Raw genomic sequence first — 140,758 nt, forward strand, 5'->3', positions numbered from 1 at the left:
AAAAAAAAAAAAAAAAAAGAAATCAGTCTAGCCCTGCCTATCAATGTCCATGCCAACTCCCATTGTCCTATCACTGGCCTTCAGACCCTCTTCTCTCCGCCTGGAACACATACATACTGGCTGTGAAGCCTTGTTCAAGTCATTTCACTTCTCCGTTTCCTTATCTGTAAAAATGAGGATTAAAAAGAAAATAATAATACCTACCTCGTGGGTTGTAAGGCTTACATGAGTCAATGCCTCTGACGCACTGAGAGCGTGCTGCCACCGAATGAGTGTTCGACACTTCGTAATCAGCTGCCATTATTATGATTGTGATTTTGTTCTTGTTGTATTTGTTATTCTTTTTCCCTCTGCTCACCTTCCAACCTCTTCCTCATTCTCCTGCAATCAGGGCCCCTTCCTGGAGCAGGTGTTCCTCCCACAGCATCCTCATCTTCCTTTCTGGGGGTGGGGGGGGAGGCACACAAGATGCAGTGTTTTGCCCGGGGTCACAGGCTGGGGATTTGACTCCAGGTCCCGTGACTCTGAAGCCTGAGCTCTGGGTCCTGCATGATCTCCTGCCATCTCCGTTCTGATTCCCCCAGCTCCCTGCCTGTATCTATAGTTTCTCGCTGCCTGGCTCCTCCTAAGGGACTCATACTCCTCTCCTTCACCTGTTTACTTCTCAACTTGCTTTTCTTCCCAGGGGCCTCTTTCAGGGACTGGCCTCCCGGTTCACCCGTACCCGGGGCCAGAATGCTGGGACTCACCCCAGACTCCTCCCCTCCTATCCGTCACCGTGGCCTGCTGATTGTATTCTCTCAGCATCTCTGAAGTCTTTTTTCTCTCCATCTCCACTGAACCGAATTTTAAGACTTTCTCACTGGGCTGATCTGATGGTCAGTTTCCTTCCACGTGGTCCTTCAGTCTCTGGGCTCCATCCCGGCTGTCAGAAGCACCTTTCCAACATGTCAATCAGACCAGGTCTTGCTCCAGCTTAAAATTTGCCAGTGGCCTCCTGTCAGCTCTCAGGAAGGTCCCAAGAAAACTCTGTAAAACAAGGGTTCTGTGGCCCAATGTTTGGGAAATGCAACTCTCTCTGTCCCCGTCTTGGAGAGGCACTCAGCAGAGGAGCATAATAAAGGGTGTAAGAAGTAAAGAATCCTGTTTAGACTTGTTGGACCCTGTGGTTCTCAATCTTTCCTGATTCAGTGACCTGTTCTCCACAATCCCCTCGGAACATCGAGGGGAATCATGTTCCGGGGAATATTCTTTGGGAAATGCAGCCTGGCAGGATCGAGTACAAGTTGCTAAGCATGACATTAGAGGCTCCTCAGGATAGGACTCCGTATGTTTCACCACTCTCCTCCAACCCCTCTTGCCTGCTCCCCCAGATTATCTGCTATTCCCCTTGGGTCGGTTTACACCTCTGTGGTCCTGCTCCTAGCGGGCCTTTATCTCTCTTCCCTAATGGACAAATCTCTACTAACGTCTCAAGAGTTCGCCCAAATGGCACCTCTTCTGTGACTCTCCCTCTCTTCTTTTCGGGTCCATGATTGCTTGGTCCTGCGATAGCATTTGCCTGTCCGCCAGTCTGTCTGCACCACTGGAAGATGAGTGACGGGGCGAGGCCTCTTGTCCCCATCGCTCACTCAGCACGGGATACCTAGCAGGGGCTCCGTGGGTGTTGGTTCAACAAGTGGCTGAGGGAAGGAAATGGAAGCTCTGAGCCTTGCGCTGTGGCTGGAGATCATGCTGTCTCAGAGGCGGGTTCTAAGCCAGGGTTTCTCAGCCTGAGCACCACCGACAGTTTGAACCTGACAATTTGTTGTGGGGACGGCCCCGTGCACTGTAGGCTGTGTAGGGGAATTTTTGGCCTCTCTCCCCTAGATGCCAGTCGCAACTCCAGTCTCCAGTAGGACAAATGTTCCCTGGGGAGCAAAACTGTCTCTGGTTAAGACCCCTGTTCTAGACATAGGTTTCTTCCAGTTGTCTTCCTTTTTCTGAGCAGGTGATCTTTCTCTCTGATAGGTTAACCTATTATCCCTCTTGTCCTTAAAACTTTCTCAAGGATTAAAACAAAATCCCTACTTCCGTACCTGAGGCTGAGCTTTTCTTCCTCCGGGAAGGGTACGAGGAGGTTCCATGAAGCCACTTCTGTGGCTTCTCTGGGGAGGGTGTTGCGAGCCTGGAGGGTGAGCTTGTGTTGTGCCTGGAGCTATGGAGGCATTTAGGGTGGGTGGGAGTTCTGGCTTCAGGCGTCTGTTCCCTTAAGAGGACCCTCGGGAGGTATATAAAACAGCCTTGAAGAGAGCTGCCAGCCTGGCCTGGGCTTTCTGAAAAGCATGTTCATTCTGTAGAAGGAAACTCCCATTTGCTTACTTCTCATCCTTGTGGGAGCCTGGGAAAGAGACGTCTCTCCTCCAGCCCCATTCTCGCCCCTGTTGCACACTTGCAGTCAGCGCCGAGGGGAATCAGGCCTGCACCAAAGGCTGTGAGCTCTGCTCAGAGGTCAACGGCTGCCTCAAGTGCTCACCTAAGCTGTTCATCCTGCTCGAGAGGAACGACATCCGCCAGGTGGGCGTCTGCTTGCCGTCCTGCCCTCCTGGATACTTTGATGCCCGCAATCCCGACATGAACAAGTGCATCAGTGAGTGTGGGCAGGGGGCACAAGGGCCTCAGAGGCTCTGGTTCCTGGGGGAGGGAGTTTGAACTGTTGGTAGCCAGCAAGAGGATTAGGGGGACCCCGAGGATGGGCTATAGGAATTCTGATTCAAGTATGTGGCCGCGGCCAGACATCTCCTTCCCATCTGCATTTCCAGCTCAGTGTGTTCATATCAGAATGGCATCTCCTCCCTCCAGACCTGCACCAACCTGTATTCCCAGATCCCTGTGTCCCAGGCCATCACCCAAACCATAATCCTGATAGCCAGCCTCTCACGTGTGCCATCTCCCATCCATCCAATAACTGAATCGTACCTGCTCATCTCCCTTCTATCCCCCTGCCATTGCCTTACCCAGGCTCCCGTTGCCTCCCTCCTGGACGATGGCAATAGTCTGTTTATCTGCCTTCCAACCCTCATCTGATTCCCTTTAATCTCCCCTCCACACTGTAGCCAGAAAGATGCTTCTGAGACACACAACCTATCCCATCATACTTCTGCTTAAAATCCACCACTGGCTCTACTGACTGCAGAGGAATTCAAGCTTCAGGGAGCCTGTTCTCTCCCTCCTTCTCACTCTGTTCCTCTCCCGTATAACAACTGTTTCATGTGCTTCAAGGCGTGTACTGTCATACTTCCATCCTGCCTCAGCTGTGACATCCTGGGGGACATGCTGTGAACACAGTCCCACGAGCAAAGCCTGCGCTCCCTCCCATTTGTTCAGGACACTGAAGTTTGCAATGCATTTCCAGGTCTCCTGTCAGTGGAGCTCACAACACCCTTTGGAGGGAGACAGTGAGGCCTGGAGGGACGACGACTGGGGTTCTACTCTCAGCTCTGCTACCTATTTGTTATGTGACTTTGGGCATGTTACAACCTCTCAAAACCTCACCTTTAAAATAGGAGCACTAGTTTTTACCCCTGGGGTTGTTGTGAGAGGCATATGTAAAGCCCTTTCTGTCTGGTTCTCAGTAAATGGTAACTGCTATTGTTCTATTTCACCTGCAACCAAAACCAGGAATCAGAGCATGAGAGGAGGAAGGAGGGCGAGAGAAGCTGAGACAAAGCCACAGAGGCTAGGAGGCACAGAGGAGGGTGCGGTGGGGTGGAGAGCTTGTGAGGTTGGAGGTAGGACCCTGGGGCTGCCCGCTTGGTCCTCAGGGTATTTGGGGTGGGGAGTTCCTGGCTGTGCCTGCTCCTGGGAAACTGGCAGTCCAGGCTCCAGGTGCAAGAGACTGGGAAGAGCTTAGCACCTCCCAGGGGTCAGGGAAGGGGTTAGGTCAGGGAAGGGAGAGATTGTGAAAGACCCCGCCTGCTTCTCCAACCCTGCAACCCACCCTCCCCCACTTCCCCAGAGGAAAGAGAGCTGGCGTAGGTGATCAGGGAGGGACCCAATAGTCTAACCAAGGCAGTTCCTGGAACTCACTTGCAGAGGGAGAGGAATTTGCCCTGGGATTATTTCCCTCTCCTCCAAACTGATTCTTTTTACCTGGTTGGAAGAGATCCCGGGTTTGGGGTGTTGTGGATACCCAGCAATGGGGACAGAGGGGACCACACAGCCACAATCAGAGGGTCACTGTATCCCTGGGATGCCATGAGAGGCTAGGACCCTCCTTCATCCCAGAAGGTCCTGCCCTCCTCCTCTGAAACTGGCTCTCTTGGGCCTCACCTCAGGTTCCAGGGTTTGGGTTGGAATTGGCTGACCCTGGTGAGTGGCCACTTCAGCCTCCTCACTCCCCTCCCCTGGCCCTGTCCTTGCCTTTCCCTCCATCCCAATACTCCTCTCTTGCATGTACCAGCTCCAAGCCACCGTCCTGCTCTCAGTGTGGGTGGGCCTGGACTGGTGGGCGTTAAGATGGGGACGAGGGGAAGTGTCTATTCCAGGCTGAGCCAAATGCCCCCGCTTTGGTCTTCTCCTCAGAATGCAAGATTGAGCACTGCGAGGCCTGCTTCAGCCACAACTTCTGTACCAAGTGTAAGGAGAGCTTGTACCTGCACAAGGGCCGCTGCTACCCAGACTGTCCCGAGGGCTCTGCAGCTGCCAATGGCACCACAGAGTGCAGCAGTCCTGGTAAGGCACCAGGGGCGCTGCGGGCAGAGGGTCCAGGATCCCAGGAGGAGGGCGGCAGGGAGTATGGGCTGGGCGCTGTCCAGAGAAAGCTTACCCCCCACACACACGATTTGAGGTTTCTCTCAGGACTTTTCTGTCCTCAGGGCCTGAGCCCCAGGCAGAGAGCAGGTGGGAGAAGCTCCCCTGGTGTGTTCTGGGCCAGAGGAGGAGATGTGACTCCTTCTCTTCTTTTCTCTCCTTCTTCCCTCCCTTCCTGCCAGCACACTGTGAAATGAGTGAGTGGTCCCCATGGGGGCCCTGCTCTAAGAAGAAGAGGCGCTGTGGTTTCCGGAGGGGTTCTGAGGAGCGGACACGGAGGGTGCTCCATGCCCCGGGGGGGGACCATGCCGTCTGCTCCGACACCAAGGAGATGCGGAGCTGTACAGTGTGGAGGACACCCTGTCCTGAGGGTGAGCTGCAACCCCTGCCTCCCTGGGCCCGGGCTCGGGCACAGCCATGGAGGTGACCACCTCTGCTTCCTGCCTGCTGCCTGGGAGAGGGTCCCAGGCCAGGGACAAATGGGGAGCCCCCAACTCAACACCCCATATTGTGCAAACCAGTGTATATACCCTAGCCAGGTGCTTTCAGAGACCCAGAACTCCGTGTGGTGAGAGCTGGAAACTTCTGTGTCCACATCCTTTCAGTTTCTCCATTTCTTCTGAGCCTACAGATTTTGGCACTGGAAGGGCCCTCAGAGGTCAGATGGGGTGTGGAAGGGGGTGCTATGACCCAGAGAGGTTCAGTGGTTTGATTAAGGTCACTCAGCATACAGTTGCTGATGTAGCTGATGGCCCCAGAGGGGGCTGGGGACCATCCTACCTGTCCTGAAAGCTGCACTGAACATCTTGACCCATTGGGGCCCAAGGTTCAAGGAAGACATGAGGAAGAGGAGGGTGTCTGGTTCGTTGAGGGGTAGAAGGTACAAAGGCTCTTGGGACCGCCCTCTCAGTTCCCATGTTGCAGGGTCCTCTGAAATGGCTGGTGGCCAGAGGAGGCCTTCAGAAGACCCCGACTGCCTAAAGGCAGCACATCCAGCCTCTTCCCTGCCTTCCCCAGCCCAGCTTCCTCCCCACTCCCCTCCCAGGGCCATTGGCCATGCCTGGGCCTGCGGCAGGCCATCCTTTGTTGACTTCCTGCTATTGGGTTGCAGGGCAGAAGAGGAGGAAGGGAGGCCAGGGCCGGCGGGAGAACGCCAACAGGAACCCGAGCAGAAAGGAGAGCAAGGAGGCGGGCACAGGCTCTCGGAGACGCAAGGGCCAGCAACAGCCACCGCAGCAAGGGACAGTGGGGCCACTCACATCTGCAGGGCCCACCTAGGGACATTCTTCAGCCTCCAGGCCCATGAAGAAAGAGTCCAGCACTGCTCTGTGTGACGGAAGCTTTACGGAACTGGAGTACACACACTCCACATACGAGGCACAGACCCCGTGTCCAAACATGCAGCCAACATACATGCACACATGTGCGTGTGCGCACATGCACACACACATACAACACAGACACTCTAGGCCACTGGAAGACACTTCTATCCCTCGGACATCACGATGTAAACAGGGCGGGGATGAAGAGGTCATCTCTGCCTGGCAGAGGGCTCAGCAGGGCCCACTTGGTTTGCGATGCTAACAGTGGATTGGCAGACTGCACTGCCCAGCATGCAGGCCCAAACTTTTGCAGAGTGATGCCTTCTGGAGGAGCTGATAGGATCGGCCCGGAGTGGCAGACAGAAGCCAAAGCGTGAGGCCTGCTCAGCATTTCCAGCTGTGTGGCTTTTCCATTGGAGAGGATTGTTACACGTCCACGATCCATATCAGGGCTACCCGGCTCTGAAAACTGCTTAAAGGTTTATTTCAAATTAAAAACAAAACCCAAATGACAACAGCAGCCACAGGAACCACATTCTTTTCAGGGTACAGGAATTGGTGGTATGTGCATGGGAGCGGGAAGGGATGCAGCTGAAGTTTAAGAGACCCCTAATGTCCTCCCGGACAGAGTAGGAACAAAACTTGGGTGATACTCAGAATGATAACCAGCTTCCCTATACCCAGAGTGTGGTCTGTGGCCCTGCATTAGCGTTGTCACTGGGCAGCTTGTTAGAAATGAGACTCTCAGGCCCCATCCCAGACCTGGTGAAACAGTCTGCATTTAACAAGGTTCCAGGTAACTGACATGCACATTCACATTTGAGAAGCACCGCTCTAATTACCTACCTCTAAGGATGAGGGGATTTTTGTCAGCTATAGAGGAAGACTTTCCATCTGGGAGAGGTAGAATCTCCACACTGAATGGTACTCCTGGAAGGAGGGAGTGCTCTGAGGTAGTTGGTGACAGTTGGACCCAAAGGCAGCACAGGGGATGGAATCACCTCTGATGGCGTTCAGAAGTGTCCACTGGCAGCCATCTGTGCACCGGACTCTGGACTCAGTGTTTGGTTTCCGGTGGGGAGCCAACCATGGGCTTTGCCCCCGTGGAGCTTAGAGGTTGCTGGGGTGACAGGTGTGAATCAAGTCATTATTCAAATAAATGTGTAATTACAATTGGGCAGAGTTAAGGGCAGGCAACCACTGGCACAGACACATAGCTATGAAAGTAAATAAAGTGAATAAAAGTCAAAGACTTTATCTCAGGGAAGCTTTTCGGAGGACACGATATTTGAGCCAAGCTCTGAAGGACAAGCAGAAGGAGTTAAGACAAAGAGAAGGAATGGCATTCTAGTCCAGTGCTGTCCAATAGAAATAGAACATGAGCCATTTATGTAATTTAATATTTTCTAGTAGCCACATTTACAGAGTAAAAAGAAATAGTGAAGTTAATTTTATCTTTTTTTAACCAAACATGCAAAATGTTCATCTTTTTTAAACATGTAAGCAATATAAAAAATGAACAAGATCTTTTACATTTTTTTGAAACTAACTCTTCAACATTCTGTGTGTATTTTTACACTTTATAACATATCTTAATTTAGACACTAAACTTCCACCAGAAATACTTGAGCTGTATGTAGGTTTCATAAAAATTAAAGTTGAAAAGTAGATTCACAGACTCAAGTTGTTTCAAGAAGAGGTAAACTTGCCAATAACTGAATTGAGTATGTTTTGAATTTTAATTTTAATTAATTAATATTAAAGAACATTAACGATTCATTTCTTCAGTTGCACTAGACATATTTTAAGTGCTTACCAGCCACCTGCGGCTAGTGGCTACTATATTGGACAGCATAGCTCTCTACGGAGGGCATAGCACATGCAAATGTCCTGTGGCAGAAGGGAGCTTGGTTTGGAAGGAACTGAAAGAAGGCCACGATAACTGGGAGCCCTGGAGCGCATGTGAGGGGAGACAGCCCCAGAAAGGTCGCCTGGACTTGGGTCTTTATTCTTAGAGCCAGGAGAAGCTGCTAAAGGGTTTTTGAAGCTACAGGCCAACATGGTCAGATTTGTATTTCACAAAGATCATGCTGGCTGTAGTGTAGAAAAGAGATTGGAGGGAAGATGGTTAGGAGGCTGTTGCTGTCATCCAGGTGAGAGGCGTCATAGGCTTGGGCTCGAGTGGTGGCAGTGGGAATGGGGAGAAGTCTAAAGGTACTTGGAGAATAAAGTTGGCAGAGTTTAGTGATAAACTGGACATGGGAGAGGGAGGTGTCGAGGACAAAGTCCCCGTTTCTGGCTTGAACACCTAGGCAGATGACGGTGCTGTCTTCTGAGCTGGGGAATCCATGAGGAAGATCAGTTGAGGAGGAGAAAGGAGAACATAAGTTTGGTTTTGACCAGGTTGAGTCTGAGGTCCCTCTGACACCACCTGGTGAAGATGGCGCGTAGCCTTTGTGTAGACACAAACACAGGTGTAGAGTGCCCGAGGGAAGCCCGTGCTGGAATATAAACGGCGATCAAGAAGGTGATTGAGGCTCTGGGTTTGGAAAAGGTTGAGTAAAACGAGTACTGAGTAGTGAGAGGGCTCAGGACTCAGTGTGGGGATGGGGGGGTGGGGGCTCAGGACCGCTCTGTGGCCCACCACGTACGACGGGAAGGAGGATCAGTAAGCAAAGGAAGCAGAGAAGGAGCAGGCAAGAGGCAAACCAAGGCAGTGTCATGGCCCAGAAGCCAGCCAGCAGGAGGGAGATCGAGACCAATTAGATGAAGACAGGAATCGAGCACTGGGCTTCTAACATGCGTGCCGCTGGGAACCTCAGCAAGAGCTTGGGGAAGGTGAGGGAGGCAGAAAGCAGGGCAGACAGTTCCTTCAGGAAGTTTAGCTGAGAAAAAGAGGAGAGAAATAGGAAAGGGGCTGGAAAGATGAGCAGTCAAGAGAGTCTTTTTTTCCTAGGCGAGGAAGAGTGGGAAATGTTTAAAACCTACTGTGAAGGGTCCAGTTAAGAGGCAGGATGAATACATACGAGAGAACAGGGAAATCAGTAGTGGAAGGCTCTGGGAGGAGGGACAGCTTTACAGAAGCAAGGAGAGTGTGCCGCAGGTGTAGGAAGGCTGGGGGGCTTGGAAGGTGGGGCATCGCAGGTTCTTGCACCTGACACACTGGGGCTCGTCCCACCAAAACTTGAGTCCCTTCACTGCTGGTCAGGAGCCTGGGTGGTCACCGGCTGCCCACGGCCATCTCTGGCTTCTCCCTCCGCTCCGTGCCTGGCCTCCTTTCCCTGACCCTGGCTCTGTCTTTGCCAGTCTCTCTGGCCCTGTCAGTCTTCCATCTCTGGTTTGGTCTCTCTGCCTTTGCCACTCCCTATTTCTTTGACTCTGTCCCCTTTTCTGTCCCTCAGTTTGTCACCCTTTGTCTGTTCTCACCTCAACCTCTGATTCTATTTGTATGCGCCATTGTTTCTCTGTTTTTCTGTCTCTTTTCTGGGTATCAATCCTCAATCTCTGTGTGTGTTAGGTGGCTCTGGCTCTGATTTGTCCCAGTCTCCCATGTCCTTAGGTCCTCGCTACTCAGAGGATGGCCTAAGATCAGCCACCTCAGTCTCATTGGGGAGCTTGATAAAGAATGCAGAATCCGAGGCCTCTCCCAGACTAGAGAATCTGAATCTGCCTTCTTATCGATCCCCCAGGTAATCCATGCACATGATAAATGTTTGAGAAGCATTGCCTGAATCTTTCCTCTACAACAACAGCAAAACAAAAATCCAGAATCTTAGCGACATAGAATGATCTGGATCCTACTGTATCTCCTGCATCACCTCCGTGAGCCTCCTAAAGCTGCTCTGGAAGCTCTAGGCAGCTAAGGGAAGGGACCTGATGAGCTTCCATGTCTGCAGGATTACTGGTGGGAAGGAATTCTCCTGATACCGTTACGCTGGGCGCTTCCAGGTGTGATCCCAGAGCATCCCTGAAAACAGCCCCACCTGAACTGGCTCCAGTCTGTCTCAGCTTTCTTCGTGCTGGAGTTGGGGTATGAGTTTCAAGATGGGGAGCAGTTCTCTCCTCACAGCCCTGGAAGCAGCCCACCTTGAGGCCAGAGACCCCATAAGGATTGATTAGAAGTCACAGGTGCTTTTCAGAGCGAGCGGGGTGCTGGAGCGAGGGAGTCATGTCAAGATTCCTACCCGTGCTCCCAGGTTTAGGCAACAGCAGCACATAATTTGTATGCGGCTGTTATCTGCTCCCATCGCCATTTGGAAAATGTTAGCTTTTCCTCTACAGGGTCACAGACTTGTCCAGACTAACACATTTCTGGCCACTTGACTCAGTGCTGGCTCTGGTATGTTTCAGACCAAGTCTCCAGAGAATGGATTTATTTTCCATGTCAATATTTTGGGTGATGGGGTTGTGTTTTCTGGTTTTGTTTTTTTGTTTTGTTTTGTTTTTCTAAGTATTTGTCTCCCTCTGGTTTGTTTGGTTTCGTTTGGTTTAGAAAGACTGAGAGGGAATGTAGGAAAAGGGTCAGCTTCCTGGGCCCTGAGTCAAGTCCTGACCCAGAGCCAGTAATCAGGTGCTTCCTTTTATGCCCCTGACGCTTCCAGCTGTGGTCCAGACCAGACTGAAACAGACAACAGGTGGAAACCCTGATAAAAGATGGTAAAGAAGGAAAACAACAACAACCAGAGAGAACAGGTTCCATTTTGAAAGTAGATCCATTGCAAAGGGCCTGGAGGACTGTCTGGCTAGTAAGAGTAAGATGGAACAAAAGCCTAGTTGTAGGGGAGCAGAGAAGATCTGAAGATTGGATGCCTCGGGGCTGTTGTGGCCGAGCATACCACAGTTGGGTGCACCTGCTTTGGTGTGGCAAACCTCCTGGCTCTCTCAGAGAAAGAGCTGACAGCAGGGTGAAGGATAAACAGGGTTTGGCCTGAGGCTTAGCTGGGGCTCCTTCAGCATCTGGATGAATGGCCATTGATGGAGGTGGTGGGACAGCTATTAAACGTGGGCCTGCTTTCTCAGGCATCTCTAGCTTACCAGGCTGGTGGTGAGAAGGATAAGAGACCCAGGTCAGTGGCTGGAGAAGGTGGCTTGGGCCCTACCCTAGAGCCTTCCAGAACTTAAGTAGGAAATTGCGAAACAAGGCTACATTTTGAAAGAGAAAGTATGTGAAATATGGTTCCTCCCTCGCCTGTCCGCTCTCCCGGAGCTTGGTTCGGGGAGGTGGGTGAGATGGGTTCCTGGCTGGACTCAGTCTGGTGTGAGAGAGAGGGCAGAGCCAAGCCCCCGAGGATCCCTCAGGCCATGCTGCAGCAGCTGCCAGCCTTTGGTTATTGATTATTGTTATTGGGATGCATTTTTTCCATCTGTTGAGCATCAGCCTAGCTCATGGAGAAGGCCGGTTCCTTCCTCTGGCTGAGATTCATCTCCTGAAAGGGCTGGCTTCTGAGGGCTCCCTCTGCAACCCAATATGTACCATGGGCTGCTGATTAAATACTTGGAATGTCCTCAGGTCGAGCCAGGCCTGTCCATAAAATGGGAGGCATTTTGGCAGTTCCAAGGCCCCTGGCACCCAGTCTTGGCACTGGCCCGGCTGTCTTCTTCAAGGAGCTGCGGTGGGCCTCCCGCCAGCATGCTTCCCTGGGAAACATCGAAGTGAGTTAAAGTCAACAATGAGTTCATCTCCAAAAGGAATAAGCCGGCAGCCTGCAGGGCAGGGGAATGGGAGGAGGGGGAACAGGGATTTGGGGGTAGTGGAGGGGGTTAAGTGATGCTCGAACAGCCAGACCAGGTCCAAAGCCTGTCAAACAAGTTGGCAGCTCAAGAAACAAAGAAAAGTGCTCTCCCAGGCCAGCCAGTGGAACACTCATTTGGCAAAGGTGGTGACAATGAGGGTGTCACAATCCCCGGGACCATGGGAAGTGTCCTCTCAAGGACTGGGAGCTGGAGCAAGACACCAACATGGAAAGGGGCTGGGGCGGTGAGTTTGGTAGGTCTGGACCCTCTGGCTCTGCTAGCCCCGGGCCTGCCCGGTGGGCACATGAGGATGCCATTTGGGCAATTCAACTCCACTGTCTTATCTCAGAGGATTCAAAGGGGCAGGATTCAGGTGACAAGGCCAAGTAAAGAGCAGTCTTACGATTGCAGAATCCAGCATTTTAATCCGAACATCTCTGTCATTAGATTTATCTCTGAGGGTTTTGCATTTGGATAAATGGTTCCTGATTTGAGCCATAGTCTCACTTCTGTGCTCGTGCCTGGAGCACGAGGAAACCACATCCTAAAGGGCCTCAGACAGCCCTCAACTTGATCTAATGATGCTCTGTGAGACTGGGGAACCAAGGGCAGAGCAAAGCCCTAAGTGAGTCTCTCTCTGGGATTGGCCTGAAGCCAGAGCCACCTCTCTTCGAGCCCCAAGTGGAGGGAGGGGAGCAGCGCCTCCCCAGTGGACAGAAAAGCCTGATGATGGCCCAGCAGTTGCTTGTGTCAGTTAAGATACACATAATCCATCTGGTTCAGACTTCAATTCTGCCCAGGGGCTAGGAGACTGGCAACAACTGCCTTGAATATATACTTGGCGTTTCTCCCAATGGCAGGCCCGTTGCCGATTGACTCTGCTTGATTTTTCTCATGCCCTCACATTCATTCTCGCAAGGTATTTTATTGAACGAGGTATTTGCCTACCACGCATATTTACAATTCTTTTCCTGCCACCAAACCAACAAAATGTCCACAGACATTGCATCTCAATTTCTCACAAACACATTCTCTTCGCATTCCCATGATTTACCCTTCTCCTATTTCCCTTTTCTTTTTTTTATTATTAGTTTCAGGTGTACAACACAATAGTTAGGCATTTCACCCTCACAAAGTGATAACCCCCTCCCCCATCCCTCTTTAAAACAACAACGAAAAACCTGCTTCATCTTTCTGGTCCTGATTTCTCTCCATGTCAACTAACTTTGGTATTTCTGCCCCACTCCTGAGAACTTTTACAGCTGCCATCCTTTGCTTTTGATGTGCAGCTTAGGTTCTTCACAACCATAGCTTGCCTAGTCCATATTACCCCCCCCCCCCCGTATATTTGACCATTTGCATTTGTCTTTTGTTATTATAGGCCAGATGTTTGTTGAATGAATGAAAAAAATTGAATGAATGAAAAGGTCCCCCTTGAATGGGTTTGCTCTCGTATGACTCCTGGAGATCATACTTATTGACAGTGCCTATTCCTTTTTCCTTCTGGAAGCACCAAAGTTCACTAGAGCACTAGACCAAAAGCCTCCTGACTTTGATCTTTTTGTCATTTGGCCACAACTGGGTGTGACAACCCAGCTTTCCAGCATCATCTCCTACCACTCCCATCCCCCCTCTCATCTACTTTTCTACTCAGAACCACTCAATTATGCCCAATATGAAAGAGTTTTCAAATTTCAGTGCCTTTGTCCAGGCTGTTTCCTCCTCCTAATACTCATATTTCATACCCAGAGCAAATCATTATGGGAAGGAGCAACCACTCTGGCAGTTGCTCCCCCCTCTGTGTTTCTCTGGACTGTCTATGCACCTTTGTCACTTCTAAGTCTATGCTCCCAGGTGAATGTCAGCATCTAAGAGAAGGGACTGTGGGGTTCATTATCACACTCCCTGTCATTTCCCAGGTCTCACAAAGCTGTGGGTGCAGTTGGAGACTTACTTATAATAACAATGGCGAACACTTATATAGCACTTAAACTACTAAGCCCTTTATTGGTATTGCCTTCCTTAATCCTCTCTCAGCACAGCCCTGTGAGGTGGATACTGTTGTTATGCCCATTTTACAGATGAGTACCCTGAGACCGGGAGAGGTGAAGGGATGTGACCAGGGGCACACAGCTAGTAAGTGGTGGAGCCGGGATCTGAACTCAGGTCGTTTGGCTGCACTACCACCTAGCTGTGTGAAAACTCACGTTTTGCATGTCCTTTCCCCACCTGCATGCCATGACACCCAGCCTGTTCAGAGTGTCACTCCTTTATTGGAAAGAGGAGCGGAATCCAGGAAATGGATTACATGTGTTCGAAAAGAATGCCATAGGGACCTCACAGGCCTCCAACAAGCCCTGCGTCTCCACTCCTGCCCTTCATCATATCCATTGCTCATGAAGCTGCTCAAGACTGCCTGCCTTACCACCTGGCTGTCAGCATGCGGTGCCAGCTTCCGGCCATGGGAACTGCCTTGGGACGTTCCCGAAGCTGCCCACCCAGGTGCTGCCCTTGAAGACTCCAACGCACCAGAACCATGTTGGGCAAAACCAAGAGGCTCTTTTCTACCTGTATCGTGCTTTGCCTCAAAGTCACCAAACGCAGTCTCACAAAGACTCTGGACCAAGAGGCTCTTTGGATTTCTGCCTGAAGCCCCCTTCTTCTTTGGTTTCAGGAAAGAAAAAAAAATCCCGAGGACGGGAGAGGGGGGTGACTGACCGCGCTGCTCCTCCCAGACCCCCGTTTTTCCTCCACACAGGCTCCCTCTGCCCTCTCCCCAGGGAATTTAAACCTCGCCAGAGCGCCGCCTGCTGGTCCACTAAAGCATCAGCTACGCTCAGACGTGTGTAGTGGACCTGGCATTGGAATCCCCAGAACAAAAAAACCTAAGGGTACCTCCATATTAGGACAGGTAACGTGCACTCTCAGAGGACAGTGGCAACCAGACGATGCCCGAATAGTCAGTTACACACTTATTCAATGCGCAGAACACACACCAGAGCCCCAGGATAAAGTCGTGGTCAAGCTTTTTCTGGAAAGGGCCAAGGAGTAAACATTTCCGGCTTTGCGGGGGCAACTACTCATCTCTGCCACTAGTGCAAAAGCATCCGTAGACCATATATAAACAAAGGTCGCGGCTGTGTTCCAATAAAACTTTATTTATAAACGCTGAAATTTGGATTTCATATCATCTTCACCTGTCATAAAATATTCTTATTTTGATTTTTCAACCATGTAAAAGCCATTCTTAGCTGGTGGGCCATATAAAAACAGGCAGCTGATAGGATTTGGAGGGAGGGAAGGGTAGTTTACCTACCCCTGCCCTTGGAGATAAAGTACTTGGTTTATGCCTGGTTCACTGGGTAGGTGGGGGGATGACGGAGCACAGCAGAATTCTGAGTCCCTAGGTCTTGGGTATAGTGGCCAGGTATCCTGGGGATTCACCCAACTCTGGCCAGAAGCAACACTGACAATTCTAAAGTCTCTCAAATAGATGTGTAAAGCCCCGAGAAGATTCCTCCAACCTGGTTACACAGTAAGTTGGAAGGATTGCTTTCTCCTGATGAGGGAGTGGTAGACTTGTCTTTTTTCAATCAAGGCTCTAAAAAGTCACATAAATCAAGGTTTTCACCACTTCTTCATCTGCTGCTTAAGAAGGTATTTGTTCTATCTTCCTTCCACACCTCAGCCTGAGTCCTTACTTGGGAAGTAAGATTTTGTTCCCAGGCTAGACTAGACCAGACAAGGGAGCAAGATGGATGCAGGAGGCCAAGGAAAACCTTAGTGTCTAGCTGGGTAGAAACTGCCTCTAGGGCAAGACTGACCTTCTGACAGACAGAGGGCCCCCTGACACATTGGTTTTGGGAGTTGACTTTTCAGATTCTTTAACGTGACATTATTCTTCTGGAAACAATCCAAGGGACCTGGTTAACATTTTTAAAAAGTGTTTTCTTAAGGGAAAGGGGGAGGTGGGGCAGGAGATGAGGGGGTAAAGAATTACACAAAGATTTAGTCTAACGGCTTAAAAATCAAAAGGATCGTTGGACAGATAGATATCAAGTGTAATAGGAAACACACTGATCCTGGGGAGATGATTTAATATGGGCCCTCCAGCCTCCTTGGAGCTTAAACAATTATCTACAATTTGGAATTATACTTTAAATTCCCACATTGGTGTGTATTCTGGATTTATTTCTCAGGACGCAGCCAGCAATCTTGAGTTATCTAAACCAGGCTGAAAATTAGAGGCCATTAATAGCATCTCATAAAAAATGGCTTCTCAGGTTTTTTTAAGGGGAATATGCTGAGGACCGCAGGGATTCAATGATAGGAAGGAGCAAAATGCTGTTAGTTATTTTTCCAAAGCTTAATCTAGGGATCTTTTTGAAGAGCTCCTTACCCAGCCATGAGATGAACGCCAAAACCAATACAGACTATGTTTTCCCCATTTAGAAATGGTGACCAGAAACATCATCCATGAAGAGACGTTCCCTGGAGTTCCCAGTGGTAAGGATCTTAGCTACTTTTCATAACCGTCCGGATCACTAGTTTGCCATTTCCTGGTCCCCAAAATCCCTAGGCATCCGAGACTGAAAACCGAGGGCAATTTGGCCCACAAAACTCCAATTTAATACACCTAGTTTTTCTTATATTCCCTTGTAAACTGTTGAGGTTGTATGAGCAAGGACTCTATTTATTTTCTACAAACGAAACAGAACAACAAAACGCTGAAAACATATTCCAAGTGCTTCCCTGTCCTTCCAGGGTCCCAGAACTTCTGCTTGCGGGCTAGTAACTGTTTCACATTGAGCAGCAGCCACTCCAGGGGCCTAACTCTTGGCCCCAGCAGGCAGGGGTCAATTCATCATGGACTTGCCAGAGGAGAGACACAGGAGACTGAAAAGAGAAGCCTCTGCTCTCAGTTCAATTGGGAAGGATAAACCAACAAGCTGGCACTAATTAAGAGCTAATGGCCTTACAATGGAGCATTGCCAAAGGATAACGACCCTCCAGCTGCAGCATAAATATCAAGGCATTTGGGGCAGAGCCAAGACATATATTTTCAGAGTGCATTAGACACTGCTGCAGCCTTCCTCACCGTGGTTCTGCTGAGAAAAATTGGAGGATTTAAGATAGGTGGGAAAGGAGCTGGGTCTTACTAGGACCACCATCTGGTCAGCTGGTCAGAAAACCTCAGGGTGACTTTGGGAAAATACTTTGCTTTTCAGATCTCAAAGTTTTGTGTATACAAGAATCACAAGACAAGCTTGTAAAAATGTGTATTCTCCGGGCCCCACCTTCAGAGGGTCTGATTTCATTACCTCTGGGGTGAAGCCCTGGAGTCTGCGTTTTTAACCTGTTCCCCCAAGTGATTCTGATGCCGGTGGTCTTCAGATCATACTTTGAAAAATGTGACTGTAGAAGTTGCTGCTCCTTGCACATTAGACCCTAATGAAAAAGTTTTTACAGAATGAAGAAGAAAGTAAGGTTAGATTCTCTGCTTCCTATGGAAACACCAGCCCATTCTTTCCGATCAGAACTTGGCAGGAGGCTGTTGCAGAAGGATAGAGAAGGATAGCATTTTTCAGCCAGTTCCTGCTGGGGTCTTCCCATTCACACCAACCTGTGGTCCCTGCAAACAAGAGTTCAGGGAATGAGGTACTGCTAACCATGAATCTGGAGGAAAGGAGAAAGCAGCCCATCTCCATGGTGTGTAGCATGCCTGCAATACTTTCATACACTGTAACTGTTGTGATCACGCTGCAATCTTTCAGAGTAGTTAATATGTCTGTTTTAAAGCTGAGGAATTATAGGCCTGGAGGTGTGTCTTGCCTCCTCTGGTTACCACGACATCAGAAAGGAGAGTTAAAAATAGTCATTGTATTATAATTGTGGCAAGCAGGGCATGCAAACCAAACCAATAACTTAAGCTTGACCCACCTTATTTTCGGCTGGTAGAACTGAGGTTGGTTGTCAGGATCAGAAAATAGTGTTGTAAAAGAATTGATGGATCAGGTTATAAAAATAAATGGAAAGTTTGTATGATAAACGCAAGCTGAGTATGAGAACAGGAGAGAAACAACCCACCATATCATCTGGGAAAATGAAACTCCTTGGCAAGACTTCACAACAGCCTGATTCAAAATTTCATAATGAAATTATGTCTCTGATCAAAGCCTGAATGAGCTCATGGGCTGATTTTTGCCATTCGTGTTTATTCTGGTTTGAACCAAATTGAGGCATCAGAAACACATTATCTTAGTCTTCTCTCTGGGAGTGGGCTATTGCACCCTCATTTGGGGGACCAAAGGGACAATGTGAGGCAGTACGAGACATCTTTTGATCCTCACTCAGCATGAAGTTATTTCTGATCAGCTCTCAGAGACTCCCTCAGACACCCTGTCAGGCTCAGGGACTTTCTAGCAAAATTGTGTTTAATCTCATGATACTTGCCCTGGGGGCAATAAAAGTGAGTCTCAAGGGAGAGAAGGTATTTCCTACTCTTGTCTAGGACATGGCCTGCTTTTGCTCTAGAAAGAATGTTCTGGGGCTTGTTTGTTTTAGACTCAGAAATAAAGAATCATCCTTCTCACAATTAGAGTACCTCACTTTATACCAAGTTGTTTGTTTTTACGAACCGAGCTTCACCACAGGCTGAAATCCACCTTTCTCGGGCCTAACCACCTCTTCTCTGATCCTGAAGGCACAGCGATAGGCACTTCCTGACAACTTGAGGTGCTAAAAAAAAAGAGAGAAAGCTTCTTGGTTGAAACACTGGCATCTAGAGACTTTATTTTGACTAGTAGAAACAGAAACTCTTGGGTCTTACCACTGTCATTTCCCCTCAGGGCAAGAGGCATTCCCATCTGCTACTGACTAAATGTTTGTGTCCCCTTAAAGTTCTTAGGTTGAACCTCTAATCCCCAATGCAACAATACTTGGAAGTGGGGCCTTTGGGAGGTAATTAGGTTTAGATGAGGTCATGAGGGTGGAGCCCCCATGATGGGATTAGTGCCCTTATAAGAAGAGGAAGAGACCAGAGCAGTCCCTATCTCCCCAACATCTCCTCAACACATCTTCTCACTGTGAGGACAGTGAGAAGACAGCTGTCTGCAAGCCAGGAAGAGAATTCTCACCAGGAACCCAACCAAACTGGCACCCTGATCTTCCCAGCCTCCAGAATTGTAAAAAATAAATGTCTTGTTTAAGCCATTCAGTCTACGGTATTTTGTTACAGCAGGCAGAGCTAAGACACCATCTATTCACTCCTTCCTTCAGTGAATAGTTATTGAATCCTTACTAAGTTTCAAGTGCTGTTCTAAATCAAGGAGATACAGCAGTGGACAAACTTACAAGGTCCCTGCTCTCAGGAAGCTTACATTCTATTTTTGGGGAAGCAGCCGATAAACTTGTAAATAACATAATTTCATATAGTGATAAATGCCATGAAGTAAGTAAAATAGAATAATGTGACAGAATGACTGCAGAAGGGTGAGAGATGGCTGATTTAGACAGTGTTGAGAAACAAAACTCAACCAAGTAAATTTGAAGATCTAATCGGCTTTATTAAGTGATTCACAGAATCGGGCAGCATCCCATATCAAGTTTTGGTTTGGTGACATGGCGTAGCCACTATGCCTCCATTTTGGCCTGCTGTTTCTTTTGTTAAAAACAGGAAAGACTTCTCCCAATAGGAAGGGTTGCCAGATAAAATACAGTATGCCCAGGTAAATTTGAATTTCAGACAAACAATGAATTTTTTAAAGTATAAGTATGTCCAAAACATTGCATGGGACATACTTATATTAAAAAATGATTCATTGTTTATCTGAAATTCAAATTTAACTAGTCATATTTTTATTGGCTAAATCTTAGGACCCTACCCAGCAGGTAATATTTCAGCTGAGAACTGAATGACCAGGGGAAACTAGCCATGCAAAGATTCAGGGAAAGAATGGTTCAGGTAACGGGAACATTCACTGTAAATGTCAGAATAACCAGAGGGAAGGAGGTACAAATGAGGTCAGATAAATAGGCAGGGGCCAGGTCATGCAGAATTCTATAGGGATGACCAGGAGTTGGAGATTCTCTGTCTCTGTCTGTCTCTAGCTCTAAGAGTGATGATAAGCCCTTGGAGTTTTAACGAGCGCGTGACAAAATCTGATTGATGATATCTGGCTGCTGTGTGGTCAGTCGATTTTGGAAGGGCTTAGAGGACAAATTCAGATAATTAATCTTAAATTTGTGCCCTCGTCCAGGGAAGAGGCTTCTGTGTTTGGGGGTGGGCCCACCTAGGAGCTCTGGGCCCTTGGTCCTGGGTATCCAGGCGGTTGCTATGGAGGGGCAGCTTGGCGGTTGCTAGGGAGAGAGAGAGGGGCGGGGGCGGGGCGCAGGGCGCGGTTTGCGCGGCCGGCGCGGGGGCGGAGCCAGGAATGCGGCCGCGCGCTTAGCGAGTTCGCAGGAAGCCGCTCAGGGGAAGGCAGGGGCGCGAGCGGAAGTGACGTAGCCCTTGCACACGTGGTCCTGCGTGGTTCATGCGGGTCACTTCGGCGGCTCTTGGAAAGAGACGAGCTCGTTTACCAGCCGTAGGCCGGGTCTAGCACTCCGGTCCTCGTCCCGTCGGCAAGATGGTGAAGCCCAAGTACAAAGGACGGAGCACCATCAATCCATCCAAGGCCAGCACAAACCCCGGTACGAGCGGCAGAGCTCGCGGAGGGTGGAGCTTGGAGGAAGCTTGGGGGGAGGGCTTCGAGGAGACGGGGGGGGGCGGGGGGAAACACGGGTGGCGTTGCTTGGAGTGACTTCGAGCTGAGTGCTGTTGGGGATGAGGACGGAGAAGGTGGTTTCTTCTTTGGGAGGCACTGAGGAGGGCTGACACCTTGCTCGCCTGTCACGGCTAGCTGTCAGGCGCCGGGTCCAAAGCTGGGGAAAGGGAACATGCAGGCCTGGCGGCCGCGGGGCGACTCCAGTTGGGAGATGCGGAGACTGGGAGGCTCCGAGCCGGAAGGGGCAGTTAAACTTGACCGCTTCTTGCGTCTTAGCCTGGGTCAGGTGTTGAAGCTCCTCCCCCAGTGTATTTCAGTCTTGTATGATGCCAGCTTTCCAACTCAAGGAATTGCCAGAAGTAAATTAGATAAAATCAGATGAAAAGTGATGTAAGGCCAATCCATGTGGCCTTTTATACTTGACCACACTTGCCGGCCACCTTCGCTTTGACCATTTAAATGAGAAGGGGATTGTAGATTTGGCTCTTGGAGTCACCCTGTCGAGCAAAGGGCAGAGAAAATCCTACAGATAAATAAAGATGTTTTTGGAGATGTGTATGAGTTTTGCCTAGGTTCTACCTAAAGGATGAACAAGATAGCCTTCGGAGGCGTCTGTTCCATTCAGGTTTAGTTAATAAAACTGTTTTTAAATATGGTTTAAAGTTTTTGATGACTTGAATTCATGTTGAATGTTTTCTCTGGATTGCTGATAATTCAGTTTGTGTAGACTTAGAATGTTAGGAACCCCCGCCCCCCCAAAGGCCCTTAGAGATCAGGAGGTTATAAGTGAAGACACAGCCAAAATAAGGGAAGTGGCTTGTCACAGTTGGTACAGTTAATGAGCAGTAGGGCTGCCACTCCTGTGATTTTAGCCTGTTTACTACTGCATGACTTCAAGAGTAGACAGGTGATTTGAAGGGAGTTACAGCAAAAATCACCCTCTGCTTATTTGTTCTCTTTCAACTATAAGGCAAGAATTGCTAGCTATTGATTAAACTAAAATCAAACATTAGGAAGTTAAGAAACTACTGCATTAGGAACATTATATCAAAATTGTAGTTCCCATGGTCCCTTGCATGTAGCAGACACACACACATATTTGTTAAACTGAGACCCAGAGGTAGGTGTCTTAGTAGTTAAGAGCACAGACAGTGATCAGATGCTTTTGTTTAAATTGTGGCTCTGCCATTTAGGAGCGGTGTGACATTGGGCAAGGGTCTGACCACTGTGCCTCAGCTTCTTAGCCTACAGAATGGGGATAATGTGTCCCTCTTTATAGGATTATTGTATGGATTCCATGAGATAATGCCTGTGATGTGGACAGCACAGTGCCATAATTAATGCCCCAAAATATTGGCTGTTGTCATTGTCAAATACAATCCTATCGAGGGTCAAAGATTAGGTCAGGTGTGTCATGCCATGTAGCTTTCAGTAATTATAATGTTGTGGGAACAACATATGGAGAAAGTCAAGATTTTTCAGTGAGGCGGCAGCCTGCCTACTCTGAATGAACTAGTTGGTGCGTTGGAAGCAGTGATCAAACTTAGACTTATTGGTTATCAAATGGTATGTGGTCTACTTGTGTGTTTCCTAGATCGAGTACAGGGAGCTGGAGGCCAAAACATGAGGGACCGGGCCACAATCAGGCGCCTGAATATGTACAGGCAGAAGGAGCGCAGGTGAGCACTGAGCCGTCATCCTTTCCCCCTCCATGCCCTTGACTTGTAGCTGAGACCCATTAAGCCTGTGATAGTCCCACCCCCGCTGTATCCCCAAGGCCGGGTAGTGTGATGTCAACTATCATTTTCTATGGGTGTTGTGATGATAAATTGTGAATTTTTTGGTTACAGACGTGGGTAGTGTGGATGGTGAAATCATGATTGTATCACAGCTAGAGGTCTTGTTCCTCACCCTTACGGCCTCCCCAACTGTACATCTCGAGTTGAATATCTATCAGATAGAAATCTGGTTTTCTTTCACAAGGCATCTAGGACTGCCTTGAAAGCAGCCAGAGGATTTGTTTTTACTGCCACACTTTAGATCACAACGTTGTGGCACTTGGAAACTCATCCCAACTCTGAGTTCTGCTGAGGCAGCCTCTACCACAGACTCGCTGAGTGTGGCGTTTTGCTAGCTGGTCTTCATTTGTTTGGTAATTAGACTCTTCATCCGTTCTAAAAGATGTGTCTCAAACACCAACGTCAATGAACTTCATCTGCCTTAGTCACCTACTCCGCAGTTTGTTTTAGAATTTTGAGTTACAGCATAAATTACCCTCTACTTAAAATTCATTTAAACCAGCCTTCAAGTAATTACCCAAAAAACTCAACTATGTGATTTTTTTTTTTTTAAAGCAAAAAACAGTAAACAGATTTTTAAACCTTGGCTTTATTTGTTATTCATCTAGCAGAAATCATTATGTGCTCTGTTGCAAGAGGTTAAATGGCTTTTGGGCAATCTGTTTCAAATGTAGTACTTTTTGTTTACTGAAATCTGTATTTCATGATCATTTACAACCAAAAAAGAAAAGAAAATGTCCTTTTGATGGAAAGGGTATTCTGTAAACCAAAGTTTGCTATTGCCTTTCTTCTGTTGTCAACCAAAATCTGTTAATTTCCTCAATTTAGGAACAATCGTGGTAAAGTGATTAAGCCTCTGCAATATCAATCAACGGTGGCTTCTGGCACAGTGGCAAGAGTGGAGCCAAATATTAAATGGTTTGGTGAGTATTGTCCTCTGTTATTTTTGCTCTACAAAATGTGCGCTGTGTAGAAAAGCGGAGAGTGTTCAGGTGTCTAAAAGGCAGGAGTTTTGGGGTGAGTGGAACTGTCAAGGATTATATGAGAAAGAGATGACATAAAAAGTACCCGTAGTGGAAAAAGTGCAGAGAAAAGTAGTGGAGGTGGATTCCATAAGTAACTTCTTTTTGAAAAGGGCTCATTGTTGTTCATTGTTAAGTGACCCTGTGAAACAGGTAAGACCGTCCTTAATGACCAGCACTGACAGACCTTAGAACTCTCATGTCTTCATTCCTGGTTGCCTGGAGAGGTTACTGTCTGAGAGGTTCCTTGCAGGTATGTTTGTGCCTTTGGCCTGAAGAGTGAGTGCGTTAGCCATAAGTTCCTCTGAAATACTTTTTCTTAATGGGGTTGTATTTGAACTGAGTGACAATGAAAGGACCTCATTGTCGGTCCTTCCGGTGAATAGAGTATCTCCAGAGTCACAGAGGGATTGGGGCTTCTTTCTTTGGGAACTCCACCTTTATTTTAGTCTGGACTTTCAGGCTTTCCCTTCGCCACTGTGAGGTGTGTGGGTCAGACGGTCAGACCCCATTGTTTGGTGTTTTACCTCTATGCCTGGGGGCGGGTGGCAACTACCTTTGAATACGTCTTACATCTTTTGATGGGATACCTCCTAGGACACTGCAACGCAGAAAAACGTCAAAGAAAACTGCTTACAGAGGTGTTTAACATGGTGGCTAAGTAGAGTGATGCCAGATCCAGACTGCCTGGGTTCGAATCTCTGGATTCTGCCATTTCTGTGACTGCGGGCACGTTATTAAGTCTTGTCTGTCCATCAATTTCCTTATCTCTAAAATGAAGATAAAAATAGTATCTATCTTGTAGGACTGTTGTGGTAATTAAATGAGTAAATTCATGTAAAGTGCTCAGGATAGTGCCTAGTAAATAGTAAGTACAATATAAGCATTAACTGCTCTCATCACCATCATCATCCTCACCACCACCATCACCACCGTCATAGTCACCCTCATCTTGAGTTTTGCATTTGTGCTACAACATGCTGTTTAATGAAATATGTTCTTTGAGATCTCTCACTTCCACGGTGTTCTCTAGGTAGTGTTAATAGCTTTATTTCATTCCCTTGCATGGATTTATTGGTTAATTTAATAGCCGTTTCGAGCCCTCATAACCCTAAAAACTAACTGACTCTTAGGTTCTGTGTTTCAGGATTCTCTGTGTATTCCAACTGATCATCTGTGATTGGCTTCAGATTTCTTTGCCAGAGCAGGCAGGAAGTAGGACATTTGTCAACTCTCAGCCCTGTTCAGTGATACTTATTTTTCAATTTCATCCAGTTAGGAAATTGGACTGGGAAAACTATTGAAACCCTTTATGTGTCTGGGTTGGTGGATTAGTTCTTAGTGTAATGCATTCAGAGAGGCAGTTTTTTTTGTTTGTGTTTTTTTCCTCTTTTAAGTTTGAAAATGACTACGTGGGATGGTGTATCAGGTGTTTGGGTGAGCAAGGGTAGTTCAGAATCTTTCATTGTGGCATTGGGAAGATGGGTACAGAAGCAAAAAGGAGTTGTTTATTAAATGGCAACATTCTTTTGTAAAACAGGAAACACACGGGTGATTAAGCAGTCATCATTACAAAAATTTCAAGAGGAAATGGATACAGTTATGAAGGATCCATACAAAGTTGTCATGAAGCAAAGCAAGTTACCCATGTCTCTTCTCCATGATCGAATCCAGCCTCATGTAAGATGGAGAGCTCCCTGGCAATGGAATTTCTTTGGCAAACGCCATGCATATACTCTACCAGATTTGTCTTTTGCTTTTCCATTAGAGAATAGTAACTTTAATGCAGTACTACTGTTTTCCATGACTTCTCTTTTCATCTTTGTTAGGGGGTCTCCCCTTTAGTATGAATCGCGTTTTGTCAGGGAGGTTTAGTAGTATGTTGATCTAAGCATAGGCTTTGGAGTGAGACCTGAATTTTAATCTTTGCTCTACCCCTTCCTATGGCCTTAGTTCCGTTTCTCTGTGAGCTTTCACTTCCCCAAGTGTAAAGTCAAGATAACTCACCTCCTTAGGTGATTGGATGCAGATGAACCATCCGTAAAACTCGTGGCACATAGCGAGCACATAGCCGGCTACCTAATTAGAGCTAAATAGATCATAGCTATTACTAGTATCATTTAAACATTTTTTTGGTAGGCAAACTTGTTTAAATGGTAATTCCATCAAACTTTGGGGAAACATAGAATTAGAATTGAGTTGGTAGGAGGGAGACCTTTGGTCACTTGTACTTGTGGCTTCTGTGAGATGCTTGGAGATTCTTTTGAGCTGAAGTCAAGGGTGCTGGTCATATTGGTTGTTAATCATTGAAGTTCAAAGTACAGTAAGCACTGGATCTGGCTTGAGTAGAATGAGTTTCACACAGAACCAAAGAAATGGCCTAATGATTGCCTGCACGTTTTTACTTGCGTGAATAATAATTCCCAGAAATGGAGCCAGTATGTAAGCTTCAGTTCCAGTATAAGGAGAGGAAGAAAACATTCACATGCATACATGGATTAACAGTTCAAAGAAAAGTGTTTACTTGCAGAACAAAATAAAAACCAAGGCCTGGTTATTGCCTCAGGTTTTATCAATTATGCTTTGTTTTATGACAGACGAGAAGAATGGCACCTATTAGTGGAATGACTGTTTTCTTTCAGGGAAACACATGAGTGTAATTCATGAACCACAGACAAGTTGCTCATTTCCCTTGTTCTCTTTGTCTGTTCTCCCTAAAGCCATCTTTCAACAAAATATTGAATCCTGTTTATGAGAAAAACAGAAAGATTCTATTATGGATTTAATGCTTTGTTGTCCATTCCAGTTGTTCTGTGCCTAAATATCTGATGCGTAGAATGAAGGCCGAAGGCTCTCCAGCTGTAGCAGTCAGCTAATATTTTGATGCAGATAGGCACGCAGAGTAATTGATGAGTTTTCTGTTTTGGCCTTGAGAAACCTTACTTATTTTATTTTAGTGTGATATCTACCACTCATTAGAAAATCTAATTCTGAAGATTGCTGCACAGTGGGGTCCAGTCAGATATGCTTCTAACTTTTGCGCATTCAGCTGCATGTGCATTATAATTACTGTATTTCTGTAGCAGTACAGTAAAGACTAACTTATTTTGTGTGTGTACTTCATGATATACTGTATATTACTGCATTGTACTTACTAATGTATAGGTTTATGTACACAAATCCACGTGTACTGTCCTTTATAGGTTATTTAAGAGATTTTCAAGGATAAATTGGATCACAGTTTTCCCAGTGACATCAGAACCTGGTTGCCATGTAAATGTGACCCTGCTCGGGGATGTTCTCTTGTTGGAGGGTAGCAAGTAAAACCAAAGTAAGCAGTGGGTTAGAGGATCTGAGAAAGTTGTAACAGCATGAGGGTCTTTAGGAGCTGGAGGGGGGAATCTATTGAAAGTTCAGAAGCCACAGGTGTGGTTCCATCATCCGTGCTTAGTAGCTGGTGCTATCAGAGGAGCTTATACTGAGGGGCATAGGGTGATTTTTTTGAGGATATTCTCTGCCGGCTATTAACATTCTGTTACGTGATAGATCCCAACTCAAACTTTGACTTTTATCCGGCTTCAAAAATTCCTATGCCCGTAACTCCTTTACAGTCACATCAAGTTCTAGTTAGTATCAGGTTCCTTTTATCATCTAAACTATTATTTTGGACTTTTGCTAGATGTTTTTCATCTGAACACTTTCCATGTGCATTTAATAAAAACGTTACCTAAATTAGGGAAAATGTTATCTGAAACTAAAATGCATCTTACAAAACAAGCAATTCCTTTTAGCCATGAAAGAAATGAACTTCCAAGAAAAAGTTGGCATTTACAGTTGGTTTAAAAAAACAAAAACAAACAAAAAAAAAACCCCCCCACAATTTTGAGTATAATTGTCCTTGACAAAATCTGTGAATTTGGCGAATTTCAGACACTTGTTTGAAAGCTCAAAAGAAAAAAGAAAAAAAGTTCAGAAAAGGTAAGTTAATTTTTAGCATTGTCGCCTTAATTACATTTGACAAAAGTTTGGGTAAATGGGAAAAAAGCAGAGTTTTTGGCAAGTCTTACACAACTCTTCATATTTGCTTTGACTCTTTGTATTACTTTTATATTTCTCCGAGGAAGCCTATAGAACTTCAGACTACAGGAACATGTGCTTTTGCCGTTTAAATAAGCAACTTCTGATTGAAAGCCAGGTTGTGTGCATGTTGTAGATTCTGGTACAGGTTGAGCTTTGGGGAAAAAAAAACCAGAAAGCCCTTCCCAGGTAGGTTTCTAATTTTTTTGTTTTCTCAGTGTTTTCCTTATTTTCACCAATAATTCTCCTGTCTCTTTAGAATGCAAAGGTGCACATTCTTGATACTGAAAGCTTTGAAACTACATTTGGACCTAAGTCACAGAGGAAGCGACCAAATTTATTTGCGAGTGACATGCAGTCTCTTGTAGAAAATGCAGAGATGTCCACTGAGAGCTATGACCAGGGCAAGGACCGTGATTTGGTCACTGAAGACACTGGTGTGAGGTACAGTTTTGAAGTTCATGACGCCTCCTCATTTGCTTTTCTGCAACAAAACATTTTCTCTACACTTCTTTTGCCTACATGACGCTGAGTGATTTAACTCATAGATGAGAGAATTCTCCTCTATCCTTAGACTAGAAGAATTAGTGAAATTGGGGCCAGGTTGAAAATAATGTAAGGTGGCTTGTTTACCATAGGTCTCTTGCTTCATCCCCAAAATAAAAAATCTTTTCTTCTTCATTATAATAGCATATATTCTGTGATGGGCAAATTAGAAAATATTGTTAAAGTGGAAATGCAACAAAAAGAAAATAAGAACTCATAATCCCACTACCTATGTTAAGCATTGTGAATACCAAGACTTCCTTAACCAGAAGTCTGGACCATTGCGGGGTACATGGATGGCCTCGGAGGTTTCTGTGACCCTTTGAAAATAATATGGAAAATTTATAGAAGTGCATAAAGGTGGGATTTTGTTGTTTTTATTTTTGTTTTGTATTATTTTGGGATGGGCGGAAAAGGAGATGAAGGATCCATAACATTCATCATATTCTCATAAGGGTCCATACCCAAAAGAAGGTTAAGAATCAGCCACCGATATATATATTCTTCTAGATCTTTCTCACACTCAATTTTTATTTACAAATGTAATACCTTAAGACTGTATTTTAACTTGCCTTTTATTTTCATATATTTTTCTAACTTATTAAGAATATATTTCCATGCCAGTACTTAACAGCAATATACTATTTAATGTCAGAGTAGTATTTTTGTTGTGACAAGTTCCACTATTGGACATTTATACTGTTTATAGTTTTTCCCTATAGTAAACACCACTAGGGTAAAACATCAGTGTGACCAAACCTTTCTCATCCTTAATTATTCCCCAAAGATAAATTCCTATGGGGGAAATTACAGTACCGGAGAGTATGCACGCTTTTTTGATAGGCAGCTCCCACATTGCTCTCCAGAAGGGTTTACTAATTTAGTTTCCCCTAGGTAGTACCAGAGAATCCCTATTCTTTCTCTCATGTCTCTTAAGTGACTTAGCAAAAAGGCATTGTCCACTGACTGCAGCAATGCCTCCTACTGGTGTTGTCAGCCCGTCTCAAGCTTTGGGCCTCCTGGAGATAATGTGAAGCCATTTGAAGCCGAGCAGAAAGGCAGCAGGTTCATTTTTTTAGAATTATTTGGACTTTCCAGTTGACTTTGTAGTCTTCTATTGATTTGAAATTTTTTCCTCCTCCAAAAGATGCAATAGGTGGGACAAACAAAACTATTTTTGTTTCAGACATTGGATAAGTGTCTTTGAGGCTAATAACCAGATTCTCGACCTCATCAGAAAAAATTCACTGTACCTGGCAGCTATGGAGTGTAGATTAGGGTTCAGGTCTTGCCAATTCCTTTTATAATTCTCTGACATATTACCTAATTACAGTTGCTTTTACAAAAATAAATTTTATTATGGTAAAGTATACATAACAAAATTTACCACTTTAACCATTTTTAAGCATGCAATTAAGTGGCATTAAGTACATTCACATTGTTATGAAACCATCACAACTGTCCGCCTCATCCCAAACTGAAACTCTGTCCTCATTAAACAATAACTCCCCATTCTCCCTCTCCCCTCCCGTCAACCACCATTCTACTTTCTGTCTCTTATGAGTTTGAATACTCTTATGAATAATACTTCAACTAAGTGGTCATACAGTAATTGTCATTTTGTGTCTGGCTCACTTCACTAGTATAATGTCTTCAAGGTCACCCATGCTGTAACACTAATCAGTACTTTAATTTTTATTACTAAATAGTATTCCATTATGTATGCACATTATTTTTGTCTATTCATCTGTGGGTGGACATTTGGATAGAGTCACTTTTAAAATTGTTTGTTTTTGGTCCATCTGCAACCAGTTTTGATACCATTTTCCTTGTTATGTGGTTGATATTTCCCTAAAATATCCTTTTAATCTTTGTAGTTCTATAGTTGCTCACTTTGTGTGCTTTCTCATTTAGAAACGAAGCCCAAGAGGAGATATATAAAAAGGGACAGTCCAAAAGAATATGGGGTGAGCTCTACAAGGTAAGACTTTAAATTCTCTCTCATTGAGTGGTTCCTTTGGCTTTCACAATCTTATATGAGAACATTGATTTCGATATATTGAAGTCTGCTGCCCATTCTATCCTCTTTCTACCACAAAGAAACCAGGATTGATGTAGCCACGAACATACTGTCATCGGTCTAAATAACTTTTTTTATCACTCGTATAATAGCAGCTACTATCTACACATTCCCATATTCTCTGTCAACATTTCTTTGGATGACCTGCTAAAGTGATATTGCTGTTTAGATCTATCGTACATGGTTAGACCTTCATGAGAATTTTTAAGTTACTTAGTGCAGCCCTTTCATTTCATAGATGGGAACACATCTATGAATATCTTATCAGCTCACCCAGCTAGTTAGTGGAAGAGTCTTTGTGTATCTTGAATCCACTGCTCTCTAGCTGGCTGAGGTTTATGTCTTCACACCAATAATATTCTCGGGAACAAAGACCTTCAAGCATAGTCACATAATTAAAGAGTAACATACCGGTAATAGGAAACTAGTACTATGGAAGCCAACTAAATTTTTCAGTATTTTGTAAAATACATGAAACTTGTAACAGAAGAAACTTTCAGAAGTCTAAGAAGTAGACTGTTCAGTAATGCATAGTAGTCATGAAATAAGGTGGGTTTTTCTAAGCTACTTTTCCTATTTAAAATTGGAAAACTTTCACATACCACAGGATGAGAAAACTTGAATTCTGATCACTGCGCATTGAGGTTGGCTGCAACCTACTCTCCTCATAAGATGGCTTTGAAGTTATCGCTGTTGGTTTTTCCCTGGGTTGTCTTAAGTGTCAGCCCTGGTTCATTTTGCCCTTGTGCAATAGCAAATCATTTTTGCCTCTTTGGATTTGCAGGTGATAGATTCTTCAGATGTTGTAGTTCAAGTTCTTGATGCTAGAGACCCAATGGGTACGCGTTCCCCTCACATTGAGACTTACTTGAAAAAGGAAAAACCCTGGAAACACCTCATTTTTGTCCTTAACAAATGTGACCTTGTTCCGACCTGGGCAACAGTAAGTACAGCTGCTAATGCAAAACAGACATCCGAAGCCACTCAGCTCGTGTCAGCTTAGAGTGTCCATAAATCAATCAGTTTTATGGTTTCTGGGACTTGGAATATTAGTTAAAGCATTGGGCTCTTGAGACTGGAGTCATTATTGAAGTGTTCGCTTTGAAAACACAACCAAAATGTGCTTCATCGGCTGAGCAGAGTTAACCTTTTATCCTCTGCTGGTTGGTAATGGGGCAACAGCAGGGTACACAGAATGAGTGTTGCGTGCCCCTGCGAAGGTGGCAGCTGCAGGACTGGCCCATTTCACAACATGCTACATTATTTCATTAAGTTGCATTGAAGGCATTTTTGGAATATTGTTTTGTATTTATAAGACAAAAGACAAAGCATTAACTGTCACACTTGAAAAAAGCATTTCAAAGAATTATAGCTAACATTTTCCGTAGACAGCTGTGTATTTGAAGCACAGTGCTGTAATTCAAGCTCTGATTCTTCCTGTATTGTAAATAAACAAGTTACAATTTAGCAGGATCTTTTCTTTTCCCCCTTTAGAAACGATGGGTTGCTGTCCTCTCCCAGGATTATCCTACACTTGCTTTCCATGCAAGTCTTACTAACCCCTTTGGCAAAGGAGCATTTATTCAGCTTCTGCGGCAGTTTGGAAAGGTATTGATGACACCTGATCTGTTTCTCCTGGGGTCGTGGAGCTGTGGGTTTGTGTAAGAATTTCTCTTGTGCAGTGGCAGAAAGTTACCAGCCTCACTTGTCACATCTTGATAATGAGAAACGTGTGGTCTAGAGACGTAAAAACCCATAGAGCCTCAGGATTATAAGGGGTTCTGAAATATTTTCTAGCTCAGCCTTTACCCCCATCCCTGACCAGCATTGCTTCCCTTTCTGCTGTGTGCCTGGCACCTGAGGGCCCACCACCCCACACTCTGTGTTCCCTGCCCTGCTGAGCATTCGAGGCCTGTGTGCTTCCTGCACCCACGGGGCCTGTGCAGTTTCTGTCCCCTCGGCCTGGAGGGCTCCCTGCCAAACTCCAGCTCTGCATCCCCTGTCAGATGTCAGTTCCTCAGGGAAGCCCTGAAACCAGACCGACCTAGCAAATGTTCTCAAAGCTTCATGTTCTGTACCTGCAACTTTGTGTATTTATTTATTCTACCTGGCTTCTAACAAAAGACACATGTTCTCTGTCCCACCCTCTGTACTTCCCAGAGGCAAACACTTCCAACTCTTAGCTGTTACTTCTTTTATATTTTAATACAGCTTATGATTCTATTTCTTGATTTCCCTCCCCTCAGCCAGTTTTAGATAATTATTAAGTTCCTATGATGGCAAAGGAGGATTAGGTTTCTTACAGCCATCCTCCCTCCTCACTTCCTTTTCCTCCCTCTATTCTCCCTATATCATATGCGTGGCTAAATTAGTACTTATTCAATGTTTACATTATTATGCCTAAAATACCAGTCACAACTGATCCACACCGTGTTGTGATTATAATTGTTTTCTAATAGAACCTTGTGTTTTCCCTGGTTAATTAGCTCCGTTTTATTTGTCACTAATGAATCACCAAATCCCCTGGTAGAGTGGGATCTTTCTGGTACCTCCCTTTCAGCCGGCACTGGCTGTCCCCCAGGCTGGCGGCAGAGTCTTCTTCCTGGCATTTCCTTTCATCATCATCCTCAGAATCCCCATGGCTGTTTCCTGTGTTGGATCTCTTGTTCCTTGGATCCCTTTTCTTCTTTCTTGGTTTACTCCTTTTGATGGAATGTATTTTCCAAAAGCTTCCTGAGAAGGAGTGTTAAGAAGGAACATTTTTTTGAGATCTTGCATTCTAGAAATATCTTTTTTTACCCCCTTCTTCCTCTTCCCCCCAGTTCAAGCCCTCGTTTCTCAATCTAGTTGTATAGGACACAGCTCCCTGGCCCATGCTGGTATTATGATCCTTGCACTCCCCCCGGCTGAGGCAGTTGGTCCTCAGTCATTGGTTGGCTGCTTACCGCAGCTCACGGCAGCTCTTGCCAGCTGACGGCCACTCACGGTGGCTGCTGGCCGCTCATAGCTGCTCATAGCAATCCACAGCAGCTCATGCTGGCTGCCAGCCGCTCGTGGCAACACACGGTAGCCCATGGCAGCTCACGATGATTGCCGGTCACTCACACTGACTGCTGGCCACTCACAGCGGCACACGGTAGCCTGCGGCAGCTCATGGCAGCCCAGCTCCAGGGAGAGCTGTTGTTCACAATCTTAGCTGTAGACGGCACAGCTCACTGGCCCATGTGGGAATCGAACCGGCGACCTCAGAGTCAGGAGCACAGTGCTCCAACCACCTGGGCCACCAGGCCGGCCCTCTAGAAATATCTTTACCCTTATACCGTTTCTCCTCAGAATGTTGAAGGTACCACTGCATTGTCTTCTGGCTTCTGATGTTCCTGGGGAGAAACCGGAAGCCATTCTGACTCCTAATCCTTGGTGGCCGGGATCTTTGTTTTTAAAAAGTATTCCTGTTCTGAAATTTCACAGTGATGTGCTTTAAGATGCACATAAGTCTTTTATTGTTCAGTGAGCTGGGCATTGGATGGGACTTGCAATCTGATAATTGTCCTATATTATTTCTTGGAAACTCCCGCACCATGATCTCTGTTCTCATTCAGGAATTTGGTTTAATCCTTGAATTTTCTTATCTTTGTTTCAGTACATTAATGACATTATGCTGTATTTTCTTTTTCTTTCATTTTTTTTTTTTTTTTTTTTTTTTTTTTTTTTTTAAGGAGGCCTCAGCTCTCTCTGACCCATACGGGGATTGAACCGGCAGCCTTGGTGTTATTCACACCACGCTCTAACCAACTGAGCTAACCGGCCGCCCCGTTATGCTCTATTTTCTAGGCAGTTTCCTTGACTTGATCATGTAGTTTATTCTATCACAGAATTTATTTTGCTTCTCACTTTTGATCTTTAATTCCTGAGAGTTGTTTAACTTTGAATTGCCCTGCCCCCTTTTACAGCCTGTTCTTTTTTCACAGATGGAATATCTTCTGTCTCTTTGAGGATGAGAATGATACTGATAGTGATATTTTGAAATTTTCCTCTCTTCCTACATTTATTCTGTTTTCGCTCAGTTTTTGTGTGTGTTTGCTGTCTTTTCTAGTAGACTCACACTTCAAATGTCTGGTTATTCTTGGCTCTCCATTCATATTTAAGAGTGAGCCACTAAAAGAAGCCAATAGAAGTTTTATGCGGGGCGGATAGGCTTCGCTGTAGGGTGACTGGATGGAAACGATATTTTGTTGGAGGACACCCTAGATGTCAGTGTCTGTAGGTCTTCACTCTCAAGCCTGTGAGTTTCCCCAGGAAGGAGTCTTCTAATCTCCAGCTCAGGGTATAAGCTTGGTCAGGGTTCTGGGAACTCATGAGAGTAAGGGCCTGTGGGTCTCACTATTCAATATTTAGAATTTCAGTTAATCACTTTGGAAACTCTTTCAGCCACTGCTTTCTAAATCTGGGGAGCCTTTCAGGTTTGCAAATTGAAGATATTTTCAGAAATGCAGGGTTTAAAAAAAAAATCATTATCCCTTAAGGCTCTGGGAGAGGGGTTGTGTGCCCATGATGAGTGACGGAAGGGATGGAGAGGTGACTGTTTCTACAGACTTTCCACCAGTTCTCTTGATTTCAGTCCCGCCATTAGAGCCATCCGTCTTGCCAATTCCTGAGGCCTTTTGAGATTAATTGACAGTATAGTTTCTGGATTTTTAGTTTGCCTATGTTTGCAGCCACTTAGTTTTCATGTCTTGTAATGGGCCAGGTTAGATACTACTTTTTAGCTGCTAGTAGTTTGTTAAATCCCATGTTAGTTTTTATTATCTCCTCTCTAGCTCTTTCTTTGGTTTTGTATGTTTGGTTCTATGGATTTATATGTGTTAATTCCCATTGCCATCATTCTAGTGGAGTTTAGGGAGTGAGGTAGGCTTGGAAGTTGAATTCACCATCTTTAATCAGAAGTTCCCCTCCATTTGTAGATTCATCTTGAGCTCTGCCTCCTTGTTACTTTCACCCAGTGGTCTAACATTTGAGGTTGCTTTTTTTTTTTTTTTACTTTTGTTGTTTGTTTTTGGCAATGAAAATGCAAAATGTGTCATGCAGGAAAAAGGAGGGATGGGTCGTGGGATGTCAGTTAGAGCATCTGCTGAAGTTCTCTTCCCTGAAGACATTTTATCAGTGGTTGGTGTTCTAAATTGATGACTACCAATTTCTTCCTTTGTTTCTTGACTCATATACTTTTAACCTTAAAACTTTGGAGAGTAATTTCACATGGATGACTGAGGAAATTACTCACCTCTGATTTACTAAAGTGTGTATATCTAGCCGGAGAGTAATTTCACATGGATGACTGAGGAAATTACTCACCTCTGATTTACTAAAGTGTGTATATCTAGCCGGCTCAGACTATGTAGGTGGTGTATGTCCAGTCTTTAAATCAAGTTGTCAGCACCAGTTTTGCATTGTATTTTTTATATTAGCAAAGTAACACAATCTGTTTGTCCAAAGGGCTTTTCATGACTACGTGTATGTTGGTGGATATTCTTTTTTTGAACAGTTGCACACTGACAAGAAACAGATCAGCGTTGGGTTCATTGGCTATCCAAATGTTGGCAAGAGCTCTGTGATAAACACGATGCGCTCCAAGAAAGTTTGCAATGTGGCCCCCATTGCAGGTGAAACAAAGGTACGTCTGGCTCAAGGGGGTCTTATTTACATCTACATATTTTATTTCCATGGAAGGTGATTATTTAAGACATGGAGATTTGTATCTGCTTCCCTTGAATGAGGACCACCTTCGAGTTTAGTCTCCATCTAATAGTTTGGAACGTACCAGAGTTCCAGAGTTGTTTCTTCCCATTTTGATAAGACTGAATACTTTGTAAGCCACTGTGTGGCTTTGGCATGATTTGATAAGTGCCACTCGTGTAAGTCTGTTTTAAATTGTCACTTTTACTTTCATAAACAAAACTAACCCAAGAATATTTGATGCCTGGGTTAAGAAAGAAAACTTAACATAAAAGGAGATTTTGGCAGTAGAGGGTCATTCCCTAGAACATAGAAGGTTTGGGGGGCAGCATGGTTCTGCTGAAAGAAAGAGAGGCCAAACAGTATTAAGCTTCCAAGAGCACTTTTAAAAATCAGGGGAAGTTTTACTGGATATTATTGCACAATACTGGATGGAGATCTTGCCTCTGCATTATTTTTAGACTCTTAGCTGATGGAAACTATAGTTTATACTTAGTGGTAGAGGAGAGACTTCGTAGCTTCATTACTCAGCAGGTTGCTTCTCTCTGCCCCCGCCCCCTTTTATAGCTTCATGAGCATCTGGGGTTTGTGAAATCAGACTCCTCGTGTTTGACCCGGGAAGTCTCTGGCTTTTTTTCTGTCTCAGGTCTGGCAGTATATTACCTTGATGCGTCGGATATTCCTTATTGACTGTCCAGGTGTGGTTTATCCCTCTGAGGACTCAGAGACAGACATTGTGCTAAAAGGAGTTGTGAGTATTCTCGTCCCCACTGGCTCTTTGTTTGCCTTTCGGGGAAGACGTTCTGTGGGGAACACTGGATATTTTCGCTTTTTACTCATTCAGAAGACAGTTTGGGGTCAACCTGTCTGACCAAAGTTTAGGAACATGATGCTGAACAGGGCGGCCTCTCCATTCTACTTAAGCCTGTTTGAAGAGTTAGTGGAACCATGGGCATATCTGGTCAATGTCATCCCACAAAAGAGTTTGGAGTTTACACACAGGATCCAAAGGGAAGCAGGGCCTGTTTATGTTTAGTGATAATTCATGTTCGTGGGTTTATGAGTTGAGTCATTTTGGACCTCAGTCATTTCCTCACATGTTTCTGAATATGACCGAAAACCTTAACTGGTTCCACTTAACCTTAACCAGCGCTGCTGGCTATACGTCCTGTGCGCATTCCTCCCCACCTCTCGTAAACTGTTCCATTCTCTTTATGTCCTGGGATTGGCAGGCTTTTAACCATTTCTGCAAGTGAGTAGCAAGAAGCATTCCAAATTTAAACTGCTTGCGGAAGCCACTCAGTTAGTTTGTGGGGAACAGGGATTAGGCTGAGTCCTGGGCTCCATGGTGGCGGCCAGCTTACTGTGGCACTCCTTCCAGCCGACCACATCTAGCCACCTCGGGGACAGGCTCCTGCCAGGCCCCACTTGCCATGTGGTGTTGAAATCCACTTTCAGATATTATTACGGAGAACACTGGGAACTTCCCTGCTTCCATAATAAGGTTTGCAAACGAGATTTCCTATTAACATCTAGGTTCAAGTTGAAAAAATTAAGAGTCCTGAAGACCATATCGGTGCTGTACTTGAACGAGCAAAGCCAGAATATATCAGCAAGACATACAAGATTGAGTCTTGGGAGAATGCTGAGGACTTTCTTGAGAAGCTAGCTCTCCGGACTGGGAAGTTATTAAAGGTGAGCCCAGGTTTGTGAGATTTTTAGACTGGAACGTCCTGCAGGCATGTGTGCATGTGGTTTGGACCTTTTCTTTTTTTTTCAAATCTGTGTCGTGTGAACAGTATGAAACCTGGAAAGTAGGTCGTGGTGAACAACTGGGAGAGCTGACATGCTTCCAAACTTGGAGGTGGTTTTGTCCTTTGAATTCAATTGGGAATCTTTCTGTGACATTTCAGGGTGGCGAGCCCGACTTGCAGACTGTGGGCAAGATGGTTCTCAATGACTGGCAGAGGGGCCGCATTCCTTTCTTTGTCAAGCCGCCCAATGCAGAGCCCCTTGCCACCCCCCAGGTAAGAACAGGGTGGACCCATCTTTTGGAAATCATGGCTGCTTACCTATGTGTGGTGTCTTTTGATTGCTTCCCTTTACGGAGTGTCTTCTTCTGTTAGAGTATTTCAGCTGCAGTATCTCCCAGTACAGAGTGCCCTTGCCATGACCTTGTTCGGGGTATCACTTAGAGACCAGAAAGTAGATGCCTGATAGAAGACCGAGTTTAAATATCAGTCTCTTTAGGGCCTTGAAGAAAGAGGACATTAAATGTAAGTGCTCTTCTGGCACTTGTATCATTTCTTACGATTGAGGAACAGGCATTTCCAAGATCCATTTCTTTAACAGACATTTATTAGACCCAGCCATGTGCCAGGTACAGGGAATGTAGGAATAAATAACAGCTGTTGCCCTCAAAGAAGCTCATAATCAGGTGGGAAAGGCGAGTGTCACAATTGATACTCAGGGAAAAAAGTCTTAGATCTGCGACCTCTGGGCTGCATTGAGAAGCTTCCCTGTTGTTCCATTTCCCTCTCCCTGGCAGTGGACTACCACAGGGTCCAGCTTTGGCACTTTGCTTTTCTGTTTGTTTTATAGGATCATTTTCAGAGGTCAGCCAGGTTTCTTGATGAGGAGGTAGCTTCCATGCTAATCTTTTAAGTCCATTTAGCTCTGGTTTCCTCTTAACCTGAGCGCCCTTCTGAGAGTTTCACTTGTCAGCTAGAAATTTCCAGTTGAATATTTTCTCTAGCATTTCAAAATCAACATACCTGAAACTGATGTTAATCCACTTTCTCCCTCTCTCCTAAAACCACCAAACACCCAACAAAACAATTTCTCTCCCATCTTCTTTGTATATTGTTTGTTCATCGATTCATTCATTCAACAAAAACATGTTGAGTATCTCCTGTGTGCCAGACACTCTTCTGGGTCCTGGAGATACTGTTGTGAAAAGCTCACAAGTCCCTACCCTCTTGTATGTATATACATATGTATATGTATGCATGCGCGCGCGCACACACACACACACACACACACACCAGTGGAAGAATTTTTTGACACCAACTGGGTGTCCAGTAGTTCAGTTCCGACACTGACTCCACATGTTAAGGTCTCACATGCCAGCTGCAGACGGGGTTCCTAGGCTACCCCCGTTTCTGCCCAGCTGACTACAAATTCAAGGGTTCCCAGGTTTGATAATTTGCTACAACTCCCAGAACTCAGAATAGTGCTTTGCTTATGATTACTGGTTTATTATAAAGGATACAACTCAGGAGAAGCTAAATGGAAGACGAGCATGGAGTGAGGTCTGGGGTTGGGGGTGGCCTGGAGCTTCCCCGCCCTCTCCAGCCACACCACCCTCCCAGAAGCTCCCCAGACCCTGTCCTTTGGGGGTTTTATGGAGGTTTTATTACATAGGCACTATGGATTAAATCAAAGTTGTGGGCTGTTTGTGATTGAGCCCAACTGTCAGCCCTCTAATCAAGTGCTTGCCCTTTCTGGTGACCAGCCCTCACGCTGAATACGCATCTCATTGGCATAAACTCTGATGTGGTAGAAAGGGACTTTTATGAATAACAAAAGATACTCCTATCTTTATTCAGAAGATTCCAAAGATTTTAGGAGCTCTTGTGCCAGGAACCAGGGTCAAAGACCAAATAGGTATTTCATTATACTACAGGGAGACAGATAGTAAACAGATAATCATATGACGTCCGGAAGTACTGATTGCTGAGAGGAAAATTAAACCAGGGTAAGGGGTTTGTGGGAGACGGGAGTACTTGTGTATGTCAGGTGGTCAGGGATGGCTTCTGAGGAAGTGGCAGATTAACAGAGACTAGGGCAGGGGCCATGCCGATGTCTCGGGAGCTACATTCCAGGTAAAGGGAGTAGTGCGCCTGAGCACCTGAGGCGGTGGTGTGCTTGGTAGGTTCATAGTCCTGACAGGAAGTCATGGGGCTACAGTATGTCGGGCGAAAGTGGTGTGGCTGGAAGCGCGACGGTTTTAAGTTAGTGAGCAACTGGCTCTGAGGACGTCCATCACCGCTCTCGTGATCCTGTGTGGAAACAGCGGTGGTATCTTGACTCCTTCCTCCAAGTCTAGTCACTAAGTTTAAGTTAGCCCCCCCCCCCACTCTGTGATTCTTTTTCTTTTTTTGGTGGTGGCAGAAACCCCCTTGAGAATCCAAAAGCTAAAAAATGACCTTACTGGAAAAATGTTTACAAATGTACATACACATTCTTTAGATAGTTTCCTGACTTTCATGGATTCCTGATTTAGTACTTCTTTGGAAAATCACTTAAGTTCTGTGAGTCTCGCTTGCAAGAGTAAAATGGTACCACATATGTGACGCGCCAATCTGATGCCTGGCAGATAACTTCTCTTTTCACCGTTATCTGAAGCAAACCAGTCATTTTAGTGTTCCCGAACTCAGGGCTCCTTCTGAGCTCTCCTCACAGGTACTCCCCTTGCCTCAGACCCTTCTTTCGAGATGTCTCCTCAGCGCCTCACCTTAGTACTCCACACTAGTGCTGCTTTCATCCTTGCCATTCAGCTCGGCGTTCATTCTTGCTGTGTGTGTGAATGTTGAATGTGCTTATCTCGACAACTCCCTTTCCTTACAATCCTCAGGGAAGGTGTAGGGAATCTTACCTGTCTAACAGTAAATGGTTGATTGGTTGTAATGGTTACATACTCTTTTAGTCGGTGCGTCCTTTGGAACTGCAGCTACATTCCTTTGATCTGGGTCCTGGGTTTAAGGCACATTGGCTTACCGACTGATTAGGATATGACTCAAATTTGGGTGTTTTCAGTATTCTCCCTTAGTGCTGAGGACAGCCTCATTTGAGAGCAAGGTGTAAGTTCAGAAATTCAGTTTTTATCTTCTGATTCCATTTCTCTTCATGTCCCCAACCCCACCTCTTTCTGGCCTGAATAGCTTCCATCCTCGTCACCTCTGGAAGCTGCCACAGAGACAACCCAGAACAACGCAGAGGAGGAAATCACAGAAACCGTAAGTGAGGAGTCAGAATCTGTCATCGAGAAGGAAAAAGGAGAGAACAGTCACTGTGACGCCAACTCAGAGATGCAACAGATTCTCGCGCGGGTTCGGCAGAACTTCGGCAAAATCAATGTCGTGCCTCAGTTTTCTGGGGATGACCTGGTTCCTCTGGAGATGTCTGATATCGATGAAGAGCTTGAGAGCTCTTGTGCAGAGGAGGAGGAGGAGGGACAGCAGCGACAAGGAGACGACGAGGAAGAGTCTTATCCTGAGTCCCAGGAAGAACACGTGGAAAACGACACCAAGGCAGTTATTAAAGCCCTGGATGAAAAGATCGCTAAATACCAAAAGTTTTTAGACAAAGCCAAAGCGAAAAAGTTCTCAGCGGTCAGGTATTGCCTTCATCTTCTCACGAATTGCAGTTTGCTCCTTCCTTTTCCCAGAAACTTGCCATGGGTATTGGGAGTGATGGTTCTACAGTGGGGGCAGGTGTGGGATTGCCCACATTTCTAAAACAGGATCTGTCAAATGAAAAAAATAATTCGGCTCCCTGAAATAGGAGAAGTTTCGTTGTTGTGTTTTACAAATGCCCAGGGCGCCGCAAAACTGTAGGGTGTTGCCTTCTGCCAGTGGTGGTAACGGGGTGAAGAGTGGGGTGTCTTCAACTGCAAGGTTGTCACAAGTCAGCACGTGACTTGGGCAGTGGAGGCGAATGTGGGACAGCTTCCTTACTTTGCTTTTCTGTTTCAGAATATCCAAGGGACTAAGTGAAAAGGTTTTTGCAAAATCTGAAGAACAAAGAACAACAGCTGAAGAGGATGTGGGAGATGCGGGTAGAGGTAAATCATTTCAGTCATTTAGATGTGATTTGCATCTCTGGGAAATCCAAGCTTAATCTCCATATTATCTCTTGTAACATCATTTCCCCACAGATACTTATTTATATCTGGCAGATTACCTTGTTTCCACATACTATTTACAATACAAATACGATTATCTACTTTTCATTATGCACATTTTTTTTTAGGGTTACATTGGTAATTCAGGATTAAATTGGTTAAAGTTCCTCTTAAACAGGGTACATTATTAACCTTGTAATTTAAGAATGGGTTGCAGATGGTATTTTTGCAGGGGACGAGGTGGTTTGTACATTTATTTTTCACTTCGTTGGACTCGTGGCTTCTATAACAAGAGTGTGTTGTCATGACGTAAATGCACACCCTGCCATGGCCCATGAGGTCCTTCCTGGCCTGGCGCCCGCCCAGCCTCATCCTACTTTACTCTGCGCTTTGCTCACCGTACTCCATTCCCACTGGCCTTTTTCCTTCTTCCTCCAACACGTCAAACTCATTCCCACCTTATGATTCACAGACACATTTTGAATAGAAAATTCCTGTTTCTTTTCTGTGTGTGTTTGATGTTGTTTTTAGCACCTGCCAAAAAGGGAAAGAAGCGGAAGGCACAGAGGGAAGAGGAGCATTCAAATAAAACTCGCAAGACGCTTACATCTAAGGAAGTACGTGTTTTTGGTCTTAAATATCATCTAGCTGTAGAAAGTAGAAATCCAGTTCTTAAGACGCACTCTTTCCGAAACTAATGGACTAGAGTTGAATTCAAGGCACCCCAGTCCTAAGTGACCTACTTGAGGGCAGTTAAATAGGATCAAGGGTTGGCCCACGGGATGAAGGTCCTTGAGTTCGTGTCTTGTAGCTTAGGAGTTCCTGAGCCCTGTCCTCAAGCATGTGGACTGTCATCTAGAAGAGCCCATGGGTTTTATTTGGTCCCAGGGACACGATGTGCAAAGCTGGTAGGCAGACATCACTGTCCTCTGGGAAGTCAGCTTTGTAACTGGGCTCTTCAGAGCTGGAATGGGCCCTCTTGGGAGGTGAAGAGCTTGTTGGAAGTGTTCGGCCTTTGACCAGAGGACCACTTGTCAGGTATGCAGTAGAAAGAACCCAGCATTAGGTGTGGGCTGGGCCAGTTGACCGTCTATAACTTGGAGTTGTCACAGATCACAATGGAAGAGCAAACTTGGGTCTGGGAGGTGAACCCTCCCTTGTTAGCCCTGACGCTTCGTGCTGGAGATGGCATGGGAATGGAGCACAGAGAGCTTTAGGGGCCTGTTTTATGATTTTCCCTGTTTGATTAGTTTGCTTTTATTTTTCTGGCCATTTCTTTTACAGCGGAGACGAGCAGCACGGAAGCAACAACCCAGAAAAGTTGGTGTACGCTACTATGAAACACACAATGTGAAAAATAGGAACAGGAACAAAAAGAAGACCAATGACTCAGAGGGACAGAAACACAAACACAAAAAGTTCAAACATAAGCAGTAACATTTTAAAAGTTGTTTATTAAATAATACAAAAATATGCAATTAGAAATTGTGTTCATTTTCTTCATGCCCAGTTGGCATTTCCAAGGCCACAAAGCATTTGTTCTGAGGTTTGATAGTTGAAACCATTCACTAGTGCCAGGGAAAATAGAGAGAGAGGCCTTCAGCCCCAAGGATTTCAGCAATGAGGTCCAGTCGCACTTCTAACACTCGAATCAGCCTTCTTAATTCCTTCAGAGTGTAACCCTGTCATATAAGGGGCTGACAGAAACAGGGACGAGGTCTATAAGATGGAAAAGTATGGCGTTTCTTTTGTACTGGCAATTAGCAATTTGGGACAGGAGCTATTTGGAATAGAACTGTAACAAGAAAATTTGATGATGTAGTGTACATGGTCTAGGCTTTAAAATATGAGGAAAAAGCTACATCAGTTTCTGTTCCTCATTGAGGCAGTTAGGTGGATCCAATGAGGACATAAGTACTTTACTGTCCGGGAGTCGTGGAACTAGCACATGTCAATAAACAGCATTCTTCTCCATTAAAATGACAGAGCACAGGCAGGTCATTTCAGTAGAGTCTTAAAATTCCACGGGATACCTGCGTGAGCGTAGAAGGTGTGGCTTCAGATTTGAGTCGAGTGTGGGGCCTGTTTGCCTTGGTAGAACCCAGCCCTTCTTGTCAGACAGCAGCTCCTCAGTGAGACATGAAGTCTTAGCCAGGATGGGTGTTGGGTCAAGGCTCCACTAAGGAGAGCCCCTCTTCACACATCTTCAGGGGAATACTAAGCACTTGAGGCATTCCAACCAATTGGGAATGTTGGTGCCTTCTTAGGTATGTTACTTGTGAAATTTCACTGAATGGCAGAAGTCACTCAGCATGCTGCCCTAGCCCATCCGGGTCTGCTCATTTAGTCTTCTGGGCCTACAGAACCAGAAGAGTCCTGAGCCTTCAAACTTCAGTTCAACTTAAGAGGAATAGTAAAATGTAAAATGTAGTTGTCTACAGGCCATAGCCCGGTCATTAGAACTGCATGTGAGGTTTGGGCACCACTCCCATTGTTAATTAAACATGGCTAGTTAGAGGGCTGGAGGGCCAGGGTTTGATTGCAGAATAAAGTGAACAAATCAGTGTTGGGGGAAGAGCTAAGGTGCAAGCTGCTCACAGTGGACATTGTGACTTTCAGTTCTTTCCAGCAAACATTTACTTTCTCATAAGCCAGGGGGTTGACTGCCATTGTCTCCCCACCCAGGCAGTCGGAAACTAAGGAGGAAGGGGTCAGATAATACAGTATAAACCCCAAACTCCAAAATGAGTTACTAGAACTGCACTGGGTCAGGGATGATGAAAAGACATCAAATAAGGGAACGGCCAGAGAATCCCAAGTTAAAGTACAAGATGAATTGTGGACCAGAAAGGGGACAGAGAAGCAGCTTCATTTGGCCAGAAATAAATGATGGTACTAAGTGATGAGAAAGTTGCTTCACCCGTGAGGGATACAGCAGAAAGGGGCGCATTCTAAATCTTAACTACTTGAGTTGGCAAATGCCAAGGCTGGCCTCATTCTGAGACCATCTGGGCCACACCACCGTCCACTGCCAAGTGGGAGCCCAGCCGCCAGACAGGTGTTTCATGACACTGGAGCAATATTGTGACTTCTGACAAATACGTAGGTGGTGATCAGGGGAGGGTATGCCTTGTTCACTCAGGAAACTAGCTTTTTATTACAAAGGGCTAATGACGGGGTAGTCGTGCTTGTGAGACCCATATGGAAATTATCACTTCTTTGGTGCAATAATGCCTTCCAGTTGGGCCTGAAAAACAAAAACGAACTCCATTAATATTTGAAATTTGCAGCCTAACACAAATAGCTGAGAGGTGATAAAAGTCTCTGGAAAAGATAATCCCAATGCTGCCATGCCAAGTATTTTTTCTCTTCATTCCCAACTCCGTATTTTCTAGATTAGCTGGTTTCTGGCTTGGCCAACAATCTTGCTACATGACGACAAACCAGAGCAGTCCTGGTTTCCATACAATAATGATTCAGTGCATAATATAAAGCATTGCAAAGGAAATTGAATAAAAGTTGTTGAAATAGTGGTTTTCCATGGCTCAGATTTCAGGCCTAAATATGTCTGCTAAATTAAACTTTGGAATCTTGGGAGCTCTGTGTTGGGACAAGAGGTTTGGGAAACAGCAAATTTTCAGCCACTGAGACGACTTGACACCCAATTAGAGAAAATTGCTACCAGTGAGTAAGGAGCTGTCCGTCTTCTATGTAAAGCCGAAGACACTTGGGAGTTATTTTCTCCTCTGGCAGCCAGTAACATAATTTACCATCATGGTGTGTGGACAGATCTTTAAGTAGGTCTACTCAGGACTGCAAACACTGCTTTATTTGTAGTGTGGCTTCGAGCCAATAAACATAACTTCTAGGGAGTCCTTCACCCTGGGGATTACAAGGTTGCTTGTAAATGTCAGGAAGATGCCAAGGTATTCTGTTTTGCTCTTGCCACCGATACTATAGGAGGAACTAAGGAATGTGGGCTTATGATAAAAGAATATGGCAGATAAGGGAGGCAGCTTCAGAGGCTGTGAAATAAACAGACGCACATCTGGCTGTGACTGTTTCTAGCTTTTCTTTGTTTTTGTTAAGATCAGCAACAAGAAAACCTATGTCATCCTCCACTAACCCTTCTTTATCAAGTGCCTGGCCTTGGTTTGTAGTGCCAACAAGTCTGCCAATCACACGAATGTAAGGTTTCTATGAGACTAGGAAGAAGAGGAGAAAAATCCAGGGGCCCCTTGTGGCCAGGGCCATGGGAGACAGCCACTAAATGTCAACAGGCGCTATATCTGGAATAGTGGTTAGCAAGCATCAGAATCACCTGGAGACCTCGCTAGAACGGATTGTTGGACCCCAACCCCAGTTTCTAATTCAATAGACCTGGTGTGGGCCCAATAATCTCTATTCCTAAAAGTTGCCAGGTGATGATGCTGCTGGTCTGGAACCCAACCTATAAGAACCTTTGGAGCAGAGAGAGAGTCTGGAGTTTCAGAAACCTGGCCCCGCCTTCCCTTCAGCTCAGGTGAAGAAAAGTGTACAAGGCTCCAAATCACCAGCTTCATTCAAGTGGGAATGAAGTTCCACTTTTCCCATATCCACCTCTCTGGAGGATGGTCAGCTTTTTTCCAAGGGGAAACAAATTATCTCGCCTGGAGAGCCAGGCTGAGGTGTCATGGTGATTCAGAGTTGAGAGCAGAGTCCCCTCCAGAGCCAGATGGATGGAGAATCTGGTAATGGACCCTCACCCACCCCCAAGCTCCTCAAAAGTCAGCTGCTTTTACTCCTTGGCAGCACATGTGGACAAGTATTTTGAGTCATCTGGAGGCAAAGGAACCAAATGCTTGGCCTGTGTGGCGGGGAGGACAGGTAGGAGAGCACCTCCACCTGGGCCTGTGTGATGATTACCTTCAGCTGCTGATTCGTCCGCTTTAGGAACTGAATGTCCTCGTTGTGCTTCTTCTCCTCCACCTGTCTCCTCTCACTCTCCCGCTTCTCGGTGGCCTCACATTTTGCTTTCTGCTCATTCACTTGCCTCTCCAAATCTCTCTTTTCCATTTCTAATTCTGCAATCTAAAGACAGAACCCCCAGTCATCCTGGCATGTCGCCAATTGGATGGGGTGACTTGAGTGCCCGGGCGGAGGGGACCTGGAACACGGCTGTCCAACCCAAGACATTGCCAGGGTCTGTACTGCCACCCAGTGGGAGGTCAGTGACTGGCACGGCTCGTCCAAAAGGAGACAACGGGCCCTTGTAAGGGCAATGACCAGGCTGGCCCTTACACTCTGCACCAAGGGGTGCTCACTGAGGTGATGGGAGCGCACCCTAGGAGGCCAGAATGACAACCACATGGCCTTGAGACAGACAGAAGAGTTCCGGAGGGCGGTAAACCCCACTCACTTTCCTCTCCATGTCTGACTTCCCCTGTTCTGCCTGCAGCGCTTTCCTCATGCCGAACGCCACGCTGCTCTCATACAAGGTCTGGTACGCAGCGATGGTCATGCGGATCTCATCCCTGACTCGCAGCAGCAGCAGCCCTCTCTCTGCACAGTTGATGGTGACCTCACGGATCAGCTCATCTTCCAATGCACGCACACACAGGGAGGTCAGAGAAGGCAGGCGGGGGGGAAAATGCACCATGTCTACTGCAAGCCACCCTTCCTATTGGGACGAGTGCTTAGGGTGTGTCCTCCTCACTTGAAGACACGTCTGGGGAGGGGCCTTCAAGTGGCCCCAGGAGCCGTGCCGTGCAGCCAGTGCTCTGAACTTGGCACTTGGGAGTACAGGCAGTCGGCAAGTCCAGGGCAGAGGGAGACAGGAACCCCAGGTTTGTTTGCAGCCGTGAGGCTCCTCTCTTCCATCCTCAGCCAAGAACAGGGTACTATTCATAGAAATCTGGCTTTTCAGTTTGAAGATGGTGGCTGCTTTAAAGCAGCAGAAAAATCTAATGTGCCTCCCTGGCTGGACTGGTTTAGGGCTGGAAACAGCACAGCTTACAGCTTGTCCACCCATCTCCTCTATAATTGCTGAGCTGGAGGGCAAACCATCATTATACTCAGGCAGCAGGGTGGCACAGACACGTGCAAACTGGATGCAGTTTGCATGTCAGAGTCCACATGGGCCAGTGAGACTGGGCTGGGGGACAGCCATGTCACACCAGCACTTAGGGAGGGAGATCTTAAATCCCTGTTAGTTAACAAATTACCCTGAAATGTTTTTCTGGACCAAAGGCCGAATGTCGATGGGTGGATATAAATATAGAACGTAAAACTTTCTGATGAAAAAAAATTAACACATACTTATTATAGAAATCTTTGAAAAAACAAAGACTTAAAATGGAAGTTCTCATTTACTCCCAGCATCTGCTAAGAGGTGAGGAACGAGGTTGTCAGGAACCAGGTTGACTGGCAAGTGGGTGTCCTGGTAGGAGAGGTGGGGCTGGGAGGGGGAAGAGGGTGTATTCAGCAGTTCCTGGGTGGGGCAGGTAGAAAGACAGATTTTCGTCCTTGCTTTGTCGTCCTTGCTTTGTCGTATGGGGGTGCTTCAGCTCAGGGATCCTCAGGGCATGGGGCTGTGCTGGAGGGGGAGGGAAGGAGACAGGAGAATGTAGTGCACCCTCCCCCTGTCCTCAGGCCACTCACCAAAACACTGCGAGTAGAGCTCCCTGCGGACAGGGCATATGCCAGTCTCCCTGGCCTGCCGCTGCTGCAGCTTCAGGTCCAGCTGCTCCTGGAGATGCACGACGTCCATCCTGGTGCTGGGGGTGCTGGACACCTGCTGGATCCATAGCTGCGAGTCTTCCACCCACTCCCTGTGGCACAGACACAGCCAGGCTGAGCGAAACCCATTGACCAGAGACGGTCCTCAGGACACTTCGAGATGGCCCTTTGAGCTCTCTGCCTGAGCAGGAGTGAAGGGCAGCTCTGTCCCCCTTCCTTCCTTGGGGAATGTGTGGCTCCAAAGCCATGTCCACTAAGCTGCCTCCACAGGTCCCCTACCTTGGGGCTGGGCAGTCTCTACGCTCCCACGGCCCTCTGTGAAATCATCACCCATGTTCCAGATTTTACCCTCCTAATGTGTAGAGGGCAAATTTGTGGTTGTAGCTTAATCTGAACAGAAGGCCCAGAAGGAACTGCCCCCTGATTTGTGGGGTGGGAGACATGGGGCACCATAAACCTTGTGCCAGTCAGAAAGAGGCCAACGTATGGATTGGGGAATGGAGAAATTCTTGAAGACATGTAGCCCTCTCTATAGCATACCTCGGGTCAAGAGGCATGGCCCGGTTCTGGAATCATGAGTGGGGAGCCCGAGGGCAGAACCACCATGAGGGAGAGGACTTTCATGCATTGCTGGGAAGGAATTTACTGAGAAATCACCCCCTCCTCCTTCTTCTTTGACTTCCATCTCTGAGGAGATTGCAGTCTCTTTTCATCATAGACTTAAAAATCAAATAAACAAAAAACAAAAAAAACCTGTCAACTTCTTACGTAAAAATAGTACAAAAAGCTTGTCAGATAGTGATAAATGTGGCTAAAGAAAGAAGCAAAGAAGAAGGGAGAAGGTACTCTTTTATAAGAATTCTCAAGAAGGCCTCCGTGAGGAAATGACATTTGAGCAAGACCTGAGTGAAGAAAGAAGGGAACCAGGTGGATATCATGTGGAGAGTATCTTTGGCAGTAAGAACAGCAGTTGTCAAGGTCCTGAGGTGGAAGAGTGAAGTGCTTCAGAGACAGCAGGCAGTGGCCCCTGTGGCATTAGCACAGTGAACAGAAGGAGAATAAGAGAAAAGATCATGGGTACATCGGGGCCAGATCATGCGAGGTCTTCCAGGTCACTGCAAGGACTTTGGATTTTAGTCTGAGTGAGATGGGGAGCCATTAAGGAGTTTCTGGCAGTCCCCTGGTGTGATCTGCCTTATGATTTCGGGACTGTGCTGAGAATAGACGTAGGGGCAGAGTGGAGCCGGGTTTTCAGATAGGAAGGAAGTCTCTACAGTAGTGCGGGTGACTAACAATGACTAGGAACAAGACGGTAGAAGTAGAGGTGGTGAAGTGGTCAGATTTGGGGAGCCAAAGGAACTTGATGAAGGATAAGACATTGTGATGTAAAAGACCGAAAGGAATGAGAGGTGACGTGAGCCTCTAGTAGAAAGGAGAAGACTGGGAATGAGCAGGTTGGGGGAAGAAGAAATTGTGATTAAGTCTGGACACGTTGAGTTTGAGATATCTACTAGCATCTTCATAGAGGGAATGAGGTAGTAGTAGAATACATGGAGTTTAGGGGAGAGGACAGAGCTGGAAATACACATTTGGGAGCCATCAGCATATAGATGGTAGTTAAAGCCATGAGCCTGAGTGAGAGCACTCAGGAAATGAGGGTAGATAGAGATCTCCCCACTACCTTTCCAAGATCCGGTCACTTGCAAGCATGAGGAGCTCTAGCATGGTGGGAGGAAATTCCAACCAGGAACAGAGACAGGGTTCCTCTTTCCACATTCCCATGTTCTGGCATGCAAAAGCGTGGGCCTTCTCCCAGCCACTGCTCCTGCTTTTTTTTACCTTGGAGGCAAGATGGCATTCAAGATTTCTTCTGCTTGCTTTGTAGGATCTGGGATACAGGAAGTTGTGGGGAGCTTGGTCTTTGGTGGTTGTGGGACTGGACCTGAGGGTCCAGGTTGCTGGGGGCTGATTTTCAGTGGCCGAGCCTGAGAAGAAGGAACAAGTAAAGACAAGAGGTGATTCAGACACTGAGCTCCGCAGGTCCTGGCACTCTGGATTGCTCCAGGTCTCCAGCACACCCCTCCCCTATTCTCAGCTCCTTCTCCCCATCTCTGTCTCAGAGCTGCAGGAGGCGATGTAGAGTCTCTGGTCTCACCCCAACCCAATGCTTATATCTCCTTGAACAGATGTTTCTGGCACGGTGCTCGGGCCTCTGCTTTCACACCTCTAGTAATGGGGCAGTCACTACCAGATCTCTTCTTGGACCGGCTACCGTTGAAAGGAGTGAACCCCATTCCTCTCCCTGTGACTTCCTTCCCCATTCTAAATCTGCCCTCTGGAGTCGCCCAACATCTGGGCTTCTTGTACCTCTCTCCCACCCTCCGTCCCCCGTCCCAGTTCCCTTTACTCCCAGTCTCAGCCTCTGTCCCTCTGGACTCCCGATCCTCTATCATTTCCCCATCAGAGCGACCGGGCTCCCGCGTCCCCTGAGATTCGTCCTTACTTTGGGGCTCCGTTTCTCCGTGTTCCGGCTCACCAGCACCGGGGTGTCATACTTGAGCAGAGAGTCCGCGGGAGGGATCATGGCGACAGCTGGAGTAGTAAGTAGCCCAGCAGCGGCCCCTCCAGGCTGGGCCTTGTTTACCGTCACCATGGAAACCTCCTCTCCCAGTCTCATGGCCTGGGCGGGGCTTCGAAGTTGGGCGGGGCCAGCAGAGCTCCAGTTTTTTTCTGCGGGGCTTTCCCGAAAAGTTCTGTGGTTAGCTTGTCAGGCCTCCTGCTCACCGAATCGCTCCGGCACTCCTGGGAGAAAGAACAACAGGGGTTTCGGTTCCTGCGCCACGTCCAGCTCTCAACCCGAATGAGGTGGCAGGTCTCCTTTGCTGATCCCCGATTGTCTTACCTGCAAAGGTGGCAGTCATCTGACTTCTCAGTGAAGGATGGGGGAAGAGTCCCAGAAGACACCTGTAGTTCTCAGGTTTTAAAACGTACTTGTTCTTAATTAAATGGAGAAATGACACCATAACAGAAAGTTCCAAACTAGAGGGGAAAATGCTACTGATTTGCCCACGGGCCACCATGGATGATTTCATTTCCTTCGTGTTTCCACACGTAAATGTAAGCACCGTTTGCGCACAATTTTGTATCCCGCTTCTGTCGTTTAACAAGTCAGGGTTTTTTCCTTTTGTCAGATAGAGTTTGTAAATAGCACCGTGAGTGGCAACATAACATCCATCAATCGGCTAAACAACTCCCTACTGATGGGCCGTTAGGTGGTCTCCGTGTTTAATAATTGCTAATGATGCGACAGCAAATAGCCTCGAGACCAGCTTTTTCCGAGAGGTTAGCTTGGGAAACTTAAAATTCCCGCCACCGGAGTCGCCGCACTACAGCCCCGCCCACAACAGCGTCGTTGTCACGTGATCGGCTCCTCCAGCGCGAGGGTTTCTGGGAGAGCGTCACCGCAGAAGCGGAAGTCCGGGGGTCTAGGCCGTCATTTCCTCTAGCGAGAGAAGTGCAACGGACGTAGTTTTTCCTACGCTCCTCGGCTGTCTCAGCATGAAGGACGTGAAGAGCGAGCGAGAGCGGGGGAACCGGCGAAAGCACCGGGACGAGGACGTCGTGGCGGCGACGGCGGCGGCGGTGGTGGTGAAGCAGGAGCGCCTCAGCCCGGAGGCCGCTCCCCCCGTCCACCGCCGCCCGGACTCCTCCGGCGGTAGTGCGTCCCCGCCGGCCGGCGAGCCGGGACGTCCCGGCCACCGCGGGAGCCGAGCCCGAGGACGTAGTCGGTAAGTGGGAAGCAGCCTGGAGGGGACCTTACGTCGGGCTCGTTGGGAAAGGGGGACCGAGCTGGCGTGGACTTAATTCTCGGGTGGAAGAGCTCGGGGTGGTGCGTGTGTTGTGTGTACCTGCCCACCCGCGTGGGGGCTGGGAGGTAAGCGCCCGATGGGCGGGATCCTGCCCTCCATCGCTGTGTGCCCGGCACCTCGCCGCGTATCACCCCGCGGATCGTTTAAGTCGAAACGGAAGGTTTTCCCCACCTGTGTGCAAGTGGAGTGCGAGTGTTGTCTTCACGTTCAGCCTGGCGCCAAAGCTTTCCGTGTGCAAGGCCTAGGAGATCCACCTGGTAGAACTTCTGGGGGGAAACGTCTCTTGCTGGACCCCCTCCTTTATCCAGTCAACATAGTTTTACTGAGCACCTATTATGTGCTGAGCACGGCCCTGCGTACTGGGGCCACGAGGGTGAACAAGGTACGTGGTCGTTACCCTCTCAGAATTGACATGCTCTAGCCCTGAGACAAAATAGCTAGCAGATGAATACTTTTAGTTAGTAACCAGTATTAGGGATAGATTAAAACAGTAACGCGAGAGAGAGTGGAGGGCCGTGGGAGGAGGCATCTCTGAAAAGGTGCCATTGGAGCTGAGACCTGAGCAAGACTAATCCGTAACCCAGCCTTGTGAAGATCCAGGCAGAGAAAACAATAGGTGCCACGAACCTGAAGTGGAATTAATGGTGATTGTTCTAGAAATAGAAAAAAATCCAGTGTAGCGATCAAGGGGAGTGGTTGGAATGAGGTGGGAGAGAGAGGAGACAGAGCCAGAGGACGTGTTGATGGATTGAATGTGATCGCAGGGAGGGGTGTGGGAAGCTGTTGGTGGTGAGAAAAAAAGGAATCAAGGTTGACTTCTTGTTTTTGGCTTGAGTAGCGGGGTGGATGGTGATGCTATTTATTGAGATGGCAAAAAGGAAAGGTTCTGAAGGGTTGGTAATCAACAGTTATGTTACATGTCTACCGTGTTTCCCCAAAAGTAAGATCTAGCCGGACAATCAACGCTAATGCATCTTTTGGGGCAAAAATTAATACAAGACCAGTCTTATTTTACTATGATATGAGACTGGGTATTATAATATAATATAATTAACGTAGTAATATAATATAATTAACATTATAATATAATACCGGGTCTTACATTAATTTTTGCTCCAAAAGATGCATTAGAGCTGATTGTCCAGCTAGGTCTTATTTTCAGGGAAACACGGTAAGTGAGAGGGTTTGGTAAGCGGTTATGTCTGTGGGTCTGGAACTCAGGAGATGTTAGGGCTAGGAAAGTGAAGCTCCTAACTCCTACAATGTGAAAAGCAGAGACCTTCACAAATGTGGTGTTTGTGTAATAGTAAGCCTGATATCAGAAGGTAATATATGGGGAAGGGAAATTGAGATAAAATCCCGTGTGTCTCATTCTCTTAAGATCCCCAGCCAAAAAGAAAAAGTCCTCAGGGAGAAGAAGCAAGTCTCCTCGAAGTAACAGAAGCCGAAGTCCTCACCATTCAACAGTCAAAGTGAAGCTGGTAAGTGGATTGAGCTATTTTGATACTGGGTCCAAATCTGGAGCCTCTTTCCATCATAGCTGGAGTGTGGCGTGTCTGTTCACCTGTACCTGCAATGGGCTTTTCTCAAAACTGGGTGGGGGTTTTTCTGCTTGTTTTGTTAAATGAAACTTTTTATTTTGAAATAATTCTTAATTCACATACAGCTGTAAAAGTAATAAAGGCGTATAGTCTGTATCCTGTTTCTCCCAATGGGAATATTGTACAAAATTAGAGTGCAATATCACAACCAGAATATTGACATCAATGCAGTCAAGATATAAAACATTTTTATCACCAGCACAAGGATCCTTTATGGTGTCCTTTTACAGTCACACCCACTTTTTTCCCATGTGGCAATTGAGTTTCCCTCAATTGGCAACTTCTGTTGTCCATTTCTATAATTTTGTCACATCAGATCTTACATATTTCTTTAGTGTATTCCTAGGTATTAAATGACTTTTGTTACTGTTGAAATAATTTAAAATTACTATTACATTTTTGGCATAAGAGAAAGCTAGCTTGTTTTTCTTTACGTCTTTATCTTGTACATGACTCCTTAACTCTCTGTTAGCTCTCTCTTCTGTATATGCTCCCCTATAATTTGCCTGCAGGTGCTCTTGTTTCTAGGGCTCTGAACATGGGCTTGCACTGTTAGAGCTATAGCTGGGCCTCAGCCTGGGGTACACAGTGTGACCTGGGCCAGGAGCATCACCACCACTGATAACCTTATTTCTGTGGGACACTTTGCTCTTGGAGGCCAAAGCCCAAATCACATTCCTTTGAATGCAGCTTGTTCATAGGCTGTGAACTGCCTTTGATTTCCTGAATGGGTTTGAATTTCAGGAACGGGAGGATCATCCTCCCCGGAGAGGACGGGAGGATCGGCAGCACCGGGAAGCATCAGGACAGGAACACAGGCGAGCCAGGAACAGTGACCGAGACAGGCACAGGGGCCATTCCCACCAGAGGCGAACGTCTAACGAGAGGCCTGGGAGTGGGCAGGCTCAGGGACGGGACCGAAACCTTCAGAACCTACAGGCTCAGGAAGCAGAGCGGGAGTTTTATAACGCCCGACGGCGGGAGCATCGCCAGAAGAATGAAGTTAGTGCCAGCAGTAATGAGTCTCAGGAGCTGGTTCCTCGAACTGGGGGCAACAACAAAGATAAAGAGGTGCCCGCTAAGGAAAAGCCAAGCTTTGAACTTTCTGGGGCACTTCTTGAGGACACCAACACCTTCCGGGGTGTAGTCATTAAATATAGCGAGCCCCCAGAAGCCCGGATCCCCAAAAAACGGTGGCGTCTCTACCCCTTTAAAAACGATGAGGTGCTTCCGGTCATGTACATCCATCGACAGAGCGCCTACCTTCTGGGGCGCCACCGCCGCATCGCTGACATTCCAATCGATCACCCCTCGTGTTCAAAGCAGCACGCAGTCTTTCAGTATCGGTGGGTATACATTTGTGGGAAAAAACTCGGGTGAGCAGAAGCTAATGCCTCAGGCAGTTAGGGGTACTGAGTTTTGTGGACATGTATGTGCAGAAGAGCCCATACCCCTCACAGCTGACACTAGCCTTAAGGAGTATTAGCCTAACTGCCCTTTGAATAATCACTTATATTTGTACAAGACCTGACACGGTCACGTACCAGGTGTTTGACCTGTAGCAAGGCACTTCCGGGGCCTCAGTTTCTGCCTACCTCGCGGGACTGTGATGAGGGTGAAATGGAAACATAATTGAGAATGCCTGGTTGGCCACATCTGTTTCTTGACAGTTTGCATAGTACATCTGTTATTGTCTGAGGCTCACAACAATCCTGTGAGGAGGACAGGACAGGTGTTAATATCCCCATTTGCCAGGTGAGAAGACAAGCTCAGTAAAGCCAAGTGACTGGCCTAGTAAATGTTCCCCATAGTAGAACTCGGATTCAAATCTAGCTCCCTTAACTCTGAAGTCCAAATCTACTGCTTTATTCCCATTGTGACGGGAGATCAAATATGTTGAAATATAGGTGAAAGAAGCATTATATTGATTATAAACACACAAATGTATTAATATTTTCTGAAGTATGAAAAGAGGCGTTGGAGTCTACATTTTAAGTTTTTGATATATCATGAGTTTCCTGCCCTCCAGCAATCAGTTTTCACCTTTTCTACTAAGTATTGTTTAACTTGCCCCCAATTTCTAAGTCCAAGGCCATGCCTTCCCCTTGATTTCTTAGAGTTTGAATTTGAACTGTGTTGAAGCCAGGTTATCCAGCAAAAAGCTGGATGACCTGAGGCAGGCTTTTGCTCACAGGTATGTCTCCGTCATCTTTTCTAGGCTTGTAGAATATACCCGTGCTGATGGGACAGTCGGCCGCAGAGTGAGGCCCTACATCATTGACCTTGGTTCAGGCAATGGAACATTCTTGAACAACAAGCGCATTGAGCCACAGAGATACTATGAACTGAAGGAAAAAGATGTACTTAAATTTGGGTTCAGCAGCAGAGAGTATGTTCTGCTTCACGAGTCCTCTGACACCTCTGAAGTAGACAGGAAAGAGGAGGAGGAGGAAGAGGAAGAGGAGGAAGTATCTGACAGCTAGCAAACTCGGAAGAGCCCAGACTGGAGAGACGGTTCTTTCCTCGACGGCTTTGGGACTGACCCAGAGAGCACCGCGGTGGGCTCTGTAATGCCTTTTACTGCCTTAAGTCTTTCCTCGGGGGCTGGCCAGCTTACGTTAGTGTCAGAAAACCGACTTAGGTTTGGTTGAACTTTTTTCTGTGGCACATCAGCCACATACATGCCTGTGGACATACGTTTTCAGAACAGTCTCACCAACACATTGTGTTTCGTAGAAGCGCTGTGGCTTTAGTTGGTGCTTCCAGAACTGCTGCCTAGGAAATAATAAACCCTTGGCTAAAGGGGAATTGTGGCTTGTTCTCTTTGTATAGTTACTTTATTTATCACTTTGTGGACTGGGTTTTGTTTTTGTTTCTGGGGCAAATCCCTTAACAGAATCTCACTAAGCTTTGGTTATCACCAGAACAGCCTCCAGTATATACCAAAGCTTCGATCTGCTTGAGCTCTTGAGTCACAGTTTGATTTTGCACTTCTTTTTTGGGAGGTGGGAATTGACCACATGACCTCATTATTGACTATTGGATTGAAACAGATGCTTTATGGAGGCTGCGTAAGCATATGACTGTACAGGAAGATGGGGACTGCTGCCAGTGGGTGCTGGTTTCATGTCACAAAAGGCTGACGTATCGAGGATGTGTTTTCTGTGAAAGAATTTGGATTTCTCCATGGAGCATGTACATAACAATTTTGATCATCTTATCTGTTCTTCAACTTTGTAACTTTGCATTTGAGATAATCAAATGTTATCGCTTCCTCTTTTTTTTTTTTTTTTTTAAGATTTTATTGGGGAAGGGGAACAGGACTTTATTGGGGAACAGTGTGTATTTCCAGGACTTTTTTTTTTCCCAAGTAAAGTTGTTGTCCCTTCATTCTTAGTTGTGGAGGGCGCAGCTCAGCTCCAGGTCCAGTTGCAGTTGCTAGTTGCAGGGGGCACAGCCCACCATCCCTTGCGGGAGTTGGACTGGCAACCTTGTGGTTGAGGACGCACTCCAAACAACTGAGCCATCCAGTAGCTCAGACCAACTGAGCCATCCAGGAGCTCAGCGGCAGCTCAGCTCAAGGTGCCGTGGTCAATCTTAGTTGCAGGGGGCGCTGCCCACCATCCCTTGTGGGACTCAAGGAATTGAACTGGCAACCTTGTGGTTGAGAGCCCACTGGTCCACGTGGGAATCGAACCGGCAGCCTTTGGAGTTAGGAGCATGGAGCTCCAACCGCCTGAGCCACCGGGCCGCCCCATCTCTTCCTCTTTTGAGGAACACACTGTTGATGGCAGGGTCCTAGCTTTATTCTAACGTGTATATGTCTAAAGGAGATGGTGTAGTTTATAGTTTACATGTTTCATCTTTTTAAAAAAACATTCAGAGAGGTTGTATTTACCTTTCCAAGGCTGGAAAACATGGGAATTGTCCAATTTCCTAATTTTCCACTAGAGGAATATATGTAAGTAGAAAAGTCATAACTACTTACATATATTGTATCTCTTTTTGTGTGTGTACACTGTATATATGTATATATAAAATTGCGTGAAAGAGCTGCATACTGATTTTCATATGAGAATGTTTTGTGATGTAAATGTAATACTACATTATAGGCAAAGGCCTCCCTGCATTTGAAGAGCAGGTTTCATTTATATGTATTTTGGGATAAAAACGTAATAAAATTTGTAAATATAGCCCCATATCTCGGCAATTGAATGTTGGTCCTGGTGAAGCAGTAGTGTTTTCTGAATTGATAGTGAAGGGGTTTTCCTTCCCAAAATAGTTGGGACAGGTTATATATAGTGGGCTTCACACCAGTTTATCCCTGTCCTGGCTATTTCACCCTTGGGGCGTGGAATGGGGAGAAAGGGGAAATGAGGCAACTCGCAATCAGTGCTACTGCTAACTATTCCTCTTGGGTGGAAACTTAGGTTAGATTGTCTTCTCTACAGTTGTTTTTCCATTGAGGTCTCACGTACCAAGGTGTACTCGGCTAAATGTTGACGAGTGGGGAGGGGCAGCTGGGTAATGTTTATTCAGAAGAAATGGAAAGATCCTCTTTGAAGAGTGAACACAATAAGGTCAGATGAAAGGTTCCATGACACGACAACATAAGAGCAATTAGCATCCCCCCAGTGTGTTGCACATGGGCCACTATAATATTTTCCCAATTTAATTGTGCCACATAGATCAATCATATGTTACATCTGTACATGTCTAAAAGGTGGGCTTTGTTTTGATGAGTTTTTCTCTTGATCCAGAGTGATGGTTTTCTCTTTCAGGGATTAGGCCTAATCTGGCTTCTCACTTCAAGGCCTTGTTCAGTCTGTTCTATTCGTACTATTGCTTCCTGCAGGCCTTGGGCTTTGCCTCACACACCAGCCTTGTGGGCACTGTGATAGATGACTACATTTTTCCATAACAGGTCCCAATTGTGGAGTAAACTTTTGCTTCCTGTGGATTAAGAGCGTCTTCATGCCCAGTATCTGGGAAGATGTCCCCCCTACACACACCTTTTTTTAAGAAAGAGGGTCAAGGAAAAGATACTACCCATCTCCAAAGCCAAATATCACCAGCAGACTTCTCATTTGAAACTGCCATAATCCTAAAGCTTTCATGAATGAATTCATTGCTTAGAAACTCATGTTCATCCAAGCTACGTATTTGCAACTTTATTCCCCACCTTTTCTCTACCCTGGCTGGCTTGTCTACAAATTATTGCTGTCAAAATCAAGCTATCTGCAAAATAGCCCTTTGCTTCTGATCCCCTCCCCCAAATCCTCTGGTGGTCTGAGTCCTGCCAAGGTATGGATGGGACAGAGTGTTCAGATTTTCCCCATAAAACCTCTTTCTAGTCATCTTCTAGTTCCCTCATTCTAATATTGACAAAGGACAGCTCATTAACTGCAGCTGGTGATGTAACTTTCAAATACTTTTATTGTATCCTGGTGATAAGTAAAAGCACAATAATTCAGACAACTGAAATTAAAACAAAATTTTGTATTGAGTATGTCAGTATACAATAGACATGTAGCTTGGTTTTAAAAGGCTTAGAACTTAACATATTTTCAGGTTGATTATTAGTTGATATTGTACCCAAATGGTGATATTTTTTAACATCCTTCCCTTTGTGGAAATCTGTGGATGTGAGGAATGAAATGATATTAATCAAAGCCCGAGTGTGACACACCACACACCAGCAATGACTGCTTGTGAGATGACGTTCTGAGACCAGATGATCCTGGGTATGTGAATTTATATCAACTGAAAAGGCTACTTGATTGAAATGAAAGCTTTGGAATTGGAAGCTTCATTTGGTCTCCTGGGTGAAGTTTCCAGTATGTTTTATCAAATGGGAAACAATTTTAAGACAGTTAATTTGTTCACATGTACTCTAAAGTTAAAGTGAATTAATTCACTAAATAGTTGCATAAGCTTACCATGTTCGCATTTGATTTACAGCTGTGAGTTAGAAGCAGGGAGCAATAATTTAGAGGTGGGCTGCACCATCTCTTACCATGTGTAAGAGATGACATTTAAGGTATGCCTTAGAGATGAAGTGGATTTTGAATCAGTAGAGGAGGGCATTGTTTCAGACTGAGCAGTCCAGGGGACAGCAGAGCTGGAGTGGAGTTTGTGGAAAGGATCCTATAACATTAAACTGTTTACCTGAAGACCCACAGCAAATTAGCGGTCGAACGAGGATGAGAACCCACCTCAGTCCGGTTCAGTGGTCTTTCCTCTGGACTGTGGCTTCCCATCTCCCTAGCAGAGGTTAGTGAAGAGATCTGAGGAGGGAAAAGACAGCTGGTTCATTAGGCTGTCCATTTATAGGGGGTTCAAGGAAATCACAATGGCTGGGATTTCCAGGGATAATGAGTGGCTCAGGCAAATCCTCACCTCACCAAGTCATAGCCAGAGCTGCTTGGAAATCATTATGTTGATTCATAAAAGTAAACAAATATTCAATAATCGGGTAGCTAAGAATTGCCATGAACTGAGACCTCAATAATAAAACTGGCTAAAACTTAGGAGTACTTTCTATGTATAAGGCATAGTTTTAAGCATTTTACATGTACACTGACGCAATACCTTGATACCTTTACACTTCTTCCTCCTAATCCTACGAGGCAGGCTTCTTTTATCATTTCATTTTGCCGATGCAAAAACTGAGGCACAGAGTTCAAGTCACACAGTGGTAGGTAGGATCGGGATTCAAACCCAGTCACCCTGGTTCCAGATGCCACATGCTTAAGCACTGTGATATATTGCTTCTTATAGCCGTGAGAGTTACAAGATCTGGCCCTCACAGAGCAATATAACCAGGAGCTACAAACAGTGCTAGAGAGGAGAAGCAGTGGGGATTAAGGAAGCACAGAGAAATAGTATTCAACAAAGCCTTAGGAGTCAGTTACTCAGAAGAGGCCAGTGGGGATGAGGAAAGAAAGGGATATGAATTTCTAGGTAGAGAGACTAGCACTCAGAAAGACCTGAAGTAACAAACTAATGAAACTTTGGAAGCACCTGAAGTTCAACAGGGAAAAAAGGGTGAGACTTCTGCTTTCTGAACCCTCCTGCTTGAAAGTAGCTAAAACTTCTGGATAAAATATAAGCAAACCGATTTCTTAAAGCATTCAGGAACCTACAAATTAGTAAAACAATTGTCAGGCAAAAAGTGAAGATAAGAATCCAGAGAGAAATGGACCGTAGATGTCTGGAAGCCACATATGGTCTAAAGACAAACCACATTTGATTCTAGCAAATCAGATCTTACCCTAGCTTGAATGGGACAGAAATCAAAACCCAACGCCCACAGGCAATAGTCTAATAGAACATGATTCCCACAAAAAGCTGGCATATCAGAGGCCTATAACTTTTAGGATAAAAGAGTGGATCAGAAATTGAATCTTCCCAGGTATTTATAGCCTGGAAGCTCAGGAAACCTCAGGCCTTCCTTGAACTTGGTTTAGGATGACCCTGTGCCTCCAGGTGTCTGAAAACAAATGAAATTCATCTTTGGAGGAAGGGACTTTTTATCTCCCCTCTAGATATTTCCACATTGCCCCCCAAAGATACAATTATCTTTATTAATGATCAAGAAAAGGCACTATAGGTGAGAAACAACGGAAATAACGGGTTGGCCTGGTGGCTCATCCTCCTAACACTGAGGTCGCTAGTTGGAGTCCCACATGGGCCAGTGAGCTGCGCCCTCTACAGCTAAGATGGTGAACAACGGCTCTCCCTGGAGCTGGGCTCCATGACCTGCCCGCAGCCAGCGAGAGCCGCGAGATGAAATGGACCAATTCTTCAAAAACCATAAACTACCAACATTTACCTGATAGGAAATAGATTATCTGAATAGTTGTACAGATATTAAAGAAATTGAACTTGTAATTAAAAAGCTTCTGAAAAGAAATACCCACATCCAAATGGTGGAAGGATTCTACCACGCATTACAAGAATTAGCACCACTGTGTATCTTCTTTTCTAGAAATTAGAAAAACAGGAAATACCTCCCAACTCATTTTATAAGGCCGTTATTATTTTGATACCAAAGTCAGACAGGAAAGTACAAACCCTACGCACCAATCCCCCATGAACTTAGCCACAAAAATCCTCAGTGGAATATTAGCAAATTGAATCTAGCAATATATGAAAAGAGTTACACAACATGGCCAAGTGGGGTTTATTCCAAATATGCAAGGCTGGTTCAACACTTGGAAATGAATCTGTGTAATCCACTATACCAAGAGGATAGAGAAGAAAAATCACAATTAGTACAGGAAAAGAATCTGACAAAATTCAATACCATTCATAATAAAAGCAGTCAGTAAACCAGGAAGAGAGGCGAACTTCTCAATTCCATAAAGAGCATCTACAAAAACCTTACAGCTAACATCACACCTAATGGTGAAAGTCAGTACTTTCCTAAGACAGAGAAAAAGTCAAGGGTGTTCACTCTGACCACTCTTATTCAACATGGAACTGGCAGTCCCAGCCAGCACAGTAAGGCAAGGAAATAACAAGCATACAGGGTGGAAAAGAAAAAAAGAAAGCTGCCAATTTGAAGAGGAAATGATTATCTATGTAAAACATCCCAAGGAATCTACAAAAACACCTCCTGAAACTAATAAGGGAGTTCAGCAAGATCCCAGGTTACAAGATCAACACACAAAAGAAACGCAGACTGTAGCAGAGACAAAACGATAGAGGGTAAAAGAAATGAAGGATTATTATGTGTCCTCTAGAAGGAGAGAGAAAACGAGGCAGAGGCATCATCTGAAGGAAAAAAGCTGAGAATTTCCCAGAACTGGTGAAAGATCCCAAACTATAGATTGTAGAAACCCAAAGACTTCCAAGTAAGGGGGAAAGGAAGGGAGGGAGCAAGGAAGGAAAGCAGGAAGGAAGGAAAGAAAGAGAAACAAGAAAACAATCCTCTCGAGGTGGACAATGGTGAGCTTTCCATAGCTGAAAACCGGAGCGAGCCGAGGCAGGAGAAGCCGGGGCCAGGTGAAAACCAAGCGAAGGAGACTGCACTTCAGGAATAAAGCTAACGCGCACGTAGTCCTCATTACTCGCTAAGCCCCTTGCAGACATCAAGTGATTCACTCCTCACAGCAACTGTACTAAGTAGGTCCTATTATTACCTCCACGTTAGAGATAAGGACGTGGAGACCGGGACACGTGGTTACTTGCCCAAGGCGGCTCAGTTTATCAGGGGTAGGTAGCCAGGGTCGGGTTTTGAACCAGCTAGTTCTGGCTCCAGTTGTCGGTTTTCGTTCTTAACCACCACACGTACAGTGCTTGTCTCTCCAAAGGGCAATGAGAAGCCACTGAAATGTTGAAACCACATTCGTTTTCCAAAAACAAGTTATCCTGGCACCCCTGTAGATAAGAGATTAAGTGCAGTTTAAGTGTGGGGACAGGAATCTGTTGGCGTAACGTAGCCCAAAATAGGGAAGGCCGCGATGACCGCGGGAGATGGCAGACAAAAGCAAACAGACTTGCGGGCACTTCCAGGGTCCGGGGGACTGCGTTTAGTACGGGATTCAGGGGGTGAAGGAATGAGGATTTTGACTCGGGCCACTCGGCGGGCAGTTTAAGCCATTCACGGATGCGGCCTAGGAGGAGTCCGGTTTGGCACGGGGATCTGCAGTGCCTGGAAAGTCAGCCGTCCGCGAGCGGCAGGAACGCCTGTAGCCCCGAGACCCGCACAGAGCCCCATCCCGGGGCCTCCAGGGGAGGCGCGCGCGGGACCGCGGCTCCGGAAGCCCGAGCGCAGGCGCAGAGCGGCGCGGGCGCCCCCTGGCGGGCGGCGGCGGGCAGGGACCGCCCCCACACCCCGGCGCCGCCGCCGCCGCCGCCGCCTCAGCCCAACATGGCGATGCACAACAAGGCGGCACCGCCGCAGATCCCGGACACCCGGCGGGAGCTGGCGGAGCTCGTGAAGAGGAAGCAGGAGCTGGCGGTGAGGGGCTGGCGTCGGGGGCGCGCGGCGGCCGGCCCCGCCTGCCCCCCCCTCCAGGCCGCAGCCCCGCCGCGCCAGGCCGTTACGGGCGCTGCGCGGCGGCCGATTGCCCGGCGGCCCGCGGCTGGGCTGCGCATTCCGCGGCTCGCCGGCGCCTCGGCTTCCTGGCTCTGCGGGAGCCGGGGCCCGAGGGCGGGGCGACAGGCCAGGAAGAGGAAGGACGGAGGGGAAGGGGCACTAGGCGGGCGGGGGGCGTGGAGGAAGGATGGCGCGTGGGCTGGGGTGCTTGGGGTGGGAGCCCCGGAAAGGCAGTGTCCGTGGGCTCCGGGGGGCGGGGGGCGGCGGGCGGGTCGTAGTCTTTGGGTGTTGGGGGCGGGCGTGGCGGGGGCTGGAGGAGATTGGCTCGGGCGCGCCGGTGGGCTTTGGCGGGTGGGGTGGGAGGCGGCTGTGGAGGGGGACCCAGTCGTCCTGCCTGGTCTTGGGAGGATGGAGGGGCGCATGTCCTTTCGGGAACTAGGAGTGATCCATTGGGTGGAATTTTTGATGGGCAGGGATGTGATGTGTTTGGGAAGATGTTGAAGGTGACAGCGGAGGGGAGCGGATTCACTCTCGGGAACAGGAGTGTGACCCAAGGTCCCATGCACCCTGGTGGCTAAGCCCTCCCTCCCCCCCGAGTCTTGGCTTGGGCACCTGGGAGGCTCGTCTCACCTGAAGCTGCCCTTCCACGTTTCCATAGCAACTGGCTGACCGTGGCACGCAGCCTTTTTGAGCCTGTGGGGAGGGGAGCGACTTGGCGCTGGAAGGCTGCTCGCCCTTCCCTCCCCACTGGCAGTACCTTTTATGCGTGGAGCCTGCCCGAGCTGGGGTTTTTGACAGCTGGGTTTCCCATGAACCCTCTGAAGTATATACAAAATTTTGCGTGTGTGTACATTTTTCAGGGGGACAGGCTCGCTCTATTTCATTCTATTCTCAAAAGGATCCAACAAGACAGGGCTAGACCGTCTTCGTCTGAAACCGCTTGTCCCTTCCCATACCGTCTGCCTCTCCACCAGGGAAGTTTGGTGTAGTCGTGCTCGAGTTTCTACGTCTAACACGAAGATTTCAGTTTGGTCAGACTTAATGTTTGCATTTGAAAGGCATTATCCGTTTCCTTGTTTTTCATCTCTCAGGAAACACTGGCAAACTTGGAGAGACAAATCTATGCTTTTGAAGGAAGCTACCTGGAAGACACTCAGATGTATGGCAATATTATTCGTGGCTGGGATAGGTATCTGACCAATCAAAAGTGAGTGTCAGAAGCCTGTAGTGTTTGTACTGTGACCTCCTAATACTTGTTTTTCATGCTGTATATAGTGGTGGCAACTTTGGAGGGAGGCAGAACTAAGGAGCAGTGTGGAAAGAGGTTTGCGCTTGAACTTTGCGCTCTGGCTCAGCCTCGCTGAGTCATCCTCGCTGAGACAAAGCCTACGTCCATAGGCAGGGAAGGTCTGGTCGGTAGTACAGGGGTGTGTGAAGCTGAAATGAAATACGGCCTAGACTACCTTACACAACCCCATTCTATCAGTGTCTTCCACATTTTAAGCAGTCATGAGTTCCACCCTCACAATGTTTGCCAGGCCTGTGTGCCAACCCTACCACTATTTAGTGCTATTATTCTTGAAAACTTTCTGAAATTTTAAAAATCTGTAGAAAAATGGAAAGAATGGTACATGAACACTTGAAACCCTTCACTGGCATTCGCCGATTCACTTGCTGCATTTGCTTTCTTGCTCTTTTCTCTTTTCCTCACTATAATATATATAAACACACATACCTGTATTTACATTTTAAAAACTTTTTAAAATTTTGAAATAATTATAGATACGTAGGAAATTATAAAAATAGTACAGAGAGGTCCCATGTACCCTTCACCCAGTTTCCCCCAGTGGTTTTTATGTAACCATAGGACAACATCAAAACCAGGAAATTAACGAGTACAATGTGTGTATGTAGTTCTGTCATTTTATCATTGTGTGTAGATTCCTGTAACCACCACTGCAATCAAAATGCAAAACTATTCCATCACCACAAAGATCTGTTATGCTACCCTTGTGTGATTTGTATCTCCCTTTTGCCCTATACTTTGGGTTTTTTTTCCTAAACCATTTAAAAGTTAGAAGCGGATATCATGACACATTGTCCCTAATTATGTCAGAATTATCGCCTAAGAATAAGAACATTTTTCTCAGTTAACCACAGTTACCATGTCTAGAAAATTAGCACTACATTAATACTGTCTTCTAACACACAGTGTTTATTCAAATTTCCCTAATTGTCCCCAACGTGTTTTGCTACCTTGTTTTGATCCAGTCAAAGTTTTTCGTTGCATTGATATTTCTTTGGTTTCTTAATAAGAGCGTCTCCCACCCTTTTTGTTGGTGAAGTTGTGGTTTACAACATTGTCTTGTAGATTGTCCCAATTCTAGATTTTTCTTAATTGTGACCTCATGAGCGATCCTTTAAACATTTTTGGCAGAAATGTTGCATTAGTGATTTGTGTACCTCTTGTTGTTTACCTTTATTTTATTAGGCGGCACATAATGTCAGATTGCCCCATTATTGGTGCTACTAAGTTTGATGATATGATTTCTCCATTATGAAAGCTTATTTTTTCTCTTTGTAATTGACGAGTAATTTTGGAGCTTATACTTTCAGACAGTGGGAATAATATGTTGCTCGCTCCAAATTTTATTCAGTGGTTTTATTATACATTGTTGATTCCTACCTGAATCAGTTATTATACCGGAGGTTGCAAAATGGTGGTTCTAATTTTACTGTTCCTTGTACATTTATTACTGGTGTTCTGAAAGAAGAGCCTTCCCCTTTTATCTTCTCTCCCTTTCATTCTATCTCCGTCTCTCTTTAGTATCACTATAGACCCATGGATTTTTTTTTTTTTAAATTGGTGTTGGGATCTAGTGCTGTCAGTTTTTTATTGTTGAGGTTTTATTTTTTAGTATAAATTAATTTATGGAAATTGATAGAGAAGTGCACAAATCATAAATATACAGCTCAGTGACCTCACAAAGCCAACACACCCATCGTTAATCCTTTTTGATGCCTAGTTTATCCCAAATGTGGCCAGAGGGAGCCTCCTCAACCTGATACCTTTGTCCTTTTGATACGATCCTATTAGTCTCAGCACTTTGTTCCTGTCTTGTCCTTTTCTTGTCTCAGACCTAATTATCAGCCATTTCTCTTAAGGAATCTTGGTTTATTTCTTTAAATTTTAAAAATTAAGTTTGTATAACAGAGACGCTTCATATCAATAGTCTGCGAGTTGTTTTTAATAATCATTGAAATAAACACATATTAAAATGAAAGTGATTATGAACCAGCTAAAGTAATCTCGTGTATCACAGAGGAGTACATTCCATACATTGGAAAACATTTGTGTCTTCATAGGCATTCAGCGTAAAGCTTATTTTGGTCAATCTGAGTTTGCCCTGGGACAGTTTCAGCTTGAACCATAGACCGAGCTCGGTGCTTATAATGAATTATTGTGTGTGTTTTAGAAACTCCAATAGCAAAAATGATCGAAGGAACCGGAAGTTTAAGGAAGCTGAGCGGCTCTTCAGTAAATCCTCAGTTACTTCAGCAGCCGTAAGTGAGGTCGGGGTATCTTTATGTGGCCCTTTGTTGAGGAAGCCCTCAGTTAAATTTCTGAGTTTTCTCTTTCCCTTCTGTCTGTGAGTGCTCTCCTGAGGTCTGTGATAATCTTTCTAGTAACTAGTGGTTTTTTTCTTCAGGCAGTAAGTGCATTGGCAGGAGTTCAGGACCAGCTCATTGAAAAGAGTAAGTTTATGTTTTTACTTTTTCATCAGTTTATTATTTATTTATTTATTTTTAAAATATTTTATTGGGGACGGGGAACAGGACTTTATTGGGGAACAGTGTGTACTTCCTGGACTTTTTCCAAGTCAGGTTGTTGTCTTTTCAATCTTAGTTGTGGAGGGTGCAGCTCAGCTCCAGGTCCAGTTGCTGTTGTTAGTTGCAGGGGGTGCAGCCCACCATCCCTTGCGGGACTCAAGGAATTGAACTGGCAACCTTGTGGTTGAGAGCCCACTGGCCCATGTGGGAATCGAACCGGCAACCTTTGGTGTTAGGAGCACAGAGCTCAACCGCCTGAGCCACTGGGCCGGCCCCTCATCAGTTTATTTTGAAGCTCCTAGTACCTATCTTTAACTCCTATCCAGCTGTGTATCTGAAGACCGTATCTGTTATACTCTTGTCTTTCTAGAAGTTAGTGATTCTTGCATATCTTTAATCATGTCTTTCTTATGAGAAAGAAATTATCATGTCCTTCCTTCCTGCCTCTTCTATCACAGGTATGTTGATGTTAGCTGCTCAAAGACACAAAGATATGTCTTCACTCCTGATAAGTCGTAGGGAATTTTTTAAAAGTTTAAGTATTTTATCATGGAAAATTTCAGATTCATCTAATAAATTCCCCACGTACCCAATTTAATAATTCGTAGGAAGTTCTGATCCTGCAAATAGAATGTACCTGTGTTTTCTTAAATATAAAAATGTAGGTAGCATTTACTTTGTAGAGAAATTGTCATTCTTTGTATGTAAACCATACAGCCTAATTCTGTTTTAATTTCTAGTGATGGGCTATAGACCTGTATATTTATCTTTCTGAGTCAGACTCTGTGTAGCTGTTTTGGATGCCGTCCCTGTGTTGGTTCACTTTGAAATACAACCTGTCTTTTGTATTGTGGCTGTGTACTTCTTTCAGGTGGCATATCGTGTTGTGGGATCCAGTTCTTTTGTTTGCATTGGGGCAGTGGTTTGAGGAAAAACGATTTTGTTAGTTTGGAAATTAGAATTACTCAGTGACTTCAATTATTATCTCTATGTACAGATTTCTGAATTTTTAGCTCTATCCTTAACCCTTTCCTCAGCATTAGTCATACATTTCTAGGACATTCTAGAAAAATGCCTTCTAGACATTTCCACACAGATACTCAAACCCAAATATTTTGTCTAAAGCTGAACCGTTCTATTTCCTTCACAACATGTCTGCCCAATTTTTCTGTTATGGTACTTCTGTTCTCCCTCATTCAAAACTTTGTAGGCATCTTTTCTTTATTTTTTTAATTTTTATTTATTTTAAGTGTGTTCTTCCAGGACCCATCAGCTCCAAGTCCAGTAGTTGTTTCAATCTAGTTGTGGAGGGCGCAGCTCTCACTGGCCCGTGCGGGATGGAACCAGCGACCCTGGTGTGACTAGCCTCGCGCTCTAACCAACTGAGCTAACTGGCTGCCCCGGAGGCATCTTTATTTTTTTCTGCCGACCTAATCAGTTGTACCAAGTCTTTTTGATTTCTGTTTTGCTATAATTGTCAGTTAAATCTTATTTCTTTTCAATTAATGCCACTTTTAGAATGTAGAGCCATTTCATCTGCTTTGTACAGTAAATAAGACGGTTAAGGAACATTCTGGATCTCACTCCTGTGAGTTGAGAAGGAATGATATCTGACTTCTCAGTTTTCACAAGAGCCTATTATCCTGCCCCTGGCTTAGTAGACAGTTTAGTATATGGCTCTGAACCTAATTATGCACCTAGGAAAAGACTCTTAAAACTAGAAGCTTGACTGAGGCAAGTACATTACGTATTAAGGATTTTCTGACCACCCGTTACCCTAAGATCTCCCTTCTGGGTTGAGCCTCACCTCTGTAATACCTCATATTGGTATTCCTTAGCCTTCTGTATAAAGTTGTATTTGGTCATGTAAAATGTGTCTCTCTATTATAAGAGGATGTTGCAAATGTTGTTTACTATCATTCTAATTATCATCTCCTTTAGGAATGGTTTTCCCTGACCGACTAGGTGTTTCTTACTGAAAATCTTGTAATTGACTGCTAAAGTGCTTAAAGCCAAATTTGTGGTTCCTCTCTAGAAAGCAAACTGGAATTTATAGCATGCGTTTTGGGACTGAACCTTAGTATTGCATCTAGCTTACTTTCCTTTTCTATTCCTCTTTGCCCTACATATCTCATTTTAAATTTGTTTTATCGAATTTCATTATACGAATCACAGTAAACTGCCTTGAATTCTTTTTGGAATAAAGCAGAATATAGAGTATTACATAAATACTGGAGTTCATTAATTCAAATGGTTAGAGCCCCTTTACAGTAATTCTGTTGCATTTTATCTCACCACCTCCATTACCACTTCCCACTGCTATTTTTAAGACTTTATTATATTTTTGTCTTGATTTTCTGCAGTTAACTGCAATGTGTTTAAGTATGATTTTATTTTTTAAATTTTTTTCTGGCTTGGGTTTCACTGGACTTCATGAAACTGTGGTTTGGTATTTTTTTTTTTTAATCAATTCTGGAAAATTCCCTGCTGTTACCTTTTTAGATACTACATTTGTTTTTATGCTTTCTCTCCTCTCCTTTGGGTACTTGGGTTAAATGTATGTTAAACCTTCTCATTTTAAGTCCTTCATTATCTTATCTCTTCTATATCTTCTTTTTGTCTCTGTATTGCATTATGAGCAATTTTTTTCTGACCTATCAGTTCCTAATTCTATTTTCAATCAAGACTGATTTGCTGTTAAACCTTCCCTTGATTTTAAACCTTTGTTATTACATTTTTATTTCCAAAAATTTTACTTAATTGTTTAAAAAATTTGCTATGTAATTTTTCAAGAGCTTTCTTTGTAGTTATTTTCAAACTTGTCTTTTACTTCTTTAAGTATGATAAGCATAGTCATTCCATAGTCTGTATACAATTTCAATTTCTGAAGTCTTTAAGGACTTGTTTTTGTTACTGTTTTCTGCTGGTCATTACTCATGAAATCTAATTTCCCGTGTGCTTGGTTTTCTTTGTGTCCTGCTCATTATTATTAAAAGTATTTGTAGAATAAGTTGAGGGTTAGGATGAAGGTGCCGTCTTCCAGAGAAGACCTATGTTTGCTTCTGCTAGGTACGTGGACCTCTTTAGACCAAGTTCAAGGCTTGAGTGTCCCTGAATGACCCAGGTGATTCAAATGAAGTTTTAATTCCATGAGAGGAATGGTCTACTTTGCCTCTTTCATTTCTCTTCCTTTGTACAGAATTTCTTCAATGGCTCAGAATTTCTGTACAACAAATCTTGTGGAATGACTTCTGTTTTTCCTCTTTGGTGGCAATGAAGTGAACATTCTTTTCTCTTGAATTTTGACTTGCATATTCTTAGATCTCAAGGATTTTAGAATTTTGCACTTTCAGCATTTTATTTTGAAACCATTCTGAAAATTTTCCTAAAAAATGCATTAATTTTTGTTTCCTTTGGCTAAGGAATGATAAAGTGGATTCGCATGGTCCCCAGAGGGGAATTTTATGCAAATTAGTGAAGCATTGCATATTTTTTTAAAAAGACTTAAAGAAAAACAAACAGGCATATTTTATCCAGTTTCCTATAACGGATCTCTACTGTTTGTTTTACTGGACTCCTCTGAAGCTTTCATCAAACCAAATTTCTCCTCAACATTTATGTCATTCCAGTGGGTAAGTAGACAACTGCATGAATTGTTGTTCTGGATATCTTCCTTAGCTCCTTTAAACTTGTGTTGATCAGAAGTTATTGCATTGACACTATGTAAAAGCTATTCCTTGATTTTAATAAATAGAGTATCTTATTTGAAGATGTATTAAACTTAATCAAAACCTGATGTTCTTTGCTCTAAAAATCAATTGCTCACTTTTATGTCAATGAGAAACAAACTTATATGTCTTCCCCAGGTGGCAGTGTCATTCGATTAGCTGACTTGCTGCTGCACTTTGAGATGTTGTCACCCAACCCTTTTGCTGTCATTCCTCTTCTGCTTCCATGTGCCAAGGAAGAAAATTATTCTTACTTTGTGTCTCACTTTGTGTTTGAACAGTGTTTAATCTAGTCTCCCTAGCTCCAGACCCTCTTATAAACCACTTCTAGCCCGATAATTCTAAACCACGGATTTGTACAGAGAACTCAGCAGTCATTGTTCGGTAAATCTCTATTCAGAGATTCTTTTTTGTTTGTTTGTTTTTTGGAGTTTTCTTTTTTTTTAATTAAAATTTATTGGGGTGATGATTGTCAACAAAGCTACATAGGTTTCAAGTGTGCAATTCTATAATACTTCATCTATATATTGCATTATGCGTTCACCACCCAGAATCAGTTCTCCTTCCATCACCACGTATTTGACCCCGTTTACCCTCTTCTGCCACCCCCCTTTACCCTTACCCTCTGGTAACCACTAAACGGTTGTTTGTCTATGAGTTTTTGCTTATTTGCTTGTCTTGTTCCTTTGTTGCCTTCAGTTAGTTTTTTGTGGGGGTTTTTTTGCCTTTAGTTTTATATGCCATATGTAAGTGAAGTCATATGGTTCTCTGCTTTTTCTGTCTGATTTATTTTACTTAGCATAATGATTTCAAGATCCATCATATTGTCACGAATGGCACTATTTCATCTTTCCTTATGGCAGAGTAGTATTCCATTGTGTATATATACCACAACTTCTTTATCCATTCATCTATCGAAGAACATTTTGGTTGTTTCCATGTCTTGGCCACTGTAAATAATGCTGCAATGAACACCAGAGTACATATATCTTTACGGATAAATGTTTTCAGATTTTTGGGGTAGATACCTAGGAGAGGGATTGCAGGGTTGTATGGTAATTCTATTCTTCATTTTTTGAAGAACCTCCATACTGTTTTCCATAGCAGCTGCACCAATTTACATTCCCACCAACAGTGTAGGAGGGTCCTTTTTCTCCACAGCCTCTCCAACACTTGTTATTATTTGTCTTGTTGATGAGAGCCATTCTAACAGGTGTGAGGTGAGATATCTCATTATGGTTTTGATTTGCATTTCCCTAATAGCAAGTGAAGTTGAGCATTTTTTCATATATCTGTTGGCTGTTTGTATGTCTTCTTAGGAGAAGTTTCTGTTCATGTCCTCTGCCCATTTTTTAATTGGATTGTTTGTCTTGTTGTTGTCGAGTTGTATGAGTTCCTTGTATATTTTGGATATTAGCCCCTTATCAGAGGCATTGTTTGCAAGTATCTTCTCCCATTCAGTCGGTTGCCTCTTTGTTTTGTTGATTATTTCTTTTGCTGTGCAGAAGCTTTCTAGTTTGATATAGTCCCATTCGTTTATTTTAGCTTTTACTTCCCTTGCCTTTGAGGTCAAATTCATAAAATCCTCTTTGAACCCAAGGTCCATAAGTTTAGTACATATATTTTCTTCTATGCAGGTTATTGTTTCAAGTCCTTTGTTTAGGTCTTTGATCCATTTTGAGTTAATTATGTACATGGTGACAGATAGCAGTCTATTTTCATTCTTTTGCATGTGGCTTTCTAGTTTTCCCAGCACCATTTATTGAAGAGGCTTTCTTTTCTCCATTGTATATTTTTGGCTCCTTTGTTGAAAATTATCTGTTCTTATTTATGGGTTTATTTCTGGGTTCTCAATTCTATTCCATTGGTTGTGTGTATTTTTCTACCAGTACCATGCTGTTTTGATTATTGTCGTTCTGTAGTACAAGCTCAAGTCAGGGAGTGTGATACCTCCAGCATTGTTCTTTTTTTCTTAGGATTGCTTTGGCTATTCGTGGTTCCATACAAATCTGATGATTTTTTTGTTCTATTTCTTTAAAAAATGCCATTGGGATTTTGATGGGGATTGCATTAAATCTGTATATCACTTTGGGTAATATGGCTATTTTAACTATGTTGATTCTTCTAATCCATGAACACGGAATGTGTTTCCATTTCTTTGTGTCTTCAATTTCTTTTAAAAATGTCTTAAACAGTTTTCAGTATATAGGTCCTATACATCCTTTGTTAAGTTTTATTCTTTTTGGTACAATTACAAAAGGAATTTTTTAAAATTTCTTTTTCTGAAATGTCATTGTTAGTGTAGAGGAATGCAGTGGATTTTTGTATATTCAGAGATTGATAGCTTCGCTTTGTTATGTCCTGTTAACAACTGTTTTACTGCAAATAGTATTTACTGTTTGTTTAGAATTTGACTTGCATGCTTGTAGAGCTCAAGGATATTGAGATTTGAACACTTACTGTGTTCTGGACACTAAGCAAACACTTTATTTGCATGATCTCATTTAATCCTTAAAGCTACTGCTTGAGAACAGGGAATATTGCTGTAGCCCAGTGTCTAGCCCAGTGCCGGGTCCGTAAGAGACACTCATCACATAAAATAAATAACTCTTATTTTACAAATGGGGAAACAGCCTCAGAAAGGTTAAGCAACAAGTCACTTCTCTTAACCATCACCTCATACTGTCTCCCTATATAAAATCCCTTAATCTGACATTTATGAGTCCTCTTAACCTGTCATTCCATTTCACCTCTTATTTCTCAAGCTCTCTGTTCGAGTGATATTGTTTGATTCATTTGTCCCAAATATACCTTGTGTTTTCTCACCTTTTGTCTTTTGCTTATGCTATTTGTTTTACTTATTTGGCTTCTCATTTTTCAAGGTCCAGTTTAAACTTCACCCCTTCAATGAAGCTTTTCCTACATAATACACTCTTTCTTCTCTGACTCATATGATACTTAATATCCATATCAGTACTTTGGGACATAGGTTACTGCCTGGGATGTTAACTTCTTCAGAGGTAACATAGGTGGATTCTCCATTCATAGGGCTTTGGCTCAATTTACACTGTTTTGTATGTGTTTGCACAAATGCGTATGCACGTGTGCTTAACTTATAGAAGATGACCACCTCATCCATTTACTCAATACTCCCATAGCATCTGGCCCAAAGTGAATAAATAGTTCATTTTGCTTATCAGTGTCTTTTAATAGAAGTGCCCCATCAATGTTAGAAGGGACGGATTGGCCAGTATACCATTGTTGAAAACCAATTGATCATAAATGTTGAGTTTATATCTGGACTCTGAATTTTTTTCCCTGGATCTGTATGTCCATTCTCATGCAAGGACCACGCAGTCTTGATTACTGTAGTTCAATGTGGTAAGTTTTGCAGTTCTTTTGCAAATTTTTAGATAAAATCCATTTTCTTGAACCTCAGACGGGCCGGATTGGTCAATATACTTTTTCTAGACTCATAGTTCTAGAGCTCCCTCTTCTGTTGCTTTCATGAAGTGTTCAAAAATAGTTTCATGAGTTCTGAGATCTGGTTCTGTTTCTCTTTTGCTTTGTGGGGACCATCTCTTCCTTTCACTTCTCGTATTCATGTGCTACTCAATTTGAAGTCTTCCCAGCAGTTTATAATACAAAAACATCAAAAGAGGAAAAGTGGTCCCTGGTTCTGCTCTCCTCTTTTAACAATTTTGGAAGCAGATAATATACATATTTAGGATCCTTCAGCAGATGAGTAAAGTGCAAGTCTTCCCCCATCCTTATCTATCAGTTTGAAGAAATTTTCTATCAGGGGAAAAAAGAATATGCATTTACCAAAATATATGTAATTATTCTTTATATATATATACACATATTTATACAATAATTCTTGAACTTGCTTGTTTAATGTATCTAAAGGATGTTTTAAAATTGGGACTGTGTGTCAGCTAAAGAGTATGATTACTATTTTTTTAAAACTATTCTTAAGACTTCTCAGAGTAACTCAGGTAATGGGACTCTCCTCATGGGGCCCTTTTCTTGATAGAAAGACAGGATTCCTGTGTGGTTTTGGGGAAGGAACCAGGACCAGTTATAGGAAGTTTTCCCATGGTCATCCCTCACCTGTCCCAAAGACCTGTTTTCGGTAATGCTTCTTATATAATTATTAATCCCATTAACATAATCTGTGTTTAAATAACCTTTATGCATTGAGGTTATCCTGGTTGTATGGTCCCGTCTCCCAGCAATCCTTAGATCTGTTGCCTCTGGTTTCACTGTTTCCAATTACACATTCTTCAGAAACTCTGATAGCTTTAATGCTTTGTATGTATCTTCTTGTCACTTAGAAGGTATGGTCAGTGAGGATAGAAATATAGTCCTTTCTTATACCTTAGTGCTCAAAAAAAATCTCTCCTGACTGACAGATTGCCTGAAGTATACTGATGATGTTTATGGGGGTTTGTGTTTATCCCTTCCAGGGGAACCAGGAAGTGGGACGGAAAGTGATACTTCTCCAGACTTCCACAATCAGGAAAATGAACCCAGCCAGGAAGACCCTGAGGAACTGGATGGTTCTGTGCAGGGAGTGAAACCTCAGAAGGCTGCTTCTTCTACTTCCTCAGGGAGTCATCACAGCAGCCATAAAAAACGAAAGAATAAAAACCGGCACAGGTTAGTGGCAGGGACCACCTCCCACACCCCGTATCTCCCCACCCCCCAACCCACCCCCACCCACCCAAAGCTTCCATGACAGTTGCTGTGAAGGGACTTTACTAGAATAAAAATTCTTCAAGGTTGGTTCTGTCCTTCTGTTGCTACTGGGAAGAAGTTCCATTGGTCCAAAGGAAACAGACTAATTTTTCTGAGGGCTGAATTGATAGACATTAGTGTAACCATGCAGAAGGACAGCCTTCTCACTGTTTCTAGTGTAAAAGAATTTTATTCCATAAACACTTTAATATGGTGAATTTGGAATCCTTTTAGAAGTGGAAAAGGGGAAATAGAAGCGGAACCTATGTAATAGTGTTTGAAAAATGCCACTCGTCCATGTTGGGAAGCTGCAAAGTAGGATAAAGTCCTTTGCTCTTAATTCTGATTCCTTCTACTCTATTCCCTTGTGCATGCAGAGAACTAACATTCCTTTTTTTTTTTTTTCAAATACAAGTTCTATGGTTGCTTGTGATTTCTCTGTTTTTATGTATTTGCAATATGCTGATTTCAGATATCAGAGAAGTAACATAAAGTCTGTAAGATGTAGGAGTGCCTTCCTAGATTAACGTTTGTCCACTGTGTTTTTTTTGCAGTGCATAATGAGATAGGAATGACATCAGTGGACAGAGAGGTCAGGTGTCACCCAGAGAGGATTTTAGCATTCACTCTGCTTGGGGTTTGTATAATAATGCAGTTGCCTATTAACTCTGATAATGGGAAATACAGCTGCACCCAGAGAGGATAATGCATAGTTTCTAGAGTAAGGAATCTTGCCCTGGCCTCAGGCCTTCTGGAAGGCATGGAAACCAGGTATCCACATGGTAGCTTTTGTTCTGCTCCTCTTGGGAGCCTGCGTGCTGAGGAGATGAAAGGAGGCGTGCAGGGGATGCGTGGGGTTCCCTGTTCTCCAGTGTGCTTCTGGGTTGGGTTGCTTTACAAACATGTGGAATATTCCTTCGTGCACCCAAGATATGAATTGCTAGCTGCCGTGGGTATGGCACTTGGGGATAATACAGAATTAACTCTAACTGGTTTAAGCCTCCCTGGCATCAACTGATTCTTTTATTTGTTTACGAGTTTTTCTTGGTGGTGGTGACAGCTTTTAGATTGCAGATCTAGTATTTCCTCCAAACAGTGACTAAGGACTGCTGCTTAACATTTTTCTGCAAACCACAGATCATCATGCCAATCTCATAAGTGCAGTAAGAAATAGAAAAAAATTACATAGCTTTTCTTTTTTGTAAAGGCGACATATTGTTTGATCACTGATAGGACCGATACTAGCTTATCATAAACAGTAGCAGAGAACCATACTCTTAAAAATACAGTTTTTCAATTGTCAGGATACTTAAATGTCATGTTCTGTGTTGCTTTTCTTAAATTTAGTCCACTGTCATTTTAAAATAATGATGCTTTTCCTGTTTCAGAGTGTCTAGAGTAGGGGGGAAATTCCATGAAAGTTTTTGGGACCGTTTTTCCCATTACTGATACAAATAGACTAGATGGCTATGGTTTATTTCAGGTAATACTTTATTTTCCATAGGAACCTGATGATAAAATGGGATTAGGCGTTAAACTTAACATACTTCTTGCAGGTTTCTAGTAGATTTCCATAGGAACAGCAGCACTTCTTCCTATCCTTTTCTCTCCTGGCCCTGGAAGCTAACTCCTTCCAGAAAAATTACTAGGATTTATAAAGATCTTTGACATTAGTTATTGTTTTCACAAATAAGTGCTTTTTGTTTGGAAAGCGGGATCCTTTGGCCGTTTTCCTGGTTTAATCAGGCTGGGCCTCTCCCTTAGTCTTAGGTACTCGCCTGCTCCAAGGGAGCAGAGTGGAGCTGATTTACCTTCTTTCTAGGGAAAACAGGTTCCGTGCGCCCGAATGGCACTTCCGGAGTCAGTTAAGGGTCTCAGCAGATTCCTGACACCTTTCCTTAGGCAATGTGTCTGGCCCAGACGCCTCGCCCCCTGGCTAATGTCTTAGTGGGTCTGACAGAGTGGAGCTGAGGGTGGAGCACTTGGCACACATTTGTAAGTTTGCACCCAATCCAGTACTTGTTTCTCCTCCAATGTGCCACTCCCCATATAGTCAGATAAAGCCAATAGTAAATTATTCCAGCAAGTGTGTGAGTAATTACTATGTGCCAGGCACTGTTTAGTGGTGAGTAAAGCAAAGGGGAAATACATATGGTACTTAGCAAAAAGGAAGTACTTTTGAATTTGTTCTCTTCAGGAATATGAAAATTTATCAGTTAATTTTTAGCATTCATAAATGCTGTTCTGAGTTTTTATATTTCACATGATATCTGAATGATTAAGTCCCAGTATCTTTAAAGAAAAAAGTTAAAATAATAACTTACAGCTTCTCTTTTAGATAAACTACTATACCAAACTCTAGAATTCTTTAAGATAGTTTGTGAATTTTCCATTAAGTAGGTACAGTCTACTTTAATTTGTGAACAAAGTTAAGTAAGGCTGAAAGTTAAATTTTTGGTAGTTCCTGGTTTGTACACTTACTGTATCCTCTTTCTTCCAGCTTCACTCTTGCAAACATTGGCTAGGAGGAAAAAACAGACATTTTGCATGTTGTTTTTACCACCTGTCTATAATCTGAAAAGCTTTGGAACCACCTACGAAGCTGGTGGTGTCATGCTCCAGGTTCATGTTTGTTATAGAGGTCTGTCCAGACATGGTCTGTCAGCAGTGATGGCCCCAAATGGCCTCCTCCTCATACTGCTCCCATCCAGATCCCCGAGGCTTAGGTGCTTGTGGGTGTCAACTTTCCTTTGTTTTCATAGGGGCACAGCAGATTTGGGTGTTCCATAACTGTAGTCCTGACATAAACAGTTAACTGCCATCACCAGGGCAGGCTCTGCAGTTTCTGGAACAAGACTCACCTATCACTGAAGTTTATTCGCTCGACCCTTGGCTTCTAGAATGAATGCTGTAGAAAAGGAGTACCATGATCCCTGGACATGAGTAGAACATATAACTGGAGTTAAAAGTTGTAAAGTGTTTCCTTTTTAAAAATTGTATAATGTTTTCAAAAATGTATAATGTTTTTATCTTTTATTGTAGTGCAAGTATGTTTTGCTGAGTTGTTAGTACTGTCTTCAAAGCACCTTTCATTATATGACTAAACCCTTCTTTCTCTGTTGCTTCTAATGCCCTAATTCTATTTGTCATTACAATGAAATATTTTCAAAGTTCTAACTCTGAATCTGACAGCTATAATACAAGGCCTGCAGGTATCTAATTTCTAATGCAATAACTTTTCCTTTCATAGTCTCTTCTTCTGATATGAAAACCATTGAGGGAAGGGAATCTCTCAACCACAAAATCTTTTGTGCTTTGATGTTTGAAACTTTATGGCTTTAGATTCTTAAAGCTGATTTTGTTTCTACAAATCTTGTTAGGGTGGCTAATCGACTAATTTATTCAATTAGTATATTAATTTCTATTGCTTTCTTCCTTTCAAATGCTGCCCCTCAGCCCGTCTGGCATGTTTGATTATGACTTTGAGTAAGTTTGATTTGAATTAGTATTTGTGCTGTGTTGTTTAGTGTGTAGAGACCAATGTGCCTTTTTGAGACCTTTCTAACCCATAGTTTATCTGTTTAATTGTAGGTATGTATATTAGGTTAGGCTGGGAAGTTTTTTTTAAAAACAGAAAAACGTGATGGAGGTAACATTTTATTTAATAACTTCAGCAAAATTAAGTAAACTTCACTTTTATGCATTTTAATTGCTCTTAAAATAGATAACTTTTACTTTTAATTCTTATTTAAATTGATTTTCTGGCTTTGCTTCATAAGGATTTTAATAATTTAAGTTGTTGATATTTTGCTTTGGAAAGATTTAAAAATTAAAATTTGTTTAATTTCTTTTGTGTTTCATGCCCAGAAATACAAACTCCTAGTCTCTTTCCTGTTCTTAATCACTGTGTGTCTCAGTGATTCTCAGTGGTATAGTTACAGAGCTAACACATTAACGTAGAGCATGCCCTTTTAATCCAATCTCTTTAACGTGTAATTTTGGAATCACTATTAAAAATTATATGGCTTTCATAACTGCTATGTATTTCTTTTTGAGTCATCTAAGTTTGCCTTGTGGCAAAAATATTTGCTCATGTTTTAAATACTTGCTTAATAACTGGATAAACAACTAAATATGACATAGTCTAATGAAGAATGTGGATTTTACTTAACCAAATAGTCTTCGTTATAGCTTGTGCCCTATGCAGTAGCTGATTCTTGGACTTTTTCTGTAAATTAAAATGCAAATATCTTTTATCTTTCCTATACAGGATTGATCTGAAGTTAAACAAAAAACCACGAGCTGTAAGTATCAGCGGGACCATTTTAGAGAGGCTGGTAATTCTGGAGATGATTAGAAAAATGTATTTGTCTTCAGAGCTTGAATGTTCCTAATCTGGGGTCATGACTCTCATTTTAAAATCTGGGTTGTCCATCTGTACCAACTTCAACTTTTAAGTGTTACTTTTTTTATATTTTGGAGAAAGGAGTTGCACATTTTTACTGAAAACAACTTCTCTTTGATTAAATAAAGAATTGTTATACTAGCTTTTTTTTCTGACTGGTGAGCTCAAGATGTCTAATGAAGGCAGAATTGGTCTTTTAGTCCCTTGGTGGACTCAGAAGACAGGCTATTTTCAGATATGAAATAACATACAGTAGTACCTCGGTTTTCGTACATAATCCGTTCCAGAAGACCATTTGAGTACTGAAACGTTTGAAAACCGAGGCACGGTTTCCCCATGGAAAGTAATGCAAAATGGATTAATCCGTTCCAGACCTTTAAAATCAACCCCCAAAACTGCAAATTTAGCGTGAATTTTACTATCTAATGATACCATAGATTCATAAAATTTACGGCATTCGTAAACTGAAATGTTCGTCAACGGAGACATTCGAAAACCGAGGTACCATTGTACATTACATTTAAAATAAAATCTTTGGCTATAGAACAATCCCCTAGCAGAGTTGTTTATGAGATTTTGTTTGTCTTTAGGTTCAAACCAGGGTTCTTCTGTGAATTAATTGGGACTTTGTTTTTCTCTCTTTAGGACTATTAGAAGACTCATTAGTGCAGAAGCTTCCAGGCTGCAGAGCCCTGCTTCCCTCCTCCGACCTCACAAAGATAAACATCCCTCACCTGAGTGTGTGGCCATCCACCTCTGCTTTCCCAGACCCAGTGCCTGTGACTCTTGAGTAGTTTGTTCTGAAATGTGGTGACAAACAAGTCGTTTCCGTAAGACCACATTGGATCATTTACTTTGTGTCATTTTTAGTAACAGAACTGCAGGAAGACCAAGACATGGTTATAATCCCATCAAGTTGCTAACTGAATCTCTCCCTTCTTGGAACAAATGTCTCCCCCCAAACTGGCTGGCACCAGCTTTGTCTGTGATACCCATTGAGAAATGGTCTCTGCTTTTGTTTTATGCTGAAAGGAGAGCACAGGTTACATTTCAGAGGGAGGCTGTAAATACCTGGCATTTTCTTATTTTGTTTGTGTTTTATCATTTTTCTATTGTTGTTTTTATCATCTTATTTTCTTCTGGGACTTTTTTTGTAATGCCTTTGTACAGCTCGTACCTTCCTGCTGACATATCTGATAATCTGTTTCGTGGAGTTGCCAATATTCTTAACTGAAGGTAATCTGGTTGACCACAAATAAAATGCGGAACTTGGCTCTTTGTTTTGTTGCAGGGGAAAGGTAAAGAATGTTTATTTAATAATTACCTATCTTAAATCTTTCTGAGTTGGAAGCAGTTTCATATTCAAGGAATAGGAAAAGGTGAAAAACTAAGTTTTGATCAGTCCTTTTAAAATAGATATTTTTATTTTTTTGTATAAATAAAATTTCATAGGCTTTGATTTCTCAATGCTTTACTTTTAAACCTGAGATTGTTTTTTCATTTATTTATTTGTATCATGCCTTACGGAAATTTCTTTTTCCATCTTTTTTCTCTTTGCTGGTATTTGCCTGATTAAATATTGCTCTTAAAATCTTTAAAGCATATGGAAAGCCTCAAAATTGTGCTCAAAGCTGATAATGTATGGAACTCTTGAACAGGGAGAAAGATAGGATCAACGAGAACCATCAGTGCCCAACAGGTCCCCCTTCCTTATGGGCGTGATGGGCCGAGGAACTCACTGGTGATTGTTCCCTGCTTCTGGAGCAGTGGTCAAGGTAGAGTGACTGTACATTGGAACTACTGGGGCAGCTTAAAAAAATTAGTGATATCTGGGTCCCGCCCCCAGAGACTCTTGACTAGGGTACCATCTAGTTAAGGGAATTTCCTTTCAAATAATCCCTGGGATTGTGATAGGAAGCCAAGCTGAGAACCACTACATTAGGAGCCTGGATGGTGTGATTTAAATCCTCTGTTGTAAAGCAGTCTAAGGGGTAAGATTTGGGCCTCGCCTTTCCTTTGCCTCTATTTAGTCATAGTCCTTTACTTATGCTCATATCTTTGGTAGAAAAAATATGTGCCATTTGTGATGATATTGGTAGAGCTGAATATGGGTGATGTCTATTATCAAAACAATTCTACCTTGTCAGATGTGCGGAAGCTTTCGCTCTTATTCTCAAATAAACTGTTTTGTTTTGGACTCTGGCTGTTTAGGTGTCGTTGGCTTTGTCTTTGGTAGCAGAACTCCAATGTCAGGGTATTTTCTTTTCTTCAATTTTTTTTTATTGGGGAACAGTGTGTTTTTCCAGGGCCCATCAGCTCCATGTCAAGTCTTTATTTTCAGTCTGGTTGTGCGGGGCGCAGCTCAGCTCCAGTTCAAGTTGTTTTTAATCTGGTTGTGGAGGGTGCAGCTCACTGGCCCGTGTGGGAATCAAACCGGCGACTTGGGTGTTATGAGCACTGCGCTCTAAGCACTGAGCCAACTAGCTGCCCCCAATGTCAGGGTTTTTAAGGAAATAGTTTCTTATATTTAGATTGTTCCTTAAAAAAGGGGGAGGCATGGCCGGATGGCTCAGTTGGTTAGAGCCCGAGTTCTTAACAACAAGGTTCCCGGTTCAATTCCTGCATGGGATGTGGGCTGTGCCCCCTGCAACTAAGATTGAAAACGGCGACTGGACTGGAGCTGAGCTGCGCCCTCCACAGCTAGACTGAAGGACAATGGCTTGACTTGGAGCTGATGCGCCCTGAAGAAACACACTATTCCCCAATATTTCCCAATTAAAAAAATGTTTTAAAACAAAAAACAAGAAGTAACAATGGAAACCAGAAACAGTCTATATCCTTATCAGTTTGTCTCCTTTTCCGGGGGGGCGGGGTGGGATACCTACACGTCCCTTAACTGCCAGAAGTATATGGCAAACCTGAAAATATTTGACTTTTATAGTTTGACATTTGCTAAAGGTAGAGTAGGACTGCTCTTTAAAAAGTATATTATTTAAAAGCATATCTGTGTGTGTATATATATATATGTGAATATACCCACGTGTATATATGATTGCAGAGTCGTGCTGCTTGCTTTATACTTACTTTCTCTACGAAGTTTCATCACTGATTACGGGAACCTCCCAGTTTTCCTGCAAGTTGGCCAGGTGTACTGGAGATTTTCAAGTCCTGAAAGATTGCTTAGATTCTCTACACTGGGGTAGTTTAAAAAGAGGCACGAAGGGCTGCCTGCCTACCATGCTTGTGATACTTGTAACCTCCATTATAAACTATGTTTGCCTGACTTTAAAAGGAGGTAAGGTAATGACTTTGATCAAGTGATTGATGAAAAGAACAAAGGTGCTAACCCAGAAGGACACAGTCACTTAGGTGGCAGATGCCTTCCTAGTACCCATCGGGAAGGTTTGGGATAGGTAGTCTGCTGGGTGGCCTACGATATCCCATCTTAGCAGCCCCCACCAGCGACCTCTGAACTGGAATGACTGCCAGAACCACCCAGAAGGTGCCTCCTTCTGGCCATGCCTTCACCATGTTAGCTGGGTTTAGAATAGTACTTTGCTTCAGGTCTTAGGGACAGAAAATGAATCGGCTTAAAGAACGAGAGCCAAATTGCAAGATGACTCCCTTCTTCCCTGTCCTGTAATCCAGAGGAACAAGAGGGCAGGGGGCGCTGAGGGCAGTCATGCTGGTGGATTTCTGCCATCTGGGTAAACTTGGTTTTCTGTACTTCAGTCTTCTCAGCTCTTAGATGGAAATAGGTTGTCCTTTGCTCCTTTTGGTAGTTTTAAGATATTAAAAACAAGTCCAGACACTGTAGTTAACGTTTTATGTCCTACTTGGGAAGGTGGTGTCTGTACGAAGCTTCCTGGCGAGTCTCAAGTATGCTCTTCCAGGGGGCTGAGGAAATAGTTTATTCAAACTCAATCACCCTCAGCCCCTGTAAGTTGCCTACAGAAACTTTGCAGGAACAGTCGACAAAGTAAAGATGGAGTTCCATAGGACCAGGGTGGGGGACTGAAGGGAGGCAGCATGAATTTGGACAGGGCCACTGGGTTGAGAGCATGGACTTTCAAAGTCACGATAGACATTTTGGGGTCGAGTGCTCTAAGGAGTTGATCAAAAAGGTTAAACATTCTCTCCACAACTGACTTTATACTTTACGCTTAGAAAACAATCCCTTGCTTTGAAAGAGTAGGAAGCAGGCATCAGAATTATTACCAACTCCAAGCTTGAGTCTTTGTGTGCTGCGGTGACCTAAGTACTCTATAAGGAGCATTCTTGACATCCTGACCTATGCAATAAATAAGGGAACCAGGCAAGTGTGAAATGGCCTGAGCTTGAAAGCAGTAAGTATGCTGTTTTGAAATAGACTATGACCTAGTTTTTGCTTTTCTGATTTCTCTGTCCTTCAACCTTACTCCAAATTACTGTGGCATTATTACACTAAAAATTCACACCTGAAGTCCAACCCCAGGGCAGTGCTCTGCTTTGGCTGCGGTGGAGAGAGCAGATCATGCTGCTTTGTACACATTTACTTCTCCCAGGTTGGTGACATAGTCAGTGCCTGGGAAGCTGATGTGTGCGGAAGATGCAGAGATAATGAAAAGAAGGGATTGGGACTCATTTCTGTGTTAATCTAAATTAATGTTATCACGTCTGAATTTTATAAGCGCTAAGATTTACTATTTGAAACAGTTTTCACTTTGCAAAAATGCGTCTGTAGAGGAGAAGTTTTCACCACTGAGCTGGGCTGTCATGGAGTTGATTCTGATCCTCACTTTGCAGGGCAGTCGTCCCCAGTGGGGAGGGCACGGAGCGGGGGCTCATGGGCGGTGGGAAGAATATACCAAGACTTTGATTTATATTTACCTTATTTAGTTCCTCACTTTGAGTGTGTTATAGACTATACTTAAATGTTAGTTTATTAGTACATGTAGATGATTTATGAATGAAAGGTTGAACTACAAGCAATTGTTGATACTCCACCATTTTGATCATCAAAAATGACAGTCATCACAGTTTAACAACATATGCATAGTAGAGGTCTATATGCTCCAAGGTTTTACTATTCGTGTACAAGAATAAACTGGAGACCCCTGGACAGTACAACCCGCCTCAGATCCCCACCCGCACCCCCATAACTTCTGTTCTCCAAGGGGCCTTTACAATTTTAATTTAAACAAGCAATACATACAAAATGGCATACAATCAGGTACTCTAAACGTTCAGAGAAACTCCTCTAGTAACAAACTACAGAAATGATCCCTGAAAGTGTAGTCTTTCAAATGGTACTGAATTGAGTCAACGAAACGTAGTCCACCTGTCTCAGCTACCAGCTGTCCTTCCCAGAGACAGTTTCTTGTGTCTCCTTCCAGATGAACTTGGTACATATGTGAGCAACATGCACACGTCCATGTGTCTCAAAAATGGTAGCGTACGACGTGCACTGACAGAACCTTGCTTTTTTTCATTTGGCAATACAGCTTAGAGAATGTTCTGTCATAGCAGCTGCCTCGTTGTTTCTATTGGCTACTTAATATTCCATTGCATGTGTATACCAAAATGTATTTCACCCAGCCTCTACTGATGACGGTAACAGTTGTTTGCCATCTTTCGCGGTTTTAGACTCGTGTTTTCCACACCTTATTTTGCAAGTATGTGAAGTACTTGTAGGATAAATTTTTAGCAGTGTGATTGCTGAGCCAAAGGTTGTGTGTCAAAGGATTAAAACACATCTCCTCGTAACTTCATCTTTCAGATCATTTGTTAAAAACGAATGCTTGTAGTTTTCTTCTTTTCCTTTCTTGTTCCTAGGTTCTTGAGAATTTTTTTTCCATTGATGTTTTTACCCTTTTGATTTTACAGAGTCCTATTTGTTGGCATGACGTTTTACATTGCTCTTTTTTTGTAATTCAAGTTTCTTTTTAAAAATTTTAATTAAATTTATTGGGTGACCTTGGTTAGTAAAATCACATAGGTTTCACGTGCACAATTCTATACGTCATCTGTATATTGCATTGTGTGTTCACCGCCCAGAGTCAGTTCAACGTGGATGGATCCTGAGATTATCATGCCAAGCGAAATAAATCCAACAGAAAAAGTCGAGAACCATATGACTTCACTCATATGTGGGATGTAAAACTGAAAGCAGCAAAGGAACGAGACAAACAAAAACTCATAGACACAGACAACAATTTACTGGTTACCAGAGGTAAGAGGGAAGGTGATGGTAGAAGAGGGAAAAGGGGGTCAACTATATGGTAATGGAAGGAGAATTTTACTTGGGTAATTTGTTACCCAGAACAGTTGGCATTTTCTATAGCTTTAAATTTTGTAGGTGGCTCGGCTGTGACCTCTGGTGCTGCTTTCCAGGTAGAGCCGCAGGAGGCCATTAAGAATTCCACATTTTGGCCTTTGAACTTGAACTTACTTTCCATATTATTCTCTTTAGATTATTGTTTTCAGATCCTGCTGAAGATCCTGTAGGCCCTTTGTTCAGGCCTGTGCTGGTGGCTTGGGTGGCTAAGCTGGCCCCCTGGTCCATAGGCAGTCATACCAGTAGGAGCCAGTAGGTGGCAGGTAGAGCACCAGGATGGCCCTAGCCTTTGCTAGGCTCTTTGGAGAGCAGCCAGAATCAGAGCCTTTGGGCTCTTTCCCAGTGACCTGTCCTCCCAGCACCATGCCCAGCTCAGTAGAGGTGGGGGTGGGGTTGCCTGATCCTTTTCTCCCACCTAGTTTTGCAGCCATTTCTTAAATGAGTGAGTAGTTTAAGATTGCCAGCAGCTGCCTTGAGTTGGGCTTCAAGAGGCCACACCCCAGGGTGACAGCTTGGTGCCTACTCCCCCTCCAGGAACTAGCTGGGAGGATTTACATACCATGGCCTGGGATGGCTTGGGTTTCCTTAATTGTAGGGCCCTACTTCCTGTCTCTTTCAGCCAAATCTCCCACACCCTTCCCATGAACTAGGAGGTCCCCAGAACAGGCTCTTACTCACTGCCCTCTACTCCACCCACTCTGCTATGTTCTAGGGGGAAAAAATGAGCCAGAAGTTTGAGAAGCCCTGGGGCAAAAGTGCTAACCCTTGGCCTGCCTTTGGGGGCATGAGCCCTGAGGACCAGCTGGGTCCAGAGCTCAGGTGGATGGCAGGCCCCCCTTCTCCTAGATTTGTAGCCCACTGAATCCCAGTTTTTTGTTGCTCACTCACTCTGTCTCCGACAGAGACCTGCCCAGCACCTCCTTCATGCAGGAGTCTTCCCCTTCTGTGTTGGGGAGACAGACTCTGGCTTTTCCAGGAGACATGGGGGAGGTGGGCGGGCACAGAACTCTGCTGGTGGGAACAGGGAGGAAGTGGCAGCTGCAGTAGTGAGCAGTGACCTCTTCGCAGCCACTCCCCCACACTACCCTGCAGGAGATGAGCCATGTTTGGGGTGTTAGCAGCACTGGGAGGCCCTGGGAGAGGTGCTCCTCTTGAAGCCCTAAAGCTCTTCTGCTCCTAGTTTAGGTCCCTAGATCTTTAGGGACTGCTGGGTTTTCCTCAGGCTGGTGAAGTGGGTGGGGAAACCCAGGACCAACCAGGAATTTCATCCCGTTGTGGGCCAGTTCATTCTCTGCCAGGGAGGCCGACGTCTCCGTGGGCATCCTGCTCCCAGGCAGGGTTAACCTGCGTGTGAGACAACTTGCAAGAAAACTCAGGGTCAGGCCCAGGGTGAGAGCCCCAGGGTGGGGCCTGTGGGGGTTCAGGGAAGGGCTGGCAGGAGGCCATCCTCTGTGAGCTCCCCAGGATCATTTCCCAACAAAGTGGGAATTTGCATACTCACTCATTGGTTTCCCCATTAGCTTCTGAGCTCCTGGAACCAGGAAAACTAGAGGAGGAAATAGCACGCAGGGCAGCTACCCATGTTTGAGCCCGTCTAGTGCCTCAGCCTCAGCTACTGCCTCGGGATCACTGTCCAGGCCCTGCCGCTCTCCTTCACACCAGCCTGAGCCCGTGTGAACCTTTCAAGCTGTCTTATGAGGGAGGCCAGGAAGCTGAGCCTCGGGGCGGGGAAGGCAGTTCCCCAGGGCCACACAGCCAAGGAGGGAGACTTGAACCCAGGGCTTCTTTCTCTCATGCTGCCATCTCAAGAACTGAGATACGCTCTTGTCAAATCTAGAGAGGCACAGGGATCATTGTGTCCCTTTTACAGGTAGGGACACTGAGGCCCCATTCGTAAAGGTGCTTCAGAGGGTAGGACAAGAGGTCGTGGAGAGAGCTTCACAGTTAAAACCCATGTCATGGGAAAGATATATCCTGGGCATTGGGCCTGGCAGCCTCTGAGTGGCTCTGCCCGGAAGTTAGATTGAGAAAGAGGCCTGAGGGGAGGCTACAAAGCCTGTTGGCCAGCCCAGCCGGCTGCGGCTGCCGGGAAAGCACGGGATGCAAGTCCAGGCCAACGGCACTGACCTGACTCAGCCCAGCCCAGCCCCAGCTGGCACCTGCCACGTGGGCTCTGATGCCCTTGTCAGTGCCTGGCAACAAGCCAGCAGGGCCAGACACGGCCTCCAGACATCAGCCCAAACCAGCCTGGACCTGCTGCCCTTGCCCACTCCCACCTATCTGTAGGATCTGCCTCCGCCCCCCCCACCCCCACCCCAAGCAGAAGCAGCAAATGAGCAAGAGTTCAGCTCTGGTCAGGGACCAAGTGTGAGCCCTCAAGTCTATGGACAGTCAGCTGGTGGGATGGAAGGAGGGCTGAAGTCACCCTATTCTGCTTCTAGACTCTGGATGCCTCACGGCCTTCATGCTCCACTGGGGTCCAGATGGAGGGGGCTTGGTGGCTGGGGCTGTTGGGTATCTGCTGCTGAGCAGGTGGGTGGGGTGGTCCTGCTTCTGTCATGCTAGAGGGATTCCTATATGAATGTAAACGTTGAGGGTTATGAGGTATGGGTGTTAGTTGGGGCGCCCCCACTACCTCCGCCCCGCTCAGGGGCCTGCGAATCACTGCAAACTAGTGCCTGGGGCCCTCCCTTTGTCAGGTTTGTGGGGCCAGAGGTCCCGAATTTGAGGCCCGGTCCATCTATCCCCCTGCATGGGACCTTGGGCAAGTCACTCAGCATTGCCATTGGCTGATCATGGACAGTCTGGTATTTTTGCTTCCTGTCCCATAAAAACAAAGGCCCATGGATAGCCTTTTACAATTTTTTTTTTTTTTTTTTGAGAGCCCACTGGCCCATGTGGGAATCGAACCGGCAGCCTTCAGAGTTAGGAGCATGGAGCTCTAACCGCCTGCGCCACCGGGCCGGCCCATGGATAGCCTTTTAACCTGCAGTACAGTTGTTGATTGGAAAAGATATTTTATAAATAAGGCCATGAGATTTCTTTGTGCAGATCCAAATCTCCCAAGGAGGCTGGAAGCCACAGGCAGGGGGCACCTGGCGAGCATGTTGTGGATTGTGCATGAGCTTCCGCCTTAAGTGCAGGTTTCTAAAAAACGTTCAGCATGAGGAATGGGGTGGGGGCCCAACATGCAGGGAGATCGCCAATGTGGCATTTTCAACATGCTGCACAGCTGCTCTGCGGTAGAGCAGTTTCTTAAAAAAAAAAAAAAAATGTACAGATACCATAAAAGCTTCATAAAGTACAGATTAGGTGAGATGTTCAAAGATATGCGTATAATTATTAAAACTCTATTTTTACCACTTCCCCCTGCTGGTGGTGTTTGTTTGGGGATCATCTGACAGCTCAGCTTTTCACTTAAAATATTTAACATTTATACCTTAGTTTTTCATCTTAAAAAAAAAGATGTATCATCCTGCCTGGCCTCTTTCCTTCTAGGGGCAGATGAGAAGGTTGAGATGGTGGATGGAGGTGAACACAGCCCATAGGAAGTAACAGCAGAGGTCCTTTTATGAGCACTTACTATGCACCAGGCATTGGGCCACACACCCAGCACGTATGGTCTCATGCACTCCTTACAACAACCCTGTAAGGTAGGTACCATTATTCACTTCATAGATGAGGAAACAGACCCAGAGAGGGGTAGTCACTTGCCCTAGGTGACATAATTGGTGGCAAAGCCAGTTCTTGAGTTTGGGAGCAGGAGCCCTAAGCTCCTACTTGGAGGTTAGCCTAGTCTTGCCTCTCCAGGCTGCCTTTGGCCCTACAATTCTGGGTCTGGAACAAGGCAATCTCTGGGAGGACAGAGCCGAAGCCGAGCGCCCAAGGGCTCCCCCACACCACCACCCCACCGAGCTCCCCTGGAAGCCATTTTCTCAGCCAGGTAGTTTCTCATCCTTGGCTCTGGTCACAGAAAAGGGGAACAGGCCCCGTGCCCAGTACCACCCCCTCCCTCCACACGTCTCAGGACTCCAGGCTGTTTCCCACTTCTGCTTCCCACTTTCCCCCACCCGTGCCCATGGCCATGGCCTCCTCCTCTCAAGGGCCTCAGGAAGGATGCCTCTGCCTCCTCTCGGTGGAGCTTGGTAGGTCTGAGGGACACACCTTTGACCTTCCGTCCTCTCAAGGCCAGCTCGACCCCCAAGTACAACACCATCTCTTTAAGGGGCTCACATTGTATTTTATTGATGTGTTCATGGAGGCAAGGACTTTCCCCTTCAAATGTGAACATTACATACACCCGCTGCCCCATGTGGAAGGGTGAGACGATGCCAAGTGTGGAGGATGGGGGAGCAGAGGATGGGGTCAGCACAGTCCATGGACCTCTGGCAGGGGCGATGAGATTGGTGAACTAGGGGACAAAAGGAGGTTACAAAGCATCTTGCTTATTACTAACATGAAGCCTCATGCCAGGCAAGAGAGCATGGGTGAGGCCTCATTGGCTTCGAGGAGGGGCCCTTGGAGGGCAGGCACACAGTGCCCAACTAGCCAGCCAAGGCCGGCACCCCAGGGATGGGGCGGAGGTGGGGGGCCTGCGCAGAGGGCCTGCAGCCTCAGCTCCCCCACCTCCCTCCCCGCCCTGAGAGAAAGGAGGGTTTGGGCTTCAGCCACGGACCGCGGCCGTTCCCGGGCCGTTCCCGGCAGTGTCTCCTTCAACTACAGATACAATGTGCATCAACAGGGCGATCGCTTCTGACCCACTTGGGCAGATGGCTAGAGGTGCCAGATGGGCCAGAACCAATCCTACAGTATCATTGGTTTGTGGGTTCCCTTCCCTACTTGAATCCTCCCTCTGTGTAGCCTCCAGGGTGGGCCTCAGGGCTGGGAATGGGTCGCTCGACCGCCCACAGCCCCACCTGACAGGCCTCGGAGCGCCGACAGGGCTGCCTACTCACTGAGGTGCTGGCACTTGTAGGAGAGGATCTCAGCAGCCAGCTGCTGGGGGTCCAGGAGCTGCGGGAAGCGCCCCATCACGGCCTCTACCAGGCGTGGGGGAAAGACACCACACAGTTTGGTGTACACACTGGCTCGCTCCTTGGCCAGGCTGCCTGCCCCACCCCACGGGCCCCTGTCAGCCCCCGGGCCCGGCACCTGGGGCTCCTGGAGCACTGGGGTGGGTGGGGGAAGCTGGTACGGCTCAGACCAGTACTCCCGAGGTGGAAAGGTGGCTGGTGAGGGTGCATAGTCAGCAGGGACACTGAAGTGGCCAGCACCCACAGCCCGTCCGAAGGCAGAGAAGGCTGGAGTGGCCGGGAGCTCAGCCCCGTAGGGGCTGTAGCCAGCATAAGGGCCTCGAGGTGGGCCCGGCTCACCAGAGCCTCCCCCTCGACCCCCCCACAGTTCTGGCATCAGGCTCTCCAGGGAGCCAATGCCCGAGTCCAGGCAGTCCTGGGAAGTGTACGGGAGAGAATCCAGGGTCTGTGAAAACCAGTCCGTGGGCCCAAAACTGCTGCCACTGCCCCCACTCGGTGGGCGGCTCCTGCCTGCAGTCGTGGGGGCCAAGGTCTGGGTCAGACCCTCGTGATGGGGCCCCAGGGACGCCTGGGCTCCTAGCTTCTTCCTTTCTCGGCTGCACTGCTCACGCTCTGTTGGCTGAGAGCCAGGCTGAGATGGAGGTGAAGGCTGCCGGCCACTTTTGTCCTTGCCCGGGGCCCTAGGGGGCGAGAGGAGGGCATTGGCACGGAGCTCGTCAGCCACAGAGCGCTGGGGGCGGCTTGGCCGCTCTGGATGGAAGAACCGGCACTTGATCCCGTAGGTGCACTTCCTCCCTGGAAGAGAAGGAAGGGGGACTCTAATCAGGGGAGCTCCAGAACCAGGGGTGGCTTGGGGAAACTTGGGGTTAAGTGGTCCTCAAGTGGAAGAACTCAGGGCACAGGTCAACTTAGGTGAGGGGAAAGGGAAGGCGTGAGAAACGCAGTGGAGGCTGGAGCGGGTCTCTTACCATAGGGACACGGCTGCTTCCTGTGCTCGGCCGTGAGTGGCTTCTTACGCAAGAAGTTGTCCAGGCTTGGCCCGTGACGGCCCAAAGGGTCATCGGGGGGCATGAACCTGAAGAGCAGGTGGGAGACATGAGAAGAACTTCCAAGTGCAGGGAAGGGGCAGGACAGCAAGCCTCAGTAGGAAGGATAGGAGAGCAGCTCCGGAAGCTGGTGCCCATCCAGCAGGACATCCCTGGGTTCTGGCTGGGACTGCCCCAAGGGAGGGGAGGAGATCCCAGTCGAGGGCTATACGTAGCTGTGGGCAACTTTGGAGCAGTCCTTGTTGCTGGGAGCTGAGGCGGTAGGGGGCCAGCAACCTTAAAATCTGAATCTAAGGCTATATCCACTGGCCTCTGGTCAGAGAGTCAGTGCTGGGAAGCAGGGAGGCTTTCTTGGAACCACTGACCACATCCTGTTACAAATGCTACTGCTCCGTTCCCCCAATCAAAACTCTACCCGGCCTGGTCCCAGCCTGAGCCTTCTTATGTGGAGCCATGTCCACCTCACTCCCAAAGCTGCCCGGATCCAAGGCCACTGCCGCCCAGCAGAGCTCCCCCAGCCCCAGCCCGCCCGAGGGCACCTCTGGTTTCCCCTCAGGACTCAAAGGCCATCAGCCCGTCCCCAGCCTCCTCGGGAGCTCACTTGTCGTTGACGAAGGAGTACATGAGCAGCCGCTCCTCGATGAAGCGCTTCCACTCCTGCCGCTCACCCTGGAGGTCCCGGTACGTGTCGTTGGAGACCACTACCCCGTCGGACTCGAAGGCCAGCTTCACGATGAAGCGGTCGTCGTAGCACACCACCCGCTTGCCACCCACACGCCGCGACGGCGTGAACACCAGGATCTTCTTCTTCTCCAGTTCCCGCAGGATGTGCTGGTCTGGGAGGTGGCAGGGGCACGGGTCAGGGCCCAGCCTGGACCCAGAGCCAGGCCTGGAGGGCTCCCTAACCTGGGGGCTGGCACAGCGGCTCCTAGTTCCAGGTGCACGAGGACAGGACGTGGCTCTGCTGAGGCCACTCCACACCCCGGCTGCTCACCTGGGCCTTGCACATAGTTTGCTGCCTGAAAACCAAGAACACCTAAGAATGGACCTGTAGGTCAGCTCAACAAAGGCCCCGGAGCGCAGAGGTGAGCCTTGTCCTTTCCTTCTGGACTGCAGGTCTGTTCATGCCTGTTCACAGGTGGGCTTGGCTTGGCACTCACCTAGCCGGCCTCACAGGGGTCCATGAATGAGCCCCAGTGTGAGTGGGGCAGGAGACCTGTCTCGGCTCTGTGCCCTGAAAAGCCGGGACAAAGCTACCAGAACCCATCCAGAGGGGGACACTTTTCACAGCCAGCCTGGCCCCAGGTTTCAAGATTTCTAGAGACACACACTGGGTTTTTTACTCTCAATGGTTGGGGTTCTTGTTGTAAGAACAATGGTAACAGCTAACATTTATCAAGGATTTGCTATGTGCCAGGCACTCTCCTAAGCACTTAGCATGTATTAACTCATGCGATCCTCATGACAATCCTGTGAGGTTGTCAGCCCCCACCCATGTCTGAGGTGAGGAGTGCCTGCCTCGGAGCAAGGTGAGCCAGAAAGGACAGAGCCAGGATCCAGAGCCCACAGGCTCAGCCCCCACACTATGCTGCCTGTGCCACCGGGGATGTGAAGAGCGCCCCACCGGTAGGTGAGGGAGGTGTCCAGTACTCAGAGGCACAGGCTGCACAAAGTGACCTCCAGTGGTCACTGTTCAGAGCAGGGATGCTGAGAACAGCACCAAATGGGAAGAAGAAATGCTGGTCCCTGCTTGAGGCCTCGATGTCATCGGTCACACCCAAAGGGTCTTTCCTGGGGCGAATCAGGGCTCCTGGGGCGGCAAGACCATCCCTGTGCAGAGGTACCATTCACCTGTAATGGGCGCATCAGGCCGAGGCTGCTCCTTCCTCCACGATGGTACAAATACTGTGATGTCTGTGTGGCCCCGCTCCAGAAACCAGTTTACAGCCAGCAGGATGCCCCGGCAGGAGAAGACCTCCTTGTTCCCGTGGCTGGGGGGGAGAAGGGTTGGGGTCAGCCCACGGGAATGGCTCACCCACTATCCTCCAGATCCGAGCAGGAGGGAGGTCCCACTCGAGCCCCTGCCCTGGCTCAGGCCACCGCCTTCAGTTGGGGCCCAAGGCTTGCATTCCCTCCTGGTTCTCACAGTGCCTGGCATGGCCAGACCTGGGGCTTTCCCTCATATTCCATCTCCCGACAGTGAGGAAACGCCCAGGAATCTGGCAGCACTTGCTCCCCACGTGGGGGAGGGTCAGGCTGCTTGCAACACACCTGGGGGTGGGGGAAAGGAACAGGAGACTTCTGGTTCCTGCCCCACCCGAGGGTGCTGGGACCAAGGGGACAGATGTACACATGCAGACTGAGTCACCACCCCTCCCTCGCCTGGGGGTGGGGGTGCGGGAGGCCTGCCACAGCTCACTGAAGAGAAACCAGATTGCTGTGGATTAAAGTTCGGTCCTGCACACACTGGAGGAGCTGGGCTAAGGGGCAGAAGCCACGAGCCCAACCTCCAAGGCAGGCAGGCAACGACAGATGGAGCAGGCTGCCAAGGAGCCTTTCAGTTTGAAAGTGAAAGGATATTGCTTTTCCGTTCAAGACCGCCAATTCCCCAAAATGCCTGCACTGCCCTGTACTCTCCTCACCGCTCTCAGAAGGGCATAACCCGAGGCAGAAACTGTCTGGACAGGAGACTCACATAGCAGGAGAGCTGGGACATGGGACATGGCCCAGCCGTGATCTCATGACCAGACCTTACCCCATCCTAATGGGGTCAGATCCAGAAGAAAGCCCTGAGGTGCTGCTGGGTTGCTCTGGACTCAGTTTTTCTACCTGAAAAATGGGCCTGGCTGTCTGCAGCCTCCTTAAGAAGGCCCCTATCAGTGGGACAACTTTCCTGTTTGCTTGAGACCAAAGATAGTCCAGCAAAGTGGAGGGTCCCATTGGCTTCCTGGGAGGGTGAGAGGGTGGAGCTCCCAGGTAACACTGGGTATGGTGGAAGGGCTCCTGGACCAGGCTTGAAGGGAGGCTGGAGGCCAGCTGGGGGATCCCTCCCCAGTAGCCCCTGCCCCTCATTAATCCCTCAGTGAACAACTCAGACTCTTATATTTGGCAAATAAAACAGGATAAACGTTACGCAAAAGAGGCAAGTCCATGGCCGACCACATCCTGTGGGTGGCTTGGGGGCTGGGGGGTTTGATAGCTGGAGCCCCAAGAGAAGGTAGAGAGGGAGGTGGGGCAGCTGGGGGGGGCACAGAGGCTGTCTGGAGATGAGGCCGGGGTTCCCAGGTCTGAAGTTCTCTGTAAATTGTAGGGAAGCAAAGTTCAGCATGGAGGCAGTGCTCATGCCCGCCTGCTGGGGCCTCCCGGCCAGATGCACACCGGCCAGCCTGTTTATGATAAAAGTTAACCTTCACTGAGAGCTCGGAGCCATGCCCTGATCTGTGCTTATTATAATGACTCATCAGTAAGCTTCTGAGGAGGGTACTATCATTAAAAGGCTCCTTTGCCCTTTATTCAGATGAGAAGACGGTGGTCCACAGAAGGCAACGAGTTGCCAGCATCACGAAACAGCGATTGTGGAACAGAGATTCAAACCCAGAACCTGTGCTTGCTCACAACCACCATCGGTGCTGAGGCCCAGACAGGTGGCGACACTGACGGTGAGGATGGAGTGGGGATCAGAGGGTACCAAGCTCCTATTGGAGGCCAGGTGCCTCTCACACCTCCTTGCTTCATCCTTGTAAGGCTAGCGGCAGCGCTGTGACTCATCTAAGATCTCCCAGCTAGTGGTAAGAGATAGAACTTGAATCCCTGTCTGGGATCACTGGGTGGTCTTCCTGTTCCCAACAACAAGATGTGAAGTTTACTTACGAGAAAAACCAAAAAGCTCCCAAACGTGAATTTGAATAGTGTTAGGAGGGAGGGCAGGCTGGGCACAGGAAAAATGATGCATCTGGCCAACTCCTGCTCCTCCATCAGGACCCATGTGAGGCGTCCCCACCTCTGAGAAGCTGTCTCTGACTTTCCAGGATGGGTCAAGTCCCTGGTTCGTCCTCATAATGCCCATTGTATGAGAGGGGCTAAAATGAGCTGTAGGAGGCCTCCACACCTGGGAGGACGTAGCTAGTGTTCTGCTTCCCCTATCATATTACTCCCTTCCCTGGGCCTTCTGTGTCCCCAAGACCACGGGGGAGTGATCGTCTGTGGCTGGGCTTCCTCTCAGGTATGCAGTCGGCACAAGCATCACCTACCTCCTTCTGTACACGTGTGTACACGCGTATGCCCCATCCTAGGCCAGCATCTTCAAGCCCTGGGACTTAGTGGGATGCCAGGGCTTCCACGGCAGCATTCTGCCTTTGGGCATCAAAAACCTTGGCTGCTCTCAGCTGCCCTAGCCTCCAGAATATTCCCTTGGCAGGTAGTCAGAGCCTTACTCTTGGCAGAAGCAGACCAGATACTGCCCGTCCAGGCCGGCGTACCGCCCTACAGCTAACTTTAGTCTTTCTCACTGCAACGGAGGAAGCTCGGCTGGCACCGGAAAACCAGATAGCCTCCCACTCCCAACATAGTCCTCTTTGCCCAGGTCAGGGCCCCCAACTTGGCTAACTAGACACTGGTAAGGCACCTGAGTACATAGGAGACTCCTGCTCAGTGGCTCCCACCCTAAGACAGAGGCCAGGGCCAGGCCAGGCTACCCAGGTGAAAAGATCTGCCTGGGCTGGGCCCAGCTAGAGAAAAATTCCCTTAGAAGGAAACAAAGGTGAATTTCCCCACGATTTGCATATGGTGGGGGCTGGCCCGCCTCCCCTGTGGGGGAGGGGAGAGCAAGGCAGGAACACAGTAGCAGCTGAGACAGGAAGTTTGAGGGTGGAATTCCCCTCTTGCTATGGCCCTGAGCTCAGAAACCCCCAGCGGCTCTGCCTCACCAGCCAGCTTCTCCAGTCACCCGGCCTCTACCACCTGCCCCTCCTTCCTCTCAAGCCCCTCCTCCTGCCAGGATACAAACACACACAGCACATGGCTGCCCCAGGGCTCAGCACTCTGGCCAAAACCCCTGGTGGAAGGAGTCCCAGACACATCCTGGATCCTTGCCCAGCCACATGCCGCTGAGGCCTGGGAGGACCCCTAACTCTCAAAGCCCAAGTTGTGATCAGCTGCCACTGGCATGTGGGAGCCAGCTTTACCCAACTTTCCACCCAGGCTCAGCCCATTTCAGAGATGGGAATGCTGACTTAAAGGTGGCTAAGCTGGGACAGGACCAGCTCTGACTTGGCCCAGCTGGGCAGGGAGTGGGAGGGATGGAGGGATAGAGGGGGGGGCCAAGGGCCTCGGGGCCTCAAGCAGCCCACCAGGCAGATCCCGGAGAGCAGCAAGTGAAAGAGCCCTCCAATCTCCGTGCCTGGAGTCTCTCTGTCCATACCCACAGGAACTTTTCCTTGTGAATGATCTGCTAGCCCTGTCTCACCAGTCCACCTTAGAGGGCTGAGAGAAAGCAGGGCTGGAGGGCAGAGCCTGGACTGAACAGGGGTCTGGGCTCCCTGGGGTCAGGAGCAACCCTGGCCCAATCCCACCCAATCCCCTGTTAAAGCATGGGGGGAGGGGTACTGGGGTTGAGTCCTGGCTCTGGCCCTAGGGAGCTCCCAGAGCCCAGTCCAGCCCAGGTGGCTTCAGCCAAATCAGAACGGACCCAAGTCACAGCTCACCTGACGCCAAAGCATCAGGCCACCCATTTATATCTCCCACACACAGCCAGGTCCTCGAGGTCACTCTTGGTCACAATTACGAAGGCCTCCATAACTGGGCCTGCTTCCGTGCGAGCCCAAGTGTGAGATAGGCCTCAGAAGCCCCAGCCCCTGAATAACTGTACTCACAACTACTATTACTGTTTCCTGAGCAGTTCCTCTCTGCAGGCACTGAATTCACTCCACAACTGGAGGCTGGGTTAGCCCTGTCTTACATAGGGAGGAGGAACGAAGGCTCAGAGAGGAGGTGACTCCTGGCTCCTCTAGGAGGGAGCGGAGCCCAGTCTGATCCCTTCCACAGTACTGCCTCAAGTCACAAGGGAGAACAGAGAGTGCTTGCCCTTGGGGAGAGACAAAGGGCATAAGGGGAGCTCTGGAGACAGAGGACCCGAGTTGGAAACCTTGCTCAACCACTTCCCAGTAGTGTGACCCTGAGCAAGTCTTTGAGCCCCCGTTCTCATCCCTAAAACATTCCTGGCCAACCCACTTCCAAGGATGACAGGAGCCTCCTGGCACACAGTAGGGCCTCAATAAGGAGCTTTTCCTTCCTCTAGACTAGTGTGTGAGAAGAGGTCAACTCCTTTCCGAAGCCCCTCTACCAGAGGTGCAGAGACCCACCATTCCTGGCCACATCTTGGCCACAGAAGTGACATGTACCTCATGGCCACGTTGCTCCCATCGATGACCACCGGCCTTAGGTCACTGCTCTCCTTGTCCTCCTTTGGGGTTGAGGGTTCCAGGATGGGAGCCTTAGGGGTGCCACCACCTCGGGGGACCAGCGGGGGCTGAGGGCAGGGGTCTGGCGAGGCCTGGCGCTCCCGCTCAGCTGCTGACCCATGTTTCAACAGCTCGCCCAGCACTGTGTTGGTGTCCGCCTGGACCCCCAGCTTCTGCAAGACGCTGTGGATCTCAGCAGATGAGTAGCCCAGCTTCCTGAAGAAGTCCACCTTCATCTGCAGCTCAGTAGTGGCTGCTTCCTCAGCAGGGGGCTCCTGGGCCGACCTGGGGGTACCTTGGTAGCTGTGGCTGTCTTCAAGTTCCCACAGACTCATGGCGGGGGCTGGCTTCCTGGGTGGCCCTCTCTCCACCGGCCACTCACAACTCAGACTGGTGGAAGGCACCTGTCACAGCTCCTTGTAGGACAACCACAAGGATTAGGGATGGGGAATGGCTCTCTCCCATCCGCCCCACCCAACAGGATGAGGCAACACTGGTGACACTGTGCAAATCCATCTTCCTGTGATACCTCTGTCAGTCCTCTCAAAAGTGCTCCCAGCTAGGGATCATCGTTTGCATCGTACAAAGGATGAAACGGAGCCACAGCCATTAAGAACTTGCTCAAGGTCATCCGGCTGTTGGCTGGTGACGAAAGGATTTGAACTTAGGAAGTCTGGCTCCATCTCTATCCCAAGCTCAGTCCCACAACAACTCTAGGGACCCACAAATCTTGGGAGGTCTCAGAGAACCTCGCCGCACTCCCACAGCGGCGGGGCGGGGCGCTCGGATGGAAACCCCGGGATGGAAGTGCGTTGCGTCTGTGCGGGGGGGGCGGGGGCTTCCCCACTGAGGCCATCGCCTCCGCCTGCCCGCCCTGCTCACCGAGCCAGGCCCAGGAGGCGCAGGGCCGGTGGCCAGATTCCTGGACCGGGGGAGGAGAACTTTCCGGGGAGACTCACAGGCGAGAAAAGTTGCTGGGAAACTCTGGTTGGCCGCCTACCTCGGTGACGCGGAGGCTGTCCCAGCTCCGAGCTCCGGAGCTCGGTCCCCCTTCCCCTAGGTTCCTCCAACTTGGGCTAAGTTGGAAGGGGTCCGAGGATAGGCACGGCCGGAGAGGATCGGCCCCACGTCCCTCCTCGCCTGGTGTATCCAGCCGGAGCCCTCCCCGCCCCCTCCTCTGCCCGCCTGAGGCCCTCGCCCTCCCCCTCGCTCCTGCCCCATCGCGCGCAACTCACCCCGCCGCGCGCCGGCCGCAGCAGGTGGCGTCTCCATGGGGCCGAGTCCCACGAGCAAGGCCCGCGGCGCCTTTATACCGGGCGGTGGGCGGGGAGGTTGCGTTAAGGACCTTGACGCGGAAGCCGGGCAGGGGAGGAGCAAGTCGACCCAGGGGGCGGGGCGGCCACCGCCCCTTCCTGCTCCGCCCCACCGCCCGCCCCGCCTTCGGCCTTGCCCCGCCCCTGCTGCTGGTCCCGCCCCCGCCGGGAATAGGGGCGGGGGACCAGGGGAGGCAGCCCCTTCCGTGGGTCTCCAGGCCAGGGCGGCGAGGAGATGCGGAGCGCGGGAGTGCACGGCCCGCGTGCGGAAGGTAAGCACGGGCTGAACCAGACGCGACTGACTGAGGCGCGTACAGAGATGCCAGGACAGGTACAGCCACGTCCGTTCAGATACCTGACAAGTGCTCCACGACTGCCTAAGGTACAGTCAGAGACGCATTGAGTGAATCAGGTACACAGAGGTCGGTCCACGCACCGTTGGAGGTAGTTCTTAGTCATAAAGACAGGTACGCTCAGACAGGCACTTTTCAGATCGAGACAGGAGCACTCAGCAGGTGCACGGTGACTAGAGCAGGTACACAGATTCCCTGAGCTGCGCTCGGGGCCAGGAGTTTCCTGAAATGAGGACCTTACCAGGACGGAAAGATAGGTACCTAGAACTAGCAGATACACAATTCGGAGGCGGAAAGCCAGGCAAAGAACGTGCGCTTACACCAGTCGCCGTGTGAGTTTTCACAGCATGCTGTCTTACACAGCGTGAAACTCACAGAGGCCACCCTCCCCTCCACAAGAACGCTTGTAGGTTCCCAGGTCAACCAGTCATGATCGCACACTGAGCACAGCGCTTTACAGTATCTACCCGTGGGCTTAGGTGAGGAAGAAGACAGAGGTTATTCTGCCCATTTTACCCTTGAGAAATTCAGCAAAGGCTAATTGCCCCAGCTGGAAAGACTTGGAACCAGGACCAAGAGCTCCCACTCCAGGGCATCAGCTGCCAGCCATCTTTCCCACTTTGAAACCACCAGTGACCTAGGGAAGAGGGGAGACTCTTCTGGTGGAAGGGTGCGGCCTGGGACCTGCTTTCAAGTGTGTGTGTGTGTGTGTACACAAAGGGAATAGAGAACCCACAACCTAAACGTCCATTTTTTGGCAGTGCTACCAGCTTACTTTGCAAATGGGAAAACTGAGGCCCAGGGAGCCAAAGAACTCAATACCGAGTGTATCCTGTGTGAGCCAATTCTTACATTTTCTCTGCCTTATCTTAGGTAGTATCTTGTAAGTTTGGTATTTGTGTTGTACCTAAGAGTTGTTTATTGTAAAAGACACCATGTAGTCTATTCATGGGCAGCTTAATGGATAATAATAATAATAATAATAATAATAATAATAATAAAACATCCATGTATCTATCACCGAATTTAAAACACAGACCTGTGCCAATGCCTTGGAGGCCTCTGTGTGCCTCCTCCATTGCGTCCTCCTCCCTTCATTCTAAGGAGCCACTTGGCCGAATTTTATTCTGACTGTGCTGATCATTTCCTTGACTTTCTTTTAGTTTTATCACCCTTGCGTGAATCCCTAAACAATATTGTTTAGTTTTGCTTTTTTTACTTTGTGCAAATGGAATCATTCTATATGATTATGTGACTTCCTCTGTTCGTGCTGCATTGTTTTTAAAATCCATTTCTATTACTTACGTACCTATAATTTATTTACTTTACTATGGAATAATGTTCCATTTTAGAATATACCACTGGTTAGTTATCCATTCTCCTGTTATTGGATGTTGTTTATGGGATGTTTTTGATTTTTGCTGTTACAAAGGGTGTGCTTTGGATGTCCTCGTACCTATGTTAATGCCCTTGTAGAATTGAGGAAACGGATGCTCAGAAATTCAGAAAGGTGAGGTCACCTGCCCGGGGTCCCGGAACCGGTGGAGCTGGAAATCACACAGCTCTCTCTGAGGCATTCATCTGCACATTGACCCCTGCTTATTCTGAGACCACCCCAAAGAAGGAGGGAGTGTGCATTTCTAGCCAGGTCCTGAAGCTCTTCCTCTCGGCTTGCCTGACCCTGTCTAGCCAAGTTCCTGCGTTGTTGCCTGGTCATCTTTAAAGACCCCAGAATGTCCCCTCCTCTGTACCCCCCAGGGACACAACCACCTCCTCACATGCTCACAGCCACTCCCGAACAGTGCTGTGAATGCTGCTCCCCTCATCTTCCCAATAGCCCCTTAGAGTTGAGAAAAACTCAGTGACACTAGGCATTTATTTATTGTAGTAACTACCTTTAAGATAGGACCAATCTTAATGAGTCTAGGTTAATAATCATGATGATAAGTCACCCACAGCGATAATTCCTCACATGTATGAAGTACTCACCAGACGGCGGGCCCTGTGCCAGCACCTTGCAGGCACTCCGTACCTTTGTATCAGCTTCTTCCCCAGCCCAGGAGTGTCCTCCCTCCCCACTACTGTTTGGCCAATTCTATTCATCTTGTTGATGATGTCACCTCCTCTGAGGCCTACTGGGACTCTTTAGATGATGAGTTGCTTCCTCTTCTGTGTTCCCCCTGTGTACCTATATGCTGGGTCGTGGTTGCCTCCCTGGGACGACCTCTGGGGCCAGGACTGGGCTGGGACTCCATTAGTGCTCCCAGGCTACATGCTGCCCAGCACTGTGCCAACGGGAGCCTGAGGGACATCGATGAGTCATGCAGCTGCTCTGCCCTCCCAGAGTGAGTGCAGTTGCACTCTCTTCCGGCTCATAAAGGCTGCTCTTGCCCAAGAAGCCAACTCTTATGCAGAACCCATTGCTGCTCCAGGGAACTCCTGTTCCACTTACAGCTGAATTTTGCAAACGTTGGCCCCAGTCCCCAGGAGTCCTCTGGATTTCATGGTGCCCAGCCCACACACGCCCCTCTGCCTCTTGCATCCTTGTCTCAGTGGCTGAGCTTGCCAATTTCCTTCCTGGAAACTTCCTGCTCTCCTGCCACCTGCCTGCACCTGGCCAACCTAGATGAGGTCTGCAGAGCTCCAGGACTGGTCACCCCCTGGGTGGGGGGGAAGGCTGGAGAGGGAAAGATCTCAGGAATTAATTACCTTGGCCTTTGGTAACTCCACTGGATGTCTCTACGAAGGACGCGGGCATTAGGTGACATCTGTAGAAGTCCCCAACCCTTAGCAGAGTGGCTGCAGAGGTTAAATTCAACAAGGTCTCCTGAAAATGGAGAAAGGGCCAAGTCCCTTCCATGTTCTGAGACTCCTGGTATATTTACCAAAGATTTGTTACAGTAGAGCTACAAACACTGAAGTATGTCTTAAACTGTAATTGAACAAATTAACTTTTTTTAACATGTAGTCAAATGCAGTGCAATATATTTGGACTATTGACAAGATGATTGAAGGATTTGTTTTTTAAAATTTATTGTTTCCCTGGTGAAAGGGCAGGGGCAGAGAAAAGGTGAACCTGGAACATCTTGTGGTAGCAGAGTTAGGAAGTGCTCAAAACACAAAAAGGATGGGGGTGTGGGGGTGTGTCAAAGGGACCCAGGAGCCAAAAGCTCCCAATGGCCAAAACTGCAACAATTAGAGCAATAAAATAAATAACGGAATATTCTATTGTAACCCAAAGCATGAAACACATATCTCTGAGTTCCTACAGGTAGAAATAAATGATTGAATAACTAACGGGGGGGTGGGGGGTGGAGGCAAAAGAGACAAATCTTCCAAATAGCATAAGTAGATTCTCCCTCCTCCAGCTTAATTATCCCCTCATCTAATAGTACCTTTGCAGTGGAGAAACCTGACAGACATCACCTTGACCAAGTGGTCAGGTTCTGCACCACCAGTAGTAAGTCAAGTGGAGATCACGTGATGAGGAGGGCACTTCACTTATGTGGTGTTCTTTCCCCAAACCCATAACCCCAGAGAAAAACATCTGACAAACCCCAGTTGAAGGACATCCTACACAATACTTGCCCGGGTCTCCTCAAAACTGAAAGGGGCATGAAAAGCATGGAAAAGCAGGAACAGTCACAGGCCAGAGGACGCTAGGAGACATGCTCACGGATGCACTATGGTTCCCTGGATTGGATCGTGGAACAGGAAGAGCATTAATGGAAACGCTGATGAAATTCAAATAAGGTTGGGACTTTAGTTAACAGAGGTGTGCCAATGTTGTTTTTATTTTTAGTTTTGACAATGTACCGTGGTGGTGTCACGTTGATAACACTAGGGGACACTGAATCTGGGTGAGAGGTACATGTGAACTTTACTATCTTTGCAACTCTTGTGTAAATTTCAAATTACTGCCAAAATTAGAAAGTTTATTTAAAAAATATATAATTTCATGGGCCTTACAGTAGGTGGTATGTTTTGATAATACAGCCAGACATCTTTCTCCATTTCTCTCTCTCTCTCTCTCTCTCTCTCTCCCCATATATATATATATATATATATATATATATATATATATATATATATATATATATATATATGTATCTCTTGTGACTAAGTGTAGTCATTTGGTGATAGCGTCCAAAGTCTAAACTTGGGGACTTTTTGTCTGTGGGGCCCTGGCCAGCTGGGCCTCCTGCTCCCCTCCCCCCTTCAATTCAGCTACTTCTGCTACCTCTTTTCTGAACCTTAGAAGCTCATATTCTGATATAAATGATAAATGTCTAATTATTACTTTGTTTTGTGCACCTTAAACTAATAAAATAAAATAAATTTTTTAAAAATTAAAAAAAAAACAAAAAAATAAACAGGGGCCGGCCCGGTGGCTCAGGCAGTCAGAGCTCCATGCTCCTCACTCCAAAGGCTGCCGGTTCGATTCCCACATGGGCCAGTGGGCTCTCAACCACAAGGTTGCTGGTTCAACTCCTTGAGTCCCGCAAGGTATGGTGGGCTGTGCCCCCTGCAACTAGCAACGGCAACTGGACCTGGAGCTGAGCTGCGCCCTCCACAACTAAGACTGAAAGGACAGCAACTTGAAGCTGAACGGCACCCTCCACAACTAAGATTGAAAGGACAACAACGTTCCTTGGAAAAAAGTCCTGGAAGTACACACTGTTCCCCAATAAAGTCCTGTTCCCCTTCCCCAGTAAAATCTTAACAACAGAAAAAATTATATAAAGTATAAACATAAAATTAAAAGAAACACACACATAAAAACAAAGCTCACATTCTGTACTGTTAGGGTGGGAAAGCCCCAGAGAGCTTGATTAGCTTGAAACCTGTGTTTTATTGCTGGGGAGACTGAAAGAGGGAAAGGGACTTGCCCCTCGCCACATCACAAGTTCATTTCGGCAAACCTGAGAATGGGACCATCCAGGCTTTCTCCTCCCCAAGCCCCCTGGCTCCATGTGCTGCAGACGTGGGGATCAGAAATGCTGGTGACTGACTTGGGGAACTGATAAAGGCAACACCTGCCTGGAAGGAATGGTAGGTTCTCAGGTGTCTCCTGGAGAGCATGGTTGCAGTGAGGTTTTCTCTTTCACACCATCGTGCACTCCCTTAATCAGTTTGGAAGGTACAGAAGAGGTGGGGTATGAAGGAAGGCAAAAGGGTAAGTCTGACTGCCCCCTCTCCCTCCCCAAAGCCTCTGCTGTGAAGGGGCCAGAGGGAATTCTGCAAAACCACGAGAGTGTGCAGAGGGGCTGGGTCCCAGTTTTGAGGTTGAACACTCCCTAATCTGTACTGGGGGACACAACTTTGGTGACTTACTGGCCTTCCCTAGGGCTAGGAGAGTGTGGGGCTGGGCTGAGGTGGCCTTGCTACTGAGCATTCTAGAGTGGACATTCATGCCCTCTGGCCTGGGAAGGGGGGGGCCTGCCCCTGTGCCAGGGCCCCTGATGCTGCCCCCCTCACTGTGTTCCCACACTGAACTCTAATGGCCTGGGGCGCCACCATCTCCCCACCTGACCGTGGCTCCTTGAAGATGGGTCCCCAGGACAGGACCTGGCACAAATGTCGGTAAATGCTTGGTGAGTCAATACACGAGTGAGCTGGAGTGGTTTCAGGTATGTTTTGCCCTGAGCATCTCTGTTGCGTCCCCTTTCCCAAGTCTAGTTCTTGGATGTCTCTGTGTATCTGCAAAGGGCAGTCATAGGCCTAAGAACGCAGGAGCTTGAAATTTACCTGCAGTCTCCCACTGAGCCATCTGTGGAGAATCAGATAGGAATGGAGAACTAGAAGCTGTAACGTGGACAACTTGCAACTGAAGTCTAACCACAGTCAGGAGGTTGCTGCTGGCTGGGCTGACATCAGCTTATGTGGTCAGTGTGGCCACCCACAGATGGGGTTGTGTTGTGACCGGCTCACAAGATCCTGGAGGTCACTAGTGTGCGCCTCACATGCTGGTCAGAAGTTCCGATGGGCTGTTGGAGATATCACTGGCTGATACACATGTGATGGGAACCTTACTGGCTGTCTCGATGGTTCCCTTTGCCGGATTCTTCTTTTATACTGGGAATTTCCCAGCCTTGTGATCTGGTCAGAAATGACCCCATTCTAGGGGTGGGTCTTAACTGGCTTAAGCAAATGAGAATATCGACTCCTCCAGGCTATAGTAATTGGTCAGGAAAAGGCACATGACCCAAATCAGGCCAACCAGAGTTAATGAGTCTGAATTCTGGGTCTTTTCTTTGAGCTAACTGGAAGCAAGTGCTCTGTTTCTTGCCAATCACAAATGAGAAAAGCAAGCAGTGCTAGGAGCTTCTGGAAGCCACCTTGTGACACATCCTAGGAAGCAGAGCCAAGAGAATGAGAGAACATACGGCCTTGGTAACAGCTGCTGGATCAAGCCTTGCCTGAAGCTATTCCTAGTTCTAGGATTTTGGGCTATGTAAATCCATAAATTCTGTCACTCACAACCAAAAAATCCTTTATGATGGTAACAATAATTAATAATTATTAAGTATACAATAATTTCTAAATACAGTTTAGTGGGTAAAGTCTTACAAAATATGGCATCTGTGGGGATGGTTTGGAAATAAAGCAAACCCTTAGTGGTGAAAGGTCAGCAAACTGCTGATCTAGTTCAAACTTTGCCATTTGGCATGTGGTAAAGCTAATGCCCAGAAAGATCTTGAGATTTGCTAGGGGTTTTATAGCTGCTTAGCAGGGCCTCCTGACTCTCTGTTCATTAATTCTTGATGTTTGATGATGATAATTGGGAGGCTTGAATGTCTGTACATTCTATGAAATCGTCCCTATGTTTTTCTCTCTTACCTATTTTTCTAAGAGGCAGAGAAAAAATGGCAATAATCCTCTTCATTTCTCAAATAGGGAGGCAGAGCCCAGAAGTTGGTGGTGGAGGCTAAATGTCCTGAATATCACCTCGCTCCTTACGCTAGCTACCTCTGCCTCCATTAGGAAAAGAGTAAAGATTAGAGGTGTGGCAGGATTCCTTCTTCCGGCCTTCCTTCTCAGCTGCTGAGTGATTAAAGAGGACTTTGAGTTGTAAGGGCCAAGGAAGTAACATGGGCCCTGGCAGATGGGCCCTGCCCCCCTAAATCTTAGGAAAACCAAGGCTATGAGGCTCAGAGAACACTTAGGATGTTTTAGTTGCCAGAGCCTCCACAAGGGAGACCAACCGAGAGAGATGGGAGTCTGTATGCATGGAATTCTGGCCTCGTAATCCATGTGACCTCAGTCACCTCTCCCCTGCTCCAAAGCCTTTCATGGTTCCTCAACATTTTCAGTAGCCACAGGGGTGATATGCACAGCTGCACAGGTGGTGCACTGCACAACTTGGATTATGATCTGTGTGGTGCTCCCTGGAGTTGTGGAGTTCACAGCTTGCACAACCATCCATGGTGAGCCTAGGTTGCATTTCTCAACACGTTTCTCAACATGTTTGGACACTTAAATTGTTTTCACAGCAATTGATGACCTTTTTTTTTGAACAAAAAAATTATTTCATCATTTTTGCAAGATAAAGGAGACATTTGAGAAAATTTATTTTATTTTAAATCAGTCTGATCCCAACGATTGTGTTAAAAGCTTGTATTTAATAAGATTTGCTGTTTTTAACGGCTGCTTCTGACCCTTTTCCATTTCATAAGTGATGCCTAGTGTTTAATAGAATTTAAATTAATTTTATGAGGAAAAGCAAGATTTATAGACAAATGAATTAAAAACACTTCATCAGGCTTGGTTTAGGGACTGCAGGTGGGCTGAAATTATCATTATAGATTGAAATTTAACTACTTGCTATGAGTTAAAAACTAGATATCCTTGCTTTCAATACATAGGAGTTTAGAATTTTTGCATCTTGTGCTTCATTTTTGTAATTTGTGTAGTTTTAAAAACAAATTTTGGGGGTGGCCGGTCAGCTCAGTTGATTAGTGCGGGGTGCTGATAACACCAAGATTGCCGGTTCTATCCCCACATGGGCCACTGTGAGCTGCGCCCTCCTTTAAAAAAAAAAAAGATATCCCTTTCAATAAGTATAAAAAACCCAAATTTTATGCTTTGTTTCTAAACAAAGAGATAAGAGAGAAGACATCATTTCTTCAAATAACCCATTTCAGGTATGAATAGCTGTTATTTCCAAAAGATGAAAGCTAAAATGGCTATATTTTCTCTTTCCAGTGTTGGGTTTTGAAGTACTAGAGACATCTTGATGTTCTACATAAGGTTTTTTTTTTCTTGAACAGGGGATACATAAACAATGTAAAAGATTCAAAAGGTACAGGTGTGTTTATAGTAGCTCCAAAATCTTTTGTTCCACAGTTCTTAAAGTGATTCTGCTCTCCAGGAACAACTGAAGTTAGCAGTTTCTTATGTGTCTTTCCAGATAGAATCTATGCTGCTACAAGCAAATATTTGCACATACATATTCTGCTTTGTTTTTCTTTATTTTAATGCAAATGAGGCCCTCTACACAACCAACAGTCCCTTGCTTTTCTCAGTTCATAATAAACCTTTGAGATAATTCTAATCAGTACATGTTATACTGCCTCATTACTGAAAGATACTCAGCTGAAAAATATTCTATGTCCCATCATTTATTTAGGCCATTTCTGACTGATAGACATTTGAGGGGTTTCCAATCTGTAGCTATTACAAACAATGCCGCAGTGTAGACCTGGGACTACTCACCACTTTGCAAATGTGCGAATACATAGTAGGATAAACTTGTCTTCCTGAGTCAAAGGGTGTATTAGTTCACTAGGGCTGCCGTAACTTAGTACCACAAAGTGGGTGGTTAAGCAACAGAACTTTATTATTTCACAGTTCTGGAGGCTGGAAGTCTGAGATCAAGGTACGGGCAAGGTTGGTTCCTTCTGAGAGCTGGAAGGGAGAATTTTGTTCCAGGCCGCTGCCATGGCTTCTGGTGGTTTGCTGGCAATTTTTGGTGTTCCTTGGCTATTAAGATGCGTCACCCCATCTTTGCCTTGATTTTCACATGGTGTTCTTCCTGTGTGTGTGTGTGTCTGTGTCCTAATTTCCCCTTTTTTTTAAGGATACCAGTCATATTGGATTAGGGGCCCACCCTACTCCTGTATGACCTCTTCTTAACTAATTATATCTGCAATGACCTTATTTCCAAATAAAGTTACATTCTGAGGTACTGAGGGTTAGGACTTCAATATATGAATTTTTTTTGGGGGGGAGGATACAATTCAAACCATAACAGAGTATATGAGCATTTACTTTAAGAAAAATAGTGCCGAATTGCTCTTTATAGAAACTGTGCCATTACTTTCCCACGAGCAATGATGAAAGTATCATCCTATGTCACCATATCCTTGCCAGCACATTGGGCCATCAGGCATTTTGATCTTTGCCATTTTAGGAGATGAAAAATGGTTAACTCATTGTAGTCCAACTGGTATTTCACTTTTTTCATATATTTGACTGATTTGCGTTGTTTTTGTGACCATTTATTTACATCTTTTGCCTATTTTTCTATTAAATTATTGGTCTTTTATCCTGTTGATTTGTAGGAGGTCTGATGATTAGGGAAATTAGTGCTTTGTAATATATTTCAAATATTTTCTTTTCCTGTTAGTCAATTGCTTCTTGACTTGTCTATGAATTTCTGTTTTCTTTTTTTTTTTCTTTCCTACCCAGGGAAAACAATTCAATTTTGTGTAGACAAACAGATCATTTTCTTTATGGCTTTGGGGGTTTTCGGTGCTACATAAGAAGGACTTCTGTACTCTAAGATTGTGACACAAATTCTTCCATTATTTTCTAACACATAGATGGTTTCATTTTTTTATGTACAGTTTTTTGTATCCATTGGAATTAATTTTGGCATAGGTGTAAGGTAGGGACCCAATTTAATTATCCTGGTGGATACATGGTGGTCCCAATGGCATTTATCAAGTATGTGTGAGACTGATCAGATGTAAATAGTGTGTAGATATGAGGAATTTGCAGAAATATTTTCATTAAAATTTTTTTCCTATTAAGTTGTATTTCAGAACGTTTTTTTGTTAGAATTTATGTTTTTAACCAGTGATACATTATGAGGACAGACTATAAATTTGTTATTATAATAAAAATAATTTAAAACTGCGTCATAGGCAAAACTATCCCAGGGGCTGGTACTGTTCAGCTGAGTAATAAAAGGTTTGATAACTTTGAATCCCCATTTGATAAGCATTGAGTCTCTCAAACAGTTCCCTTTAAAAAATTAGTATTTATTAATTGATTACAATATAGAAGTAGAAACAGATGGTAGTACTGCATTTAGAGACATGAATCCCCTGGGAAAACTCGTTGACCCTTTGGGGTTCACTTGAAGGGTTAAGAGTTTGAATCCTGACTTTTTCACCTTCCAGTCCTGCTTCCTTGGGTAATTTGCTTGACCTCTCTGTGCCACATTATTAGCTCCACACTAATGTGATCTCATCACATTTTACTTTAGCCCCAAATTAATGTGATCTCAGACTGCATCTATAGAGGTATAGGGTTAGGGATTAGGGAGGTGATTGCTGGAGTTGTATTCAGATCTGGTTACCATACTTTTGAGGGGACAGAGAAAGAACAGAGTCCAATTTGTAGAGGGCAAAGAATAGTGAGGACTTGGGGATACTGACCTTGGAGAATAGAGACTCAGAGGGGCAGAATCAGGAGCAATAGTATAACCCTGCCTGGCTCCAAGAGCCAAACTGGGACCCGTGGAGATAACAAGGGGCTGAGCACCAACTTGGACTGCCAGAACATTCCCACAACGCAAAAGATTACATCCAGAGGTAGTGAACACCCCGTCACCAATGGTATGCAAGTAGAGTGAGGAAAGGTTCCTGCTTTGGGCTCTCAGATTGTTTCAACAAAAATACTAGACCCTACTGATAAAAATCCATATATACACATATTATAGTCAACAAATATACAATCTACATTTCCCCTATTTTAAGGTATACTTTTAAAAAAATGAATATTACTTTAATTGGTGCTGTCTTACAATCGATGTGTACACTTAATGCATCCTTCTTTCTGAAAAGTTGTTATTCAAGCATTTTTCAATCAGCAAAATGAAGTGTGATTCGGGAAGTTTTTTGACAATCTATATTTTTATCTTATACTTGTCCCATTAGAATATGTCTCGAACTAAAAGAAATCGATGTAAATAAATAACATACATTAAAAAAAATCCAACATTCTCTTCTTAGTGAAGCCATACTCAATCTATTGAATCCATCCGAAGGTGACATTCCACCTTGTCGCTGCCGTCCTCGCATCTGAAATGGAACAGATGCAGGCTATTAAACCGTTTTTTAATCAATTCACAGCAGCAGGTTCTTGGCTGGGGGATAAAACATTCCACTTATCAAGAGATGTTATTCCTTCAATAGATGAGAAGCTACTTCTCCATAAAGAGAATTTGGAGGGAGCTCTTTGTTCTGCGGGGACAACATCTGGATTTGAATATGTCCATCCTCAAAAGATTTCTCATAATGGGCTGAACTCAAAACACTCAGAACAAGGACCGGTGAGTTTTCAAAAGGAGACACTTGCCGGAGGCGCGAGGGCCGGCGTATCCCCGCCAGCTCAGCTCGGGGCCGGTGGAGGACCCCTGCACCCTCCGCATCTAACTGTCACAATGAAAGCATGACCATCATGTTCCTCCTCCCTACCCCACTCCGGGAATTGGGGACCTGAATTCATTTACAAACATTGGTGGTTTCAGGAAGCTCTTTTAAATTATAAAGCTGCCAAGGAGATCTTACCCTGAAAGACCATTTTAGAGATGAGAAAGGAGGCAGCTAGGCCAAGGCTGGTCTGGCTCTCGCAGTGGGCGCATAAGGCCCCCTGCGGACGATGCTGGCGGGCACTAACGCCCGCGGCAGGCGTCCACGGACCTGGGTGCGAACCCCCTGGCCTGCCCGTCTCTTAGCCGCGACCTTGGGGAAGTTGTGTAACCTCTGGCACCGCGACGCCCTTTCCTGGAGCCCGAAGCTGGAAAGAAGCCCCTTGAAGAAGCACTGACATCAGAGGTGACGCGAGTCTCTGCAGGCGGAACGCGATGCCACTCCCTCTCCCGTGTGGGGCGGGCGCGGGCGTGTCGCCTCCGACCCGGTGGGCCCGGCCCCCCCCGCAGCTCTCCCCGCGGCCCGCACCCCCTGGCCCACCACACCCTCCCTGGCCCCTCCGCCGGCTCCGCAGGCCGCACGACCGGCGGGCTGGCTTGTGGCGCCCCCTCCTGGTGACCGTAGTGGGGCCATTGTCTGGTCTCGGAGCAAAAAGAAGTCTTTTCCGGGTCTACCCTCGATTTCCCCTGGGGCTGTCGGAAGTATGAAACTCAGGTCCTATGGAGTCCAGGCAGTCCTTTTTCTAGGCGGGGCCGGCCATCTTGAGGCCCAAATGGAAGGGACCACCTAGCGTGGGATCCATGCGGGATTTCTGTGCTAAAAGGGCCCCATGGGAGTAAGACTGAGGACTGTTGTGCTGATGGGGCACAAGTGGGGCTTTCACCTGAGCGTGGGAAGGGCGGAGACACCCAAAACAAGGACGGTAGGTCAGTGCGGGGACAGAGCCCCAGAGAGCAGTTTCCAGGCTCTCGGCCTCGGTAGTAGAAGGCCATCAGCTGTGACTATTTGGCCATCGGCTGTTACCAGTTAGCCATTAGCCGCTTAGCTGTGGCTAAGCTAGCAAGGTGGTGGCGTGGTGGTGTGGCGTGGCAGAGTGTGGAGCGCGGATTGCAGTTAGCAGGGCGGGTTGCAGCTAGCAAGAGAGGTTGGTTGGCAGGGAGAAATGGATGGCAGGTGGTGAATAGTGTGGCTCCTGCTTCCTGCGTCTCTACCAGCCGCCAGTGAGAATATAGTGGTATGACTCCCCTACCTATGGCTCCGTGGGTGTTCCTTTTTGGCCTCACCATGTCCTGCGTTCTTGTGTGGGGAGCAGGACTAGAGACCCCGTGTGACAGTTAGGGTTTCGAGTTAAAAATAAGGACGGGGGGAGGGGAAGAGAGTCTCTGCCAGAGGGAGGGTTTTGGTGCAGCCCCCAACTCACTGACCTGGTTAGTGCCTTTCTCTCATCTCCTCCCATTCCAGATGTGATCAGTGTTTCAGCTGTATTGGTGAAGGGTCTCAGTTAACCATTTCTCTTAAGAATAGAGAGAACAAAAGGGATTAGAGTTAAGCACCAGGCAGAACTTCTCAATTAAGAGGGATGTTGGACCTCAGAAAGGAAAGCACCAGGGGACCCTCCCATGTAGGCAAGCCTCCAGCTGTGGGGTCTGGACAAAGAAGTGAGACAGCTCCCCAAAGCTCCCCATCTATCCTGAGGGTTCTGAGACTAGGGAGTAGTCCTTGGGGAACCAGGATAGAAAAGCCTCTTGTGAGGTTCTTGATGGCTCTGGCCTTTGGGGATGGGATGTACTTGGGCAGGGAGAGAACCAGGGGCCAAAGTCATTGCCATCCTGCCCCATTGGCAAACTCATCTTCCTTCCCCCCTCATCTGGCCTCTTCTCTGGTCCCCCAGGAGAGGTCATGCTGCTCCCCTCCCCCCAGGTGCTCCCATCGCTCCCATTCTGTAATGGTGGCTCCACGTCTGTCCTCCCCGCTGGGCTGTCTGTCATGCTCCATCTCCGTTCTCTCCCCGGCACCAACCATGCTGCCTGGTACATCACTGGTGCTTAATGAATATTCGATGACTTCAAATATTGACTTAGGAAGGTGCTCCAGGTCTTCCTTGGCTTTAGGAAGGATTTAGGCGGGCAGAAAAGGAGGCAGAGCCCAAGGCTTGACTGCCTGCCTGCGATCTGGGCAGCCCCTCCTCTCTCTGCACCGCTCCCTCTCAGGCTGGGACTCCCCTGGCAGGGTTACCGGCTCCCTTCACTTAGACACCCTCCTCATTCAGTCTTAGGCTTGGGTACCCTCTCCCAGGCTGGCCCCCTCCTCATCCATCTGGGCCTCCGATTCCTCATGCTGGGCCCCTCTCCCCTGCATGGCTGCCCTACTTAACCTGACTAGGTGACATCAGCACCAGCTGTCCCATGTGTGAATGCCCCCCTTGTCCCATTTGTACTGATACTTCAGGCCAAACTGTTCCTTGTGATAGACAATCTCCTCACCTTGACATTGATGCTGGGCTGCTTCCCCCACACGACCCCCCCTCATCCTGCTCTGGTTGTCCAATGTTCCCCCACCCCACACAGATGTCTCCTCGCTCTGCTGTACCTAATGGCTTTAGGATTGAATAGTTCAGGAAGGCAGGAAGGAAGAGAAGAGGAGCCACAGAACAGTGTTTTTGTAAAAACATTTTAACAGTGAAAATTTTTGTGCAAGCAAAATCTTGGAAAGAATATATATAAACTAGAGCTGCTCTGGTTGAATAGAGTGAGAGGAGAGAGAGAGAGAGAGAGAGAGAAGAGGGAGACTGGAGCCCCACCCACTTGGTCCCACTGTCTCAAACCTGTCATTAAGTCCGAGGGGTTCCTCAGTGTATAATTTTGGAAATACTGGAAAGGAATTCTGCCTAGAATAAAAAGGGGCAGCCCTTAAGATGTCCTCTCTGAGCTCTTCTGAGAAGCAGCCCACAGGTAGCTCACTCACCTTGTACCGTGAGGTAGCTCTCACAGCCAATGGGATGGAGCCTGGGGACAGCAATTGCCCCTGCCTGGAAGGGTCTGGAGTGGGCGGGGGCAAGAGAGCCCTGGGCAGATGTTGGATGCCTGTGGGAAGTGGGTCAGGGTCTGCAGGACACTGGCTATGAGTTATAAAACCTTCATGTGCTGAGGAGCTGAGCAGACTACCTCTTCCCCATTTGCGCCCTTTGTGATTCTTTATGTCTCCATCTCTGGTCACCTCCAGGAATAGAAGCTGCAAATTCTGCTTTGCTGGCTGGAGCAGATGTCATTGACCTCCTAACGGATATTCATCAGACTGTGAGCAACACTTGAAAGTTTACAAAACACTTTCACATCCATTCACTGGTTGGATTTTGATCTTTGCAACCGTTGGTAAGATAGCACTGTTACCAATTTCCTCTGGGAGGGAAGAGGAAGTTAAGGATTCGGGGTTGCGTAAATTGCCCTGAGCCGCAGAGATGAGGCCAGGAATCCCAGGCTCCCAACCCAGCACCCTTGGCCTTTCCCCACCCTGTGTCTTGATCAGGCTAAATGAGGTAATGAGCTTCATTAGCCGGAGCCAAAAGTGAGGTTAGGACTCAGGGTTTCCAACACCAGGGAGCAAGCTCCAAGGCCTCTCACTGGGATGGGAAATTCGGAGTAGGATGACTATATAATTAGTCATCCAGATTATGACACTTTGGAGAATGAAAGGGAGGACCATTAATAGTTACCCCAAGGCAACAACCAGGCACTGGGAGATGAGGTCACTCTATTATGGAACCACCTGCCCCACCTCTTCCTCACCTCCACAGTCTCAGCCTCTCAGACCTGATGCAGGACAGTGTCCATTCATCAGACAGTCAGCTGTGCTGGGCACCCCGCAGAGCTTGTTTGATTGTATCTTCATGACAACGGTGGCTGATCCAGTTATTGTTCCCACTTTATTGTTGGAGAGACTGAGGCCCAGAAGACTTTCTTGTCCAAGAACACACAGCTGGTAAGTGGTGGAGTTGGGGTTTGAACTCAGGGAGGCTGGCTTTCCTTAGAAGGATTATGAGAAAATTTTAATGAATTGGTTTGGGACACAAGAATTGTGCCATAGAACGGGAGTTCCCCAAGCCTCTCCTCAGACCTTTCCCCAATCTCTCATAGCTGTCTTTAGTGTAGGGACATCATTGAAAGGACCTTTGAGTAGTGAGGGGGTGTAGAGCTGAGGGAGGGAGGCAGACGCACTCAGCAGAGGGGACCGTATTAGGAGCATGGAGTGGAAGTGTCAAAGCAGGATCAGATAATAAAAGCTCACATTTATTAAGCACTTACTGCATACCAGACTCTGTTTTAAGTGTTTTCAAGGTATTGTGCTACTCAATCCTCACAACAACCCTATAAAGGACACAACATTATTGTTCCCATTTTACAGTTGAGAAAACTGAGGCTACTTGCCTTCCATTATTACACAGCTGGTAAGGGGTAGAGCCAGGATCACCCAGTTGGCTTAACCATCCTACAGGTTGTCTTTCAGGAAGGGGATGCTGCCGGCCTGGGGTGGAGTCCCTCTCGCTTGCCTCCTCTAGGACACCCAGTGGGCTAATTTTCAGGGAGGAGAGAGTCCATGGCCCAGCCTTCTGTAGGCCCCAGCCAAGTGTCCACCAACTCCCACTTCTGCTTCTCTGTCCCCTACAGGAGGCGCGGGGTGAAGGGAGACAGGCAGAGGTAGGGCTGCCGTGTCTGCTGCCCTCTGCAGAAGCTCATTTTCATTCATTTCCTTCAAAAGCTTCTCGCTCTGTTTTTAAATCTAATTTTTCAGCTTCTTTTTTATCTTCACTCAAGTTGCTTTAATGAAACGAAAATGTGTCTGTTTCCTCTGCTGGAGCTGCCTGGGGAATTTCAATATAAAACAAACAAGTTGGCTTTTAAAATTAAATTTTTATGGGTGGCATTTCCTCATTTAATGGGAGGTACAAAAGGCTGGAGTAAAACCAATTAACACGGGGTTGGGACTCGGTGTTCAGCAAAATTAAACAACAGGAGCAGAGTGTGCTGGCAGCTGGGGGAGGTGAGCAGACAAGGCAGCCTTGGAAGGCAGTGACTGCCTAAAGCGAGTATGCCCTAGGGATGGACGGACACTGGCACATGTATACCTGCACGCCTCACCCCACACCTGTCCCCAGAACCCCATGCCCAGGTGCTTGGGTGTACGCCTGCTCTGCACATTCAGATGGCAGGCGATGGTGGGGGATAAGCAAATAGGGGGATGGCAGCTTTGGATTCCTGGTGTCCTGGAACTAAAGTCTGCAGTGTGGCAACTCCAGCTGACCCCTACGTATAGACCTGATTGTGCTGAAGACACAGGAAGAAGGGTTCACACTGACAGTTACAACCAGATCCTGTAAATACTGGGCCATGGCACCACAGCCCCCAGGTAGCTCCCAGGAAAACAGTTTCAGAGAAGGGGCCTGGGCTACCTCTTCTTCTCCCGTCACCTCCTTCCTCCCCACACTGATTCTCTCTGTCCTCCACTGGGTCAGCTTTCTTCCCACCCTTTCTGCTCTCTGACCCCTCATTCTATGGAGAGGACCACTCTGGTTACTAGAATCCCCAGAGCAACAATGGGCTGGGGAAAGCCGAGTGTCCACCTGCTCTGGTCAGGAAATCCAGCTGGTCACCACCAGCACCCTTGGTCCTCCCCCATAAGGCCTTTGGACCCACCAGTGTCCTCCTGGACAGAGTCCTGCTGTCCCTGACTGACCCAGTGAGGGAGCCGATGGTGGGTGCTAGGTCCTGGCTCTCTTGTGAGGGTGTCTTTGAGGGAACATCTGAGGTTGGAGGGAGGGCTTCCTGATGCAGGTCTGTGCTCTGATCCATGCTCATTGAAGAGTCCTTCTGACGTCTGTCTGAGGTTCCAGGTGAGGGTCTCTTTGAGATCAATCTGAGGAACCTGTAATTTATTTGCAAGTCTCTTTGAGGCCTGTTTGAAGCCTAAAGAGTGGGTGGGCCTGAGGAGCACAAAACCAACAAAAATGGCTCGAGGTCACGGCTGACATTGACCCTTCTCCCTCCTTACAACAAAGAGCAACTGTGGCCAAGCTTGAAGTGCATTCTTATGGCCAGGATGCTGGCAGAGCAGGTGGTGTCTCTCCTTTGGTGATGTATGAAGTTTACCCCAATCACAAAGCAGTTGGCCAGAAGCCCTACTCTATCCCCCAAACCAGCTGGCTGACCTTGACTAATCTGGCAAAGGCAACACACTTCTTCAGGACCACATTAACTTTCTGGAGAGACACACAACGTGCCCAAGCTGAAATGGGTTTTTAAACATGAATAGGAGTTCACATGTGCACAAAGTGGGAAGGACAGTATTGACTGAGTGACACCAGGGAAGACACAGAAATATGAAACAGTTCTCTGTGGGCCAAGAGAACTACAAGTGTTTCCTGGAGTCCAGCACTTGCAGGAGTTAGGCATATGAAAACACACAAAATAAGGTAATAGAGACAACCTTGTAAACTGTAGAGTGCTACACAAAATGAAGCATTGCTGTTGCCACTCATGTCTCTTGCTTGTCATGGGAACCAAATGAGTCGAGATGTGTGATGTTGCATTGTAAGCTGGAAAAGTGTTTATAAAAATTGTTAATATATTTAGAGAATAGGTAGAATAAGTGTGATAATCTGGAGATGGAATAGACAATTAAAACATCTGCTAATTTCTCTCTTGAATTCACATTTTAGGAAATGTTTATAAACTGTGAATTCTAATTACTTTTCTCTCTCTCACCTCTTTTCAGATGAATACACTATGAGAGATTTACAGTAGTTATTAAAAATATTGTCAATTTCCTTGTATTATCAGTTGGGACTCTGTAGCCAGTAACAGAAGACCCATCACAAAAGGATGTGTAGCTTATGTAATTCGAAAGTCCAAAGGTAGCATGAAGTCAAGATAGGTTTGATCCACAGTTTGTTAGTCCTGATGCTCAGGCCAGCTTCTCCATGTTGGATACCAGTAGCTTCTAGCTTCTTCCTCCAATTCCTGGGAGAGAAAAGGGCTTCCCTTTGGCCAGCCATCCAACAAAATTCCTGAACTTCACTTCTGAGTGGACCACTTGGGTCACGTGGATGGGGAATGCCAGGGCCTTTTGATGTCGGTCTGGATCAGGTACCACAAACACGGTAGTACAGAAGGTGGAATGGGTGACCCCCATACCTGGTCACTGAGGTGGACCATTGGACTCCAGGTGTGCAGACCTGGATTCGCGTTCAGTTTCTGCCCTCATTGCTGATTCAGCATTTAAACTTTCTCTTTCCGGTATCTCTTCCTTTGCAGGCGTCATACTGGTCCAGGCCTCAACCTATCATCCCATACTCAAACTATGATGATTGTTTGTTTATTTGCTTTTTTAGCTGCTTACCCAGTCCCTAGCCTCTTTGCTCTCCAAGAAATTTTTCTCAATAGCTGCTCAAAAGCTCAACATATTTAATCATAGGAAAGAATGAATATTACAGCCGATGTGATAAGACAGAAAACATAATTACAAAATGCAGCTATGGGAAAATTATCATCATTTGCCAAAGACAATTTTATCACTAGAAAACCCAATAAAATTAACTCAAAACAATTAATTATGGCAAATAAAAGAGTTTAATAAGATGCTAGAAACAAAACAAGAAAAATAAGAAAAAAGACTTTTTTCTGTGACAACAATAATAAGTTTTCAAATATTGTATTAGGTTATCTGGAGAAGAGGGTTTTTACATTTTTTTTTTTTTAAACTTAATGAGGACATTCACTTGGGGATAGTTGATTTCTGGAAATCATGTTGGTTTTTAGAGGTGGAGACACATATGACCTTGAATTAGACCCATCCTCCCACTCTTTTAAAGAAAATCACCAGGGTGGTTCCTTCATACAAGTAAGGCAAATACCACCTGGTTTTCTAAAAAGAGGCCTGGAAAAAGAAATCTAAGTGCAGGAAGGCAAACTGAAATGGTAAACATTGTGTTTTGTGATGACGGCTTTTAAGCCATTTGCTATAGATGTGATGTGGTCTTATCGGCTGGGGTAGGAGCAGAGGAGAATAGGGATTTTCAAGTACTGAGAGAAAGAGAGAGAGAGAGAGAGAGAGAGAGAGAGAGAGAGAGAGAGAGAGAGAGAGAGAGAGAGAGAGAGAAGGGGACCAGGAGAAGGAGCAGCACGACAGTGGGGTGACAAGCAGCCCTCCAGGACTATGTGGAACGCGTGCACACCTACCCAGCTTCCTAATGCCCAGGTATGATTCTCAAAATGTTAAAAACATAATTCTCATGCAATACATGGTGAGCCCAATCAAAATCTTATTTAGCTCAATGAGAGAAACTTTGAACAAAGGTGATTCAAAGGAGGATATGAAAAGCTCATATGAAAAACAATGATGGACTCAGATTACTCAATTAGATACAAAATTGGCCAACATCCTATAGGGCAATAAAACCATAACCTTTGGGGTTATTTTCTCTACTGGATGGAAATCATTTGCACCTTATCAGTTTTCCACAAGTGAACGGCTAACTTTACAGAGCATGGGCCCTAATCAATAGTAATCAGAACCTCAAACAAAGCTGCATGCCCTAGAGAGTCAGCTGACCAATTTACAGGACTTGGAGAAGACTCACAGCTATTTTTTTTTTTGTGCTAATTTCCAGGTTTTGAATAGGATGAGGGAAAAGGAACCTCATAGAGGACCATGCTTTGTGTAGTTGGCGTTTTAGGGAGGCAGAGTCATTACAGATGGACCCCAGAAAAGAAATATGCGTCAACTTTGGATCCCAGCATGGTGAAGTGGGGCAAAGAAGAGCAGGGTCCGTCAGTGTCAGTGGCTTGGGGCTCCATGGGGGAAGATGGCCTGTTACCCACCCCTGTGCCATGCTTTGAAGCACCTCTCCTTGGACTCAGAGTCACACTAACCTTTTTATTTTCTCAAGGTGTTTTTCTGCTTTTTTTAAATTAAAAAGTTTTTATTGTTTTTTGTGTTTTTATTTTTGTTATTATTTAAAAACCTATTTATATAGGTTTTAATTTTTGTTATGTATATGAAAAACATACATATACATAACATAAAAAATGACCATTTCAGTAATTTTGCAGTGTGCAGTTCAGTGGTATTAACATTGGTGTACCACTGATGTCATTCTCCATCATCAGAACTTTTTCATCATCCCAAACTGAAACTCTATCGCCATTAAACACCAACTCCCCATTACCCCATTCTCTTACTTCCTTCCCCTACACCGTTCTACCTTCTGTATCTATGACTTTGACAACTCTAGTTAATAATAGAAGTAGAACCATACAGTAATTGTTCTTTTGTGACGGGCTTATTTCACTTAGTGTAAAGTCTTCAAGTCATCTTGAAGACACAATGAAATCCAATGTGTCAGGATTTCATTGCTTTTTAAGGCTGAATAATATTCCATTGTATGTCTACATCATATTTTGCTTATTCTTTCATCCATCAATGGATACTTGGGTTACTTCCATCTTTTGGCTATTGTGAAAAATGCTGCTGTGGACATCAGTGCACAAATATCTGTTTAAATCCTTGCTTTCAATTCTTTTGGGTATATACCTAGAAGTGGAGTTGCTGGATCATGTGGTAATTCTATGTTTAACTTTTTGAGGAACCGTCATACTGTTTTTCATAGCAGCTGTGCCATTTTACATTCCCCCCAGCAATGCACAGTGTTCCATTTTCTTTACACCCTTTGCCAATACTTATTTTGTTGGTGGTGTTGTTTTGAATAATAGCCATCTTAATGGATGTGAAGTGAAAACTTTTAGTTTTTAAATAATTGCTGAGGGCCAGTGATTATCAGAAGAAAGTCTGACTGAGAGTCTCTCCCCATGTCTCAACTGGCCCGCAATCTCTGGCTGATGCCCTCTGAGGTCAATCCCGCTTCCAGGACCATGCCTAAAAAAAATGAAAGTCCATGATTGATGTTACTTCTTACTGCCATGTGGTGTCGCTGTTGAACACTAGTCCTGCACAGTCTGATGGATATTGCCTGTGCGTTGCTACCCTGTTTCCCTGAAAATAAGACCTAGCTGGACAATCAGCTCTAACGTGTCTTTTGGAGCAAAAATTAAAATAATACCTGGTCTTATTTTACTATAAGACCGGGTCTTGTATAATACAATACAATGTAAGACCAGGTCTTATATAATTTTTGCTCCAAAAGACACATTAGAGCTGATTGTCCGGCTAGGTCTTATTTTCTGGGAAATAGGGTGCTCTGTTGGTTCAGCTCCCTCCATGGAGACCCCTAGATCTTCCAGCGGAAACAGTATACGTTGGCTAAGATTACAGTCCCTCATTTAACAAATATTTACCGAGGGCCTACTATGTGCCAAGCGTTGACCTAGGTTCTGGGAAAACATCAGAACAAAATAGACAATGATCCCTGCCTTTCTGGAGGCTAGATAATAAACAATGACCACAATAAAGAAGTAAATGACAAAACATGTTAGAAGGTGTTAAGCACGATGGGAGATGACAGTGTAGAACAGGGGAAGGGGATAGGGAAGTGTGGTGGGATGGTGAGGGAGAGTTCCATCATTGGGAAGGCATGGACTGAAGTCTTGAAGGAGGTGGGCTATCTCTGGAGGAAGAGTTCTAGATAGGTGGACCAGCCCTAAGGCAGGAGTATATTGGATATGTTTGAGGTCAGAGTCAGTGAGGGGGATGGGTAGCAGGAGAGGAACGTGGCCTTGGAGACCATCTAAGCACTTTGGCTTTTACTCTGCAGGATTCTGAGCAGGGAAATGACATGATCTGATTTATGTTTGTTTGTTTTAATTGAAGTATTTATTACTTTTTTGGAGACAATTTAAAGACTATTTTTCAGAGCAGTTTTAGGTTCATAGCAAAAGTGAAAGGAAGGTACAGAGATTTCCCATCTACCCCCTGCCCCCACACAAGCAAGCTTCCCCCAATATCAACACCCCCCCATCAGAGGGGTACGTTTGTTACAAGTGATGAACCCACGTGGACACATCATTATCACCCAGAGTCTGTAATTTTCCTTATGATTCGCTCTTGGTGTTGTATAGTCAATGAGTTTGGACAAATGTATAATGACATATATCTATGATAGTATCATACAGAGTAGTTTCAATACCCTAAGAATACTCTGTGCTCTGTGACTTATGTTTTAAAAGATTCACCAGCCTCCAGAAATGTGAGACCAAGTCACTCAGCTGTGAAGTGGTGGAGCATTGGGCTGGGCTGTGGTGGAAGGATGGGGAGCCAGAGAGAACAGGGCTTGGGGGAGTCCTGCCTGTGGGGATGGGGGGCCCAGCACTGAGGAGTTGCAGAGGGATAAGGCCAAGTCTTGGGGTGACTGGGCTTGGTGGGCTCCTGCCTGGGGGTGGTATCCTCTCTGAGCAGTTTCCCTGAGGCCTGGCTCCAGCTTTTCCAGGGGTACAGGGGGTCTGACTAGGATCCCACGTAGGCCCTTCCTTGCAATCTCCCAGGCTTCCTGGTGCTTGAGCTCCTTGAGTTGGCAGGTGGTGGCAGTGGTGGTGGGGGGGCACAAAGAGGGAAGGGAAGGCACCCACATCCAATCATGACTCCCCAGGGCCCATTCGTGCTCACTCTCAGAGAAGGTGGTGAAGAGCACAGAGTGTTAATGACAGTAATTGCTTTAATTATTTTTTTGGTTTGGAGAGTTATAAAATGCGACAGCTCGCTTAGTGCTAATCATGGTAATTAGGAGGGGCTGGGGGCTGTGCTTGAAGGGCAATTGTTAAGTACGGGGAAGCCACAGCCTGCAAAGACAAAGAGAGAAACAAATGATCAGTCTCCCTTTCTTTTCTCTCCTCCCTGTCCCGCCTTCCCTCCCCCCTCCCCTGGCCTTTTATCCCCTCTTCCCCCACCTCTCCCCTCCTCCCCCTGCCCTACAGGACTCTTTGAAGGTGACAGTAACCGTAGGGATGGGGGTGGCAGTGGTAAGTCTGGAGGGAGCAGCTGTTCTGGGGAAAAGGGGAGAGTTCAGCCACCAGCAGAAGTCTGGGCATGCTCAGAGCGCACTCCTGTGGAACTCCTGCAGGGCTGGGAGGCTTCAGACAGTTGGCTTTGACCAAGCACCTTGACCCTTACACAGGAGCCAGAGGGGGAGCAGAGTTGCATCCTTGAGCACAGTGGAGGTGGGGGAAGCCTCAGGGAACAGAAATTGAGCCACTCCCTGCTTCCTAGCCAGCCAAGCCTCCTTGTGAGGGGGCATGAGGGGGAATAGAGAGGCTCCTCGGGTTTGGTGAGGAGCTACTCTTCCAGGAGGCCAGATGTGGGGAGAAGGGGCTTGTTGGGTGCCAGATGCTGCTCCAAAGTGTGTTGCTTGTGTGAACCTGTTTAATCCTTCTATCACCCAACGAAGCAGGTGTCATTAGCATCCCATTTTACAGATGTGGAACTGAAGGACCTTGCACAATTCACACAACTTGGAAGGGTGGAGGCTGATGGGAACCCAGACAGCTGGGCTTCAGAGGCCTGCTGCATCAACACACTCCCCACGCCCGGATTTGATGGCCTGTTCCTGCCGGTTCCCAGACTGTCCTCCTTGAGGACAGCAGTGACTGCTTTGTCCTTTGTTCCTAGTAGGCAGCACAGGCCCAGCACAGTCTTGATGGAGAGAAGGGTAAGGGAGGGGAGGGAGGGAGAGAGGGAGGGAGGAAGGATTAGAGGCAGGGGCTGGTCCTGAGGGTGTGTGGGCGTCTCACAGCTCCCGTCCTGTCCCTGCACCCATTCCCTGCCTGTCGGGAGGCCTTCTGCTCCTGCCGCCACCCCCAGGGACTCCAGGGGTCCCAAAACACAGCTGCTTCCTTGTCCAATTCTATTTTCTTCCTAGACAAACGAGGGGCTAGATCCGCCTTCCTGTTCACACAGACAGGCTGGTTGTCAACTGCAGTGGCATCTGTTCTTGTCAAAAAAATTAAGAAGGAAGTGAAAGAAGCCACAGCCCTAGAACTGCAGGCTGGAGAATTTGGGCCTGGCCTCTTTTGGAAAGACCCTCCCCGTGTCCCATAGGAGGCGCCTGGGGGCAGGCCTGCCAGAGTGTGTCAGAGTTGGTTCACCAACAGTCTCTTTTCTTAAGAGGGAAGTGTGATGATCAGTGTGGCCTCTGGAGCTCATTCCTGAGCTGAATCCCCGTTCCGGACTGCCTGGCTGTGTATTTGGGCAAGTTATTTGCCCTCTCTGTGCCATAGTTTCTCCATCTATGAAATGGGGACAGTGTTGTGAGGGTTAAATGAATCAATGTAAAGCACTTGGAATTGAATACATCTAGCACTTGGTGAGTATTTTGTTAGTGTTAGGATACTCATTCTTCTCTTCCTGCCTCAGGGGTCGCTCCTCTGAGTGGGGGGCTCAGCCTGTCCATAAGGTGGAGCAGAGTGGGGAGAGCTCTGATGGATCAGCAGGTTGGAGAAAGCTTCATTCATTCTATTAACCTATTGACCCTAAGCCCCTGGTCCCTGCCCTTGAGGCAGACATGTTAACAGAGAATTATTGTAACAGGCAGGTATGTGATGTTCAGGAAAAATAGGAGGAAGCAGCTAATGGATGTGGGGAGTGGTGGGGTGAGGAGATCAAGGAAGGCTCCCTGAAGGAGGTGGCATGAGCAGAATGTGGAAGAGTGAGAGAGTTGGCCAGGAGGCCTCACGGTTAAGGCCCCAGGGAGACTGAGTGGCGGGAGCCAGGCTATGAGGGACCTGCTCAGCCATGTTCAGGAGCCTGGGCTTTATCCTAAGGCAGTGGGAGAACCGAGGGTGTGGAGTACGGAAGGACACCATTGGCTTGAAGGGGGCTGGGGGGCTTAGGCAGCTGTTGGAGGATGGATGGGTGTGGGAAAGGACTGGAGGCACCTCCTGGGTTGCTCCCCTCCTTCATTCATCTCTGTCTCCCCAGCTGCCATGGCCAGTCCAGGTCATTGGCATTACTGGGTACCACTGAGTGGATAAGCAAAGGAAAGGACCTCTGGGATCACCCAGGCCTGAGATGGCCGGAACCAGAGAGATGGCTGGGCCGTGGCTGGAGCTGTAGAGCTGACGGTTTGGGGCTTCTTAGAGAGGGTTTGGGAACTTCTCTTCAGGATCGTGCTCTCCTGGCTCCCCCCACATCTCAGCCTGGGGTCAGCCTTGGTGGGGAGCAAAAGCAGGTCACAGAGGCAGCTGTGCTCGGCCAGCTCTGTCCAGCAGGGGGCAGCCGCAGTGCATGGATGGGCACCCCACTACCTGCTTCTAGAGAAGGGTCTATGGAGGTGGGTCAGACCCAGGGTGTCAAGGGCTTCCTGGGTGAGCTGAAGGGCAGGGGGAGGGACACCCTCACGTCCTCAGGATTTCATCTATGGTGGCAGTCCTGCCTGAGAACGGGGACCCACCTGCAGGACCCTAGAAGCCAGATCCGTCTCTCCAATAATTTTCAACTCTGGAAGCACATTGGAATCACCTGCGGACTGTTAAAGCCTACCCATGCCTGGTGCCTTCCCCAGATCTATTGAATCAGAGTCTCTGGGGGTGGGGCCAGGCAGTAATTTAAACTCCACTCACCTTTCTAATGCACACTGATTTACTTGCCAGGGCCCTCTTTGCCCTCCTGGGGGTAGGTCTGCCTCCTTTACATCTGGTGACCAGAGAAGAGGGTCTCGAGGCTGAGAGAAGGTGGAGAGCAGGGCACCTGACGAGGATATACCAGCTGGCCCAGCACGAGGCGTTCTGAGCGGCTGTAGTGTGGGCACATTCTTGTGTGAAGGTGCTGGGTACCGACGTGCACGGAAACGTGTCCCTGTGGGCACATGCAGGTACTTCTGGACTCGTGCTGTCTGCACAGAAATGTGTACTTTAGCCTCTGTGCTACACATATGTGTCGGTTAACATGAGTGTCGCTCTATGCCTGCCACTTGGAGCTGTCTCTGTGTACACGTGTGTCTTTGCACACACAAGTGTGTCTCTGTGTCCCTGTGTCTCACATGCGTGGCTGTGTCAGGACTGGCCTGTGTGTGCTCATGTTCTTGGGTCTTTAGGAACCTGTGACAGATTTGACGCTCTGCTATTTGAATGTATTTTTCTCTTTCTCACTCTCCTTCCAGTCTGATTGATATGCTGGTCCCGTGCCGCTTCCCCAAAGACCACACACAGGCGAATTCTGTGTGGACAGAGTCAAGTGTGGGCTTAGAAAAATCCGCCGCAGCCCCTCTAGGCAGTGTCTTCAGTTCACCTCCAAATGGGCAGCCAGTCTTGGCTAGCAAGAGCCTCCTTGGAGCTGCTGCAACCAGCAGTAGGCACCCTGTGCCCACTGAGTGTGCCAGGCCCCTTGCCCCTCCCTGCTCACCCACTTGGAAAAACTGGGGGAGGGAACGAGCTAAGCAGGGCCTGCGGGAGACATGAGGACTCCCAGGCAGGCCAATTATTTGACACTATTTTATATTCATATTCCTTATGGGGGGGCGTATAAAAGTGATATTCCATTGATAAAATGATGATCTGCTTATGGTAAAAAAAAAAAGGGATTTATTGCATGCACCGATCATAACATACATTTTAATTTATTTCGAATTGCCTTTGATATCAGAGTTTTTCCATCATTTATAATTGGAGGTGCATTGTCTGTCACTCACTGTAAGCACGAAGATAACTTGCATAGATGTGATTACAAAGTTTGCTCCTGTAGACAGCACTGTATCAGGCATTGTTTGGTTTGAGAATGTCAGCCAGCTCTGCAAGGCCATGTTTAACCTAGATATGTACTGCTTTTTCATGAGTTAGAAAAAGGAGCCTCATTCAGGCTGCCCCAACCTCATGGACACACAGCTTTGGGGGTGGAAACGGGTGAGACTTCAGCCCACTCACCCCCTGGGCCTCACTTAGCCCTGGATCGGGTGGTGTGGTGTGTGTGGGCTCACCTGCATATGGGTGTGGGGTGGGGCAGGCTGGGCTTATCTCTGTGAGGGTGCGTGCTGTGTACTGGGTTTGTACGTGTTAGTTGTGTATCTCATGTCTGTAGGCACGTTGTGTGAGATATGGGTCTGGTGGGGTCTCTGATGGACTGAATGTATGATGTCTTGGTGTAGTAGAGAGTGGGTTCCACGTGTGTGGTGGTCGTCTGCGGGGGGTGGAGCTGGGTGAGTATGTAGTGAGTATCGTGTTGGATGGGATGGTAGTGCGGGTGAGGCAGGTGCTACGTGTGTGTCTGTGTGCCTTCCATTGAATTGGGTGAATTGGGAGTGCCTGTATGTGTGGGCTCGTGCATGTCTGTGGATGGGGTTCCTGGGAACAGGTTCAAGTACTCAGTCCTTCCGGTCTAGCTTTGGAGCTGGCCCAGCCTTGGGCAGGCCTCCCCTGGGCCCCTCCCCAGCCTCAGGCTGCAGCTGGGGGTGGTTCCATCCTGCTGCTGCCACAACCATACGGCCCTCAGGGTCCACCAGGTTCCTGTCTGAGGGCTGGAAGGGAATAGTCCTTTAGGTAGGATGGGCAGTCGGTGGCAGTTGGCATAGGGACTTTGCTTTGGCCCGAGTCCACTCTCTCACTCCCCAGCCCCATCTCCAGGCCACCATCATCGAACTATTACAGTAGCTTCTTATTTGGCTTCCTTGCCTCCCCACCTTTCCCAATCTATTCCCCACTGCATCCAGAATGTTTTTCCAAAACTCAAATCTGGGCACATCTCTCCTGACTTCAAACCCTTCAGTAACCCCTCACTGTGTGTAGGATGAAGGGCAAGCTCCTTAGCCCAGCAGCCCAGGACCCTGACCACTGACCCTTATTTCCCTCTCTACTTCAGCTCCCCGCACCCACCCTCACCTTGCAGGGCCATTTCCTTGGATACCAGAGCAAGGTCAAGCCTCTAGCTATTCCCTCTGGGGGGCCTCAGGCCCCTCTGTGGTGGGGCCTCCTCCTCACCCAGCCTGGCCAGGCTCACAGCTTTCCTCTCCAGAAGCCTCCTCTGCTCTTGTTCTACTCCTGGCCCCATTAAGGCTCCCCACTTAGCACAGTAATGGTCAGTTGGGGTGTGTGTCCCCACCAAACTGTGGCCTGCTTTGGGGCTCGTATATATGTGTGTGGTGGGGCAGGCTGGGCTTATCTCTGTGAGGGTGTGTGCTGTGTACTAGGTGTATGTGTTAGTTGTGTATCTGATGTCTGCCTCTGGGCAAGCCTGGTACATTAGGGCCAGAGTCCAGATTCTGAGATTCCACCCTGGGCAGGAGTCCAGTGCCCACCCATACTCTGGTGGGGGTGACGATAGGAGATAGTGACATTTTCTCTGTTTCCTCTGTTCAGGCAGGCAGCCAGCCTGAGCTTCCTTGCCTCTTGGGAGGTTTGTGGTTTGTGACTGGGAAGGTAGAGACGTCTGAAAGATGTTTCTTTGTTGGGGTTTTGTTTCCCTAAAGCTGGGATCTCTGCAGGGGTTAAGCTGGGTGTCCTGGGGGTGAGGGGAGAGAAAATTGAACAGAGGGAGACATTCTTCCTGACTAGACTAAAGGGAGAATCTTTATGGACAAGAGACTGGGAGGTGAGGTAAGTCTGGGGTCGTCCAGGCAAGGGGCTTCATATCTGTTCCCTGGCAGGGCCTTGGAGGAGGGAGGGTGTTCAGAGGACTGTGTGTCTCCCAGCTTTGCCAAGTGAGCTGGTAGGGGGACCCAAAGGAGTCCTGGGGGCGGGGACAGTGGGTGTCTCCCCAGCAATCATTGTTGAGCAACAGTCGTGATGAGAAGCCTCTCCTGACAATTCTTAGACGCTGGGCGCCGCAGCGATGGCAGGATAACGAGCAGGTCATTGTGCCTCCTTTGTAAAATGGAGATAAGAATAGTATCCCCGTCTTCATGACAATATTAAATGAGATAATAGTAATAGTAGGAAGCTCTCAGAAGATTCTACCAAGGGCTGTACACATAACACATTTAATCCTCGTGACAATCCTTCATATGAGATACTATTAGCATTCCCATTTTACAGAAGAGGAAACCGAGTTATTGACTTAAGGTCTTAAACGGGGGAGTGGATACAGGTGGTCTGGTGCTCTTAACCACTGCCCCTCCTGCAGGAGAATGCCAAGTCTTTAGAACACAGGAAGGGTCAGGAAGTGTTAGCGGCACTGCTCCAGGACAATGTCTACTTTGAACAGCATTTGCCTAGGAGGTGGCAAAAGTGAAGGCTGTTGTCACCTGGTGATATACACCAGGTCCTTACTGGACCCAAATGGAGACTGGACCCGTGAGCCAGTCCTTGGCGGAGTGCTGTGGTCCATCCTTAAGTAACAGACCCACCGTCAGCTGCCCTGGCCTCACCTTCTGGCGTAGAAAACCCTGAATTTCCCCCTTTAGCAAACTGCTCAGTGATTATCTTCTCTAGTGCAGGGACCCTTGTCTGGCACGTTAAAACACTCAGATTTTGTTTTATTTTTTATTATTTAATTTAGCTCTGCTGGTTTTGTTCTGCTCCTTGACAGTTTTCAAGGAGTAAGTGCCAGTGTTAGCTACGACGTAAGAATCTTGGCCTACGTACTTAAGTGTGCAAGAAATACCACATTCCCCCCTTTCCAAACCAATTTTACTATCTAACACTGAGCTCCCAATTTTTCTACTGAGAATCTGGGAAATTCAGCCTCAGACACTTGTGGCTAAGTTGGAGGTGTATGCGTGTGGGGGGTGGGGGTGGGGTTGGGGATGGGGGTGGAGGTGGCGGTTCCTGTACACAAAGTATCGTGAAGCTGTAGAGCAAATGGGAGCAGCTCGGGGGGCTTTAGTGAAGCAGAAGGTTGGTGCAAGGACTGCCACGGAGAAGCAGCTGCCTGTACTGCCCTGCTTGGCGTTTCTCCTTGGGGACGTGTCCAGGACGCCTGTCCTAACTTATTCATCAGAAGCACCCTACCTCTCTGACCTCCCAGTGCACTTTATCTGGGTTCTTTGAGGCCCCTGAGCACAGCCTATCTTGGGTTGTGGTGTTGATTCTATCCAGTTCAACATTGCTGGACTCGGTGCCAGATGCCGAAGGTAAAAGAATGAGCAAATTAGATTTGATTCCTGCCGGTAGTTTAGTGGGGTCACTGAGACGCAGACACATGATGAAATATGTGCTTCCATTGAGAGTGGGGTCTGGGGAGCATCAAGCAAGGGTTTCTGAGCCAGTCTGGGGGTCAATGAAGCCTCCCAGAAGGACATGGCGTTGAAGCTAAGACTGAAGGAGGAAGGGCGGAAGTCTGCAGGTGGAGAGCAGGTTTCAGGAGGGATGGTGTATAGTGGAGACTGGAGGCCAGAGAGTGGGGCTGGCAAGGACTTCTCTGGGGCAGAGAGACATCTGGAAGAACATGGGGAGATGGTAAGGATGGAATCCAGAGCGATGGGCTGGGGCTGGCTCATGCAGGGCTTTACAGAGGCCTTACATTGAAAGTTTGGACTTCACCCATGGATAACATAGAGCTGTTGAAGGAAAGTGACACTTATACTTCAGTCTTAAAAGAACACCCTGTCTGAGGTGTAGAGGGTATGCTGGTAAGTATTTAACATCTAACTCTCTGGAAACAAGCCCTTTGCCAATTTCTGTGGTGTGAATACTCCCTCTGTGACTGAGTTCAAGCTACCAAGGTGGTGGTACACGTTGGAATGAGGAACTGGGATGAGATGCTTCTAGTCTGAACTTCTGAGCTGGTAGCGGCTGGCTCCAGTACCCCACTGGTTGGAGGGGAGCAGGGAGGCATTATTTCTCTTACTAGTGTGAGTGAGCAAGCAAGGTCCCCTGTCATTTCCCTCTGTCTCCTCTCCAGAGTGAGCACTGAGGCCCAGAAATATTCTGGAAGGACAGACAAGGCAGAAGAACCCTCAGGAGCATCCCATTCCATTTCCTGAAGGGACCCCTAAGAACCAGACCTTGGGAGGACGTCAGAGGCGGGAAAGCGTGCCCCATGTGATCAGATTTCAGGGCCAAGGATGGGAATAGAGCACCCTGGGATGGGAGGCTCATGAGCTGATGCTACTAATTATGACAATTATGCAAAACACACAAATAATAATTACAGAAAATCATGACTATGATTTGTGGGTGTGAGATGTCTTCAGCTTTTTGGAACCACACAGAAGCATCCGATGCCCCTTTTTCTGTGTGTGTGTGTGTGTGTGTGTGTGTATCACCGCTAAGCTGGGGCTAAGTGGCAGGAAATGGAGCCTGCACCCTCGCTAGATAGACTCCTGCCCCGAGTCTTGGAGGGATCCAGCCGTCCTCGCCCAGTGCCAGTGTGGGTGGGCCAGACTGCAAGGGCAGACAGGCAGGGCCCTCTGCTGCTTCCTGTCCCAGGACGTCGCCCTCACGGAGGACACTGCCGTTGGTGGAGATGAACCGGGAGAAAGCCACGATTACGCTGGAAGAAGAATTAAGAGGCTCGGAGGCTGCGTGTCTCTTTCATGAGCTGGTTTCCTGGGTCATGGCTTATTGGATACCTGACCCCAATGGACCCAGTGAGATTCTCTCTTCCGGACATTGAGAACTGGGGCCGGGAGAAGGCCGTGTTAGGATGTCTGAGCGGGGAGGAGGGAGAGTGCAGGCTCTGCCCGGCGACCACATGGACGGCAGACAGAGGGGGACAGGGCTGATTCCCGGGGACGCCCTCTGCATTCCCGTGCCAGCTCGCGTCCACGGAATTCCCGGGGTCTCCGCAATGCAGGTCCCAACCATGCCAACTTGGGCGTTTCTAAAAACGATTTGCAGCCAATATTGTAAGCAGGGATGTGTGGTAAAAACCTTGGCATGTTTTGGTTTTATGGATCGGAGATGCACGCACGCACTTATGACCCTAGTGGCCTCACCAGGGCTCCCTTATGGAAACCCAACCGGAGGAGCGGTCAGAGGGCTGGGAAGCCGGCGCAGGCTGAGCTTACGATGGGGCCAGCACCTCCACAGCAGGGAGGGGTTTATGAATTCTCTTACCACGACTCAGGTTCAGGGCCTCGTGCCGGCTCCTTCTGTGCTGCTATCAATGAACCCGTTCTTTTTCAGCTCTTCTAGTTCAAACTCCTGAGAGGAAAATTCCGATTGGCTCAGCCATTGTCTCTTCATGGAGCCTTTTGTGTCAGGCTATGGGATAGGCTAGGAGGTCGCCAATGGCTGAGCTGCTCTGGTGTCAGGTGCTCATTTATGGTCCAATTAGATGTCAGCTCGTGGCCCGATGCCTTTGGCAGGGTAGATTCAAACAGAAGTTGGTTGCGTCGTCGTGGCTGACCTGTGCTGCGTGAATGCAATTCAAGAGGTGATGGGGAGTCCCCGCAGGCTCTGGAGGATGTGATACGATCAAAGCTGGGGCTTGAGAAGATGAATCTGGTTGCAGGGAAGAGGATAATTGGAAGTGGGGAGGCCTGGTGATTGGCTGCTGCCTTAGCCAAGTGAGACAGGATGAGCCCCGCCAGCTGGAATGGAGGTTCCACAGGCGACGGCTGTGAGGAGGTGCTCACGCTCAGTGTCTGCAGGGACAGGGACCTGAGAGCGCCCCCTTTAAGTGTTGCCTCCCTCACCTCGCCCTAGGCCCTGGGTGGGGCATGGAGGAGGCAGCTGAATTCAGGCTGAGTAAGTGGTGGGTCGCAGGTGGCGAGCGAGCGGGACCTGCCTTTCTCTGGCTCCTGCTGAGGCTCCTGGTGGTGTGGCCAGAGGCCAGATCCGGAGATGGGGAAGCGGGGGGGAAGGGGGGACGTTCCCTCCGGGGTATGCGGAATTTCAGGTGCCTGCGGGCAAGCTCCTGCGTAGGCAGGTGGGAGTGTGTGTCTGAAGCTTGCACAGAAGTCAGAGCTGGAGAGGTGGCCCTTGACAGGGCCAAGCGTAGGGACGACCATGAGGAGCCTGGCACAGGGCCCGCCCTCAGAAAAGCTTGGCAAGCAATGTCTGAAGTCATGGGCATGGGGCTGGTCCCCCAGGGCGTGTTGCAGGGAGGCATGGGTCTCTAACTGGTCCCCAGTGGTGAAATTTCCGGCAGCTAGCAATCGCTGCGGGGTCACAGGGCATTTGTGACCAGGAGGAGACGCTCACATCCAGGCATTTGCCTTGTCCTTAAGGATGCCTGACGCATAGATGCCTGGCTGACGGGTTGAAGACCAAGGGTCATGGGACCTCCTCTGTCTTCTCTGTGAAGGTCCCTGCTCTCCTAAGAAGAGGCTTCTTGGTAATCACCCGGAGGTCATGCCTGGCCATCAGTGGCACTGAGGGCATAATCCTCCACAGTCCTCTTGCATGGGGTCCTAAAGGGGATGTCACACTCATGAATTCGCTCGAGCTTTATTATTTCCTTGTGAAGGAGAATGTGCAGGGCTCATCACCCCCATTTTACAGATGAAGCAACTGAAGCTCCGAGAGGTCAAGTGACTAGCTGCAAGCCACGGAGCTGGTCAGGGAAGGCTGGACTGGAATCCAAGTCTACTTAAAAAATATGCAGTCTCCTGAGCTGAGAGGTTATCATGTATTCTAGGCTTTCCTTAGATATATGATGATAAGATGACATCAGAGTTATATAAATGTCCAATATTTCTTAAGGACTTACGTGCTGGCTATCGTGTTATACATTTAAACCTCACAACAGCTCTATGAGGTAGACACTATCCATCTATTGGCAAGAATAAAAGAGACAGATAACAGCCAATGCTGGCCATGGTGTGGGAAGACGGCTCTTGCATATGTCACTGGGAGAGAGAATTGTTCTAAGTGTTAGGGAACGAAATCAGCAATAGCAATTAAAATTTAAAATACGGATACCCTCTGATTCACAAATCCCTCTTTTGGGAGTCTATCCTGTGGGAATAAAAGCATCAGAACATAAGGATACATGTACAAAGACATTCATTACAGCACCGTTTGTACTGATGAAGATGAAATAATTGAACATCCATCAAGGGGGACATGGTGCGAGGTCCTGGCTTGCTGTGCTTTGGATGGTTACACAGGCAGTGTGTGGGGGGTTGTCCGCATGCTCTGACCTGGATGTTCTCCATGATGTATATTAAGTTAACAAAGCAAGTGTGCAGTAATGTGAATCCTTTTTGTTTTTTTCTCGATAAATAGAAAGAAATAAAAAGAAAAAAGGCCCACATATGTTTTTCTGTGTTTGTATGGGCCTAGACAATTATGTGAAAGGATGTGCACCATCTGTTGTGACCTCAGGGAGATGAGATTGAGGGGAGGGAGAGGGAGAAAATGAACTTTTCATACACTGCTGTATTCCTCAACTAATGCTGCCTGTGAGAGTCATGGGTGGCTTCACAGAGGTGGTGACATTTGAGCTGAGTCTTGAAGGATGAATGGGAGTGTGTCAGACAATGAGGTTGGGAGAGGATGACATTTCAGGGAGGGGTGCAGAGATATGAAAGCCCATGAGTGTGGAGACAGGGCAGTAGTCTTGTGGGGTTGCTCACTGACTAGGGGTGTGCCCTGAGCCCCCATGAAGGGAGTGGCTCTGAAGATAAAAAGGAGATGATGTACACGCCCTCCGCTCCTGCTCCTGAGAACTGGACTAATTCTTGCCATATATCGGGATACGGACTAAGGCTCATGTGTGGGAAATGCATGCCAGGTACAAAGGATGGAGTAGGGATACAGATGAGGGTGGTGGGGTATGGGGTAGGGCGCCTGCTCCTTCTTTGTCCCCTTCCTTATTTCTTCCTCTTCTCCATTAAATCCCCCTTTGTTTTCTCCCCCAATCCTCTCGCCTCAATTCCCTTTTCCTCCTTCTCCTAATTCCTTTTGCCTCTTCCCACAGGCACTTGCAGGGAGAGGTGCACAGCTGAGTGTCTTACTGCAGGACAGTTGGCTGCACATGCCACAGCCCTCCTCAGTCCCTCTTGTACCTCCCTCACCTGGGCAACTCAGGCAAGACCGTAGCCTGTGATGCCAGATCAGCTTGGGTTCAAATTCCAGCTCTTCTACTTAGCTGTGCAGCCTCAGGCAAGTGGCTTAGTGTCTCTGAGCCAGAGCTTTTTCATCTGTAAATTGTGCGTGGTGATTCTTCTCTCACAGGATTGTTGTGCAGATTTAATGAGAAAATGTTTACATTTAGCATTGACTTCATGGGTATAGACACAAAATGATTTTTTAAATTTCTTAATCCTCTTTCAGCCTAGTTTTGGAGGGGATTCTGATAAAGTGTTTGAACCTCTGCTTTCTGTTTGAGTGGCTTCCTTCCTTCTTCCCTAATACTGGAACTGGAATTGTGGAGACAGCGTGCTGCCGTTCTGCTGTCTCTTCCTCTCAAACACAAAGAAGCAAGTGAATCAAAGCAGTGGAACCTACTGGGACAGGAGAGCTCTGGGGTGGGTGGAGCTGTGACTGGTTCCTCAGGAGGAATAAAGGAGGCAGCTGCAGGTAGCTGTGGGCAGGCAGCAGAGGATTTAGAGGCTCCCCAGCACCCCTCGGAGTCTGTCCCTGGTCCATGTGTATGTGTGAGGGACCCTGGAAAGGGCCCATTAGTGGTGATGGAAACAGCTGAGTTATTAATGGTATTTGTAGTTGTAAGCTCTGCTAACGATTGTAATCATAGTCATTGTAATAATGTGTGTAATGAAAGCTCTAGCAATGAATTACTAGATCAGCTGCGACTTTGATGACCATGGTGAATGAGCTCGAGGCGCGTCTATGTGAACAGGCCTGGGCACAGACTGTCAGAGAGAGGGGCACATGAGGGCAGGGGACGGCCTGGGGTTTAGCGGCAGCCCCGGCATGGGCATGGGAAGACCTGGGCGTGACCTCTGCTCAGTATCTGCAGAGCTGTGTGGCTGGGCACTGTCATGTTAGCTCTCTGAGCCTCAGTTTTCTCTCCTATAAATTGGAGATGATACAGAGCCATGAGGATTAAATGAGATGGTACACCTGAAGTAGGCAGCACCTCTCCGCACCCCCTTGCTTCCTTTTGCAGCGATGCTGGCTGCTTTGCTGCTCCAAGGAGTGTCACCCGTGCCCCAGCTGTAGGCCCTTTGCCCTGGCTGTTCCCTCTACCTGGCCCGCTTTCCTCCCAGGTGTTTTCACCGCTTGCCCTCCTTCTGACAGGTCTCTGCTCAAATGTCCTCTCACCAGGGAGGCCTTTTATGACCCCCGTATCTAAAACAGCACCCTCACGCTATCCTCTTTGCTTTGTTTTTATTCACAGCTCTTGACATTTTATATATGTAGTTGTTTATTCCTTTATTATCTGTCTCTTCCTCTAGGCTGTAAAAGTCCCAAGCACAGGGACTGGTTTTGTTCACTGTGGAGTCTCCAGTGCCCACAACAGCACCCAGCCCACAGGAGGCGCTCAGGAAATAGTTATCACATAAATGAAAGAATAGCTCAGTGACAGGCAGAGGATGTGTGCTCAGTACATTGGCAGGCAGGTTAAAACTGTGAGCAAATGAACTAAAAAAATTGATGGTGAAGCTACTCTCCAAAGGCTCCCTCTTCGTAGAAAAACTCAGAGCATCTGGTTTCTGCCCTCCTCTGCTCACCCTCCCCAATCGCCGAGAGGGAGAACCACGAGGCTGACGGTGAACTTGGACGAGGAGACAGACCACACCATTGAGAGTACACACCAGACCTGGGGTGGCCGTGTGCCAGTGAGGACCACGACGGAGGCTTCTGAGCCTAAGAGCCATGAGAAAGGATCTTAGGAACCCTTTTGCCAGACCCCTGGCTTCTGTCTAGAAGATCTCTAAAAGTGGCGTGTGCCCAGGAGTGTATTGTGAAGTGTGTGACTGTGATAAATCATTGTGCGTATGCCGGTGTGTGTGTGTGTTTCTGTATCCTGAGTTTGCTTACTTGCTCGTATGTGTTGGGTGAACAATTGTGTGTGTGGCTGTACATGAGCATGCTGGGTACTGGCTTATGTGAAAGGTAGGGCAGTGGGTAACAGTGTGTGAGTATGAGTGTGTGTGAATTTGTTGTGTGCCTTTGCTTGGGGTTGATCTGTGTCATGAAGTTCAGAGATGTGTGTGTGTGTGTGCCTGTGTGTATGTTTGAACATGCTTTGTGTGTCTATTCTAGTTGTGAGAGGGTGTGGATGATAAGTGTGCACACGTAGATTGTGGGGCGGGGGTTATTGTGTGACCATGTCTGTGACGGAAACATTGTGACTGATTAATCAAGGATTTCTGTCACCCAGTGCAATTTATCCTTAAAGCATCCCCGTTGAGACCTGTGCTCCCAAAGATACCAGTTGTATCATTTTGCTTGTGCTTGTGTGACAAGTTATCCTGACACGCAGCCATGGAGAGGGAGGCGGGTCTCGTGGGATGATTTCTGCTGATTGCTACTGTTTCAGCAGACACACAATTATTTCATAAGGCCAGGCTGATGGTGTTGCAAATAACCAAGACCGGGACCACATCCCGTTTGATACTAATTGGTTTGATGATGATAATTGTTGCATTGCAGACAGTGTGACTATCTCCTAATTTAATATAATCAATAAGGTAACAACAGCTCAATGCAAATGAGATGTGGGGAACTGTGGGGCCATTTGTAAGTTGTGTTCTTAATGCATATTCCTAATTAGCTATAGCGGGCTCCCCTACCCTGGAGTGTGGGAGGAGTGATCATTTTTGCACCCCTTCTTCTACCTCCCCCCGCACTCCCCCAAGCTTTTCCACTCCCCCAAGCCGTTGTTTCCCAGTCTAGTTGTGTAGGACACAGCTCCCTGGCCCATGCTGGAGGTATTAGGAGCTTGCCCTCCCTTCAGCTGAGGCAGTCGCACACAATAGCCCATGGCTGCCTGCAGCACACAGCAGCGACCTCCGGCTGCTCTTGGCATCCCAGCTCCAGGGAGAGCCGTTGTTCACAATCTTAGCTGTAGTGGGCGCAGCTCACTGGCCCATGTGGGAATCAAACCGGCGACCTCGGCGTTAGGAGCGCGGCGCTCCAACCACCTGAGCCACTGGGCCAGCCCAGGAGTGTTCATTTGTGATGCCACACATTCTACAAACCTTCACTTTTAGGCTCAGGAAGGGCTTATCCTGGGGCTCTGAGGAACCCCAAAGACTTTCTTAGGATCAACTGAAATGGAGTCCGGGAGCCAGTGTTTAATAGAACACTTCCCTCCAGATTCATGACATTCCCAGCTCAGACCCCGGTAAGTTCACTGCCTCTTCCATCTAATTGGGAGGTGCTCCGGGGCAAGCACAGTGCTTCTCTCATCAGACTTGTCATTCCATCACTTAGAAACCATGTCTCTTCACTGAGTCAAGGCTCAAATGCCACTGCTGGGGTTTTATTCAGTAGGCCAGGGCTTTACCAAGGCTATGGGGGGTTCTCTTCTTTCAAATCAGGGTCCCCCTCCAGAGTAGAGCTATGATTCCACTCTTGGCCTGGTGCTTGCTCAGACTCCTTGCTAAAGCCTTGTATTTGTGCACACGTGCGTGTGTGTCTGTTGCAGTGTGCCCCAGATTGTGAGTTAGGAATATAGTATAGCAGCAGGGGTACGGCTTAGTGTAGTGCTTTGGAAGAGACTCTGGATTCAGACTGGTTGGGTTCAGTTCTCAGCCCAGCCACCTACTAGCTGTGTGACCTTGGACAAGTTACTTGACCTCTGTGTGCCTCAGCTTCCTCATTCTATAAATGGGGGAAATAATCATACCTCCTTAGAGGTCTCTTGTGAGATTTAAATGAGTTAAACATCTTAGCACCTTTTAATATTTATTAAAACAAAATAAATTGGTTATTCAATCCCATTAGCCACTTTGAAGTGTTCAATACTCACAAGTGGCTAGTGGCTAGAGTATTGGACAGAGCAGATATCTTATGTCATTTCTACATGAGTTCCATCCTCACAGAAAGTTCTATTGGCCAGCGCTGCTCTAGACCTTTGATGTTGAATGAGCTGAGCTCCACGGAGGTCCCATACTTCTCCAGATTTTGCTGTGGGAGCACCTGTGTT

General features: G+C 46.8%; 6 protein-coding genes across 13 annotated transcripts in view; 4 read left to right on the forward strand and 2 right to left on the reverse strand.

The window, feature by feature from the left end:
• RSPO1 (R-spondin 1) overlaps positions 1–7,895 on the forward strand; it is a 21,535-nt gene extending 13,640 nt beyond the window's left edge. Inside the window, exons 3-6 of the mRNA XM_081055817.1 lie at positions 2,438–2,629; positions 4,564–4,713; positions 4,974–5,162; positions 5,903–7,895. Of these exons, the coding sequence (XP_080911943.1) occupies positions 2,438–2,629; positions 4,564–4,713; positions 4,974–5,162; positions 5,903–6,069 (698 nt within the window). The 3' untranslated portion in view covers positions 6,070–7,895. The remainder of the gene's footprint in view (positions 1–2,437; positions 2,630–4,563; positions 4,714–4,973; positions 5,163–5,902) is intronic.
• Positions 7,896–20,317: 12,422 nt separating this feature from the next.
• On the forward strand, positions 20,318–43,258 carry GNL2 (G protein nucleolar 2). The gene is made up of 16 exons (XM_081055428.1): positions 20,318–20,537; positions 22,206–22,290; positions 23,239–23,333; positions 24,973–25,112; positions 27,769–27,953; positions 29,970–30,036; positions 30,920–31,078; positions 31,630–31,743; positions 35,675–35,803; positions 36,512–36,616; positions 37,402–37,560; positions 37,779–37,892; positions 40,809–41,263; positions 41,622–41,710; positions 42,302–42,387; positions 43,055–43,258. Exons 1-16 carry the CDS (start codon positions 20,474–20,476, stop codon positions 43,205–43,207), a joined length of 2,199 nt encoding a protein of 732 aa, XP_080911554.1. The 5' UTR covers positions 20,318–20,473; the 3' UTR covers positions 43,208–43,258.
• DNALI1 (dynein axonemal light intermediate chain 1) lies at positions 43,206–51,141 on the reverse strand. Its single transcript, XM_081055429.1, has 6 exons — positions 50,991–51,141; positions 50,327–50,472; positions 48,410–48,579; positions 47,169–47,347; positions 46,676–46,840; positions 43,206–45,017 (listed from the first exon to the last, which is right to left on the reverse strand). The coding sequence occupies exons 1-6, from the start codon at positions 51,138–51,140 to the stop codon at positions 44,982–44,984; spliced, it is 846 nt and encodes a 281-aa protein (XP_080911555.1). The 5' UTR covers position 51,141; the 3' UTR covers positions 43,206–44,981.
• Positions 51,142–51,929: 788 nt separating this feature from the next.
• On the forward strand, positions 51,930–58,151 carry SNIP1 (Smad nuclear interacting protein 1). The gene is made up of 4 exons (XM_081056097.1): positions 51,930–52,275; positions 53,738–53,837; positions 54,702–55,303; positions 56,176–58,151. The coding sequence occupies exons 1-4, from the start codon at positions 52,046–52,048 to the stop codon at positions 56,438–56,440; spliced, it is 1,197 nt and encodes a 398-aa protein (XP_080912223.1). The 5' UTR covers positions 51,930–52,045; the 3' UTR covers positions 56,441–58,151.
• Positions 58,152–63,769: 5,618 nt separating this feature from the next.
• MEAF6 (MYST/Esa1 associated factor 6) lies at positions 63,770–82,903 on the forward strand. Of its 8 annotated transcripts, XR_013993773.1 has the most exons (10): positions 63,773–63,924; positions 65,094–65,209; positions 67,479–67,566; positions 67,713–67,758; positions 71,419–71,465; positions 76,031–76,223; positions 79,758–79,787; positions 79,893–79,950; positions 80,572–80,605; positions 81,352–82,903. XR_013993773.1 is itself a non-coding variant. In XM_081055999.1 (8 exons), exons 1-8 carry the CDS (start codon positions 63,835–63,837, stop codon positions 81,358–81,360), a joined length of 606 nt encoding a protein of 201 aa, XP_080912125.1. In that variant the 5' UTR covers positions 63,773–63,834; the 3' UTR covers positions 81,361–82,903. The 8 variants fall into 8 exon arrangements, 3 of the variants coding, with proteins under 3 accessions (XP_080912125.1, XP_080912126.1, XP_080912127.1); XR_013993771.1 differs by lacking the exon at positions 71,419–71,465 and having other exon boundaries at positions 63,770–63,924; XR_013993774.1 differs by lacking the exon at positions 79,893–79,950.
• A 6,998-nt stretch (positions 82,904–89,901) lies between these two features.
• Positions 89,902–100,873, reverse strand: ZC3H12A (zinc finger CCCH-type containing 12A). Its single transcript, XM_081056642.1, has 6 exons — positions 100,795–100,873; positions 99,500–99,975; positions 94,953–95,092; positions 93,703–93,937; positions 93,024–93,130; positions 89,902–92,850 (listed from the first exon to the last, which is right to left on the reverse strand). Exons 2-6 carry the CDS (start codon positions 99,892–99,894, stop codon positions 91,970–91,972), a joined length of 1,758 nt encoding a protein of 585 aa, XP_080912768.1. The 5' UTR covers positions 99,895–99,975; positions 100,795–100,873; the 3' UTR covers positions 89,902–91,969.
• Positions 100,874–140,758: the final 39,885 nt, after the last annotated feature.

The sequence above is a fragment of the Rhinolophus hipposideros genome, assembly GCF_964194185.1.
Source record: "Rhinolophus hipposideros genome assembly, chromosome: 8".
In the NCBI taxonomy this organism is placed as follows: Eukaryota; Metazoa; Chordata; class Mammalia; order Chiroptera; family Rhinolophidae; genus Rhinolophus; species Rhinolophus hipposideros.

Bases quoted from the DNA above. Each gene is read 5' to 3' on its own strand.
- SNIP1 (XM_081056097.1), top strand. From the start codon at position 52,046: ATGAAGGACGTGAAGAGCGAGCGAGAGCGGGGGAACCGGCGAAAGCAC. The intron at 52,276-53,737 runs GTAAGTGGGAAG...CATTCTCTTAAG, and splicing joins CGAGCCCGAGGACGTAGTCG to ATCCCCAGCCAAAAAGAAAA. The intron at 53,838-54,701 runs GTAAGTGGATTG...TTTGAATTTCAG, and splicing joins CAACAGTCAAAGTGAAGCTG to GAACGGGAGGATCATCCTCC.
- MEAF6 (XM_081056001.1), top strand. From the start codon at position 63,835: ATGGCGATGCACAACAAGGCGGCACCGCCGCAGATCCCGGACACCCGG. The intron at 63,925-65,093 runs GTGAGGGGCTGG...TTCATCTCTCAG, and splicing joins AGAGGAAGCAGGAGCTGGCG to GAAACACTGGCAAACTTGGA. The intron at 76,224-77,087 runs GTTAGTGGCAGG...TCCACATGGTAG, and splicing joins AAGAATAAAAACCGGCACAG to CTTTTGTTCTGCTCCTCTTG.
- DNALI1 (XM_081055429.1), bottom strand. From the start codon at position 51,140: ATGGTGACGGTAAACAAGGCCCAGCCTGGAGGGGCCGCTGCTGGGCTA. The intron at 48,580-50,326 runs GTAAAAAAAAGC...TCTGTGCCACAG, and splicing joins AATGCCATCTTGCCTCCAAG to GGAGTGGGTGGAAGACTCGC. The intron at 47,348-48,409 runs GTGAGTGGCCTG...GTGCATTGGAAG, and splicing joins GCTCTACTCGCAGTGTTTTG to ATGAGCTGATCCGTGAGGTC.
- GNL2 (XM_081055428.1), top strand. From the start codon at position 20,474: ATGGTGAAGCCCAAGTACAAAGGACGGAGCACCATCAATCCATCCAAG. The intron at 25,113-27,768 runs GTAAGATGGAGA...CTGTCTCTTTAG, and splicing joins ATGATCGAATCCAGCCTCAT to AATGCAAAGGTGCACATTCT. The intron at 41,711-42,301 runs GTAAATCATTTC...TGTTGTTTTTAG, and splicing joins TGTGGGAGATGCGGGTAGAG to CACCTGCCAAAAAGGGAAAG.
- ZC3H12A (XM_081056642.1), bottom strand. From the start codon at position 99,894: ATGAGTCTGTGGGAACTTGAAGACAGCCACAGCTACCAAGGTACCCCC. The intron at 95,093-99,499 runs GTACATGTCACT...TCTCCCCCCCAG, and splicing joins GGGAGCAACGTGGCCATGAG to CCACGGGAACAAGGAGGTCT. The intron at 93,938-94,952 runs GTGAATGGTACC...GCCACCTCCCAG, and splicing joins GCCTGATGCGCCCATTACAG to ACCAGCACATCCTGCGGGAA.